The 135,827-nt window shown below is 41.7% G+C and overlaps 1 protein-coding gene across 4 annotated transcripts; it reads right to left on the bottom strand.

Moving 5' to 3' along the window:
- Positions 1–2,921: 2,921 nt before the first annotated feature.
- SCAF8 (SR-related CTD associated factor 8) lies at positions 2,922–74,251 on the bottom strand. Of its 4 annotated transcripts, XR_003705926.2 has the most exons (22): positions 73,890–74,251; positions 64,716–64,799; positions 63,531–63,575; positions 61,295–61,456; positions 59,475–59,631; positions 58,268–58,398; positions 56,630–56,806; positions 55,265–55,347; positions 52,861–52,975; positions 51,163–51,294; positions 50,616–50,728; positions 50,300–50,493; positions 49,813–49,913; positions 48,743–48,856; positions 47,998–48,154; positions 45,915–46,045; positions 42,205–42,349; positions 41,438–41,491; positions 40,628–40,840; positions 38,170–39,823; positions 35,741–35,850; positions 2,922–4,189 (listed from the first exon to the last, which is right to left on the bottom strand). XR_003705926.2 is itself a non-coding variant. In XM_028723730.2 (21 exons), exons 1-20 carry the CDS (start codon positions 73,917–73,919, stop codon positions 38,184–38,186), a joined length of 3,978 nt encoding a protein of 1,325 aa, XP_028579563.2. In that variant the 5' UTR covers positions 73,920–74,250; the 3' UTR covers positions 2,922–4,189; positions 38,170–38,183. The 4 variants fall into 4 exon arrangements, 3 of the variants coding, with proteins under 3 accessions (XP_028579563.2, XP_028579564.2, XP_028579566.2); XM_028723730.2 differs by lacking the exon at positions 35,741–35,850 and having other exon boundaries at positions 73,890–74,250; XM_028723731.2 differs by lacking the exon at positions 2,922–4,189 and having other exon boundaries at positions 27,487–35,850.
- Between the last annotated feature and the right edge of the window lie 61,576 nt (positions 74,252–135,827).

A 135,827-nucleotide genomic window follows, 5' to 3' on the forward strand; every position in this document is an offset into this window, starting at 1 on the left:
TCAACTAAAGCATCCATGACAGGTGGCCATCCAACCTCTGTCCAGTTTCTTCCTGTCCATTTCCTCCACATCCTGCATAATCATGTTTATTTCAAAACAAAGAAGCCCCGAGCTAAAAAATCTCCAGTACAATAAAGTTTATATTCACTTTTTCACAGATTGATTTCGTGAGGAAGATTCAGCATGAATGCAGGATCCTCGTGATGGCAGCTCCCATGGAAATATTTTGTGGCGGAAAAGGCATCAAAGCATATTTATGAACACGTGGCTAACTTCTGAAAGTCACTGAGAAAATGAGAAACATTAACTGTACTTCAAACAACACTAGTGGTTTCTTCAAATAAACGTCTCCTTCTGATGATAGAGAGGACCTAGTGCCAGAAGCCTTTGGGGGTTCCAATGCCTTGAATAAGAAGATTAGTGTTAAGAATGCCTCATGCCCAGTTTTTTTGAGAAACAGCAGAGGAAAATAGGGGTGGGAGGGGCTCAAAATCGGTATAGGTCTGCCTGGTTTGGGATAATTCATCCCACACCCAGGAGATTACTAAGAAAATGTATGTGGATGACTACACTTGAAATATGCATTGTATCATTTGTCTGTGTGTCGACAAACTTAAGACAGCAATTGGCAGTCTTTACTTCCTGAAAGCTAGAATATGTCCCTCTTTGCTTCTTACTGGCTAACATGTTCATTATGGCAAGCAACCTTTGCAATAAAACAGCACCACAATGGAGCACTCAGTGGCTTGTTCCCATAATGAGCAAATTATGCCATCAGATTAAGTGTGGGCTTTTAAAAAATAAAGCCAATGCCACGTGTTTCAATGCGGAAGCATCATTTCTGGAGTTCCCACTGCAACCTTGAAGGCTAACTGGGCACAACAACTCTCATCTCCAAACAATTCTGAATCAACTGGCTGCCTGAATTTAGATCAGGTCTAAAATTATGTCAAAACAGATGTTCTTTTTTGAGGGGTGGGGCATGACTGCCCATTAAAGGCCTGTTCAAAGACTGCCCATCTCATTTGAATGTGAACATAATATTGTTCTAATTGTGTAGTATTGAGTTGATTCAACTCGTCAAAGTCAGCTAATATTGTGAAGAAAGCTAGCCCTGCCTTGCATCAGAATGTCTGAAGTTTCCACAGGACAATGCTGCTCAAAAGCTTGCTGTTGAAACTTCAGGAAGGGAGGGGTGGAGGCCAGACCTTGTAAATATTCATGGGCATTCACAAAGAGAAGCTTGCCAGATGCTGGGGGGAAGGAGTGAAGGCTTTTGAAAAGCAGATTTATCCAGAGAACAAAAAACACCCAACCTATGCCCTTAGCATGCCATGGGATTTTCTTTCTCTCTCTCTTTAAAAATGATTTCTTCAACAGATGGAGTCTCCCTTTTGCAGTTCCTGGAAACCACCTCCAATAGCACAGCTTGACAAACAGGACAGCCACAAAAGTAAGGGGCGCAAATATTCCAGGTACCAGAAAAATGAATACTAGTAACATGAGGAAGGCAATGAGTGTGATCCAAAGTGAAGCGTTCTGAAGTTTCACTGATTAAGCCTCCCCGATTGAAATTAGTCAATTGACTTAAAAATGCTTGGTTGGATCATGATCTAGGCTGTGTGTCAGAAAGGAATTTCTGTAGCCCTACTAACATACTTCCACAATACTTTTCATTTGGGATTTGTAACATTGAGGTCTGTGGGCCAGTATCTGCCCCACTCCACTTACAGCCCTCTGGATTGGCTCCATCCACCAAGACTGGTCACTGAATGCTCTTGAACTAGAAGGGACTATAAATGGCTTCCTGTTTCTGCTGTTAGAGCAGCGATGTCTTCTTGGCTCTGGTATGTTCCTATGCCTTCTCTAGCTCCAGCTCCTTAGTTTTGTTCCCTGATGCCTGGGTTGATCCCTCAGTTCTGACCTCCTGATTCCCAGCTTACTGGCCTATAGCTCAGCCCTGACCCTAGAGCACAATTGGTATTTTCAATTTATTTTTTTTAAAAAAGAACCCACTTAGCTGCTAAGGAACCCCCCTGCATTGCAGATGATTCTGGGACATGGTCTAGGGCGGATGTTTTGGACTACAACTCCCATCAGCCCCAGCCGGCACTGATGATGGGAGTTGAAGTCCACAACACCCGGAGGGCACCAGGCTGACCACCCCTAATCTACAGCACACAGTTCACATGCAGTACTGTCCAGGTGTGTAGCTTCAACATTGAACTATCAGCCACCTAGAACACCCTCCCCCCTCCCCAAACTCCCCTGCAGCTGTAGGTCTTTGGGGAAAATTGGTAGTGAGGGGCACACACTTTTTCACAAAAGGCATAGGGTGCTCTGTGTTGGTGTGTCAGAAAAATAAAATTCTAAAGCAGGGCAACACCATTATCAGCATTAACTAAAGGGTCACAAAACAGTGAACAAAGACACTCTGGATTTTGTGACATTTCAGCTGATCCTAATAAAAGTATCGCCCTACTATGGCTCATGGGAAAAAGGCTTTGGTAGACCATTTTTTCCTTGCTAGGGAAATACAGCACAGTATGCCACCTGTATCTGTTCTTGCAACTGTCTGTCTGTTTTCTAGCCTTAACATGGTACTGGCCCTGTAAAAGTTGAACAAAGACTCAGACAGAAACAGAAGGAGCCATGAGTGTATCAACCACAGCACTGAAAATATAACAGAAACAGCGCAGACCTGTTTCTGTGGAGAGTGGTAGTAGATTGGGGGTGTGCAGATGACGTCTGCATTTTGAGGGCTCACCTAGGGAGAGTGGCAACACACCCTAGGTAATCTATGTTCCAAAGTGTTGTGTTGTACACAGCATGGGAAACTAAACAAAGGCACACAATAAGATTTAAAAGCCATGCTTTACAAGATGCATACAATAGTGAAATAATAAACTGTGCATCAAAACTTTTCTTCTTCGTTTATTGTTATACAGGTCGAATGCTGCAGTCACCATGCAGGTACAGCATAAGGGGAATGATCTTGCTGAACGATTCTGACTAATCAGATTTCAAGAGACCATGAACTACAACATTCCAAGTGACTGGCCCTTTCATTCTGAGAGAACAAAACACAAATAAGCAGATAGACAAAAATGACCTTTTCACATATGGCTTATGATCATGCTTCTCCCCACCCCCCACCCCACCTGAGTTGATCATTAAACCAAGTCCACATGTTTGAGCCTGAAATGTAGAGCTTTTCTTTGGGTGCTTAATTAGGAATATGAAAACTCTTGCCTGCTGAGTGGATTTTAAAATTACTTAATTCCCACCCTTTCCCAATTTCATCATTACTTTTCTTTTTAGAGCTTAGTCTTCTAGTTATTAATAGAGAACTGAAGGACGAGACTGGCCAAATATCGGCCCTGGGGTTTTAATTTCCAGTTCTTCTGAAACTCAGAAGACCTTTCAGCTCATCAACCTGAAAATACCCAAGTGTTCTCCGGGCCTAAAACCCAGAGCCCTAGACTTCCTGTGCCAGGAATTAAGGGCTTAGGAAGTGGCCTTTCAATGGATCACAAAACATGATGCTGCTTTGGCATTACACCTTTGTCAGTGCAAACGTCCAGAACTGAGGGCACCAGTCACAATTCAAGGTCTACACAATGATTGCACATGTGGCATTACATCAAATGGAGCCTCCTAAGAACATATGTAGAGACATGTCCTGAAAGAAAATGGAACACCTTTGACACTGTAGCATTTTTGTTTTCTTGCAACCTGTCCTTCGATGACTAGCATTAGAAGATGCAAGTGGGTTTTAGTTTATGATTTACAGTCCAGTGTTTTCTTCTGGGCCTGCAGAAGAGCCTCTCTCTGTATTGGATGCAAAACAACAACTGTTCCTTTGAGCAGATCATCCTCAAAAACACAAAAAAAGATTTCTTTGTTGTTGTTTTTTAAAAAAACTCATAGAGTTTATTGCTTTCAATTTATAAAATTAAGCCTGCCTCAGACAGGTAATACTGGTAGGTACATTCGTAATCCCTGGTTTCTACTGGAAAGTGTGTTCTGACACACAATGCTTCCTCAATATATAACGCCAGGTTCCTTCCTTCTAATACTTCGCAACCAAGATCCGATGTGATTCCCAAAAGAACACTGAAGTTCTTCTCATTGAACTCTGCCAAGCTCAGCACCCGGTAAGCTGCCACAACATCCTTCATCATATTGCCTGTTGACAAAAGGAATAATTACTAATTGTCACTGGACGCATGTTTCGAGCTTTTTTTAAACAAATGAAAAACAGATTCAACATTCAAAAGCAAATACAGAAAATTCCCTAGGTTAGTATTTAATGTTTTCAGCAAGCTAATAATAATGTCTGAAGTCGAGTACGGTCTTGTGTTTAAGCCTCACTTCTGGTTGCTATAGGTGACCAGAAATTGCATGGAAGTGAGTGCATGGAATTCTATGTAAGTGAATGAGTGGGTTGGCAGAAAAGGGGTTGGGCACTCAGTCCTCCCTCTGTGACCACAAGAGAAACCAAGCAGTCTTCTAGAGCAGGGAAATCTGCCCCTCTTGTGCCAAGCACTTGCAGGATAGGGTTTTATCGGGGCAAGTGCTAGTAAATTTTGTGGACTTGTTTACAAGGCTGGTCTATGCATTGATACTATTTGTTTTCTCTGTGCTCTCCAGACTAAACTGAACAGTTATCTCTTCTTGCTTACTTTGACTGCAGGATTGCTACACATTTTTTAGAAGACACACTTTTAAGGGGTGAGCTTAAATTCTTTTTCAAAACTTTCTGTTATTCATACTTTAATTCAGCAAAGAATAGTGGGTTTGTTATAAAGAAGACCATCATACTAAGAAATGAATGATCCAAAGAGCTTGAATATATACCCATCACAATTGTTCCCAAAATCAGTGATGCTGATGATGTCATTGCAGACTCCTGCCTCACCTGAATCATCTAGGTACTGCATTAACTCATTAAATGGCATCTGCATATAGATTTTTTATTATTTTGTCTCTTCTGCAAATGAATATGAAATAAATTATCATCTTTGAACAAAAGCACTCTGTGTATTTTATCCAGCTTGGAATGAATACCTGGTGGGAAGGCATGTGACAGTTGAGTTTATCTGAGACACAAATCCTGGGACCTTGACTTAAGGTTATTGTGCTCTAAACCATTCAAGAAATGTCCACATTCAGGGAGAGGGTCCTGTTACACTGGTCCAACACATTCAAACCTGGAAAGCTACACAGTGCCCGCGGTACAACACACCTTGGCCCACCAGAAGCCTACCTAGCAGGCTGGTGGCGTCAGCAATGAACAGGTAGGAGTCTGAGCAAATCCCATACGGTATATATTGTATACCTGTGTGGAGAGCTTCACTCGTGGGGATCAAATGTGGTTCTCCATAGCTCTATATCTTGCCTGTGGCATTCTCCCCAGGCCCTGCCTCAGATCCCGAGTCCTTTTGATTGGCTAAAATCTGCCCTTGAACTCTGTTAATGACCCTTGCTTGCCTGGATGTAGGACAGAGTGTGGGCAGAACCTAGCTTATTGTAAAATGGTAAAATTTACATTTGTTGGTCTGCCCCCCTCCTTTGCCTCTGGCCCTGCCCACCACAGGCATGTGGGCCCTGGAAGTTTGCCCAGAAGGGAATGAGGTCCTCAAGATGATGAAGGTCTCCTACCCTTGCTGCATAGCCACAGTTCTGCTGCTCCCACATCACTGGATCCACCCCACAAACCCCTTTTCTTTTGTGGTTGCTTAGAGGGAGAGGGTGTCCCACAAGTTGTAACTCTACTCAAGGAGTTCCCTGTAACCCACCCGCTTTGCTGGTCTGATAGGCTACACCATAAGTGCTTCAGAATCCATCCTTTGAACTAATGCAATGTCAACAGAGCCCTCAGAATCAGGTGGGGTAACAACTAAATAGACATGCATTCAAGAACCTAGCCCTTACTTTGTCCAAAGATATTCCAATGTAAATCAGAAGGCATTTCCTGTTCAATCAACCTCAGAGTGCAGAATAAAACGTGCCAAGGAAGCACTTGACAGAACTGCTTCGAGACTGGGCAGGGATAGACGGCAAGTAAATAATTCCCCTTGGAAAGTTTAAAATATCTGAAACATAATCTAAAGAATATGTTTAAACAAACAGGAATCTGCCAACTCTCCAAAGAAAATTAAGATCTATTAAAAACCCATGCACTTAGAAGTAATGCTGCACAGCACATTAAAATGTTTGGGTTAATTTCCTGTTCTGAAAAATTGCTCCATAATGACAGCTTACAGTCTTGCTTGACTCAATAAAACCAGCTCAAGAGTGCTTTTGTCAGCCTCTTTATTTCTGCATATTTCTGTACATATGCAACTGTTATTTATTTTACAGAGGGGACCTACTAGCATGATCTCCTCCTTTCTACCAAGGTCATAAAGCTGCTACAGCCCTACTCTTGCGACATAACCACCTGAGACAATTGACCTAGCACAGTCCTTTGGCTCAAGGGCTGTGAACTGCCCTGAGAACTACAGAGGAAGGGCGGTATACAAATTTAATTAATACTGTAAATAAAAATAGAGGTCAGTGCCTCAGCACCCAGGAAGCTGAGAGGAGGAGCTCAGAGAGAGAGCAGCTCAGAGTTCCTTGGCTTGCAGGAAGTCAATAGTAAATTAGCAAGTCTGCAATCCCAACTTCTCTCCCACGGAAATCCATGAACCTAAGTTAGTCAGGTCCGTTAATTTCAGTGGGTCTACTTCTGACTAGAACTAGCATTGGATTCAACCCACAGGAAGTGCTCTATTAAATAGGACCGCATATATTAGATTACCCATGCAGAATACAGGACAGAAATGGTAGAATATGGTATCACACCAATAAAAGAAAAAGGTTAATGCTTCTTCTAAATACCACCGAACCTGTATCAACAATTGACGATTAGTAACTACTAAAAGCTTAGCTACTAAAATGCTCTTTGATAGTTCTTGGAAGGATACATCTGCTGCAGAACCCAGTGGTGTACATCCTTATAGGAGCACAATACACCATTGTATCCTTCTGGGCACAATTAAAGATGCTGGATTTATATACAGTATATATATATATATATCCTTGAGGACCAACATGAGTAGCTCTTCCCTTGTTTTAATGATCTCTGTGGTAAGATGCAGGCAGATTCTTGATGACACTCATCTTGTAGTAAGATCAAAAAGTGAGGGCATGTTGTAGAGAGACAATTGTTACGCTATTTTTTTTAATGATCTCACTCCCTCCAGAGGCTCTGCAGGGTGTGGCCTTGCATACCTTCCAGAAGATTATGAAGATTATTTTGGGGAAGGGAGCCTGGCAATGATAAGCAGAGAATTGCTTTAATGGTGGGTTCATTTTTAAGTATATATGTTACATGTTAAGAGTTAATATATAATCACTGTTAAGAGTTGGGGGTGCCTGTGGCAATTGCTCCAATGCCACTGTATGACCCTGGACCTACCAAACAGGCACTCATTTACCCTAGCTTTGGAAACTTGAGGTGTATTTTTGGGACCCACCTCAAGTTGTTTTAAACTGTTTTTAGTATTGTGTTTTAATATTGCAACTTGCCCTGGGACTTTAGTGCGAAGGGTGGTTTAATAATACAGTGGTACCTTGGTTTATGAACTTAATCCGTTCTGGCAGTCCATTCTTAAACCAAAGCGTTCTTAAACCAAGGCGTGCTTTCCCATAGTAGGGGGGGGGGACTCAATTTACACTCAAGAGGAAGCGGAACTTGTTCTGCTTCCAAGGTAAAGTTCACCAACCAAAACACCTACTTCCGGGTTTGCAGCATTCTTAATCCAAGTTGTTCATAAACTAAGCTGTTCTTAAACCAAGGTACCACTGTAACAATAACAATAACAATGACAATATCATTTTGGAGCTTCACAATTATATCACCAGAGCACAGTTAGGAGGAGAGAAAGGAGTATTGTGCTAGATCATGCTCTAACAAAGGAAAGCTCAATTTGGAATAAATAAGATTAAGCTCCACTGTCATTATTCAGGGCTATTATAAGAGGAAAAGGTCATTGATAAGTGGAGATCTTAGACTGCAAGGAGGTTTCCCCCTCAGAACCAGTCTTTGATTTCCTGCCCTGCTTAGGACTTTCATCACCAGAGGAGCATGTAATGTCAAGCTTGTAATGTTTGAAAAATTCAAATTACCTCCCTCAGATTCAAAGGACCAGATCAGCGTCCATAGCAGAACTCCAAACTCCCCATGCCATCAGAGTCAAAGGCTCCTAAAGCAGACATGGGTAGAAGCACAGCCCATAAAGGATGGACCTAGCTGCTCAAAGGAAGCTGCAGTCCTACTTAAGACTCAATATTGATTTGCTTCTTGCCTTGATGGAACCAGATGGTTGTTAACCATGGCTTGCTTGCTGGATCATGAATTGGGATTGGTGCCATGTGATGTTATGGTTCTAACACCTGTGTCTAGTGACACCCCTCCCTTCAACCTTGGGCTGGAATCCTGTCCTCTGGTTAGGATCACTGCCTGAGGTGGAGCATCTACAAATCTACGAGTTGATGGCATATGCTATTTAGGTTTAAGAACATTAACTTAACTGAATCAAGCGCTACAATGGGCCTGTTAACATAGCTGCAGTCCTATATGCCTACTCAGAAGGACGCCTAGAAAATTATCCAATGTAAAAATGTAAAACATTTTGTGGATTCTATTGGTTCATTCTGTGGCCTACAGAAAATATTCCTCTATTCCCCTTGAGTCGCAGGGGCGGCTGCAATTAAAAGTGGCATGATGGGTGGAAATAACTTTGTAAATAGGATTTGCATGTTCAGGGCTAGGAAGAACTGAAGTACAGTGGTACCTCAGGTTAAGAACTTAATTCGTTCTGGAGGTCCGTTCTTAACCTGAGGTACCACTTTAGCTAATGGGGCCTCCCACCACCACCGTGCTGCCACCACGCAATTTCTGTTCTCATCCTGAAGCAAAGTTTTTAATCTGAGGTACTATTTCTGGGTTAGCAGAGTCTGTAACCTGAAGCGTCTGTAACCTGAGGTACCACTGTAGTAACTTTCTGGAACTATTTACTGCAGGTAAAGAGGACTGCGCCTTGATCACTTATGTTCTCTGCTTTACACTCAGATGAGTCTGCATTTACTTAATCCTGCCTAATCCAATTGAAATGGTTAGTTTTCCAGGCAGTCTTCATCAAGGTTGTTGCATCATGGCAAAATAAAGTTCAGTGTAGGAGTGTAGACTCTTGGGGTATATCTTGATAGGAGGGTTTAGATGTGATGACTGTAATTTTGTGACAGGCTCCTTCTTCCTATGAAAACAACGGTGAGAGGATTCTAAACGGAATACAAAATGTGCATTGCCTAAGCTACTTCAAATTTGGTTTCCATGTATTTTCTGCTGCTGAAAATAGAAGTGATATAATCTGGTCCTTTTCCAGTGTAGAATTAAAAATAATGGTCTTAACGTGTCAGAAGAAAAATGTGTTAGGAGAGTCCAGTATATAATTGTAGCAAGTATGTTTTCCTCTGCAGACAAGCCACTGTCTGCATCCAACATTGGAAAGAGATGGATGTGTGAATCCATTCACATCTTCAAAAAGTAACAAAATGCTTACCATCTAGCTTTTTTCACTGTACGTGGCATATGTAAAGTCTGTATCCTCAGGGGATGTCAATTAGGGTTGCTACTTCTACATTCCCAAATATTAGTACTTGCAAATTGTATGCTTATTTATATTTATGGATATATGTAAATTGGGATATATTACTATAATTTAAATCAAAATGCATCCTGCCCGAACAGATAAGACTGTGATTGGATGACCTGTGAGCCTCCTCTGTTTGCAATATCAGATTCTAACCGTTGATGGGCACCTTTAAGGCCCTCCCCTTTTATAACCAGACATGGACAAGACAACCCTGCAAATAGAGGAACATCCTCTGTACGTAAGATACTTGGCCATCCTAATAACACATTTGAGGATATACCAGTTGAAGCAAATGTGAACAGCATTTCTGCTGAGATGCAACGAGTGCCCACTGTACTCTTCGTAAACAATTGAAGACACTTTTGTTTCAACTTTTCCATCTGGGTTAAAAGGTCACTCTCTCCCTTTGGTTTCCATCTTGTTTTGTTTTTTTAAATCTCTATTTAGTCATTCTTCCATACTGCTTTCAAAACTATTTTTTAGTTGTTTTAAGATATATTTGGAAATTGCTTTGAGAGGCAATTATTTAATAAACAAACAAACAAACGGATGGCGGAAAATACATTTAAATGGAAGGTTTGAAAATAGTTTGAACAGTAAATGAAACTTTCCTAGCTGTTATATGAAACTCTATAGTGGTCATTGTCAATGAAATAATCTTACTTGTATTTGTCATAATTACAATCTGTACAGTGCTGGATTACCAAGTAGGCACCAGCCAATGAGCCCCACACCTTTTAGGGGCCCTGTGACAACAGATCAAAATAATATTGATTTGGTTTATGAAAATTATTGGTTGGTAAAAGATAATTTGTGAAGGCCCTCCCCAACTCCCCGAAGATTTCAACTGCTTCGGCGCCTCCAATACTGAATCTGTGCTGTCAGAAATATCGACAACAATATAAAGAAAACAACATTATTAGGATTATAACAACTGTGCCATCTTAAAGTTAACAGCAGACCTGGAAGTGGTGGAGAAACCTCCAATGAGAGTCATTGGTGGAATGCAATGATTTTCAAATAAGGAAAGACTCTTTTTATTAGAAAGGAAATGACTAAGAGGGAACTTAGCAGGTCTTAACTGCAGCTGAAGGCGTAAGTGCGGGACGTAAGTCTCTCCCTCCCAGAAACCTCAAGTGTTGGGAGATGTCTGATTAATTGCTGACAGGTAAGTTTTAATGAAAGCCAAGTACTTATTCAAAGAATGAATAGCGAGCTTGTTAAATTTAATCCTGAGGGATGTTATTAAGAGAAATAGTACAGGGAGAAAAATAAAACCAAGTCAAAAGGAAAGAGCTCCGGCAATCTTGTAGGGTTGCTTATCTGGTGTTACAGTGGTACCTTGGTTCTCGAATTTAATCCGTTCCGGGAGTCCATTCAACTCCCGAAACAGTTCAAAAACCAAAGCACAGCTTCTGATTGGCTGCTGTAGCTTCCTGCAGTCAATCGGAAGCTGCAGAAGCCGCATAGGACATTCAGCTTCCAAAAAACGTTCGCAAACCGGAACACCCACTTCCATGTTTGCGCCATTTGGGAGCCAAAATGTTCAACAACTAATGCGTTCGACTTCCAAGGTACCACTGTACTTGTAGTCTCACAAAGAAAAAGCATTTTACTACCCTTAACAAACATATAACTTACGAAGAACAGAGTTAAGGCAAAACATTCCATTAGAAACTTCATCTCTATTCTTTCTAAGGCACTTGTTTTCAAAGCAAAGAATCACACTAAGCTTCCAGGAGTTCCTAGGAACAAAGCTGATTGACTACCAGTGTAGACTATTAATATCCTTAATATTAGCCATTGTCAAACAAGGTAAGAGGTCAGGCCACCATAAAGCTGACAATATATCCCAGGTTTGATTAATTTCTGGTCGCACACTTTATAGTTCCTGCTGTAATTATATCTGTGTTTCGATTTGGGTTCACTCTTTTTGTTTTATTTTTATTTAACAAAATTTATATATTGCTTATATTGGTTTATAATTTGGGTTAGCTGCTCTGAATTTCATTATGATGAAAAGGCAGCAAGATGATGTTTTAATAAATTTAGAAAACAGTCAAAGATTTAATTAGAAGAATCAAACCCTCCCCTGCTCTTGCCAGCTAATGCCACTACTTTTTACATATGAAAATATTCACCCACAGGTTTTTGTTTCTGACATTGGCTGGAATATTAAAGGGTAAAATTACTTTACTACATGCTTAAATACCTCATGAGTCTCTGCATGGCATCAGTTACTTTGAGGTAAATTTGCTTCTTTTTTTAAAATAATGAAGAATGGCTACAACAAACTTTGAAACTCAGAAACAGGCAAACTTTTAGCCATGGGTTAAGGTAAAGGTAAAGGTACCCCTGCCCGTACGGGCCAGTCGTGTCCGACTCTAGGGTTGTGCGCCCATCTCACTTAAGAGGCCGGGGGCCAGCGCTGTCCGAAGACACTTCCGGGTCACGTGGCCAGCGTGACGAAGCTGCTTTGGCGAGCCGGCACCAGCGCAGCACACGGAAACGCCGTTTACCTTCCCGCTATAAAGCGGTACCTATTTATCTACTTGCACTTAGGGGTGCTTTCGAACTGCTAGGTGGGCAGGAGCTGGGACCGAAAGACGGGAGCTCACCCCGTCACGGGGATTCGAACCGCCGACCATGCGATCGGCAAGCCCTAGGTGCTGAGGTTTTACCCACAGCGCCACCCGAGTCCCTTAGCCATGGGTTACCATGTTTCAAAAAGCAAAAACCAGGACAGCCTCCCCAAAACCACAATTTTTCAATTGACTAGCCTAAGATCCAGGACAAAGTGCCACATTTTGGAAATTTCCTCCAGACATCAATTCCACCTTTGAATTACTTTTTTTGCATGTGTGCATACTCAGAAGTAAGCCCCATTGAGTTCAATGGAGTTTGCGCTCAAGTAAGTGGCCATAGGACTACTTCTAAATTAATATGCATTCTAAATTAATTTGCAGATTAAACCACACCAACATACTGCACTAACAGCAGAGAGTATTATGGAGAACGTTCTGGGAATGTGCTCAGACATAACGTTGAGTGAACTAAGGGGGGAAAAACAAACTTCAGGGAGGGAGGACCTGAGGAATGTCAGATGGTGACATGGAACAGGGCCTTTTCTGTGAGAGCCCCACCTCTACAGAACTCCCCACACTAGTGGTGGTGATTTGGTGCCATCTTAAAATACTTCTATTTCATCAGGTATTTGGTGGCTAACCATACAGCACTTCTGAGAGAATATATTGTTTCATGTTGCTATTTTATAGCTGGCATGAATTTGTTCTAACTGCTGCCTTACTATTTTGTTACATTTTTATGGCTTTCAGCAACTTTGTTAGCTGCCTTGTGCTCTAATCAGGACAAAGGACAGGCAATCAACCAACCAACAAATGATGACAGAAAAACTATGTGGCAGATGCAACTAACTTGATTCCAAACATTTCAAATAATTTATAGTCAAGGGAAAGAGCTCTGGCACACCTGCTCCACACCAGACCAATTACATCTTCCTCTGAAGGGATGGGGTTTTCTCTGATGCCATTAGACAGGGTCGTATGGACTTTCTACGCTAGCAAGTTCTTATAAGGAAGAATGTAGTCACAGAGGATGGTTTAAAGGGTATGATTTGAAAGCAACTTCCTGAAACTATGCAGGTCTGGGACTAGCCAGTGCTAGGATTAGCGACCAGCTGGGAGCCACATGTAAACGATCTTGGATTCCATGATGGAAGGAAGTAGATAAGAAATGAAAAATAAATAAACGAACGAGTGTGCTAGCAAGCAGGGCAGCTTGCACTGACTTTTTCAGTTATTATCAGGCATTTCCTTCAGGTGGTATAAGATACTCCTGGTACCTTTCTGGTAATGCTGATGCAGAAGATTGAACTATCGTCATGGACGGTTGCAAGAAGTTGGAAGTCAAACCTCACACTACTGAAGCAATCATGGATTCAGATAACCAGGGTGAGTGAAGATTATGACAGGTTATATACGTCATATGTTTCTCTTCCAACTGCAAGAGATACTTGCAAACTGCTTCTGATTTCATGACGTACAAAAATATCTTGCTCCGCCCACATTCTTAGGCAAACCATTCTTTATTTTCCCTGAGAGATACTGTTCCTGGCAAATTACTGGCTGGGAGGATGATTTAGACTGGGTTTAGAATGCTTTTAAAATGTTTTTATATTGATGGGTTTGCAGCCCTGGGCTCCTTCAAGAGGAAGGACAGGATAGAAATTGAAATACAGTGGTACCTCGGGTTAAGTACTTAATTCGTTCTGGAGGTCCGTTCTTAACCTCAAACTGCTCTTAACCTGAAGCACCACTTTAGTTAATGGGGCCTCCTGCTGCCACCGTGCCACTGCTGCGCGATTTCTGTTCTCATCCTGAAGCAAAGTTCTTAACCCGAGGTAATATTTCTGGGTTAGTGGAGTCTGTAACCTGAAGTATATGTAACCTGAAGTGCATGTAACCCAAGATACCAGTGTACTACTACTACTACTACTACTACTACTACTACTACTACTACTATTCTAGGAACGATCAGACTAAATTAGGCTTGGCAACCTTTTAGGACTAGTGGGGACATTTTGAATTTTGACAGTGTGATGGGGGCACCGGTCACAAATTGGCTGCCATGGGGCATTGGCAGAACACAAATAGATTGCTGTGGAAAGCATGGCATTACATAAAACTAGTGGTAGTCCTAGTGAAACTATTCCCATAACTGTTTCCATACTATAAAAGGCTTAACATGTTGGATTTATTCCTGCCAGACAGCTATTAAAGGCATAAGAGCCCTGTTTCCCCTCAATGCTAAAACCTAGGCTGCTATCCTGTACCCACTTACCTGAATGTAAGCCACATTAAACACAAGGAGACTTACTTCTGAGTACACATGTAGACCATTGTACAGTGAAATCTTAACAACTGCCTAGTCTTTATTTCCTGCAGAGCAGGATACATGCTTAGGCTTCTTTGCAATGCTTTCATATTTGCCCTTTGGGGACAAGGCATATTCTTTAGCCTCTACTCACACGTATTGTGTAGTAGTATTTGCAGAAAACAACTTCTAGGGAGTACCTGATCTCAGATTAACCCTCCATAGAAAAGAGGCATCCTGGTTGCTGGGAAAAGGGAAGGGCAAACTATGAAGATTCCAAGAGCTAGGCAATAAGACAAAGGCAGGAAAAGTGCACTAAAAGAGAGGGAGAAACAGCAGCTCTGTGCAACCCCAGGGACCCCTATTGCCTGATCTCCTGGCAACTCACTTATCAACCACAGCCCTGCTGTTTGGCCACAAACACTGACAAGTGGGGGCAGGCAGGATAGCTCGTCCCAAAAACCACTCAGAAGAAAAACTGCATATTTTGCTTTATAACTTTCTAAGATGGCTAGAGCCTTACTTTTTATTAAAAAATAAATGAAAGGTCCAAGTCTCTGGTTCCTAATCAGGCATGCCAATGAAGGCCTTCACAGGTGCCACAGTGGCCCATAGGGGGATAGGCTGGTGCCCCCCCATCCTAAATATGTGAATAGGAACTTAGTATCTATTCCAGTCTGATCCGTAATAATAACATTTTACTGAATTTTGGGTGGTAATGCATGTTGAATAACACATCATTCATAATATTTATACTATCTTAGCTGCCTGAAGTTCTGGTGCAATATCACTGAATACTGCTATAACATCACATTATAATATATATATTATTGTAATGATGTAGCTGCTTGCTGGCCTCAACCAAAGCACTTCTGTACTGGTAAATAAAGCTTGGGCCAAGACTGTTACATTGGGCTTGCAACCCTATCCATATTTAGCCTCTTTGATAAGTGTCACTGAACACAGAGTATTTATGAATAAGCATGTATAAGGGTAAGTATCCTAAGAACATGCATTTGGGAACACATCTCAGAAACATCAATAGGATGTTTCATCAATAGGATGTGTGCATTTATACATATTTACTCAAGTCCCACTTTGTTCTGCAAACTTGCTTCCAAATAAGTATTAGTAGGATTAGGTAAAATTGTCAGATACTGTCTTGTCTCTTGTGTTAAGAGCGGGATTTCTAAAGTGCAAAAGTTGAAATGGTGTTCATACACCGTACAAAAGAAAAGATGATATGTTCCAACATTTGAAGTCCAGTTTTATTGAGACAATACATTGGTGTACGCAATTCAAACTTTATTTTTACGCACCATCTATCATACATAAGTTTTACAAAGTTCAATAATACAATTTCAGTGTTGATGTAAAATGAAAGCAGATGGCATATCGATTCAATGTATGATGCCTTTTAAAAATGTACACAGATTCAAAAGAACTCTCATAGTCCTTAGAAGCCCACTTCATCCTGTCTCAGAAGCTATGAACCTCCTCTAGGTCAACTGTGAATTGTTCTAAATTGCATTGGGATTAGGTCTCTAGGGTCCTGCCTGAATGGCTAATCAAAACCTACATTCCCAACCCTAAACCAAAATAAATATAATGATGCTTCATAGCATACAGGTGGAAGAAAGGCAAGTTGTTAGACCAGATACCTAAATCCACTTGTTGATGGCACATTGAACTCTCAATTGTGTGGTATCTATACAGAATAAAGTGAGGAAGGTTTCACAGCTGGTAGCTAGACTAGGCAACCCATTGGGCCGTCTTCAGTCTTGATCACTTTTACACTAAAATACCATCCAAATCACACTAAAGTCAGAAGACGACCCTCCTTTATAGGGACTATTCCCAATGTTCAGCTTTTGAGTGCCATTGCTTATGTAAGAAAAAGGCACCAATCACAAGTGGGAGACATCACTAGGAGCAGGGGGCAACAAAGCTTGTAAAAGCACAAAAAGTTTAGAAAAATTGACTTCTAAGGGGAGAACCCTCCCCCATCGTGAAGCCTGAGCACACTCAGTGGTCATGGAATGCTCATTGGCTGTTGGGGAGATGCTGAAATATTGTATCCCTTTTTATATACCCAATTGATCAATGTGCTCTGCAAAAGAGGACCTCTTGAACATGCTATCATGCGATGCACTACAGGAATTGGGCCATTAGTGTGGTGTCAACAGTTCTTCGGCATATCCTCCTATTGCATGTTAGGTGCCATGTCCGCTGTCCTTTTGGTTCCTACTGAAGACCTCTCTTTTTCAACAATTATTTCATCCCAGTCTGCATCTGTACTGGAACTATTTTTATACATTGAATTGTTTTAGGTGTTTTTACCCTCTCCCTGTTTTATGGTTGTTCCCACCCCACTTTATAATCACATAGTTTACAGTTGTAATCTGCCTTGGGACCTTATGTGGTCCCATAGGTGTAGGAAAGCTGTGGTGCTCCAGATGTTGCTCCCATCAGTGCCAGCAGGCATAGCCAATGGCCAGGGATGAGAGCTTATTTCAGTGACATCTGGAGGGCCAAAGATTCTCCACATCTGCGGTAAAGGGTGGGTGAGAAATTAAATACACAAATAAGCACTTTAAAAAATAAATAAAGTTCAAGACATTTCAGCAATCTTTACAGTCGCTCTTTAAGATAGGCCAGTATTATTATCTACAAATTGCAGGTGGGAAGACTGATACGGAGAGAGTCGCTTGGCTAACACTGCCAAGGATGTTCTCATGAGCCAGAGATGCCTGAGCATCCAGTCTTCTTCATACCTGCAGCAAAAGGGGGACATGTTCTGAAATGAATCTGAGTTGTGTTATCTCAACACTTTGAAGATGAGAAGAGGTAGATAAGATTTGTAAATCCTGAAAATGTCTCAACTTTCAACTTTCTTGTATCAGAATGTTTTGTGACAACAGGAGCTGTTGTAATTGTAATCAGAGGCCTCTTATATGAGACCTCTTTCATATTAAAGGAGCATTTAAATGTTTTGACTTAATGCTGAGTCATGTTGGGGTATCCTACTAATGACTTCTTCTAAAACAGGTGCAGCCAACCAGGTGCCCTCCAGGTGTTAGACTATGATTAGTATCAGGCTCAGTCAAAGATAGCCAATATTCAGGCATGATGGGACTATATTAATTTGTGGAAAAAAGTAATAAAAATAAATGGAGAAAAATAATGTGCAAAAATTACAAAATCATGTAAACATCTTAACAACAAAATAAACAACAAATTAACAACTCAGTTTGTCCAACATCTCAAGAATACATTATTGACTCTCTTTGTTCTAAAGTGTATGTTTCAAGCGGTTTTTAATGTACAGAGTAGCAAAAGGCTGCATTCGCAACATAACTGAGATGTGATAACCTCAAATAAGTTAAATTTTGAAAAAACATTTTCTAACTGCAGGCACATCCTTTTCATCATGCATCTATTAAGTGCACTTAGCGAAAGTCAGTTTCTTGAACTGAAGCTACATTCAAATACACCTTTTGCAGCAGAATCCTGGGCATGTCTACTCAGAAATGAGTTACCCAGAGTTCAGTGGTACCTATTCTCAGATTAAGTGTGTAAAACTGATACTTCTGAGCATCCATGCATTGTTTAATCTTCTTGTTTCCTTTCTTCTTTTGCCACTTCACACATATTTCCTATAACCCCAGGCAGCTGCTTCGATGTTGAGGGACAGCAATCCCACTTTGTTGTGACACAGCCTCATCTGGCCTCAGTCTGGCCTGCTTTCTCAGTGATGGTGAGGGATGCTATCCTGCCACCAGTGCTGAGGTAAGATTCAGCTGTAGTCTAGTCAGCATCTGTATGTGGACAAATGCCACATGTCTTGGCTCAGCTCTGTGAAAACTTGACAGTTTGTGGATTAGACTGGGGCCAGGAAATACACTGATTTTGGCCAGACCTGCTGCTGGGCTTGTGATCTAAGGCAAAGTACTACTACAAGGCCTTAGGAAACCACAAAGCACAGCTATGTGGTCCCAATGCTAGACCTGGGATTTCTAGTGAAGCCCAGCTGTGAAGCTCCAATCATCCTAAATCCAGTGGTTTTGACTGGGTTTTTAGGAGTTTGAAGTCCATTGTATGACAAATCTTAGGCCCAGATGCATTTGTGACAGGTTAGTCAAGATAGAATCTTATTTTGCAACTTAGTTTGAAACAGAAAGCTTCTTTTTACATCTGTAGTAGCATGTTGAGCATGCAATAAATTGACCAGTGCCACATATTCACTTACTGCTCAACACATAGTACCACTTCATATTTTGTGTCCTCCAAAATATGTGTAACATATATGAGCAAAATGCATGTATGGTTGATTCTTGGTCTTCGTAGTGAATACTTGTGATAAAACACACACATGGCACACATCATATATTAAGTAGCTCTCAATCTGGATCGATATAGTTGCAGTCATAAGAACTACGGGTTAAATTGTTATGAATCTGGTTATAAATACCCTTTTCCGATGCTTCTAGGCTAGGGTCCACTGTAGGGCCCTGAGGCTTAAATATAGCATCCACATGTGGCAATCCAGATGTTAATCTGGAGGCAAAATATTGTATGTGAGAAATACAGACTTTTAAAATATTCTAAAGCCAATAATTTATTAGTTGCAAAAGAACCACTGCAGCTGCTTTTGAATGTCATTTCCAACACAACATAACTGTTGATTCAGAGATAGTTGCAACCTTTACATCAGTGGCAGCTGACAGGCTTCCCTTCAGATATTGATTGGACTGAAATTCACATCATTCCTGATCATCAACCTTGCTGACTGTGGCTAATGTGAGCTGTAATCCAACATGTGGAAGGCATTATGCTTTCACCTCGGTCTTATGTATGCCTCTCCCAGGGTCATACCAGAACACAAATTGTCTATAATGAAGGCTCAAAGAGTCCTTTTAAATGACAATTGTAAGATTTCTTGTAAACTGCTTAAGAGGTTTGGTTTGACCAAGTGGCATAAACATAGTTAATGAATGAATGAATCAATCAATCAATCGATTAAATTGTACTGGCATAATGTGTGCACTTTGTTCATACCCAGCCCTAAGCATCAATGGGGTCTAGATAATGCTGTGAAGGGCAGCCAACTTTGAACTGGCCCCACCTGTAGAGTGTATAGCAGCCGTCCCACCATTACAAATCTGTATTGGATGACCCAGACATCAGAGCCTCGTGACATTCCTGGTGTCCTGCTTCTGAAGAGTATTTGTTTCTTGCTTCCTGTTTTTCTTTTCTTCCTCTTCTCTGATTGTGGCATGCTTCAGAATCTTGGCAAGATGATGGGGAGCAAAAAGAAAGATCCCAAATCCTAGTATCAATAGTGCAGTTTGTCATTTGCTGGGTGTGTGTGTGTGTGTGAAGAGAGTAATAATTCTTTCCAGTTAAAAAGCTAGTCAGATGCTCTAATCAAGCCACCCTTGCAGTTTTTCCATTTTACTAGTCTGTAAAGTAGATGAAATATGTGAGAAATGAGATTTCCCCATGTTAAACTACTGCAATTAATGCTTACCAACCATTTATGAAACAAACTAAATGTTACAAGTCCCCACAAAAATGATGGTGGTTAAATGCACCTGCCACTTGCAAGCCCACCTGAAATTTCTGTATATTGTTGGAGACCTCAGGGCAGCAACATTTTGTACCAGAGATCGAGGTCCGAATGAGACCTTGAGGAATGACTGTACCCGGCCTCTCCAGTCTCATTTCGTGCAACATGACAAAAGAAGCCTATGTTCTTAATCCCACAGAAGGTTAAGTATTGGGATTCTAGCCCAAGAAAGGCTAACAGCTGAAGCTGAAGAACGGGTGCTAAGAGGCTTGAATTCAAGAACGTGAAGTGAAAGATGAATAAACTGCTGAGAATGCTAGTGCAGCAGCCTTTTAATGAGGAAGTGGAATGAGAAGTCAGCCATTTAGAGGTTTTAACCAGCTAGTCCCATTAAGGCAGGGATGGGAAACCAGTGCCCCTCCAGATGTTAATGGATTACATTGGCCATGCCAGCTGCAGCTGATGGGAGTTGGAAATCCAAACATATCAGAACGGGCACAAGTTTCCCATCCCGGTCTTAATGCAAAACGGAAGTTGGCATTCCTCAAGAAGAGGAAAATACTGCTCTCCACACATGGTACAACGAAATAATAGACCTTTAGCACCTTATTGCTGATATCCAAGGGTGCTATCATCTTAAGTACAGGATGAAAGAGCATCAAGTTGCAGTGAGCATCTTCCTCTAGTTGTGGCAAAAAGGCAAGACGCAAAACTGCTAAGATTAACAACAGAAGCTACTGATTCTACTCATGTTTTAGTTCTATGTGGCTGCATTGTTTTGTTTTTGGTTTTTTTAAAAACACACAGATATAACCTGATGAAAAATTTGCTTTTCTGGCTTTTGGCAAGACTGCATGCACACAGGTAACAAGCAAATGTGATCTGTAAAGATTCCAGACTTCTGACAAGACACAGGGATAAAATTGGGGGAACAAGAAAGAGCATTGCAAGACTTCAACTACTATGCTTGCCTACATTCATTAAGAATTTGAATTATTAGCATTACACTAATAGTGTATGCAACACCTTCCAGAGTTACATAAACCAAAGAGACTAGTCTTGCTACCATATTGCTGACAATCTTAAATACGCAGTGGGGATACTGTCCTCAACTGTGGCTTGGGTGGGGGGTAGAGAGATATAAAAGTGTTGGGCGGGTAGAATGTATGTAAACTGTCATTATAGCTGCTGAAAGCTTGCTTACAGGCGAGGATGTGTGCAACATGTATTACATACATATATGGAAAGAATATGTTATTTCTGACTTGTAGAAACATGAATAACCAATGTGGTGCTCTCCTAATGTTCTGAGACTACAGCTCTCATCATCTCTAACCACTGACCATACTGACTGGGGCTGCAGTCCAACCATGTCAGCAACCCCTGCCCTACATCTTTTATCGAACGTCACTCATCTAGAGCAAAAAGGAGTGTGTGCACACACACCCCTCATAAAAATGGGACCTCTCTCCTGTACATCAAAAAGAAAAGTTGCTGCTATTCTGCACTGTGTACATAATAATTTGCTAGTAAGATAACTAGAAAGCACCAAACTGCCTAGCAACATCATTTAAAGAGGTAAATAAAGAAATATTAATACCACCAAGTTTGTGGCCTTACACCAGCCAGTCTTTCATTCAATCTATTTCTTTTGGAGTTCCAGTCCTTCCACATTTAATAGGCAACCCGTAAGCATATAATAAACAGAACCTTACAAATGTTAAATCTCCACCTTCTTTACCATCCTTTCTCTGGTTGCCAGAAACCAATGGAAGTAATAAGAAGGTACTGCAATATTTTTGGAAAATGCACAGATTTGGGTTTGGTTAATCTTTTTAGGAAAGTGTTTCTAGAATATACTGGAAGCTACTGAAAACTCCTCCTTGGCCCCCTTGCTGTCCTAAAACATGATAGATAAATAATAAGCTTAACAGGACGCTTTGTGCTGTGTAGATGTGTCTCATAGAACAAAGGATCGAGCTTACAGGTTCTCTCCCCTTCTCCTACATGCCTCGGAGGACTTCTGCCACATTTACTTTGTGGCGACTGCTGCCCCCTGGACCTGGTAGGATGGCTAGGAGATTGTGGGGGTTTGGTCAATGGGGTCAGGAAGTTTCTCCTCATATCCATCCCTTACAAAGATACTGTGAGCATTTAATAATTGCATTTTTACAAACGCTTAGTACACGCACAATGGTATTCAAGTAGATTTTTCTCAGAGTAAACCCACTGAAATTAATTAGTTAGGGACATTAATTTCAATAAGTCACCTATACTGTGCTGTGAGCATAATAATGATGTTAACAAAACATTCTTTCTGCAACACTGAGTTGAATGAGGATGATATAGTCCAAGATGATGAATAGCAAAAGCATGAAGCAGAACACCCAGGCTGCAGTGCTACTACAGTGCTACTGGTGCTACTACAGTGGTGATGATGGTGATGATGATATTGGTAACAAGAAAAAATCTCCCCTGAAGTAAATGGGGAATTGAGCAACAACAGCACAGCACACTCTTAGGATACATTTCTAGTCCCACTACAATGCTGCTGGTGGTGGTGATGATAACATTGTTAAAAAAATATATCTTTCAAAGGAAATAGGGAATTGTGTAAAGAGCATGAGAGAAAAACAGAAACACTTAGCAAGCCATTTCTGTCTCTCATTTCAAGAAAAGCATCCAGAATTATACCCCTTCCCAACTATCAACACACATGTATTCTAGCATGTGGGTGGTATTCAATGCTAGTTCTCCTCAGAGTAGAATCCTGAAAGGGCAATGCCACACAAAAGAAGACCGTTCCATTGTATCTGGAATCTTGGTTTACAATAAATGATGGTTAATTGTTGAGTCAAGCAATTTCAAACCATAATTTATGAAGCTGGCTTGTTTAACAAACTAATGTTGTAAACCAGTATTCCTGGTTCATGCAAGATTCTTTGAATTCCCATCTACCGGTATACATAATACAGAACTGAGGAGGGGTTGGAGTTTATAGAAATCTGCTGGGATTGGCTATGCTATGAAGCTCCTGGTGGTGAACACCATTGAACTGCTGATCCCCTGCTGGCTTGCTGTCACCACCAATCACCTGCTTGGCTCTGACTTCAAGCCTCCCTTGCCAAGGCACAACAGGGAGCACTTGTAAGGCTCTCAGTTGTTCATTGGCAGCTGCATTTCTGGCTGTCATCACATACGACGTCAGGTGGGGCAGGTTACATGGATTGGGGGAAAGAGCCATGCCAGCCAAATTGGGACCCATGCCAGACCTAATTAGGCCCACAGGCTCTCCACCCATGTACCAAACCATGATTTTAGCATTATGTGCAAACAGACCCCATTCTGAAGCCATTTAGACACTGTTTTAGCTGCACAATTGCCTCTACTCCTGCAAGTCGCTCCTAAGCTGCTCCTGGCAGCATTTGCACCTCCTACTTATGTGACAATAGTGGATTGTATAGTTACATGCAATGGTAACAGTATCTGACCCATTAAGCAGATGTGTAAGGAGAGTGATACACAACCACACAAGTAACAGTGTCTCCCACTGGTGACATGGGGCTAGGCCTTCTCTGTAATGGCATCCTGACTGTGGAACAGTATCCTGACGGAGATGTGCTTGTGGCCCACATGAACATTATTCCACCAAAAGCTAAAGATCCACTTGTTTGTCCAGGGGCTTTAGGGAAGGGTGGATTTGGCTGATGACCTGTTATTCTTTGAAAACTGCACTGCCAATTCTGTATTTTACTGACGCTATTGCAGGTTTTCAAGGTTGTAATTTTATTTGTATTCTTTGCTGATCTATGCACCACCCTGGGATCCTAATGGAAGAATGGCAGGGTATAAATATGAAGTGTAATAAAAAATGACAGATGTAATTATTCTGGAGGGCGGTTTGGGAGCAACCACAGTAGTGGCAGCAACCACACAGCTCTCAAGGTAAGATATAGACAGCATTAACAGGACATGATTGGAGCTTTTCGGGGATTATAGTATCATGAACTAGATCACTGGTGAAAAGCTGTTGTATTCATTCATTAGGCACTACAAAATCATTATACAGTATAAAATTTGGAAGTCTGAGGGTTCAACAAACTGACAAAATTTGTGACATAGCATGGGGTCCAGAATAAACCAAAGAATGCTATTTAAAGGAACTGGTTACTTGTCATTTTATTTATTGTCCATTTACTTCAATAATTTATATATTGCTTAATCAGCAATCTCTAAGCGGTGTTGTCACAAAATAATTTTGAATTGGTTGCTTTCAGGGAGACAGCAATTGTGATTTTCTTTTAAAATCCCTTATGTGTCAATGCAATTTGACAAATCAAGAAATTATTTACAGTGGTCTAATGTTTTAAACTACTGTTTAAATCTGTGATCAGATATCTGCTGTTATACAAACCTGATATTAATAACCCACACCACCAGTATGCTGCAGAAATGTAGTCTTAAAAAAAGGCAAAATGGATGTTATTATCTCCTATCTTACAACCAAAGCAGAAATTTGCTAATAATAAGGTGATCATTGCAAGTCACGTTAATCAGAGACTAAATCGACAGAATTCCGGGAAATGTGTGTTACAGTGTCTCGCAGCTTTGATTTTGTTCAAGTCACATTAATCCAATTTATTATCTTATTAGTGGCTTTCAATGCTGGCAGAAGTACTAATGAAATTTGTCCTCCTAAAAGATGGGCTCACCGCTTACATCCAACTGTTCACTGTGCTCTGAAGGAGGCATCCTGCAGAAATCATCTCATCAGTAGGCTTGTTCCACATGTTGTTGGAATCAGGTTTTCAGTGTGGCGCCACCTACCATTTGGAACTCCCTCCTCTTACATATCAGGCCAGTGGTGTCTTTTTTGTCTTTTCAGTGAAGGCCTTCCTATTTCAAAAGGTCTTTTAAGTGGAGGTCCCCCCTCAGGTATTGGATGTGATATATATGATATTGTGTTCTTTTATCATTGATATTTTTATTGCTCCAAGATGTTCCATAAGATGCACTCCACAAAGAGAATGAAATAAAATGAATAAAAAGAATCTTCCAAAAAGAGAGCACAAAGAAGTCAAGGGTTAAGCCCTGAAAACAATAAAGTACTTATTTGCATGAGAAGCTGTGTGTTGATACTACCAGCTTTCCAATTAATGCAGTATCTAATTGGATTACATAATGAAGTGATTAATTTACAGCTGAAGTTAGCAGACAGCATAAACGAGACTCCATGCCCCTTAGCTTATATGGAGCTCAAAATTCAGTGCAAGCATGCAATGATCCACCGTAACTTGAGGTGTAACTTTAAAGAACAATCTTAGTTGGTCTCTAAGGTGCTACTGGTCATTTATTTTATTTTATTTTAAATATATTTTTAAAGAACCCCAAGAGACTGGCTGCTTATATTGATCCAGGATAATTTTAAATCAACGTCAGATTAACTTGAAGTGGGGAAGAGCTACAGCTCAGTGGTAGAACATGCCAAAGCTTCACATTTCAATCCTCAGCATCTCCATGTTCAACTGAGAAAGGCTCTTGTCTGAAACCCTTAAAAACTTCTGTCAATCAGTGGAGAGAGCAACAAGCTACATGGACCAATGTTCTGATGTGGCATAAAGAAAGTTCTTGTGTCCTAGGTCAGACAGCAAAATAGTTTGCTGTCCATTTTCTTTTTCATCCCCTTACACAGCATCAAATGCAGCTGAGAAGAATCCAATAAACTTCAAGAGCAGAATTTGGGGAGGTTCATTGGGAAGGAGTAGCCTGAAAAGTTCTGGTGCATATGCAGAATGTTGCTTTCAAGCCTTTGGATCCTGGCTATCTTTGACAAATAGAAATATACTTTGGTATCTATCTAGGACAAGAGCTGAGATACCGTACAAATGGGTGCTACGTTATAGCAGAATATTCAAAATGTCCTTTATTCAACAATCACATCTCAAAATGTTAACCTGGGTCTTGATAGATCCAAGGAACCATCAATTTCAGCAAACATGAGAGCAGCCATGATGAACTAAAATGGATGACAGCAATGGAACAATCCTGCTCGTCAAAGGCTGCTTGGATATGCTGCTGAATATAATGACAGCCAACACATGACTTTGGTATCTGGATTGGAGAGGAAGATTTAAAAAAAGCTGTACAAAGATGCCGAAGGATCAGCAAGTGTTATTACATATGGTGAAACACTTGGGCTATTTTGGAAGAAGATACTGAGACATGTAACACATACTGACACTGGGACGTGTCACAGTGACCTGTGTGAAGTCAGTGGTGAATGGCAGAGATACCAAGTGCACCTTCCCCTAGATCAGGTTGTTAATGATAAAAAATGATGCGGAATGAGTAAAAGATTGGAAGAGGGTGTACAGCTTTATTTTCAGTTTACTTTTCTCCTTCACACTACACTACAGCTACCTTTCTTTTCTATCCTTATGGTTTTATCTCCCTATCTCCTTTCTTTTTTACTGTTGTAAAAAAAGAGCAGTGGTAAAAAAAGAGCAATTATAAGACAGTGTAGAATAGCCAGAAAAACAGATGATATGTACTGGAGTGAGTTTTAGATGCAGGCATTGGATTCTTATTCAAACTGCTTTAATAGCTTGGACAATGGCGTGCCATTTCTTAGATATTATTCTGTTAGTTGCCATTCTATGCTTTTTCCATGGTACTGCCTGAATAGGAGGGATAATTCTGCCATATTGCAGTAAGCTCAACTGAAACCCCCTCCCCTTAATTACAGTGTAATTCCATATATATTAATAAGAAGACACCACCAGTAAATCTTTAGGTAAGCTGCAGATACACAGCTATGAAGGTCAATTTCCTTTTGTAACTAACACACACATAATTTTAGTAAATGTCTCTTCCATGAAATTGTATCATTGATACAATCATTTTATATAGTCTAAAATCTCTCTTGACATAAATATCCCAATTTCCCCACAACTGAACCAAGGGTCTCCTCTTTATACCCGATTCTTTAAAACGATATTTCCTGCTGGCCCCTGCTTCTCATTTACAACTGTGAGGTGAATTCTATTTTACTGCACAGAAAATATTTCATGAAAACGTGAAAGGCAATTATGGGCAAACTTTACAGCAGCTATATTTTAAGAAGCAATTGAAAACTTAGGAATTGCTTTTGAGATCACTTTCAGGCCCTATTAGAAGACATTTTTCCCCTTAAGGGATGACAGTTTAATGCATACTTGGTTTGATTATAATGCTAGGCTATGAACACTGTGGGTGGAAGGGGGAATGGAAATGTAAGAAATGGCATGTACCATTTCTTGGCTGCCTATCAAGTTTCTTAAAAAAAATTAAAGCCTTCAAAAATAAGATACAACGAAACTAAGCTCTTTCACTTCTATTTTTAGCCAAACATTGTACAGGTGGGCTGGCATTAACCTACCTCTTGCGTTTATAGGCTACTGAAGGAATGTAGTGTTAGCACAGTGCTGAAAATTTCTGTTTCCACTTTTCAAAATGAAAGTAGCACTCCCAGTGGGTAGACATACCCTTTACATTTTCACCTTTTTTGATCCTGTTCTTTACAGATGGACACGTAAGTTTATTTTCACTCTGTATCACTTCTGCATGTGTTTAATCATATGTTCATCCATCCCAAGTTTTGTACATTTAAAAGAACGCAACCAACTATGAAAAAATTAAACTGGTCACATTATATAGGCATTTTGCATGCAGTCTTCCCCCTTCCTTTTGTATACTTTCTAATGCATTTCCCCCCTAAAATGGATTGTTTTTTTGAACTAAAAACTGCAGCACAAGAACCAAAATCTATAAGCAAGTCTGGCAATTTAGGTCACTTTGCTTCAGTATTTGGACTAAATGGATTACTCATCCATCCCTGCTATCCATGGGCACTTGTCCCCCCCCCCCCAATATGATGCTTCTTCAATTACCATTTATGGGTCTCTCCTTTCCAGAGTGATCCCGGCCAATCAGCGACAATATAATAAACACAATGATTTCATGATGCTGTAATCCCAGTTTGGGTAGCTAGCTACAAAGCCACCTGATGGAGGGCAACACAACTAAGTCAGAGAGGGCAGTACGTCCTGGACTAGTTACACGGGTTATCCTGGTCAATCAGAAAATATGCACTAAAATGATGTCACTTAGGGAAAATGGATTCCCGTTTAGGAAGTCCTTTCCTGAATATAGGAACGTTTGTTGCCTTTTATCTTACCCTAAAAAATATTAAGAGAATATTCTTTCAATGCTGATTAAAGTGTCACAAAAGCTGCCCTTTCTTTTGGTTCAGACATACAGTGGTACCTCGGGTTACGTACTTAATTCGTTCCGGAGGTCTGTTCTTAACCTGAAACTGTTCTTAACCTGAAGGACCGCTTTCGCTAATGGGGCCTCCTGCTGCCGCCGCGCCGCCAGAGCACGATTTCTGTTCTCATCCTGAAGCAAAGTTCTTAACCTGAAGCACTATTTCTGGGTTAGCGGAGTCTGTAACCTGAAGTGTATGTAACCTGAAGCGTATGTAACCTGAGGTACCAGTGTAATGATGACTTGTAGGACAGCGAGTAATGGGAAATGGTTTGCATGCACCAGGGAGTATCAAAATGAACAAATAGCCCTGAAGAACATAGCATTCTGGTGGCCATGTGTACTTGTGCTAAGTATAATGAAGCCAGATAAAGAACCAAAAGCAAGCTCAGATACCTTTTTCAAAAACTCCCAACTGTACATCCACATTAACTGCTTCACTTCTTCAGCATCTACACACCCCTTTCAAGAGCAATTTGACAACTTTCATTAGTCACCTTTCATGTGCATTTCATATTAGGGAATCAATGCTGTGGTTATCCAATGTTCCCTTGTATTGATGAATCAACTAGAATTCCTAACAGTTTACATGCTTGTCGCATGTCTCCCAACAATCTGACACAGCCCAATTTATACACGGTGGTGGATCTTTTGTGCACTTCTTGCGGATATGATTCAGATAGCAGATGATATTTCCCAAATAGCAAAAGCACACTTTATTCTTACATTTGAAAAGGTTTGTTTTCAGATTGTGTAAGAGCCAGAATACCCTCTAAGGCAACCTTTTTCAGCCGTGGGCTGGTTCACTGTCCCTCAGACCATGTGGTGGGCCAGACTATATATATATATTATTTTTTTGGGGGGGGGGGGAAATGAACGAATTCCTATGCCCCACAAATAACCCAGAGATGCATTTTAAATAAAAGCACACATTCTACTCAAGTAAAAACACACTGATTCCCGGACCGTCTGCGGGCCGGATTGAGATGGCGATTGGGCTACATCCGGCCCACAGGCCTTAGGTTGCCTATCCCTGCTCTAAGGAGCTTAGCCCCACGGGTTCAAGTGCATTTGGAAGGGAACATAACTCAGTGACAGAGCACATGCTTTTGCAAGTCTCTGGTTCAATTCCTGGCACCACCAATTAAATAAAAGATCAGGTACCAGATATGGAGAAAGCCACATGGATCTAAGGACACAGTATAAGGAAGCTTCCTAAGAAAGCAGCCCACAGCACTGACTTAGATAGATTCAATAAGCAAATGGGCACGTATGGACTATTCTCTGATATAGAGAATAGCCTCCTCTATGAGTCTGTGACGCGGATGCGGGTGGCGCTGTGGGTTAAAGCCTCAGCGCCTAGGACTTGCCGATCGAAAGGTCAGCGGTTCGAATCCCCGCGGCGGGGTGCGCTCCCGTTGCTCGGTGCCAGCGCCTGCCAACCTAGCAGTTCGAAAGCACCCCCGGGTGCAAGTAGATAAATAGAGACCGCTTACTAGTGGGAAGGTAAACGGCGTTCCGTGTGCTGCGCTGGCTCGCCAGATGCAGCTTGTCACGCTGGCCACGTGACCCGGAAGTGTCTGCAGACAGCGCTGGCCCCCGGCCTATAGAGTGAGATGGGCACACAACCCTAGAGTCTGTCAAGACTGGCCCGTATGGGCAGGGGTACCTTTACCTTTACCTATGAGTCTGTACTTTGAATTCATGAACAGTTCTCTAATAGCACAGGATTTATTGGCATCAACTTAATTGCAATATTTTTAGTCAGATGAGCAACGCAGAGACTATAGTATATATTTTATTATCACCATTAAATGTAATTCAAATGTTTTACTCCTTCCAATACTAAACTAGGTAATTAAGCACCTATCAGTCAGGAAGCAAAATGAGGCCACCCAAAAATAAAATAGTGGTTTCCCTGCACTTGGGGAAACAGGTATGCAGAAGTGTATTAGTTTGCATATTTCTTTTAAATGGTCCTGAGAGTTTCTAGGACATACAGAATGCTGAATGCATAAAGGCAAAAACTTTCCTTTCCATCTCCAAATCTGAAGCACCACTACAAGGGTCTTGATTCACACTGACTGGAGCCCCAAACAATAGCATTTCAGCTATCAACAGGGATATTGCATGTTTTCTAAAGCTGGTGTCGACCTGTCTTTTCTTAAAACAAAAACCGCAGAGGAAAGATTGACTCCAAATTCTACTAGTGATTTTTAAAATCATTTTTAAAATCACTTCAAACTCTTGAAGAAAAACTATAATTACTGACGAGAAGTTGGTGACATGGTGAGTGAGAATCTGATGTTCTAGAGCTTATAACTTCAGTTTTATGAAACTTTAGCAGAGAGGAAACCCAGGATTTTCGGAAAAAAGAGAGACATCTTGGAGAATGGATCCTCATTGCACCAGTGATCACAGGATACTTTTTCAGGTCCTCAGTGCTCTATGATATCTAATATCTGCCAAAGGATATCATTTGCCTGCGCATCAAAATTAAAATCTGAGCAACTGGACCATATTTAAACTTCTTTCAGGATCCAAGGAGGAACAAGCCTTGGTAATGGGGAAACAAGAAAAGATAGAAAAATGAACCATCTATAATGCTGGAAAGAAAAGGGCTGTGGTGATAGCAAAGCAAAGAGACATAATAAAGAGCCAAGAAGTTCCTATGGGACACAGTGGGGAGAGAAACACTGTGCAAGCTGAAGTCCTTCTGCTGACTGGACCTATCAGTTGAATCACATTCATCACATTTATAGTAATTATTTCTGAAATTCTACCTATACATTAGCATATGCAAATCCATGTGAGGTTTTTTTTAATTATTAACAATGTGTTAAGTTTCAGAGGGGACCAAGTTGCGGAGGAGGGCTAGGTGACTAACAAAAGGCTCAAACATCCTTTCAATCCTACATGCTTTTCTTCAGGAGGGGAGGAGCAGCCTCCTCAGCCCCCACGTTGCCTACAACTGGAAAACATCCCCACAAGCAATAAGCTTATTTAATACCAGTACTTCTTTCTCAAAGCCATTTAGAACAGAGGTACCATGTTCTGTGCTTCTCTAAGCACATAGCTCCAAAACCGCCCCTTACTGAGAAGCAAGCATGCCTGCACTTTAAGCAGGTCAACAGAAGTGTAGTAATGGCAACAAAAGATGCTGGGTAGAATCCAATGCAGTGCTAAGTCTCTTGTTCCACTGGCGCACGGATTTTTTTTTGCGGAACGGAACATTCCCCCCCCACACACAGGGGGAGTGCTATTGTGCAAACAAAAATCATTGCACTGATGGGATGCAGTTGTTAATACCATCCACAGACACAACAAAGACAGCTTGGAGCAGCTCCAAATTTTGGAGATTTCAATTAGAAATTGTGGCTGGGCCCTTAGCTAAAGCTGGTTACAGATGCCTGGTTACAGCAACACCTTTGTCAATGTTGTATTTCCATACATGATGTTTTCCCCACTAAAAAAAAAAAGAAAATCTCAATATTTTCCTTCAGTAAGATTCTGTATTTCCTTACCATCCTGTAAGCATAAACTGCCAAAACTGAATAGCATAGACATATCTACTCCAGGAAAGTAAAAAACTAACTATCCTGTTGGGTTGGATTAGTCCAGTTGTGGATGACTCTGGGGTTGCGGCACTCATCTCACTTTACTGGCTGAGGGAGCCGGCGTTTGTCCGCAGACAGCTTCCGGGTCATGCGGCCAGCATGACTAAGCTGCTTCTGGCGAACCAGAGCAGCGCACGGAAACGCTGTTTACCTCCCCGCTGGAGCAGTACCTATTTATCTATTTGCACTTCGTGCTTTCGAACTGCTAGGTTGGCAGGAGCAGGGACCGAGCAACGGGAGCTCACTCCATCGTGGGGATTCAAACCACCAACCTTCTGATCGGCAAGCCCTAGGCTCTGTGGTTTAGACCACAGCGCCACCCGCTGATGAGAGTATTAAATGTATTCCCCCTCCCCTTTACATCTTCACCTCTGCATTTCATTGTTTTTGGATTTTTTAAAAAAGCTATAGTTAGTTTTTTGTGCTGTTTTTAACTGGAGTTGTGATTTTCAATGTTTTAATGCATTTGCTGCTGCATTGAACATGAGCATTGTTATGAAAATTAAACAGCTGCATGTTTGACTGCAAAAATTCATGCATTTATCTCAGCCGAGACCTTTAAATTGATGGAAATAAATGTATGCTTTATTTAGTACACATTTATATGCACTTTTATTACTTTACATCATGGGTGAGGAATTGGATCTGACTAGTAGGCCAGATTGTTATCTCCCTCAGCCCACCACCCACAGGCCAAGTCTGACAGGTGGATGAGGCGCCCTAGCTGTTAATCATCTGATGCTTTGACATCAGGTGACCTGTTTTTGCTCACAACTTACTTTCAAACCATGTGGGTAAAGGTGTAGCCCATGAAAAGCACTATGAGGGGCTTTGCTATGCATAGTGCTCCGTAAGTGCAGCAATCAGCTGTGCATAGGTGCAACACAGTTTCACAAGCCTCTTGCATAGCATGTCAGAAGCCTGACAGCTACATCCTTACCTGTCCTACAACTGGCATCATATAATGGCACTGGTGGGTGTTGCTTGGCTACAGTGGCCTGGTGGACCTAATTATGCCTGTGGACCAAAAATGCCCTACGCTGGGTTCATGTTAATGAAAGTATTTTTTTGGCAGAATTAAACTAAGGACACAATGTTCTAGGTCATAATCAGTGCAAGAGTATTCTGCTCACAGTGCAAGCGTATTTCAAAACATTCCATTTATGGCAGTCCTATGGTATTTTACTTATTTTTCAAATGCATTAAGAGAAAATTCTTCAGCACTGGCCATAAACGTAAGTAAAATAACAAATAAGAGTAATTTCCATTCACCATTTGCTCCATCTTGTCACCATGTGTAACTTTGTGGGACAGCAGCAACACTTACAACTAATTCTATTTTAGAGTCGCTTGACGTCTGGCAGAAAAACACCTGTGACTACTCCAACAAATAGGATACTTTATCCCATATATACTTTGAAGTCCTGAATCAGGTGATCCAGCATGTACTACGCACCATTCTTCCCTAAGTCTCTGGGGCTGTTTGCATGCCATGTATTTAACTCTACAGTAGTTTTAATGTCTGTCTGCACTGAAGTGGACAGGAAAGGGAAACACAAGAAATGTTGCATGCTTACACAAGCTTTGAAATCTAGCTTGGGATTGTAAATTTTCCATCTATCCATGCTTCTAAAGGTCCAATCCCAAGCTTCATGATAAACTGAAGAACTGATCTGTTACAAAAATATGCAGTGTTTCAAAAGTACAAATACACAAAGGTTATTCGGTGCTTAGCATGAGAAAATTGCTGTTACATCATTTTCACTTTTCAGGTCGTTCCATGGTTGGGTATGATTTACAACAAACATGAGGACCAAGTGGAGAAAAGTGAGGTAAAAAGCAAAAGAGCTTTCAAAAGTAAAAATTTCAGAAATTGTGGGTTTCAGAGGTAAACTAGCTCAGTTCTTCCTTGCCTGAGAAACTGTTCAAGAACAATTATATCTGCTTATCATTTTCAAAATGCCATTTCTGAAAATCACATTTGTAGGGAGTGCAAAAACTTATCAGCTGTACTCCATAAATAAGACCAAGATAGCTTATTTTAAAAGTGAACAAGCACAAGCCCCCAAGGTTAAATTTCATTGAATGCCAAGACTGCAATCCCCACTGAACTCAATGGAGTTAGTTCTGAACAAACAATGCTATAAGAGTAATAACCAGGAAACAAAGAAAGTCAAGTTTTATTATTAAATAATCTGACTGATGTCTTAAAACAGCTTACATATTTAAAAAAATAAGTCTACTGGCTTAATCACTTGTGATTTGAAACAAGAGGTTTTAGATGAATAATCCAAATATACGCTTTGTTTAAAGTAGTTCTGATTATGAGGATATGATTTTACGTTAATTATAGGAACTATGCAAAGTGTTACTGATGACTTACAGGTTTATGAACTGCAACAGAATCAGAACCATGCCTATCAGATGTCGAGATAATTTATGTATGTTCAAATGTAGTCACTGAGTGAAGATCAATTTTAACCAACAGAATTTACTTTCCGGGGATTGTCAATGCATTTTCCTAAGAAACTGCAAAATACTGGATGGACTGTCAGCTGTAATATTCCATGTGTATTCGTGGTCAATATGAGTTAGCTTATTTTAAACAGAATGAAACAACATATTATAATTAATCCTCATGCAGTGATGTCAAAGTATTGAGTTGTAGGAGAATAATTTTATTGATCAATTAAACTTGCAAAATATTTTCTCTACCTATTTGGGAATCTGGAATATATTTCCTATTATAACACCACATCACAGTCAAAATTAACATGCTAAAAGCCATTATGCCATCAGTGAAAGAATACTGCCAGTTGCTTCACTTGATTGTGTCATATTACTAAGAAAGCCCTTAGCAATTTCAACCTAAAATGCAAAATATCTGCTATGTGTGGGTACAAAATAACAGGGAAGAAAGATCTGTGCAGCAACACTTCCTCAACGTTACTAAACAATCTGGGTGGAAAACTTTAGTTTGCCATTAAAGCTGATGATCTAATTGACAGATTAGTCACTACATAATTCCACTTACTAAAGCTATTGACTCTAGCTAGCATCACAAAGAACAAAACAGATCCTTTCAACTAGAAGACTCAGAGACCAGACTTGGATCCCAATTTTTGAATTTTGTCTCAACAGAATGCCACAACTCAGACTAATTTAACCATAACTAAAACCTTTGGTTGAAAACATACATATTGTTGAATAATAAAAGGCAGGAGTCTTGTCTTTCTTACTTAGCCTATTCCAATAATAAGCGACAGTACTCACAAATATACCATTCTGTATGCAATTGTATTGATGTATAGATTCTAATCAGTTAAATACTAATACCAGTGTTGCTACATTCATTATTTTAACTGCTAAAGTCTTAAAGACCTGCAGAATTGCCTAACACAGCTCATCACTTAGGCCAAACTTTCTATCCAGAATCTAGCACTTGACAAACATCCAGACCGATGGAATCTGGATAACACCAGTTCCAGCAAGAATATTTAACAATCTTTCTCCCAAAATAGGGAAAGGCAAAGACATTCAACCTATTACATTATTCCAGATTAGCACACAAAAACCCTTCAGGATTACATGCAGGATCACACTGGTGTGTCAATAAAAGTGACCCAATTCCTTCACTACAATTTGAAAATTACCTTAAAATGTGAAAGTCCAATGAATCTGAATCCATTTTAACAGCCAGACCATCAACAGTCTGGAGCATTTTTAATGTATATCAACAGACAATAGTGTACAGGTTTCCATTCTGGAATGAAAGATAGAGAACTCAAGCTTTCCTAAGCAGCAATGTAACTGTAAATTGGATTTCCCTTCCCATATAGCAATTACTAAACATCATGGCAACAAAAAGATACCTTCTATTAATGGCTGTGTTCTAGTTATTCATGGACTCTTTTCAAGTATTGCATTATTTCAACTTCTTAGGGGGAAAAGTTAACTTTGTAAGACCTGCCAGATAAGCATTGCTTCTCCCTCTATTTTTTACATAAAATGTTAGTTTACTGCAACACTCTCAACGTTATTATTAAAAGGTGGGATCCAAATAGCATTGCTTTGCTAATAGAAGACATCTGTCAGAAAATGGAAGACAATTTGTGGTGGTTGCTCTTCCCCCCATCAGTCTGCACTGCCTCCCTAATTTGGTCTAGAGGGTTTCCCAATCTTCTTGAACAGACTTTAGGATTATGCAGGAAGGGGGAATTGTCTCAAATAGCCTTCCATTCTACTGATAAATGTCAGGGAAGTAATACTGAGTTCCACCCATATTCTTTTACCAGGTTGTATTGTGAGAGGATGAATAAGAAATGTAGAAAATAAAGTTTGCTTTTTTAAAAAAGAAAGGACCATATGACAGTACGATGCCAACCTGTCTATTTTTTGGCAACTAACAGGTCCTAAAAATATTTTCATCTTTTAGTACAAAGAATCACATTTTTGGGGCTGCATTAAATTTTTAGAAACTGGTCTGCTAAAAATATAAACTACTAGATGGTAGTACCTAATATTTAAGGAGCTCGACAACCAGATACCTGGGATTTTTTTGCAGCCTCATCTAACAGATATAAGATGCATAACTAATCAAATGGACAGATTAGTGCTAATTACTGGCATGGTAGACATTTTAGTAATAGAGCAATCTTATGCATGACTACTCAGAAGAAAGTTTCACTGCTAGGTAAGCATGTATAGGATTGATGCCAGGATGATCTGAAGTGGCCAGCTATTTGTTATAAGCTAATAGTGTTTTGTTTCATTTTGTTCTTAAAGAGATTCAATTATGTTTTGGGCAACAACCATGGACCAGATATTCACTGCAAGAAGATAATGACAAAGTATTTTAATGCTACCACTTTCTACCCAGAACACTAGAACTATTACAAAAAAAGGACAATTCAAACATTTTCTTCAATATTTGCTTCAAACATAACCACACTTTTAAAAAAAAAACCCAGCTAAAATCTTACTTTACACCCTCCCTTCAGAGCATATTGGACTCCACCTTCTAAAGCAATCATAATTTAGAAAAGCAAATGTTAATTTGATTTAACCTGCCACATCAGCTTTTATCATCTTCTTGCTATCTAAAGAAGGTGAAAGACAATTTTTCATTTTATAACCTAATTCCATTTCAGTTTTATTTAACTGTCTACATTATTCTGTGAGTGTGTGCACATACACAATCACACACAGAAGCAGTGGTATCTACATACAGTTTTACACAAATATTTACATACACATGTTATACACAAACTAATGCGATTCCATGATTTACTTTTAAGTAGAAAGGCATATGCTTTTGTAGCATATTTAATTGTTGCACTGGTCTTACAAGAGTACTATAAACCTTTTGCAACAATTAGCTAAAGCACATTTCATTCAGGATTTTATAGATTGTATATAAAAAATACAATACCTAGAATGCTTATCAAACAAATAATGCTTTATTGGCATCTAAAAAAAACATTAAAATGTTAATTTTTCAATTTTTTTAACCCACTGCAGTACGAGCAACAAATCACAGACACGTACTTTTGAGAAATAAGAGACTATAATGCAGAAATATCAAGAACACACCATTCTCTGTATTATTTATGTTCCTTTTTTCTTTTTGGCCAAACTGTAGGAACATATAGTATCACAGCTCTGCCTATGCTTTAAAATTCTGCAGCAGCCTAAAAACCTGGACAAGATACACCAGCACCTGTTTTCAAGTATAACAATTTCCATGGCCAACCTAATAGCAATATCTAAAAATTTCCATTTCTTCCATAGGAAGTCTTTGTTTGTTTGACAAGCTGTTATTTATCCTTGTGAAGTAAAAGCAAGTGGGGCAAGTTTGCGTTTTGTCAGAAAAAAGAAAAAAGAAAAGAAGGAAAGTTTACCTACCATGTTCAAATTAAGAACAATTTTCTATACAGGTCAGTTGTACAGCTATTTAAGTGAAAGATGAACATGAACATTAGATTAACTTAATTCTGGCAGACAAAAGTGAACTACTAAGGTCCAGTCAGCAATTCATCTATTACAGAGAGAGATGACAACTTTACAAAAGGTATCTTTTTACCTACTGAGTGATGATTATGTCCCCTCAGTTTCTGTGCTTTCTACCACTGGTTCACTTTCTAATTCAGCTTCTGTGTCACTCTTCTCTTTTTTTGTGTCACTTGAAGTTGCCAGCTTTTCATAAAGTTCTGGTTCACCCTGTACTTGCGCTGCAGGTGGCTGACTCTCTGTCTCTGCATTTTCACCATTAACTTGGGGCACACTGTCAGTCTTTTGTTGAGAAGTGCCACCTTCAAAAAATTCAAATGCTCTTGGATGTGGAGGGGGTATCCAGTTGTTCTGTATTCTCTCTCTCCCAAATCTGTTTCCATTAATTTCTCTGCCAAAATTAAAATCTCTGTCATCCCTGTCCCTCTGCCTTTCCCAAGGTCTTCGGCGATCATCAAAGTCTCTGTGAGTGTCTTGCTCAAGTCCCCGGTTCCAAGCTGGGCCACTTCGATTTTCAAATCTGTAGTTTGTTTGACGATACCTTTCTCGGTCTTCCTGGAAGCCTTTAAGACCACCAAATGTAGGAAATGAATGATGCTCTCTTTCATCAAAATCTCCTCTTTGTCCCCAGTGCTTATCTGAATTGAAAGCAAAATGGTCTCTCCTACCAAGTCCTTCCATGCCTGGTCTTCCAAAGTTTTCTCTTAAATCTATGTGTGGCCTGGCAAGATGTTCTCTTCCATCTACTGGAGGTCTTCCTAGACTTTCTCTTGGATCTAGTGGTGGCCTTCCAACTGAATCCCTCATATCCACTGAAGAGGTCCGATTAATGTTCTCCCTATTTTCCACTGGAGGAAAGCGATAGTCTCTATCTCCTTCTTGCTGAATGCTGTCATCTCCAAGTGCCAACCTTTTATCTGGATTAGACATGTTATCAACACTTTGTCTACCGGAAGTTCCAAATGGTCTCTCTGTTTGAGTAAACAAATCTCCTGAAAGGAAAGCTCTAGGCGGAGGAAGGGATGGGTCAAGGATTGCTGGAGGAGGAATGCTATGCTGTAGTGGTATTCCAGGCTGCAGGAGAGGAAATCGCGGCCCAGGGGGCTGTGGCATTAGTCCTGAGCGGATATCTACTAGAGGCATTCCAGGCAACCTTTGACTAGCAATAGTTAAATGGGGTACATTTTGAATTCCAGCATGTGGCTGTAGCCCTAAAAGTCCAGAGCCACTTGAAATATTTGGTGGTGGTAATCCTAATAGTCCAGAACTACTTGAGACAATCGGTGGTGGCAATCCCAGAATCCCAGAGTTGCTTGATACAATAGGTGGTTGGAGTGCTGCCAAAAGCCCAGAACTACTTGACACTATCGGTGGCTGGACTCCTGACAAAAGTCCAGAGTTACTTGACACTATGGGTGGCTGGAGTCCCATTAGAAGGCTGGAGCTGCTTGAGACAGTCATGGGCTGGAGTCCTGCCAGAAGTCCAGAGCTGCTTGAGACACTTGGAGGCTGGACACCCGTCAAAAGCCCAGAGTTGCTTGAAGCATTAGGTGGCTGAACTCTTGTCAAATGTCCAGAGCTGCTTGACACACTGGCTGGCTGCACAAGCCCAGAGCTACTTGAGACACTAGGTGGCTGTATTCCCCCTACAAGCCCCGAACTGGTTGAGACACTTGGTGGCTGCATTCCCCCAGTAAGTCCAGAACTGCTTGAAACATCATCTGGAACTGAAAGGCAAATACAAAAATTTAAGTCAGCAGGAAAAAAGAGTACATACTATGAAATAATTAGATTAAACCAAGATCAACATTTATCAGTTGGTTTCTTATCTGTTTGAAATCATATTTGTAAAAAGTAAACCCAGCTTCTCAAATTTGGGCACAGACTGAATTAAGCAGGATTTGAAATAATAATAATAATACTCCTAAAATATTTTAACCGGGGTGTCACACAATCAAAATCAAAAGAGGAGATATTTCCCTGTCTACCTAGTCATGTGAGCTGAGATAAAATATAAAAGAATACAGAAAGCGATTTAAAATTTTGGTGCCATTCTTTGTAAAATGCCAACATGGAACAACAAATACACATGAATGCTACTGAAAAGGCCTGTAACGCTAATGAAAGTAACATGTACTCTGATCTTATTGTAGAACACTCCAGAATGTAGGAAACAACAGGAACTATCTTCCATATGAGATAGCATGGAGCTCTAGACATTATGAATCCATCTTTTACTCCTCCAGGGAAAAGAAGCAAAATCTTTCTTGGTCTCAGAAAAACACAGTGTTTCAGCAGCTGTATCTGCATCTGTTGCACATTCAAAACCAACATGTCATGTAGAAAGCTAAGCTATGCGCTGTGAGTTTTAAAATCAGGGGACATTTTATTATTTGATTAGCACCTTACAATATGTGGCCTTGGCACCAGTAGCTACTCCAATAACTACCCCTTTAGAATACCCATGTAGTTGGTAAATGACCACTCTAGTTGTACAAACTTTATGAGTAAAGTTTCATTGGGCTACTTACCAGCTCTGTTTTCACTTGATGAAATCTGAAGATCTGCAAGATGGGATCCCTTTTCATCTAAATCTGACTTGTTACTTGACAGAGGAGTAAAAACACTTCCAGAAGATAAAGTTGGGGTAGTAAGACTACTAGAAACAGTGCCAACTGGTAGAGCAAGGTTGCTATAATCTTTCATTGACTCTTGAGCAATTGGTAGCGAAGACTGTACAAGAGCTGTAAAACAGAACACACATACAACTTCTTACAATCCTATGCATGCCTACCCACAATGAATTCCCAGTATATTCAATGGGATTTGCTCCCTAGTATAAGTGTTAAAGATGGCACCTCATGTTGCAGTATCACAGTGAATTCTTTTCACATAGCTGTATGTGCAAATGATGTAATAAAAAAATCTGGTAATCCTAAACTATAGACAGTAATCACTAAATATACTATTTGCAGTATTATCAAGCTACCATTTACAGCAGCACAAAATGAACACACATTTACTTTGCCTTCACCTTACAAGAAAACAAATCATTTAAAAAAACAGTTTGCTGTCACAGTAGCTATAATAGAGGCTGGCAAGTTTCTCCTGAGCTACAACTATTTACATTGATCTGTACAATTTTTAAAAAGGACATATTCCCAATATTCCCATATAAATACACAACAATTTGTTTAAAAAAATTCTCATCAGTAGCTCCCTCCAACAAACATACCAAATGTATTTTAAGTTGTCCTCTAAATGTAGGAGCCATTTTGGAGTTTGGTGAAAGAGCACTGCCTAACTGAAGACACAAGAAGGAAAGATATAAACTAACTTACGGGTTGGAACTACCGGCGGTGGAACAGGTGGTGGAACTGGGGGAGGCAAATAACCTAGAAGAAACAAAGAATAAATCTGAATAGACAAAGCTAGCAAAAGTGATCTGAATAACTTGTTTGTATAGAAGACAGCACTCACTGCATACAGTCGTACCTTGGTTTTCGAACACCTTGTCTCGAATGTTTTGGCTCCCGGATGCCACAAACCTGGAAGTGAGTGTTCTGGTTTGTGAACTTTTTTGGGAAGCCGAACATCCAACGTGGCTTCTGATAGACTGCAGGAAGCTCCTGCAGCCAATCGGAAGCCGCCTCTTGGTTTTCAAACATTATTGGTAGTTGAACGGACTTCCGGAATGGATTCCGTTCGAGAACAAAGGTACAACTATATTTGCAAACTGGGGAATCTGCAAGTGCTCGACTGAATTAAGATTATGAGCAAGCAGTATTATTTAAACCAATATATTCTGCTTTGCATCTTTTGTGTTTTAAAGTGCAGTTGTAAGGGTTTTTTTATTTTATTGTTTCATCTTCTTGTAAACTGCTTTGAGGTGTATAAATTTTATTGAAATAAAGGAGTATCATTTATGCATTACAAGTTAAATAAACATAGGTCAGTTAACTCCAACAGCCCATCCTATGTATGTCTGCTTAGAAGCAAATCCCACAGGATTCAATGAGGTTTACATCCAAGTATGGATCTTTTAATTAGAACAATCTATGTGAATTTATGCATAAATTGATGTCTTAATTATATAAAGGTAACTTACCAGGAGGTGGGTGTGAAGGATTGAAGCTTGCTCTCATGAAGGGAGGTGGAGGAATTGGACTATAGCCAGGAGGAGGGACAGACATTGTAACAGGAAATGTTGGTGGTACTAAACTAACTGCTGGCACAGATGGAGCTACAGGAATCTGTTTAGGAGGAAAGGAAAGTATGTCTTCAATATTTACATAATCCCATTATTTTAAGGCTATGCAGATTTACTTCCTCTGGAAAACATGCCTAGTATTGGGATGTATAAGTAATAATTAGAATCAAAATCTACACAATGACAACAGTAACTATGGTCTTCCAAAATGTGAATTAAAGGCTGTTAAGCCTGCTCCATCTTGCAGTGTCACTTCTTACTAAATCTACTGTACACTGCTCTGATCTCCTCCACTAAACAGAGTGATCTGGGACTTTGGGTCCCCTACTCTGTCACTTAACAGCCAACCAGCACTATTGTACTGTATCAATATTGCCTAAAAATCATGTCTGATTGGCTGAAATTTCCCAATATTTTGGAGCTTAAGTGAATACAGAAAGTCCTTAACACAAAAAGCTAACTCAAAGGTATTTTGGTTAATTGAAAGAAACAAATGACTAAGTAAGAGAAAAAGAGATCCCTGAAATAATTAAGCAAAAACATAAACAATTAAACTCACAAAAACAAACTCCCAGATCTGATGAGACCCCGCAGTGAGCAGAGCAGAATCTAATAACATACAACCGGCAGGGAATATTGCCTTTTCAGCATTAGTGTACAATGAAAATTCACAGGAAATCCAATTTTCAAACTCATCCAGAGAGAAAATAGGAACTGGATGTCTAAAAGCAACCACTTATCCTTAGAGGTTCAGAGGAGATTCTTGTCACACTTGCCTACCATCTATGTGTCAGTTTCTGTTTCCCTCACTGAGCAGCAGCTGCAAGTCATGGGACTATGTTTTCATTCCACAGTGCAGATACTGTTGGATTCTCACGGGAAAGGGAGACTGGATGTGACGTTCACTGGTTTCCTGTTTCTTTGTTCTTTCGTTTCTTTGGGAGTTGCTCTCTGCTTCTCACAGAGACAAGATGTATATTTGTATGCTCTCAGCATAGCTTAGAAATAAAGCTTGGCAATGTAGCACCATACCTGCTTCATCCTTTCGTTTGCGGACTCTGGGATGTTTACTCTGCTGGGCTCAAGGCAAGATGAGCCATATCAGCTCAAGGGCCGGAGCTGAATAAAACTAACACTATGTGCTTAGAGCTCGACTCTACTGAAGGATTTCCTCTAGTCCATTTTGTGGTGATTGTCAAGAGGCTGAAATAAGTGCCCATGCTAATGACTGTGAGTGGGACCTCCAAACAGAAAAGGACAATCATAATCTTTCAGCACTGAAAGAATCATCACCTGGATGCTAGGCCTGCTTTTGGACTTAGGGATGTATATACTAAATAAATATCTCTTCAGACCATCTTAAACCTGCAGCATATTTTAGGGTGTTATTGGGTTGATATTTTTATTTTGATTATATATATTGTGATTTTTATGTTCATCTTTTCTATGACCTGCTCTGAGACCTCTGGGTATAGGGCAGTACATAAATTCAATCAATCAATCAATCAATCAATCAATCAAATAATAATAATCATCTCTCTCTCTCTCTCTCTATATATATATATATATATATATATACAGTGGTGCCCTGCAATACGAATGCCTCGCAAGACAAAAAACTCGCTAGACGAAAGGGTTTTCCGGTTTTTGAGTCGTTCCGCAAGACAAATTTCCCTATGGGCTTGCTTCGCAAGACGAAACGTCTTGCGAGTTCTTGCGAGTTTGTTTCCTTTTTCTTAAAGCCACTAAGCGGTTAATCGCCAGTAAGCCGCTAATAGCCGTGCTTCGCAAGACGAAAAAACGGCAAGATGAAGAGACTCGCGGAACGGATTAATTTCGTCTTGCAAGGCACCACTGTATATATCCAGGTTGTGCTTTCCTTAAGATGCACAACCTTTAGACATAAAAATGGTTAAAAGTGTATAGTTAGTGTCACTTTACATTGCATAGACAATAAAAGATACTCGTAATTATGGAGTACTAATAATTGGGTGTTTCTTCAACTCACAGCTAACTAGAGCATTGGGAAAGTGAGCATGCAGGGAGAGAGATTTACTGTAAATCAGGGCTGGCAAAATGCTGGTCCATGAGCCTATTCTGGCAGCCTTCTAGCCCCTGATCAGACAGCAGCTCTAAACAAAGCACCGCTTCTCACCACCAGTGAACAGATAGGAATGCTCCAGAAACAAGAAGGAGCACAATGATGTGATCCATGTTACCTGGGTGCTCAGCAAGCATTGGAGGAGACTGTTATACACCTTCCTGTTTCTGGAGCATTCTGATCTGCCCACTGGTGATGAGCACAAGGGGTTTCATTCTGTGTCATCAAAGCTAGAGTGATTTTGATCCCGATCATCCTTGGGGGAAAGTGTGTTGAGTTGGAGGTGAGTTAATTCTGACTTATAAATTATAATGGAAGATGGGGGGGGGTGGAATGTCCACTGTCTCTATTTGGGGGGCTTACTCTACTGTCATCCCCTATCCCCTGGCAGCAGGTCGTTCCCCACTGATGCTGGGGAGATTGGGAGCCCTCATTCTTTGCCAGACTGGCTATATCAGTGGTCCCTTACTAACTGAGTGCTCTCTTGAGGGCTGGACCTGCAGTCTATCTATTTTAGCATATATCCCCCTCCTTCTGCAGTTGGCAGCCCTTCAGTGTATTGGATAGCAACCTTCCTGGACAACTTGCTTTAAGATCCATGGGCATAGTCAAGGGGTTGCGGTTGGGAGCAGCTGCTACCCCAATCAAGAAAATAAATAAAAATGCTTAGCTGACTGTCAGGGAACTGACATCAGAGACACGGGAGAAGGAGAGGGTCTCAGATTCTGCAGGTGAAGGTCCTAGCACAAGGGGGAGACTCAGCTTGGTGGAAGGGGAAGGAAATACGCGTGACACCAAGAGTCCAGGAGAGCAATGGGAGGAGGAGGTGGAAGGGCTCCGGGATTCTTCCCTGGAAGTCAGTGAAGAGAGCCCAGGCACTCCGCTACCCACGCCCACCCTGCGCAGGAGACTCCCGCGCAATGAGAGGCGGAGACGATTAGGTGTCAAACAGCTTTTATGCTAGCAGAGGTTTAAGAAACGCCCACAGACAGATTCTGCCAGTGACTGAGGCAGTCAAGCGGAGATGGGCTGTGCAGTCCGAAGGGTTTAACCAGGCAACCAAGCACCCAAACGGGGTCGGCTTACGCACGAGTAACTCCAAACCACTACACTGACCAATCGTGTCACAGATAACTCAGTTCTGCCCCCCCCCCCCCCACATAATGCCTGACTATGCCCATGCCAAGACCCCATAACAGAAGTATCAATTCTTCACTTTCTTCTTTTCAAATGGTATGGGGGATGAGGGGGACTTCTCCTACAAACTGCAAGGGGTCAGAAACCTTAAGAAAAGTCTCTGCTAAAAGGGAAAGCAAAAACTGCCTGGCTTTGCAGGCTGCAAAAGTCAGGCTTTTGTGCTAGATGGCAGCAATAATCGAGACGGGTAAAAACTTTTGAAATCAGAAAATTTCAAGTCCTGCTTGCTGACACAGAATATAACCCATTCCATGTCCAACTACGTTTCCTGGATGAGAAAAGCAAAGACAGAATTGAGTCCAATACTAACCTGTAGCATAGTGACAGACTGCGTGTAAGTTTCTGTTTGGGTTGTTACGGCTGTGGTCTTGTCAACTGTTGTAGTCTGGGTTGTTTGCACAGGCTCTTTCGTGGTCTCTGAGCTTCTTGCAGTTTCCCATTCTTAAGAAAAGAAACAAGATAATAAGATTTAATTAGTGTTTCAATAAAGGAAGAAAAGGACGATTGGTCTTACCTGAATAGTAGATTTATTAGGTGGATGATGTAGTATTTGGACTGGGCTGTTTCTCTTGTATGAGACTTAAAAGGTAAAGGTAAAGGTACCCCTGCCCGTACAGGCCAGTCTTGCCAGACTCTAGGGTTGTGCGCTCATCTCACTCTATAGGCCGAGAGCCAGCGCTGTCCGCAGACACTTCCGGGTCACGTGGCCAGCGTGACAAGCTGCATCTGGCGAGCCAGCACAGCACACAGAACGCCGTTTACCTTCCCGCTGGTAAGCGGTCCCTATTTATCTACTTGCACCCGGAGGTGCTTTCGAACTGCTAGGTTGGCAGGCGCTGGGACCAAACGACGGGAGCGCACCCCGCCGCGGGGATTCGAACTGCCGACCATGCGATCAGCAAGTCCTAGGCGCTGAGGTTTTACCCACAGCGCCACCCGCGTCCCCTGTATGAGACTTAGGCAAGAGCAAATAATTGTGTGTGGTAGACCGCTTCTCAGTTTTTCGGACTTGCCAAGCAGGAGCATGGTCACAAAAATCTAAAACTAAATTAAATACAAGGGCCTACCTCCCCCCGGCTAACACGTGAACAAGAACAAGAGTAAAGAAAATCAACTCCCCATAATAAAATTCAGGCATATATACCATCCACTTCCTGACAACGTAATGCAAAAGAAATAATATTGTCATATAATGTATACAGTAAGAAACTGTTAAGGAACCAGCGTGTGGTTGCTGCAACAGGTAGCCCATGCCGCAAAAATCATTGAGGAAAATGGCAGTCCAACCGCTGAAACAGCAACTGCCAGCAACAGGAAATAAAGACCAAAAGTAAATAATTAATTGGAAATAGAAGTAAAACACTGAACATAGAATAGCAAAAGATGTATAGTAGGGAGACAGGGGTTTTTTTTGGGGGGGGGGGGTTGTTTTACCTCAGCGGAGGACAAATCAAAGGGCAGACAGCAAACAGTAACAAAGACAGGACAAAGTATCTGGACAAACAGATTAAGAAGATGAAGATTGCCAAGTAACTAAGAATAACAAAGAAAGGTGTTACAGAGGGCTCAGTTGAATAACAGCCAACAAAACAGTGGTCTACCTCCCACAATTCTTTGCTCCTGCCTGAGTCTCATGAAAGAGGAACAGCCCAATCCGAACACTTCATCATCTACCATAATAAATTGAAAATATTAAAACATTTTCAGAATACTTTCCATGAAACCTAAATCTTTTTAACGACTGGAGAATAAGGGGGTATGCTCAGAAAAACTGCCTGGTCATAGCCAATTCATGAAAACTTTTATGCACAGCTAGATGTGAACTACTAAGCTTGCTCTTTGAATCTACAGTGAAGGCAGTTAACAATTCGTGCCTGATAGTTTTTTAGAAACTCTTATATCGTATGGACAGTTTGTTGAAAACCATTAACTAGAGTTATTTTGTTATACCATCCTTAGAAGATCTAATATGGCAAGTTTTAGAGCACAATCCTACATGTTTACTCAGAAGTAAATACAAGTATGCCCTATGGAACTGACTCCGTGGTGAATTAGTTTAGTATTGTCAATCAATCCTAAAGAAGCTTACTCAGCAAGTCCTAATGAGCTGAATAGGAGTTACTGCCAAAGAAGGGTATAGAGGACTGCAGTCTCAGTCTGGCAATCATCCTAGTGCAAGATAGCAATTTTCTAGTGACTTTAGAAACTGGACACTTATGATTCAGTATGACTGCCACCTGCTAGCAGTCTTAATTAGTCTTAATTAGTCTGATAACAAAACACCTGTCATTATCATTCTAATGGGCACATTAAGTATCTCGGAAACACATTTTTCTGCAGGAAAAGATGAAAATAAATTTGTAATTACAAGGCACTCTATAAACCATTCTTACCACTATTTACTGTTTCCTGGTCAATCATGCCTCCTTCTGCAAAGCCATCTAAATCATCCAATTTAACTTTTTCCCAAGGTATATATGAAACTCCAACATCTGCATCCCAAAATTGTTTGTATTCAGTTTTTACACCTTTGTTTAAAGCCCATGCAATCTGAAAATAGAATGCAATTCCATAGTTATGGAAATAAATCACAACTAACATCTCTACCAGGCTTTTGATCTCCTTTCAAACATACTAACCAACAGTCCTATTACATTGTTCATAAGATGGAAGAACTCACTATGCAAAACCTTCAAGATATCCAAATTAAAATGAATTATTTCACCATCATGTAACTATTTTCCTCTTCTGAGTTATACTTTCTACAATTTCATTATCAAGTTATTTAGCACAGACCAAATTCTTTGAGCCTTTTGTCCTCTACAATTATTGTGTTGTACTTGCTGAAATTCTTCCCCTATACCAATCCCCCCCCAAATGATGCTCTAATGCAGATACTGTTACCACCAGCCATAAAGTTATATTAATTGGTGTTTTAAAACTGTGTTCCTGTTGATTTCCCATTTTGAAATATTCCACTGTCTTGACAAGAAAATTATTCTACAGAGTATCAAGAAATTCCTATTTATTCTCAGTAACTATAGGTATTACCAACCATGAAATGTTATATTCTTCACTGTATATGAAAGCAAACAATTACTATAATTTATCTTGAAGATGAATAATATGAAGATGTACCTTAATAATTTTAGATCCAATCTTGTAGGATCCAGAGCTTAGTTTCTGAAGAGCACGATAGGCATCTTGTCTATGAACCATACAGACATACGCACAGCCCCTGGGAGGGATCATCTATAAGCAAGAGTCAAGCAATCGTAAAGTGTAAACTAATGGCTAGGAATCAGGAATGGCCATCATGGTGGGGCGGGGCTATCCTCTCAACTCTGGTGTTGCTGCCACTTATTAGGAATGTGCAGAGCTGTACATCAGTCAAAGTCTCTGGTACTCCCATCCTGTGCTCACAAAGCTCTGACCTTACCGCTGCCTTGCCCCAGTACACAGCAGTGACACCAAGTGTCAAGAAGGTGACTCCACAACACTCTTGCAGCTGTAATCCCGTCTCCACCACCGCCACATACACACACTTTATGTCAGTTTCCCCCCCTTCAGCACCTACTATGCCATTCTGGAGGGTCAACCTGACTTTCAGGAGTGACGTTACAAGAACCACAATGAGCTGCAGATGCAATGGAGAGGCAGGCAAACCTGCCTTGTTGTGTAAGCAGAACTCCACTTAAATTCCTCTAGAACTAGCTAGGAAGCACAGTTACCTCTATGTAAAAAGGTAAAGGGACCCCTGACAGTTAAGTCCAGTTGCGAACGACTCTGGGGTTGCGGCGCTCATCTCGCTTTAAAGGCCGAGGGAGCCGGCGTTTGTCTGCTTCTGCAGTTTTTCGAGGTCATTTGACCAGCATGCCTAAGTCGCTTCTGGCGAAACCAGAGCAGCACACAGAAACGCCATTTACCTTCCCACCAGAGCGGTACCTATTTATCTACTTGCACTGTGTGCTTTCGAACTGTTAGGTTAGCAGAAGCTGGGACCAAACAACGGGAGCTCACCCTGTTGCGGGGATTCGAACCGCCGACCTTTCAATCGGCAAGCCCAAGCAGCACAATGGTTTAACCCACAGCACCACCCACATCCCTTACCGCTATGTACGAAGCCTTATTTTCTACTAACAAGTACACAACTGTTCAAACAAGGTTATATTATTTTTAAAAAGACATATGCTGATTATTTCACTTACATTTATAGATTCTATTTGTCCAAATTCTTCAAATAAATTGGTTAAATCTTGCTGGGTGGCTTTCTTGTCCACCTGACCAACCCAAAGTGTAGTACTGCAGACTGTAAAGACAAATATTGAATAAATCAATTAAGAGTTTGTTGCCTATGTTCACTTAAGCTGGAACCTTTAACGCAGGCTTTTGCCACAGACAAGCTAAAGCAAGTTGGGGCCTTGCACAAGCATGTAATGTATCAAACCAATAAATACAATTTTTTAATTTAAGCAGAGAATTCTACTCTTTACCTACCCCTACCATAAAGCATGTAAAATCTCATGCCAAAACTAATATGTACTGTAAACACATTGTAGGAAAGTGAATTAGGAAATGTTGGAAAAAAATGTCCCAAGAAATCAGTCTCAACCCTCTGCTTCTTTTGAAAGAATGACTAATAACAAATTAAATATTATTTTATTATTAGAAACATTAAACTGCAAGAAGACTTACCACTTAGTGTTTTTGACCGTATAGGAGGCAACCCTTTTTTCTGTCGTTCTTTTTCCCTCTCTCTAGCTCTTCTTTCACTTGAGTAGGACCTGGAGGACTTCCTCTTCCTTTCCCTTGATCTAGAGCGCGAGCGCTTTCTATGTTTACGCTTTCTAGAGCCAGATCGTGATCTGGACCTTCTTTTTCTTGGAGACCTGTAAAATAATTGGTTCAATGCTGCTAAAAGAACACTCATAAGAAAAGCACAAAACTCATTTTGGTTTTTGAACTTGGGGGGGGGGGGGAATCTACTATATTAAGAAAATTACAAAATTACCTTGAGCGGGATCTTGAACGTGTTCTTGATCTTGAAGGAACTACAGGTTTCTTTTCCTCTTGCTCAAATACCTCTTGTTCTACAACTTCTTGACCTTCATCTATGTCCATGTCCTGAATAGAGTAAAAAGAGGGGCTCACACCAAAGTACAGGAAAACATGCTCACAATAATTTCGCAAAAGCAATCTATATGCACAAAATGGCTTGCATATGAAGGTCTTATTCCTCACTGCGGCTCTATATGCAGAAAAGAGTGATGTGGGGAAATCCTCACATGCAGAATCTGAGGGTATATGTGTTATTCTCTTGTGGCGCACATATTCATGAAATTATGACTTCCTTCAGAAAGGATAGCAACCATCTGTTCAATGAATGGGGGAGAATTCTTAGGCCCAGTATCATATCTATAGCATATTGCTGCCCAGGAAGACCCTAACAAAGGCTAGTGCATTTAGCCTTTATTTTACAAAATTTACATTACTGATCTTGTAAACTGTAACCACAGAGATCACACTTCATAGATGTAAATAGAAACAGCAAATTTCACCTGTTGTTGAACATCCATTGAATTGTCAATATTTGTTTCTACTTCTAAAAACTGTTGGTGGCTGCTGTCTTGTGAAGGTGATGCTGAATGCTCAGAACCAAAATTCCCTTCTTGTGTTTCCTCAGGACTTGCCTGCAAAAAGAAATTATGAAAGGTTAATATTTCCATCTGTTTTACCTGAAACTGTATTGGCTTTGCAGAAGGAGGCATGCTGTACATATGTAGCAGTCCAATTTGGCATAAAACTATCATTATTAGAATATTTGTTGGTTTGTTTTTGCCCAATTATGTGAAAAGACCAAGAGAAGAGCCATTGCAATTCTAGTGAGGAATCGAAACATTACTATTATGAACTGCGAAAAATATTGTAAGATGAACTTAGAATGCAAAGTTCTGCATTTTAAGGAACTGTTGTATCAAAAATTACATTTATTGTTTATTTATTAAATTTCTATATTGCCCTTCATCCGATGATCACAGGGTGGTTTACAATATATATATATATAGGTTACACAGGAGAAGTTAACAAATTTGCTGCTTTTTGAGACTAAAATTATGACTCCATCAAATGCCACTCAGAGCATAGATTCATAAATCCAGATGGATATGTTAGATGTGTGTTAGATGTCAATGCTTGGTGACATCTAGTGGCAAATCTACTCAGGTCTTTTCCTGAAAAATGAAAAAAAATCCCCTGAAAAATGAAACCAGTACTGAAGAACACCAATATTAAACTAATTCTCAACATTACAACTCTGTTCAGCTGTATACGATTTTTAATTCATCCACCTCAAAGTTTGCCAACACCTTTTCACTATGCAAACCCTGTATTTCATTTGATGCCTATTTATAACTAGACCGATGTGAGAGAGGTTAGTTTTACCCTACTGATGATGCGTTGTTGCGATCGTAATCCTGCTCAGTACGAGAGGAACAGCAGGTTCAGACCTCTGGTGTATGTGCTTGGCTGAGGAACCAATGGGGTGAAGCTACGAACTGTTGGATTATAACTGAACGCCTCTAAGTCAGAATCCCCCCCCCCAACGTATTTATAACTATTATCTAATTCCCACTTTAGCGGCGTTTCTGCTATCAGAATATTTTTATTCAAACAATCCATTTTCTTTCAAATCCATTCCTAGTCTCTCAATTCAGATACTCTTTGTACAAGTCCTTTGCAAAACTATGTAAATCTACAAAGTAGGGCTGCTGTGTTCCAAATTCACAGTTATGAAGGGATGTTAACTACTAGTATTATTTCGGGGTTATGACACTCGGAAAAAAGGCCTAAATTATGCAAGACTTTCTTCATAACCTTCTGACACCCCACTTGAATAGACTGAACCTTGGACTTGAAAGCTGCATAAAGAGAATGTCATTGGGATATTGCTACATACACCAGTTTGCGTTTAAGCCACTTTAACCCTCATCCCCAAGCACTTTTTGATCTCAGGAAAGTGCTTCTTTGTGGCAACTGATCAGAAGAAATCACTTCAAAACAAACACACACAAACACACAGTTGCATGTGTGCCTCTTTGTACTGCTGCCTTCACTGTGTGAAAAACATTAAAAGTTATAATGCTTTTCTGCTTTTATGATAAAGAATATTAAAGTAAAACTCACTTTTGCTAACTAGAAACATAGTAATAATACTAAAAAAGATGACCACCTATTGTCCAAAAAACAAAATATTATACCTTTGGAGGTTGCTGCTCCAGAAGCTGCTGGCGGAGATGTTCTAGGTTTTGTTGCTGTAACTGTTCAGCTAGTTGGTGAAAAAGTGAGTTGTTCACAGATTCAGATACAAGAGGCCTAAAAAAACACAATTAGAACAGTCAAACGACTTCTTACTACGTAGTAATAATCTTATAGATTGCTTTAATACAAAAACAAGTTCGGTAATAGGGCTGTGTGATAAATCGTCATAACGTGATAAGTGTTTCAACAAGGCAATATACTGGTGAACAAAAGGTGGAGACTTGACAGCTTCCTAGGAGGTAGCTCAGTTGAACCTATACTTGACAGATACTTTGCAGATTATTTGCAGGCACATGGTTTCCTGCTTTGTTTGCTCTCTCATGCCTCACTCTAACCTGTAAGAAATGATGATAAACCCTCACACAAACCAGCAAACTCTTTCAGCTTCATGGTATCTTTCCACTTAGAGCTCAGCTAATTATTCAGAGTCTGCTAACAATCCAGGAGGAGATTCCCCCCCCCCCCAGCTAGACCATCAAATATCCTGGGAAAAGTAAAAAAGGTAAACAAAAAACTGGAAAACACTTCTTTCTTCCCTCGCACTCACACCCACCAGTGAAAAAAAAAAGAGGAGGGAGAGTTTTATTTTCATTTTCTGGTGGTATTTGTGTTGTTGGTTTCCCCTAAATAGCTTTTCTCCATATTAAAAAGGAAGGGTTTTCAAAAATTTAAATGAGACTATCTTTTTGCTTGCCCTGCCTCCCTCCCTTTGACAAAAAGGAAGAGATTAGTGGGATGAGGGCTTCTGTGGGGCAGCTTCTGTGGGGTGGTGGTGGAGGGGAGTAGATTAACTGGCTGCCTTATGCTGAAATGGGAGGTTGGGTAGCATGTGAGAATGATGGGGAGGGTGTTTTTTTGGTAAAGCAGTGCAAGCAAATGCGTACGTACTCACAAGCAAGCCCTACTGAATTCAAGGAGGCTTAGCCCCAGGAAAGTAGAAGTAAGCTTAGTTGAACTCAGTGGGGCTTACACATGCACAGATTCCACTTAGACCTCTGAGTGGGGAAGCAGATGCAACTTGACTAGTAAATCACCTAAACTACTCTTAAATTAGTTTAAAATATATTAAATATATTATATGGAGGTTTATTTAATATTTTTGTGAAATCTACTACTTCCTTACATTTTAAGGCCCTCCACCGCTGCAAGGAGCCTCATCAAGGCCCATAGCTGCTACAAGGAAGCGCAGAACGCCCTCTGCAGCTGCGGGGAGATACAGTGGGACCCTCTGACCACAGGGAGGCACAGCAAGGCCCTCAACCACAGATAGATAGATAGATAGATAGATAGATATGGTGATATATCACAATATTGTGATATTTAGCTGGTGATATATCATGATGTTGAAAATCAGGTATCACCCAGCCCTATTCAGTAATACAACTGAATTTTACACTAATTTGCAATCTGTTGCTATAGCCTTGAGGTTACAGTAATAGCTTTGACCCAAAGATGCTGTTGCAGGCCTCGATGAATTCTTGCTCTTGTTACAACTCCGAGGGCCAAATCTTATGTTAGTTTAGAAGGCTCCCCAGGGAGCAGCTTTTGGCAGCACAAAGGGCTCCAGTAGGAAGGGGGAAGCAATAAAGTATTTATCAAAGGAACTCGTACCACTCCTTTCTCGTTCAAAAGAAACTGCTCAAGGAAGTTTGCAACATACTCAATGATACAATATGACAAAGTAAAACAGAGAAGAACACAACCCAAGCCAATGTTCTATGTACATTTAGATTAATGAAGCATGGGACTTTGAAAATATGTTTTAAGAACAGAGTACAAGATTGTAACATCTGCTATGGCAAATCATTTTTTGTAAAAGACCAGCAACTTTGAAACAAGCAACATTCAGCGTAATAGCAACAATATCAAAAGTAGCAAACTCTGCAACTAAAAGGCTTCAATGAAAATTAAATGAGATTTAAATCCAATGAAAATCTGAAGCAAAGAAAAGCCTTATTAATTTGCTGGGACAAACATAGCACTAGATGCTATAATAAGTAATGCAACTAATTGTTTTGCCTTTGCCCATCTAACAAAGTTTGAAAAAAGGGAATCTAAATAGGTACACCCAAAGGTACTTCAATATAAAATAGGTACATTCATATAAAGTGGCTTAGAAGTGCTTTTAATTAAATAAATACTGCTTTTAGATTATCACTTATTAGCTTAATAGGCCAATATAGAAATTAGCATTCTGTCTACACATGCAGCCTCTCCGCTTTGCAAGCAAGCAAGCAAGCAAGCAAGCCAACCAACCAACCAACCAACCAACCAACCAACCAACCAGGAAGTCTACTTTTCACACTATTTCCACTTGATATATTAAACGAAGTGAAGTCTTACATTTGGGAACTTGGAGTTTCTTTTTTAGGTTCTTCATTAATGTCAGCTTCTTCACCAAAATCGCTAAACCTATCCATCAGCTTCTAGGAGAAAACAAACAATGCATTAGAAATGCACTATATCCACAAACTATTCAAGATGGCATTTTAAAAGAAAGGCACACTAGATTGACCTGTTTATTTTTGGCCTGTTGTAAATGTACGTTTTCATATGTCTGTAGATATGTTACTTACTTGGCATATGAAAATGGTAATACAGATAAGCCATAAATAGCATAAGCACTGTGGGTTAAACCACAGAGTCTAGGACTTGCCGATCGGAAGGTCGGTGGTTCGAATCCCTGCGACGGGGTGAGCTCCCGTTGCTTGGTCCCTGCTCCTGCCAACCTAGCAGTTCGAAACCATGTCAAAGTGCAAGTAGATAAATAGGTACCGCTCCAGCGGGAAGGTAAACGGTGTTTCCATGCACTGCTCTGGTTTGCCATTAGCGGCTTAGTCATGATGGCCACATGACCCGGAAGCTGTACACTGGCTCTCTCGGCCAATAAAGCGAGATGAGCGCCGCAACCCCAGAGTCGGCCATGACTGGACCTAATGGTCAGGGGTCCCTTTACCTTTACATATGTATAAAAGTAGTGGTATATTTAAACTGGGTTACCTTACTGAATCAGGGATCTATGTCCCAGGTTTATGCTAGTGTACTGACACATCAACCATCAACCAATTTAAAGCTGGTGCCAGCAGTAAAGAATTATGTACAGGTAAGCTGTTTCATATGGCTAGGTCAAGGTTTAGACCAGTCAGCATAAAATAGCCTACTGCATTCATAAGTAAGCTCCTGGGATTGCAAAGAAAGAAACTCAACTGTCTGTTACCTTTAAAAAGTAGATTTGATGAAAAACTAGTTCAGTGATCCAGCATCCAGGTCTGTGCATGCAATTCCCAACACTGGGTCAATAACTGCATATTAAAGCACCAGACATGGTGTGAATATGGATCATCTGGTTGCAGGTATGGGGAACTGCATCCAGATACCCCCACCATCCTCATATTAGGAAGGGGCTTGAATTCAGGCTCATCTCTCTTTCAATCTAGGTGACATTTTGACCCTTTGATTTGTTAAACATATTTCTAGATCAGGGCCAATATCGCTGAAAGAAGATGAAAGATTCAGCATATCACTTCTAAAAAAATTTAAGAAGCTGACATATTTTAATAAAAATTTTCTATTAACATCTTAAGATTTAGAAGATATTAAAAATCTATTTTAAAAACAAAGCAAAAGGGAAACAAGGAAACAAAATCCTTGGAAATATATTCTTCAAATTCTAGCAACCTTTCTCAAACTTGGTAGATCAACTTCTACCTTGTTAAAAGAGACACTCTGTTCTAGTGGGTTAAGTGTATTGGCAGCAGCGGCAGCAGCTGTAAGTTGCGCAGTGAGGGCTTGTAACTGAACGACGAGACCTGCATCCAGTGCTTGAAGTAATGATGGCTGTGGTTTCTGCTGTTGCATTTGCAGTGTCTGTATTAGTTGTTGAAGCTGGAATGAGGGGAAGAGAGAAATGACATTTTTGCTAGTGTTATGTACACATTTATAAAATAAACATATACATTGACTTCAAAAATTAAGTTTCATTATTTCCAGCTATTCTTAAAATGTGCTTTGATAGACAAGGGATGGCAAAACACCAAAATAAAACAAACCCATTTATATATGCATTATTATTTATTGTATTTGCTTATATTTTATACGCAACATTCAACTCGTTCAAGCAATTTTCAGAAAACAGTAACTGCTTCCAGAGAAATGCTGAAAGGAAAAAGATGGATATCAGGGCTCTGCACCCAGTCTGGCCCAATCCCAAGAGCTGATTTAGGCTGATGTGTATCCTGTCCAGATCAGGCCGAAGCAGTTACAAATCACTACAGGCAGGATAAGATTGCCTCAATCAATTTGTACAGATTTGTGTCGATACGTAGCTCAAAACTCTCAAAAGTCAAAAAGTGTGTCTCTGAAATGCTGCAATTATTAATTACAACACCATAGAATGGTGGTGAAAGGGGAAACAGGGGAGCTGAACTATGCTTAATGAGAGCTGTAGGGTATGCCTAGAATGCTATTACCCCACCCAACACACTTCAATTACTGTATGTGTCTGTGAAAGTTTTAAATGCAGAACTCTTTTGTAGGTTCTGTTTCTTAAAAAGTGTTTGGTGGGATTGGGTGGCATTCATTCAGTTTGTGTTTATTTTCTATCCTTTTACAATCAATGCCAGTTCCATTATTAATACAAAAACAAAATTTTGTTACCTTTCTTTTTTATTTTAGTCTCTTCTCATAGAGAAGAATTATCACCATCATTATTAATTACAATTTATTATCAGCCAGCCAAACATTGTGGACATAGTCTACTTAACTTAGCATTATCATTATTATCAATGTAGGGCAAACACAGGAGCATGAAAATTGACGTAACTGAGCACTAACTGTTTTTTATTGAAAAATTATTTGCTTTTTAAAAAAAAATGTAAACTTTAAAGATGACTAACATGAAAACCCCTGGAGATAGCCATATAACATTTTACAGTGTTAAACTCCTCTAGACGGCCTACCAAGTCTCCATATTTCATATTTCTATGTAAAAAAGAAAAAGTTACAACTGTTCTTGTTTTGCAATGCAAAGGGATTTCTAGAGGTTTCCCTAAAATCCCGGTCCAGTTGGGCCAGGTCCAAACCAAATTTACAAATCATAAAACACAAGTCAAATCAGGGAGGGATATCTCATGCATTACTCTTTTGGAAACATACTGACATACAAGGGTACCTATCATGCTGGCATTCAGTATCACATCCAATGCCAGTATTTGACAAATCAATAATAAATTAAAGTAGGGGAGGAAATACTCTTGGACCTTTCATGGACAATTTAAACTAAACAAATAAGTAAGGAGGTTAATTACCCAATTCTGTGATTTTGTTTTAAAGCCGAACACACTTTACCTGTTGGCCTTGTGGACTTTGCAAGATCTGTGCTACAGCAGTAAGAGTATCTGTATTAGTTATCTGAGACACCCAAGGATCAGGTAAACTTTGGACCACATTGGCTGGTGTAGCAGGTGTCACAGGCGTTCCTGAAATCAAGGGGAAAGGCAGGAAGCATGTAATAAAAAGTATGTAAAGAGAATGAATGGGGAAGGGAAGGGAGAAGACATACAAGAGTCAGGGTTTTGTTTGTTTTTTTTAGCCTAGGCTGTGAACATATATACGTAAAGAGAATAGCTGCATATTGTGAAAATACAAATCAACCAAACTTCTCTCTCTCTCTGAACAGAGCTTCAGCGAACCATGTGAAAGCCAGGCCTCTCCAACAATTAACTTATTCTGATTTTCAAGTTTTAACACATTTTCAGTTTTATTTTACTGGGTTTCCTGAGAAGCCTGTGATTAAGTGGTATACAAACTGTTAAATTAAAAATAAAATAAAAATTAATGGAACTACCTAGGATGACAACTTGTACTTAACCCATATGATAATCCTACAGGCAAGGACTACGAGTAGCACAAAGTAACACTTTTCCTTGAACAATGCACACAAAAGTATACCAGTTGAAAACCATCAGACAGAAAGGGCATCTCATCATTATCAACCAGTCAAATTTGAAGCAAAGAGAACTTAGTTGGCACCATCATTTCATACCCCTATATGAAAGCCTTGGATATGTTTACATACACCCCTCTCTAAATACCAACCAGGCAAGCAAGAGTAATTACCAGACTTCAAGATCAAATTTCAGGCAGCAAAGAACAAAAAAATATGGCCTGAGTAGGTATGGAATGGCGAGAATCCCAAGGGTCAGAACATTTGGCCCCTGGACTGGAGGTTCTCCACCCTTACATTAACTGAGATATAATTTGATTCAAATCCTTTTAAGAAGAGCTATTGTATGAGGTCCTTACTAAATAAACTTCTTTTCCCTATCAACTAACTACAATTTATTATAGTAGTACCTGAAAGAACAAGATACAGTACTAGGATTAAAATATCAGAACACTGGACAAAATAATCCCTGTATATGAAGTTCATCATTCCTACAGACATAAAACAGGCAGGTGTCATATATCAGCCTTTGCCAAATTAAAACCATGATGAAGTATTAATGGAGAAACAGTTTTTCACAATGGAGAACATTCATAACACTTTTGTTACCTGGTGTATTGTTACTCATAGTAGCAGTTGTCCCAGGCAAGACAGGGGTCACGACTGGAGGAGGAATTCCCGCTGCCATATCCAATAGAGGCTGGATAATTTCACTTTTGAACACATTATTCTTCTGCCACAAATTTAGCACTCTCACAATTTTACTCTAAAAGGAAGCAAGGGTAACACAACATTTTATATTGGAATTTACATCATAAGCACCCCCTACTGTTCCAAACTAAGTGTGGAATAGATGGCTGAATTTGGAAGATTCTCCAGAACAGGGTTTGGAAGAAATGTGTTGAGGGCTTGTGTGCTCCCAGGTTCCCTCTTGAATGTCAATTCCCTCTACAATTTCTAGATTGCTTTATCGCATGCCTGCCAAACCTGCTTCAAATCATGGTGTTATGGTCTACAACTCCCATCATGCCTGTCCATCAGCAATGCTATCTGGAGCTGATGGCATTTGCAGACCAACAACATCTGGGTGCACCATGCTGGTTACCCTTAGCCTGGAAGTTGCAACTCATCTACTTCACATGCCAAGGCAAATTACAGTTACAGCAACCTGGAAATAAATGAAGTAACCAGTATGCAAGAGGTGGCGGCAGAGAAGTCTATGCCATGCTTCTGATCCTCCAAACTGTTTCAGAAAATTGTTCAAAAGAAACCCACAACGTTATCAGATATAAAGGAGGATTTTTTAAAAAAATCAGTTGCCCCTTAACCTGCAGCTCCCTCCTGCATGTTCCCTCCCATGCTGCTCCAAAGGGTCCACAAACTCTAAAGCAAATGGGAGATGGAAGGGGTTTTTGTGTGTGGTAAAAATAACCTCTTCCCCATTTTGATCCAGTCTCAACTGGATCAAAGCGTAAGCAGAAGAACACCATTAGATACAACCCCTATCATATATGAAAGATGAAACATGAGACTGATGTGCTTCACATTAGGCTTGTAGCTAGGCTGACTTGAATGAAACTGGGGAAATGAAACAAAAAATCCTAAATTCTGTCTTTTAATATAAATAGTTGTGCCATTAAGCTGCATGATAAAGAGATGAATGCATTATTCCACTGACATAAGCCTATGCTTGATCAAAGCCCTCTGTCAGTGGAGGGACTCCACTGGATACAACCCTATGTGGATAACACCATTGGATTCTTTTTCCTTGCTAATATTTTTAGGGTTGTTGAGAAGATATACTGAGAAGGCTTTTTTCTGGCAGATGAAGGCAACAGCCACTATGCTGTTATGCCTTAATTTAATGTTCCTCTTTCATAGAATCTTAGAGTTGGAAGGGACCTAAGAGCCATCTAGTCCAACCCGCTGCAATGCAGGAATCTCAGCTAAAGTATCTATTACAGATGACCAACCAAACTCTGATTTAAAACCTCCAAGGAATGACTTATTTGAAAAATAAGTCATGAGCAACATGCTATTAATTATGATGATGATGATGATGATGATGCAACTGAAGCACTTTGAACAAACAAAAGCATTATATAAGAATTAATTATATCCATGATATAATAACAATGTAAGGGTGTAGAGAACAGTGATAATCCTGTACTTAAAATACATAAAAATCACTATACGTCTTTCCCACTTTTCACAAATAGTAGTACAAAATTTCCAGTCACTATTTTAAAAAGCTTATTGATGATTGCTACACCTTTCTCCCAAATTCTTACTGGCAATGTATGCCTATTTTCCCAGAGACATTGTCAAGAAATACATTATCACCCACAGTACTAAAATGAAATTTAGATATGCTGAACTTTAATTACTGGACTGTCTGGGGGGAGGGGGAATAGAGATGATCACCATACCTTGTCATCCCCAGGGCAACGGTATAAATTCTGGAAAGTGCTAATTATGTTATTGCTAAACCTAGGAGCAAACACATCCTTTTCTTGTCCAAACTGATGTCGAGACTGTCGAACAATAGAGTCAATGACATATAAGCCAGGCACCTTGTATTCTGGTTTACACTATGAAGCAATATAGAAAGAAAATACATCATTTTATATGTGAATCTGCAAGTAGTAGAAACAATAATAGCAAATTACAACAACTGACCTAATTTCAATACTGTTTCAACAGTTGAATGTACCTGGGTAACTGCAAAAATAATGACAGGCAGGATGTGGTGGGGATTCTTCCTTATCTTTAGCTCTATTTTTTTTTTTAAAAACTACTATTCCCACTGGTTTACATAGGAATATAGGAGGTTGTTCGGTCCCAGCGCCTGCCAACCTAGCAGTTCGAAAGCACCCCCTGGGTGCAAGTAGATAAATAGGGACCGCTTACTAGCGGGAAGGTAAACGGCGTTTCCGTGTGCGGCTCGCCAGAGCAGCGATGTCATGCTGGCCACGTGACCCGGAAGTTTCTCCGGACAGCGCTGGCCCCCGGCCTATAGAGTGAGATGGGCGCACAACCCTAGAGTCTGTCAAGACTGGCCCGTACGGGCAGGGGTACCTTTACCTTTACCTTTTATAGGAGGTTGCCTTATAATGAGTAATTATTAGTTCACCTAGCTCAGTATTGTTTACACTCACTGGGAACATCTCTTCAAGGTTTCAGGCAGGTTCCAGTCCTACCTGGAGATGCTAGGGATTGAACCTTGCACCTTCTGCATGCAAAACAGATGCTCTACTACTGAGCTCTGGCCCTTCTCCTATGAAGGGTTCAGGCTTTCAAACTATCTGCAGAATGAAGGGACTTTGAGTTACCTCATTCATTCATTCATTCATTCATTCATTTCTATACTGCTCTTCATCAACGATCACAGGGTAGTTTGCAATATAAAACCACAAAAATGCACAACCCAGTAGCAAATTAAACCAGTAACTACCCCCACCCCAACAGTTTAAAAGTCCATAGATTGTTTAATTAGCCAAAGGCCTGGGAGAAGAGGAATGTTTTTGCCTAGCACCTCAAGATATGTAACAGAGGCATCAGGCAAGCCTTTCAGGGGAAAGCATCCCACAAGTGGAGAGCCATGGCAGAAAAGGCCAGTTTTCATGTTGCCACTCTCCAGACCTCTCACAGAGGATGCACTGAAAAAGGGCTAAGATGATGATTGCAGGGTCCAGGTCAGTTCATATGGGGAGAAGAGGTGCTTGAGGCATTGCAGTCCTAAGCCATTTAAAGCTTTATAGGTCAAAACCAGAACATCTCATTTTGAAATCTACCTCTGGTATCAATGAGGTAAGTAGATCTATACCCATGGAGGTTTCTGTGTGTGTAACTGTGGCTTCCAGGTCAGACATATACCACCAGCAGCAGTTGCCGCCTGCTAGTAGAAAAGCATCTCTATCCCATCCTAACTCTGCCAAGCCATGAGACTAGGACGTCAGAAGCACCTCCTAATCTTTAAAATTAAAGTATCTTAAGGTACAGCAACTTATTCTTCCAATACAGCCTAAGAATAAAAAGCAGTGGGGTCCTTTTTTAATTCCTTCCTTGCAGTGGCGTAGCGTGGGTTGTCAGCACCTGGGGCAAGGCAAGTAATTTGCACCCCCTAACCCGTGGAATTGCGCCCCCTAACCCGTGGATTTGCGCCCCCTAACCCTAACCCCCAGATGTTGCGCCCGGTGCGGCCGGCCCCCCCTGCACCCCCCACGCTACGCCACTGCTTACTTGTTGTATAAATGACTATACTTTGGGTGCATGGCACAACATTGCTCACAACACAGAAAACAATGCTTCCATGCAACAGCTTCAGCTACTGAGAAAGTTTTACACTATTTTTCTTTAAAATATGGCTGTTTTACTATCAAAATGATGTGAAATGAACAGTACATATGAAAGTTAAAGTATTTCATATTTAGCTCTCAACATGCAACAAACACCTATCATAACATGAAAAAGGAAAGGAAGCATAATAGTAGTTATTGTGCAAATAAAGATTTTTAGACTGATTTCTATGTACATACTCTGAAGTAATTATTGACATCAGTGCCTCTTATGCATATATGTATTTTTATTTGTCTTTAACAATCTATGAATTGATTTGATCAAGATACTAAAATATTACTAATATAATTTTATTTGGTAACTTACCTTTTGTATGAATTTTTCAACACTTTGTACAACATGCTTGTAGAACTAAAAGAAAAGAAGATATTTTTCTATTGGTTTAAATATATATATATATATATGTATAAAATTCACTGGGACGCAGGTGGCGCTGTGGGTAAAAGCCTCAGCGCCTAGGGCTTGCCGATCGAAAGGTCGGCGGTTCGAATCCCTGCGGCGGGGTGCGCTCCCGTTGTTCGGTCCCAGCACCTGCCAACCTAGCAGTTCGAAAGCACCCCCGGGTGCAAGTAGATAAATAGGGACCGCTTACAAGCGGGAAGGTAAACGGCGTTTCCGTGTGCGGCTCTGGCTCGCCAGAGCAGCGATGTCACGCTGGCCACGTGACCCGGAAAGTGTCTCCGGACAGCGCTGGCCCCCGGCCTCTTAAGTGAGATGGGCGCGCAACCCTAGAGTCTGTCAAGACTGGCCCGTACGGGCAGGGGTACCTTTACCTTTACCTATAAAATTCACCCCCCTTCTTGTTTAGTGATTTCCTTATACATTTTCTGGGTTCAATCTAATCAAGCACACAAACAATGACCACACGTTGAAGACTCCCACAGGATTCAATACAACCCAATCCTTTCCCCATTGAGAACATACAAGCAGCTCAAGATGGGTAGGGCCACTGCAGGAAATGTGGGAATGTTTCTAATCCTCCATTCAGACCTTTCTACGTGCAACATGCAAATTACTTGTGACCCTATTTCTTGCAATGTCCCCTAAGACTACTTAAATGCACACCCACATACTAATGGGGGGGGGGGTTTAAGGTGAAGAACGAGAGTAGGATGAAAATCATGGCTCTAAGGAGGCCTGTGGACTTCTCCACCTGCTGATATTGCACTTGCACTCATCTGGGAACATCAAGTATCTACTTGTTTTCCCCATAAATAAAGGATACCTACCAATACCTTTTGCTCAACATTTTAAGCTACCCTGAATAAATTGATTGCTGGTTGCTAGTAAGGCAAAATCCCCTATTTTCTCCCATGGCTTCAAAATCCCCAGAACTTTTACAGCTCAAGTAATCATTATTTGACACTGATCTTTTCAATTAAATTTATTATTTTAAATAAAAAAAATCAGGAAATTATAAACATTGCAGTGCACTAACAAAGACCACTACCAGTTAAGAGACATATGTAAGCAGTAAAACCAGTTTCCTACCTTTATAGCCTTGATTGCTGCCTTAGTAATCTGTGTCATTTTAGCCTTTGAAATAGGAGGTTTGTAGTCATTCAGCGAGTAGAGCTGAAAGAAAGAAAAAAGATTGCTGTAAATGGTGCCTGCAAACAATTTCCATGTTAACAGCACAATACCGACAGATGGTTCTCCAAAGGAACCTGGGAAAGGAAGCTAACCTAAGGAGAAACTCAGCATAGGAAAGTAAACAAGTATTGGCTTTGGACATGGGAAACTTAGGTTCAACACCCTGCAAAGTTATGAACATTACTGAGAGTTCTACTACTGCCATAAGGGTGAATAAAATCATTCACTGTTTTGGAGCAAATAAAAAGGCACAATCAGAAAAAAAGCATTAGAGGAGAAACTAAACCTGTCTTCTCCTTCAATGACCCTGGTGTCTGCAGAAGGTACAGATCCCACCCCCCACCAATCAATGCTGCCAAGTGTAGCCTATCTCCTTTCTTTCATAAATCACTGGAGCTTATCACTTTTGTGGAAGAACATTAAGCAGACATAACTGAATTCCACAATTTGCCCACCTCTATGTGTCTGAGACTGCAGTCCATTTAATTGCCCCATAGAATTTTATGGGAGCCACTGACAACTAAGAATGCCCCTAGATAAATAAATCTCTCTTTCTAGATTATGGAGAAACCCTGAATTAATTTTTAATATCATATATATATTTAATATTTATAGACATTATTTGGGCCTATATGCAAAAAGCTGTACCATTTAATTATATTGATAAAATTTATATCCCATCCTTCATCAACAAATGGTTTCAGTGTGGATCACAATAATAGAAATACATTATTTCATAACTTTTGCTAATCCAATGACCGATTTAAGGTGTTTAAAAAAGCAAAATGGACAATAACACATTACATTTTACGTTGATGAGCAGACATCCACTCACACAATAAGACTTCTACTTCCTCTCCTCCCACCTACAGCCCCCTGCATCCCTCTGGATGTGCTCTATAGGGTCCCCCAACCCTCTGCAGACTTGGGGGGCACAGGGTGGAGTGGAAGCGTGAGTCCCATTGCCCAAGTGGAAGCACATTCTGCAGGCACCTTTGGATGCAATATTCCTAAATCTCACGGAAGCACTAAGATTCCCAGGTAGAACGGATTTTCCTGGGCCAGGAGACTTTTGTAACTATTGTTAAAAGTTGCAAAAACAAAGAAGCACAGGACTGAGTGAGGGAGAAACTTTTGGAATAACATCGGGACATCAGCTCCGCGCAAGGCATGACAGATAGCAGCAACAACTGGTAAAGACAGACATACAGTGAGGGGGGGAAGTATTTGATCCCCTGCTAAATTTGCCCGTTTGCCCTCTGATGAAGAAATGACCAGTCCATAATTTTAATGGTATGTTTATTGTAGCTGTGAGAGACAGAATAACAACAGGAAAACCCCCAGAAAACAAAAGTCAGAGATTGGTGTGCATTATAATGAGGGAAATAAGTATTTCCCTTTGCAAAAGATGACTTAGTACTTGGTGGCAAAACCCTTGTTGGCAATTACAGAGGTCAGACGTTTCTTGTAGGTGGCCACCAGATTTGCACACATCTCAGGAGGTATTTTGTCCCACTCCTCTTTGCAGATCCTCTCCAAGTCAGTAAGATTTCGAGGCTGATGTGTAGCTACTCAAACCTTCAGCTCTCTCCACAGATTTTCGATGGGATTAAGGTCTGGAGACTGGCTAGGCCACTCCAGGACCTTCTTGTGTTTCTTCTTGAGCTACTCCTTTGTTGCCTTGGCCGTGTGTTTTGGGCCATTGTCATGCTGGAATACCCATCCTTGACCCATTTTCAATGCCCTGGCTGAGGGAAGGAGGTGCTTACCCAAGATTTGACGATACATGGTCCCGTCCATTGTCCCCTCGATGCGGTGAAGGTGTCCTGTCCCCTTAGCTGAAAAACACCCCCAAAGCATAATATGCCCCCTCCATGTTTGACAGTGGGGATGGTGTTCTTGGGGTCGTAGGCAGCATTCCTCCTCCTCCAAACACGGTGAGTTTAGTTGATGCCAAAGAGCTTGATTTTGGTCTCATCTGAGCACACTTTCACCCAGTTTTCCTCTGGGTCATTCAGATGTGCATTGGCAAACTGCAGACGCGCCTGTACATGTGCTGTCTTGAGCAAGGAGACCTTGCGGGCTCTGCAAGATCTCAGTCCTTCATGGTGTAGTGTGTTACCGTTTTCATGGCGACTATGGTCCCAGCTGCCCTGAGATCATTGACAAGTTCCCCTCGTGTAGTTCTGGGCTGCTTCATCACCGTTCTCCTGATCATTGCAACTCCACGAGATGAGGTCTTGCATGGAGCCCCAGACCGAGGGAGGTTGACAGTTATTTTTTGTTTCTTCCATTTGCAAATTATTGCACCAACTGTTGTCACCTTCTTACCAAGCTGCTTGGCAATAGTCTTGTGGCCCAGTCCAGCCTTGTGCAGGTCTACAATCTTGTCCCTGACATCCTTGGACAGCTCTTTGGTCTTGGTCATGGTGGCTACTTTGGAATCTGCTGGATTGATTGCTTCTGTCGACAGGTGTCTTTTGTACAGGTACTGTAATGAGCTGGGATTACAGGTAAGACCTCTCCCTTACAGCAGGTGCTTCTAATCTCAGCTTGTTACATACAGTGAAGATACCAGGTAGCCTGACATCTGGCTGGTTGATAGGGGATCAAATACTTATTTCACTCATTATAATACACATCAATCTCTGACTTTTGTCTTCTGGGTTTCTGGGGGTTTTCCTGTTGTTATTCTGTCTCTCACAGCTACAATAAACATGCCATTAAAATTATGGACTGGTCATTTCTTCATTAGAGGGCAAATTTAGCAGGGGATCAAATACTTTCCCCCCCTCACTGTAATATTTTACAAGGACAGGAAGAAACAACATGGGCAGAACAAATGTTACACACAGGAGGAACAAGGATACAGTAGGAGATCTTCACTTGTAGACTTATAAATCATTGAATGTGTCAATATGAATAGAAGTTATAAATATTGCAGCTGTTGTATGAGGGATTACTATTATGACTGGAATATAATTGAAAGCAATAAGATTTTGGAATGCAAAAATAAAGTAAATCGTCAAACCATCAATTCTAGAACACGGGGAGCCAGCTAAATTATGTAATTTGGTATTTGAATGATTGATATTGGGAATTGTATTGTAATATGGCATTGATATAATGAGGCTATTATTGGATTATTGTAACTGAAAACTAATAAAAATTATTTAAAAAGAACAGATTTGTGAGAAATCTGGAAACACTTTATTTGTTTCATACACAGACAAACAAACAAACAAACAAACAAACAGTAATTGTTCCCACCAACAAAAATACATGTAATATCCCCTAAATAAAAAGAGAGAAAAAGAAAAGAAAGAATAATATGAATACATCGTGTGACTTCCCTCCTCCAATACTCATCATCCCTTAAACTTTAAATTCTTATTTACATTTCATCTTATACTTATCTTTAATGTTCTGAATATATTACTTTTTCCTATGTCTACTTTACAAACTTTAGTCTAAACATACCAACATGTTTTCCTTAGAACAGTGTTTATTCATATGCTCTTCAAAACATTTCCATTCTACCCTTAGTTTCTGGTTTGTCTGGTATCTTATGGCTGCTGTTAATTTCGCCATTTCTATAAATTCAGATAAATTAAAAATCCTGTCTTTGTGGGAATAGAATTTGTAGCATAAAAATATAGCAGGATAATTGATACAGAACTGGATGAGTGGAATGCTTGAGGGGAAAAAAACATTCCAGATCCTTGAATCTCCTAGAAGCCTATAACTGTAACTTTTGGAAAATCTGTGTCTATAGGTACTTTTGTACTAAACTTTTTATCTGATATTGACATAACCCACTCACTCATTTATTCCTGATAACACAGACAATGTAATAGTTTGGGACAATAATTCTCCCAGACTACTGCATTTCCCTGCAGTTATTCTCTCAAACTACTGCATTACTGCATTTATTACCAGGTGTCACACTAAGTTTTGAAAAGTTTTGAAAGTGCTATAAGGATTTGCTAATTCAAATCACAACTTGTCACAATTGTAGAACACTCTTTTCACAGCATTTCTAAGCACATAGCTTAGAATTGTGCTTTGTGACATGTCTCATAATATGTGGTATTATGAGCTTCTGAGAGAAGGGGAAAATTGAGAAGGATTTCCTCTCTTAAATTCTGCACCTAATCTAAGATTTTAAGGGGAAAGGCAAAAACAAAAAATGAAGCAACGTTGACAAATCATTTGTAAATTTGCCTTCTCTCCACATGGGATAGTAGCTACAATAGTGCTTAGTACAATAGGAGAAAGGGATGTGCAGCCGTACCAATAGTGGCTAGTGGGAAGATATTTTTTTACCTCCTGGAACAGAAGCAGCAATTACAACAAACTTATTTGTTCACACCTTGAAGCATCCTAAACTTATAATTATCTAGAGAGTAATTCATCTTATTGATTTATTAAATTTATACCCCATCTTTCCTCCCAAAGGAACCCAGAGTGGTAAACCCAGCCAGATGGGTGGGGTATAAATAATAAAATCATCATCATCACTTTAAAAACAATTCCAATAAAGATGCAAGCTGTGAAAAGCTCACAACACAAAAGGCCAGCTGAAAGAAGGAGGTCTCAGTAGGAACCAAAAAGACAACAGAGACTGTGCCTGTCCAAGTCGTGATTTTTTATTTTATTTTTTTTAATCAATTATCACTGGAAGACAACAGCTTCCAAAGTAACTACATCCCTACTGACTTCCAACTCCCATTCAGCATGAATAGGGCTCACTGGCAAAAGGTGACATTAACTATGCACTGTTCTGCTAACTTTCAGTACCAAACGAATTACTGTGGTATCACACAGCAGAATGGGAGAAAGCTCCAAGCCAGCAATCAAACTGTAGTTGATGTGTGTGGTGTGGTGTGTAACCTGTCTGTCCTGAAGAACAAAAAGGAGCAAAATATTCTGAGACTTCTATGACTGTGTGACAGTTTAACTTCAACTTGTTAACATTCTGATTTGCTACATAACTGTTGTAGATCGGCCTCAGTTGGGCCAAGCATCTGTAAGTTAGTCCACTACTGCCTTTTAATTATTCCATTCTGCATAAAGACCTGTGTAACAGTTAAAAATCTAATCATACTTGACCAACTCACACTTGGCATAATTAGATAGGTCTTATAAGAAATAGCTCATCCCCACCTAATTCTGCCACAAATGGCTCAGACATAATAACAAAATTCCAAACAAAATAACAAAATAGCAAAGAATGAATAACCAGTTACTAAAAAGGACAGTTACAGTTGTTTCCTTATAACTGACCAAAAAAAAAAAAAAAATGAAGGTCACTTATCTTACATCTGTTTTATTGTACATTAACGGCTCAAACGTGTCTGGACTGCCCAAAGGTGGGAGAACCATTACCAATGGTCAGAATATGCAGAATCCTACGCTGCAGTAGAATTCAATGAATTCAGTATGACTTACTTATGGGTAGGTAGGTATTGGATTACACTGTTAAATATTACCAATGGAATACTGAGGAAACAAGTTGTGAAAAGGCATGCTTACTGGAAGACTAAGCAGCATAACTGCTTATTGCTGCTCCTGTTCACCTGAAGGTCACAGCCTCTTCTCCAAACTCTTAAGTATAATACTGCTTTCTCAAGTATGCATATATGCAACTGAGTTCTGCTTTGCTTTTTCAATTCACTGTTCTTTTTTATGCACAGAGACAAAGCAGAGTCCACAAATAATAACCTGCAATGCTGCTGCAGATGGCACTGAACAGAAAAGTATTTGGGGTACATGTGAACTGACTAAGAGTCATGTAATGAGAGTGATAGAAAAATTGTCCCCAAATCTCCTTACAAATCTGATAAGGCTGTCACTTGCATGTATTTGCTGACAGATGCCAAACTTATACACACATGCCACACATACATTTGTTAAATGATGTTGTTTGTATGTGACAATTTCACAATGTGCAACATGAAGTTTTCCACTGGACTTCATCAACCATTTGAAATTATGTACTATATATGTAGCACAAAGTTACACAAGCAACATGCCACATACAAATTGAAAGGCTGAATAAATGCCCTCAAGCTGTTGTGATAATGGACTAAAAATCCAGCAATTTATCTAAATACACAAATGGCAGGTCATTGATGTCCAGCCAGTTTCCTAGAATGCTTAAAGGTACTGCTCCTCTGCTAAAGTTCAATAAAAAATTAATATCAGATTATAATATCAGACAAAATGCTGGAGAGTCTACATCAATGAAGAAAAAGGTTTTCCAGCTTCTAAAAATGTACAATTTAAAATTATGTTTATATTATTTGCTTCCAAATAATGTTGTTTCCAAATCACTGTGAAATTTCTGAACTCTTAAGACCTATCTCAAATATTATTTTCATGTATCATGCAATTAACAGACTACTCTAACAATAACTTTTGACTGCACACTAAAAGAACCTTGGGATATCAGAAACACAGAGTAGGTAACAATTTATCCACAAAATAAAAGGGAATGCAATATTAAACTGAGGATGGTTGCTCCAGTGTCTTTCCTTTTCCATTTTCTTTTCTGTCTTTTTGAGAGGTGGGAGGTATTTTGTGTTGTTTTAACAATAATTCCAAGAACTGGAATTCCAGAGGCTCCAAAAACAACTGAAGTCATTTGTCTGTCAGGTGCCTTTAAAATGCGAGTCACCTCAGAGGCCTCTGCACAGGTTTCCAGATTGACCCCTCACTTCCTGATGCCAGTGTCACTGTCAGATTGTGAGCAGAATGCAAAAAAAAAAAAACCCCTCACACTGCCTTCCTGAATTTATGAATGCTCTTAAAAATACCACTACTGTAGCAAAAAGTGCACTTTATGCTTTCCCTGCTGGTCACTGAAATATAATTTCTGGCAATCATATTTGAGGACTCCTGAGCTAAAACTACATGCATGCCTGATCAGAAGTCCACTAAATGCAATAGTTCCAAGAAAAAGTGAATAAAAGTACAAACATAAGACTGCATTCCTATACATAGTTAGTTGGGAGTAAATCTCATTGAACTCATTGGTGCTTGCTTCTGAGAAGATTTGTATAGCATTGATAGCAATTAATACTAGATGTGAAGAAATATGAACACTTGAAATCATTTTAACTTATTTTAACTATTATTAACATTATAAGCACCAGAACATATAAAACGTTTTATACTGATGATTTCAAAGGATATATAGTTCTATGGTATTTAATTTCTGTCCTATGTAATTTTTATTTAGTCCAATTCAAATGATACTTTTCTGTGAAGTCCCACTGTTTTCAATGCAAAAAACTATACTGCAACTGCAGCTTTTTAGCCCATTCCTATGCTTGTTGACTCGGATGTAAATTCCACTGGGTTCCATAGGGTTTACTCCCGAATTATGGTACACAGGCTTTCAGCCTTGCCATATAAGGTACCATGAATGCACTCTTTCAATATATTGTATCATGTAATACTATCATATTCATAGATGTAGGTTTGTTTTGAAAACTAAATACACATAGTGGTTTTAAAAGCTGGAGTTCTGCTGAAAAAAGTACACCTTGCAGTATAATGCAGTACCGCCATATTCATAGATGTAGGTTTGTTTTGGAAACTGAATACTGTACACATACTGGTTTTAAAAGCTGTAGCTCTGCTGGAAAAAGTACATCCTCACACCGTGCATAGTCAAAACTACAGAATTCACTCCCACAGGAGACAGTGATGGCTACCAACTTGGATGGCTTTAAGAGAGGATTAGACTAATTCATGAAGATAGGACTACCAACAGCTACTAGCCACAATGGCCATGTTCCACCTCCACTGTCGGGAGGCAGTATGCCTCTGAATACCAGTGGGTCAGAGTGCTCTTGTGCTCAGGTCCTGCTTGTGTGATTCCCACAGGCATCTGGTTGGCCACTGTGAGAACAAGTTGTTGGGCTAGATGGGCCATTGGCCTGATCCAGCAGCTCTTCTTATGACAGTATAGCAGTTCTGAACGTTAGCCTCTAGTTGGTAAATAAAAGTGTGTTTGGTTTCTCCTTTCTACTTATTTCCCCTGAAAAGTGTGTACTTTTAAACAGTATTAAATCACTTTTCTAAATAAAGCTGCATGCTGTTTGTACAACTGGAGTTTTACAGCTTTATTGTGAAAAACTGATTTCATTCAAGGACACATGTCTGTGCAGATTCTCAGCAACCGGGGTTTCCTTTCTTTCCAGACCAAATATTTTTCAAAATTAAGCGACATATCCAAACTCCAACGTGCATACAAAAAAGACTTTCATTTTCAATAGCAAGGTGGCTTTTTTTTTTTTTACAGGCCAACTTCTACTGTAACTATCTGACCCTTCTATTTGGCGTAATAATATTCTGCATGCGGAGCAGCAAACCCACTCGGTACGCTCCTGGGAAGAGGGGGAATGTTGTGCATGTGATGCTTGTTGCTTTAACAGGCTAACGGAGACGCAGACTTTTATCAGGCCTCTTCCACCATCTGCAGTGTTGCTGTCTCGATATCCCAAAACATAACCTACAAAAGCAAAGGCTGGTACAGCGCGTTTTAGTTTTGACTGCAGCAGAGATAGACGAGCATCATGGAGGGAAGGGGGAGGGCGGCGGCGGCTTATTAACCTCCCCCCCTCCCCGCCATAATGTGGGCAGTCACGATGGAGGGGGCGGCGACACACGGAAGGTGCTCGGGCAGTATTTAAACAAGGACGGGCAGGGCAGCATTTCAACGGGGCAGAGAGAAAGAGAAGGTGAAAGTGGGGAGGGGAAAGGGAGCAGGGGGGTCAGGAGAACACGGGCCAGAAAGGGAAAGCAGCCGGTTTCTTATTTTCACCTCTCCCCAATTCCCTCCCTCCCTTGTATTTCATCGTTTATATAGGAACCGGGCCTCCCAGACTAAGGAAGAGAGCGCCCCCCCCCACCCTCCTCCTCCCTCCCTCGCACCGAGGGCCTCTCCTTTCCTCGTACCTCTCGGGAGGGGAGAGGCCACCCGGCGCCTCCCCGCCCCTGGGCCTGCCCCCGGCGACCAGAAGCGGGGCCCCTGCCGCCCTCCGCCCGCCCCTGGGCACAGACCTCGCTGTTGAAGGCTTTCACGGCCTCCATGTTGTGGCGGAGGGAAGAGGCTGGCGACGAGCTGAGCGGGAGGGGGGACGGCGGCTCTGCTCCCTGCTGTGGCGGCGGCGGCCGGTTTCCTTCAGAGGCCTTCGGGCCTTGTCGCCATGGCGGCGGCGGGGTGGCGGGCGGGCAGTCGGGTAAGGGAAGGGGGCTCCTCCCTTGCTCCGCTGGGCCGCCCCAGGGCAGGCTCCGCTGGCGCTGCAGGGACAAACACGCAATAGCTGCGGCGCGGGCACCAATATGGCGGCCGGGAGGGCTCTTCGCTCGCTCGCTTGCAGCAGCAGCAGCGCAGTTCTCTCTCCGAGAGCAGCCGAGATGCCGGCTAGAGCGGCCCCTAGCGGGCGACCGAAACGCCGGGCAGACAGCCGAGAGGAACGGCGGGACACCAGAGAAAGCAAGAGACGCAGAGCGGCGTCCCGAGTTCCGCCACCCCCCCCCCCTTGGCGGACTACAGGCAGCTAGGGTTGAGGACGAGCTCCCCTCGCAGGGAAGTAGGAGGTAGTGCAGCTTGGTGGGCGGCGGCGGCAGAAAAAGAACGCAGCTTTTGGTCAGCTCTGGGCGCAGAGGCGCGCGCAGAATGTCTCTGTGTTGGTTAGCAAGAGATGCGAGGGGACAAGAGAGCTGTCACCGCCAGGCTCGTTGCTGGATCCTGCGCTGTTTTGCTCTCCCACCCACCCTCTCAGAAGTCCCATCGAGCTGAATTCAAGATGGATTCCGCACCCAAGGGGGGAGGAGAGCGTTGCAGACTGAGGCTGCAATCCTGAATGCGCTTACTCGGGAGTAAGGGTCCCTGGAGACAGTGGTATTTGCATAAACACACATAGGATTGCTCTTTCAGCAATATCCCTACCGGATATGCCGTTACAATATAGCTGTTCTAAATCTGCTCTTAACAATGTTTATGAAATAACCATCTTTGCAGTGCCACACATGTATTCTCATGAATTAAGTCCTACAGTGTTTAACGGGACTTACTCCTGGGTAACTGGCACCGTAAATTGGATTTGCAGTCATCGTTAAATTGTAGGTTTGTTTTGAATTTTACAATCTTGAATAGTTACAACAGAAAACTTTAGACACTCTTCTACACAGAGTATTCAGTAAGAACAAAAACACAGGAAGCAACAAAAAATGCATTTTTTAAAACAACCAAAAGGCAGCCATCCTTTTTGTCAAGCTCATTTGCCAAATGATTGGTTGATGTTTTCTCTAAAGAAAAGTCTGTGATTGTGTTACAGCTGGAGGTCTTCCTCGGGTGCTTTGAATGGAAAAAGCCACCAGAACGGGAAGGGAGACCACCTCCCAAAATACATGTGTTCAAAGGAGCAGCATTTGTGGAGACAGAGTTGGACTAACCTGAACTGCTGCTGGACTCCTAAGGGCACCAAGTACCAGATGCCTGATGTTGGGCTTGTCAAGGGTGTGTTTGCTGCTTGCCTTCCACCTGTTGTGAGCATAAGAACAACACTTACCTCAGACCAATGGCCAGCACTAGTGGCTAACATGGGAAATCCACAAGCAGGACCCGAGTGCCGCAATGGTCTCCCCACATATAATTCCCAGCCACTGGTATTCAGAGGCTTACTGCCTCTGACAGTGGAGGGTACGGCCAAACTCACCATGGCTTGTACCCGCTGATAGCCTTACCCTCCATGAATTTGTCTAAGCCCTTTTTAAAAGCTATCCAAGTTGGTGGCTATCACTGCTTCTTGTTAGAGTGAAATTCATGGCTCAGCTATGTGCTTTGTGAAGGAATAGTTTCCTTTTTGTTTGTCCTGAATCTCTTCCAACATTCAGCTTCCTTGGATGTCCATGAGTTTTAGCATTATGAGAAAGGGACAATGTGGGCAACTTCTCCCAATCCACATTCTCCAAACCAGGCACAATTTTATGCAACTGTCCTTGTGTGTGCAGATTAAATGATAAAGAGGATAGCAGCTTTCAAGTGCAGCTGGGAAAATATGCTGGATATCCAATTTCTAATATTAATGAGCAATCAATATATACAGAAGTGTGTTCATATAAAAGAATCACTAGAAGATACAGTACCCCGGTACTTAATACCTTATTGGTTATTCCTTTTAATAAGGACCTCAGAATAACAAAGCTACTACATTTTTAATAGCTTAGCCAAGTCATAAATAAAATGTAATAGATAGCATTACAGAAGTTGAAATGTTATTTTTTTAGTCCTTAGTGTTATTTTTATTAACTGATTTTAGATTTCTGGACTGTAATTATTTTTCTTTGAATTTTGTAATGGCCAATGCAGCTAAATAACACAAACTGAAAAGTTTACATGATTTTTGGCACATTTGGTGGAATTTTAATTAAAACATTCTGGTGAAAGATGCTTTTTATATAGTTCCATTTACAATTCATACTCAGAATAGCCCACTGAAACCAACAGACATGACTAATGTAGGTCCATTAATTTCAGTGGGTCTGTTCTGAGTTGAACTTAGTTGGATACAACCTCTAATATTTTGGAACTGTTAGTGATACTGCCTGGGCATTTTGAGTACAAAGAAATGATGTGAACCAACATTAAAAGAATAGCAAACAAAGATGTGGAAAATAACTGAAATGTGCACTGTTTGCCATCTAAGAAATAGTAAATGGCAAACAGAACTTTAAAACATTTTGGCTGTATTGAATTCATGATTACATATACTTTAGATTGGATAGGGTTTAAATATCAAGTCTATGTTTGATATGACTATCATTTGTGCACATATTTATTCTATACAGTGGTACCTCGGGTTACATACGCTTCAGGTTACATATGCTTCAGGTTACGGACTCTGCTAACCCAGAAATAGTGCTTCAAGTTAAGAACTTTGCTTCAGGATAAGAACAGAAATCGTGCTCCGGCGGCAGCAGGAGGCCCCATTAGCTAAAGTGGTGCTTCAGGTTAAGAACAGTTTCAGGTTAAGAACACACCTCCAGAAGGAATTAAGTACTTAACCCGAGGTACCACTGTATTTTGAATCTGTACATTTGTATTCTTTGGTAATTATTTTTAAAAGAGCAAAGAGAAATGGGAGCAGAACAGTTTGTGTCAACGGGCCAGTTTTCAGTGGTGGCTGGTAACATTTTGACTTGGTAAGGCTGAATCGCTAGCAGTTCTCCTAATATCCAAATTTCACAGAGGCACATGGGAGGGGCCTTTTTACCATAGCAATACTTTCGGCTTAGGAGCGACTGAGTGCTGCAGAATGTTGATTGGCCAGAGAGCAGGAGATTGACAGAAATGCCTCCAGAGCTTCTCTGAGTTCAAAGGGAAGAATGACATTGTCATTGTATGTGGGACAGGAAAGAGTGTGCTGCTTTGAAATTTGGGAGGTGAAGGGCTTTTAAAAAATGGTTGACATCCTCCTGTGTTGCAGTAGCCCTAGTGCAAGAGCCTTCACTGCCAGCTATAGTAAAATGTAAAGGTACCCCTGCCCATACGGGCCAGTCTTGCCAGACTCTAGGGTTGTGCGCTCATCTCACTCTATAGGCCGGGAGCCAGCGCTGTCCGCAGACACTTCCGGGTCACGTGGCTAGCGTGACAAGCTGCATCTGGCGAGCCAGTGCAGCACACGGAACGCCGTTTACCTTCCCGCTGGTAAGCGGTCCCTATTTATCTACTTGCACCCGAAGGTGCTTTTGAACTGCTAGGTTGGCAGGCGCTGGGACCGAACGACGGGAGCGCACCCCGCCGCGGGGATTCGAAACGCCGACCTTTCGATCGGCAAGTCCTAGGCGCTGAGGCTTTAACCCACAGCGCCACCCACATAGTGGTCTAGTTATGTAGAAATTCCATTCAGATACATTTTTTGAAATATTTTCTTATTTACAAATTCTGTGTCTGTGTAGGTTGACTGTAAAGATGATGCCAGTCCGGTACACATTTACAACATATCTCAAATTAGCAAGGACCTGGGATCTAAGCAAACATGGATATTTGGCATAGAGTGTTGGGAAGTATCACAGAATCATAGGGCTCACTGTAGTACTGTACAGTATTGAAACAACTGACATGGCTCTGTGAGCTGCAAGTGAGAAAGTAGTGATAGGAACATTAGAATTCTTAGCTGTTCTTTCATCTGTGTACAGTGGTACCTCCGGTTATGAACTTAATTCATTCCGAAGGTCCATTCTTAAGCCAAAACCGTTCTTAACATGAGGTGCGCTTTCGCTAATGGCGCCTCCTGCGCCTCCAGCTCGCATCCCAGGGCAAAGTTCGCAACCAGGAGCATCTACTTCTGGGTTAGCAGAACTCATAACCTGAAGCGTTCACAAGGAGGATGGTACGTAACACGGAGGTTCCACTGTACATGCTTTTAGACTACTACTATGACTTTTAACTGGTAGGGTGAGTTGTGGGTAAGCTATCAGATGCAACACAGCACAAATGATGGTGTTGACCTGATGAGCTGCTTCCTCAACTCCACAGCACATAGGATCAGATGTGTACGGTTTTCCATAAGGAAGGAGTTTATATTACTGCCAGCTCAAGACTGGCATAAAATCACCACTCGTGTCCTGGTCCAGCAGCTGCCACCACGATTGCATCATTGGGTCTTTCCCCATACATAGCACAGCTTGTACTGCTGCTGCCTTTTAATAGGAAAAGGGTAGTGGAATAAGCCAAGTATAGGGTGCTTGTATTGCAAAACGTTTGTTTTAGTAGCTAAAAATAATTCATAGGGTTTTGCTTGCTCCAATAATTGTGGGCCAGAACTGAGAGTGATTCCAACTAATCAGAATGTTTCCATTGTGTTGCCCATTTAATAAGTGGTTTTAGAGCTGTCATGGTATCAGTGGGACAGGGGCTTTCCAGTTCAAATACTGAGCTCAGCAAAGAGCTCACTAAAGCTGCAATTTTGAGCATACTAGGGAGAAAGCCCTATTGGACACAGTGCAATTTACTTCTGAGTAAGCACAAATATGATTCCATTGTAGGTGCAGCAGGCAGGCTGCTCTCAGTTCTTTCTCCATGTGCGTTAGGGGAAGAAGCCTTAACTGGGTTGTCGAAAGGGTTACTGACAAGATATGCAAAACACTTTGAAGGTGCTTGCAGCAATATAGGAATGTTAAGTGGTTAATTTTAGAATCCTTGCCAGACACCGCTGCAAGAGGTGCTGATGAAGACAATGCAGAAAACAGTCCTAAATGGTTTGTCGTGAGGACAACAGCACCATCTAGTGAGCAGTCCTGTGGGTAACAAGAAGAAAACCTGTACCTGTTTTTAACTCATAATAATTTAAATCCTTCTCAAGGTTAACGGAAGGGCTGCATCCAATGGAATAAGTGACACTCACTAACAACCAAATTCAGAGCCTGACTTTTATGCATAGCCTGACTTTTATGCATTTGTTTACTACATTTCTTTCCTGCCTTTCTTCCCAAAGGACCCCATGTCAGCAAAAAGATCAGCCTTAAAAGAATATGGGGTGTGGAGCATATGTAAAAACAATCATATAAGAGACAGGTTTACGGAATAGAGAACCCGTGCCCATTCAGATGCTGCTGAACTGTCAAATTCCATCACCCAGCCATCCTGCATAACTACTGGTCAGAAATGATGGGAGACAGCAGCTTCTGGGGAACCGCCCCTTCCCCATCTCTGCAATATTTTTTTAACCTGCATGCATCTCTCAGGGAGAGATAACCATCAATGTCAGCTTTTTAAGATGGAAATGTTCTCCTGTTCATTTAATCAAGTCATGATTAAGAGCTGCTCACATATCACTACTGGTAACAACACTGCAAAACGTATGGAACCAATTATCACTGGTGTGAAATTTTGAGAGAAGACCACATCTGCCACCAGTGGCTCTGGTACTTCTGCTCTACAGTGGTGCTTCTGGTTATGAACGCTTCTGGTTACAAACGCTTCAGGTTACAAGCTCTGCTAACCCGGAAGTAGCTGCTCCTGGTTGCGAACTTTGCCCCAGGATGCGAATGGAAATTGTGTGCCCACAGTCATGCACACAGTAGGAGGCCCCATTAGCAAAAGCATGCCTCAGGATAAGAATGGTTTCAGCTTAAGAACGGACCTCCAGAACGAATTTTGGTAAGTTCATAACCAGAGGTACCACTGTATTTATCACCATCATGGTGTTCATAGTTCTTTAAAGTCCTAAATAACTTGGGATCATGTTACCTAAGGGACAATCTCACCCCATATATTGCTGCCCTGAAACTGCACTCCTCAGATGGGGACACTGTTAAGGGTGTGGAATGCCCCAGGTACGCTTAGAATGTAAGAGAAGCAGTTTTTAGCATTGCAGCTGCAGGCTTATGGAATCAATTACCAAGTGAAATAATACAAGCATGTACAGTAGCTTTCCTGGAAATCTGACTTGGTCATTTTATGAAATAGTAACTGTGTGGCCTCAGCCTTGTTGCTGGTTCCTCCCCACCCAGTCCCTTGTCACACCGCTTCTGAGTTTTATTCTCCTCTTCTGTTTTAGTTGCTGCACTTATTGATGGAATTTGCGTGATGTTATGTTGCTGGAAAAGTTTTATTTCTATAAAACAGATGAAAAGCAAATTTGTGCACAACTGATTGGCCCAATAAATTATTATTATTATTATTATTATTATTATTATTATTATTATTATTATACCCTGCCTATAAGGCTGTGTTTCCCCAGCCACTCAGGGTGGCTCCGAACAGAATATTAAAACCATGATAAAACATCAAACATTAAAAACTTCCCTGAACAGGGCTGCCTTCAGATGTCTTCTAAAAGACAGATCGTTGTTTATTTCCTTGACATCTGTTGGGAGGGTGTTCCACAGGGTGGGCGCCACTACCGAGAAGGCCCTCTGCCTGGTTCCCTGTAACCTCACTTCTCGCAGTGAGGGAACCACCAGAAGGCCCTTGGAGCTGGACCTCAGTGTCCGCATTGAACGATGCGGGTGGAGACGCTCCTTCATGTATACAGGGCCAAGGCCGTTTAGGGCTTTAAAGGTCAGCACCAACACTCAAGAACAATTTGAGGGGGGAAGGGAGGCTCCAAAATGAACCTGGCATGAATGTTCCAGCCAGTGCTGGTGTGCCAAATCAGTTTCACACATTGTTTATGCTCTGCCTGTCCCTTATGTGGAGAAAAATTGCTACTTGTGCTGTAATCCTGTGGGGGGTGCCTCTTGGGACATAGCTGGGTGGCTGGTGGTTGACTGGGCAGCAGATACATGCATTTTACTTGTTATGCCTTTTGTTTTCCCAGCTGGAGGTGAGGCCAGGAAAACAGGCAATAAGATAAGGCTGCCTAAGAAAGAGAAAGCCTCTCTTGGCAATCTTACATTAAGCCCTACCCTAGTTTTTGTATTTTGAGCAATGGGTGTGGGGGAGAATAGCAGCTGGCCTTTTGAAACTCTGCTTGCATTTGTGCTGCCCCCGCTCCTTTCATTGCTGCTTTTCATCAGAGAGTAGTGAAGGGAAGGAATTGACAACAACATCAGTAGCCTTGTGACCAGCCAAGCAATGCCGGCTCAGGCTGGGCTAACAGGCTTTATGGAGTGCAAAGTGGAGTCTGGAGACAGTGGAAGCAGAAGGCTAATGTTAAAACTACAGCTACAGCAACAGAAACAACTGAATGGGGGGGGGGAATTTTAAAAGTTGGCACTGAAGTGAATTGTATCTCCTGGATCTGTGCAGCTATGCCTTCTAGTGTGGGCAGAACATAGGATGTTCACACAGACACAAAAATTGAAACCCACAGTCATGTTGAAAGTAAATGATGCGTACATTGTACATATGTTCACTCAGATGTAAGACCAAATGAGTTCAGTGGGACTTACTCCCAAATAAGGGAACTTGAAACTATACCCCTGGTCTGCTAGGAGCTCTATGTGTTGTACGACCAAGGTTCCGTCTTTTCAAGTAAATCTCTTTACATGGAACAGACACTTTCATTCTAGGCTTTAAGGTTAAAAAGCTCCAGACGGCAAAGGGAGCTATAACGTCTGGGGATTTTCTGATATTCTTTCTGACAAGTACAACCTGGCTGTAGTTGTGGCTCTCTGCCACTGGAATACATAGCTGATCTGGTAAGCAGTTGCGTTTATTTTGTAATTTCCTGAACAGATTTAAAGCAGGATAAAACACTGAAGCACAGGGCAAGGAACTTCTTTTAGCCCTTTCCTTGAACTCACTTCTATACAGGCAGGTCCTTAACCTGGCTGCTAGCACAGGGTGGGACACATTGCATCATAAGGGAAGTTAGCAGCACCTTCAGAAAGCAATATACTTTGTTCAAATGCAGCTTCAGACAGTCAGAAACCCTTTAGGAACCCTGCATTGCCTTGAGTGTAGGGGGAAGCCTGGGAGCCAGGCGTGCAACCTCCCCAATATAAAATGTTTTTAAACAATACATTTTTAAAAAAATCCAATCCTCAGAGCTACAATTTTTCTTAAATGGTAGTTAGTCATAAAAAAGGTAAAGGTAAAGGACCCCTGACAGTTAAGTCTAGTCGCGGACGACTCTGGGGTTGCGGTGCTCATCTCTCTTTACAGGCCGAGGGAGCCGGTGTTTGTCCACAGACGGTTTTTCTGGGTCATGTGGCCAGCATGACTAAGGCACTTCTGGTGAACCAGAACTCAGAAACGCTGTTTACCTTCTCGCTGGAGTGGTACCTATTTATCTACTTGCACTTTGACGTGCTTTCAAACTGCTAGGTTGGCAGGAGCAGGGACCGAACAACAGGAGCTCACCCTGTCGTGGGGATTTGAACTGCCGACCTTCTGATCAGCAAGCCCTAGGCTCAGTGGTTTAGACCACGGCACCACCCGCGTCCCAGTTAGTCATAGTTTCCAAAATAAAATATGATACAAGGTTTCAGACACTCCTGGAAACCATCCTTCAACTAGAACCACTAAGCCTAGTGTGTGGTGGTGGCTGCTTATGCACCCTCATAAAGTGCAATTGCTTGGAGGGCTCAAGATGAAACTTGGTTGTATCTCTAGATTTCAAGATTTCAAGAGCTGGGGTGGAGCTTGGCTTCCATTTCAGGACTTCAAGCAACAAACGATAATTGATTTCATTATTTATTTCATTAATTTCATTCCCCCCTTCTTTTCCTCCAAAGATGGCAACAACAACAACAATAATAATAATATTTATACCCCACCCATCTGGCTAGGTTTCTCCAGCCACTCTGGGCGGCTTCCAACAAAATAGTAAAATACAGTGGTCTGTTAAACATGAAAAGCTTCCCTAAGGAGGGCTGCCTTCAGATGCCTTCTAAAAGTCTGGTAGTTCTTCTCTTTGACATCTGGTGGGAGGGCGTTCCACAGGGCAGGTGCCACTACCGAGAAGGCCCTCTGCCTGGTTCCCTGTAACTTGGCTTCTCGCAGTCAGGGAACTGCCAGAAGGCCCTCGGCGCTGGACCTCAGTGTCCGGGCTGAACGATGGGGGTGGAGACGCTACTTCAGGTATGCTGGACAGAGGCACATGGTACCCAGAGCATGAGAAGGAGGGCAGGGAATGCATTTGAAGCATACTCTTTTATGCAAAGAATTCTGGGCCCTGTTGTTTTGCTCAGGGGTTGCTTGGAAATGTAAGTCTGTGAGGGGTAAACTACAGTGCCCAGAATTATTTGAGGAAAAGACTGTGCTTTCAAAGTACAGTTGTACCTTGGATGTCTATCGGAATCTGTTCTGGAAGTCCGTTCAACTTCCAAAACATTCGAAAACCAACGTGCAGAAACTGCGGAAGCCCCGTCAGACGTTCGGCTTCCAAAAATAGTTCACAAACTGGAACAGTCACTTCCAGGTTTGCGACGTTCTGGAGCCAAAACATTCGGGAACTAAGCTGTTTGACTTCCAAGGTACGACTGTATAGTGCTTACACAGCATATCTCTCAGACTAATACAGTTGTTGTGAGGATACAATGCAGGGGTCGCGTAGGGTGGACCACAAGTCACATTAATGTGTCTTAGTTCTGCAAGGACCAGAGAACTACCCAATGGATTTGAGGGTCAAAAGTTATTTTTAAAGAATGTCCAGTGTTGTTTTTTCAATTGAAGATGCCCTCCAGACAGTTTGGACCATGACTCCCATCATTCCCAGCCAACACTGTGGGAAAGGCTGCATTCTGATGTAGGGAAGCAGCCAGCCTTGCACCCATCCTAGTGTAAATATGTATCTTTGAATTTAGCCGCCGGTGCTTTGGCATCTGGATGTATAGTGAAATGTGGGAGGGGGAGAGCCTTCTCAGTTCCCATGACAGCATGAACAGTGTTTGCCCTTTGGAGCAAGCCTAAGCACATCTACACCTGTGTACACCCTTGAAGGTGAAATGTCCTCAGTGAAGTTATCTGAAAATATTAACCCTAAGCAGCATGGTCAATAGCCAGGGACGATGCATTATGTTATACAACAATGCATTAGGGAACGTTGCTTGCAAAAAAATATGTACCGTACATTAGTCAGAACTGCATACAAAAGCATGTGTATTAGGAGAAATATGTACTAAAATGTTGATGAATTTCCATGAGGATTTTGTTTTTAATTGCAAATTGTGGCTGAAATGTGGAGAAGTGAAATATGAAGAAATGAGAAACAGAGAGAACTGAAATGGACAGATCCAGCCATCCGTGCTTGAAAAGAGGCACGAGGCACTGTTTTGGGAAGGTTGGAGGTGGGTTCCAGTGGCAGCATTGCCCAGGTTGGTGAATATTCTGCCAGAGGAGGCAAAGCTACATCTGCCCATGCTTTGCACATCCAAGGTCCCAGGTTCTCATATCCAGGTAGGTCTATTCAGTTCATAGGTTTACTGTTCTAGCCAAAGACCATGACAAACTTGTATTAAGCAATAGTATTAATAAAATAATACAGAGCATCCATCCATCATATAAAAATCTGCAAAGACTTTGCCAAGGGTCTGAGCGTAAAAACACCATTTTCCTTGTGCATCTCTGACAACTCCAATTCTAATATTATTTTGCCTTTTTAAAATCCAATTTGTCAAGATCCATGATGTAAGAGAGAGAAGTTACCAGACACACTAACAAACTCAAATCCAACTTGATTTCAGTTTAAACCTCTGAATCACCAAAATTTATAGTGATTTTGTATATTTTTTCCTGACCCCCCCCCCCCAGCCTATGCATACAGGGCCATTCTGTGTGTTATGAAGCTATGTTTATCTCTCAGAAGAAAGTGAACCCTTTCTGTGAGGCCCGAGAAAGACTCCTATCTGAAACTATAGAGAGACATTGCCAGTCAGGAAAGAACCGACAATACTGAGCTAGATGCATAAAACAGCTGCCTCTGCAGCCCCATCCATTCTTGGATTGCATGAAATGGCATGGTTACATCTTGCTGCCATAAAACTGAGTGAGTTACAAACATTCAGGCAATTCTCCCCAGGTTTGGAAACTTATCTCCTGATCAACTCTGCAACACCCTTAACTTAACACTCTCCAAACAAGTAAGACTGCCAGCTGCCCAAAGGAACTGGAACGAGGTGCTTTTTCACACTGTGATAGGAGTCAAAGACCCAGTAAAGCATTATAAATGTCCTGCTTGGCTCATCATAAAACTGTGTGTAATACACCTGGAGTTCAGTCCTGCTCCTTGGGGTATGAAAACAAAGCATAAGAGTTAATTCAGACTCTGTCTTCTGAACTTGAATGGGAATGTTCTGGGTAGAGCACCAAGCCCATCTTGGAATTGTGCTTTAGACAAGAGGTGGAGAACCTCAGGCTCAGGGAGCAAATGTGAGGCCTCTATACCTGTCCCTCAGAACTCCAGGTGGTTTTACCTGACTGGAATGTTGTCCTTAAACTCTAATAATGCCCAGAAAAATGGAAGATAGGTTTGTGTGAATGTGTGCAGAAACTAGCCTCCTCCTCCTCCTTTTATTTATATCCCACCTATCTGGTTGGGTTTCCCCAGCCACTCTGGGCTGCTCCCAGCAGAATATTAAAACCATGATAAGACATCAAACATAAAAAACTTCCCTAAACAGGCTGCCTTCAGATGTCTTCTAAAAGTCAGAAAGTTGTTTATTTCCTTGACATTTCATAGGAGGGTGTTCCACAGGGCAGGCACCACTACAAGAAGGCCCTCTGCCTGGTTCCTTGTAACTCCATTTCTCTCAGTGAGGGAATGGCCAGAAGGCCCTCGGAGCTGGACCTCAGTGTCCGGGCTGAACGATGGGGGTGGAGATGTTCCTTCAGGTACACTGGGCTGAGGCCATTTAGGGCTTTAAAGGTCAGCACCAACACTTCGAATTGAGCTTGGAAACGTACTGGGAGCCAATGTAGGTCTTTCAGAACCAGTGTTATATGGTCTTGGCGGCCACTCCCAGTCACCAGTCTCACTGCTGCATTCTGGATTAGTTTCCGGGTCACCTTCAAAGGCAGCCCCACGTAGAAAGCATTGCAGTAGTCCAAGCGGGAGATAACTACAGCATGCACCACTCTGGCAAGACAGTCTGCAGGCAGGTAGGGTCACATATTCACATTCGTTGCTCTAACCACTTTTGTCTCTGGCCTGACACCCAACTGGCACATAGCCCTTGGAAGCTGCCCAGAAGGGAATGCAGCCCTTGGACTGAGCAAGCTTCCCCACCCCTGCATTAAACTGCTGGTGTGTCCCAAATAAGTCTTGCACAGTATCACTGTGCTCTGTCGGTGATCTGAAAAGGGCTTCTGACATCATAGCTCTAATCAGCTCAGTCCCTATTGAACAGAATCTGGCCTTGTAACCCTCCCTGAATGTGCCATTGCCTTGTTGGCAGGAAACACCGTTAAGATAACTCAGGAATGAATGGTTTGGCAGGCACAGGAAGGCCTCCTTTTATTTCCTCTCCGCTGCTCCTTCCATTACCAGACAGCTTGACCTGCCTTCACATTTATGGGAGAGTCTGGCAAAGGTTTGTTGACATTTCTTTTAATGTCAGTGATTCCATACAGTCAGTATTTAAGGGTGTGGGGAAAGATCAGCAAGTGCCTATCTTTAAATGCAAGGCCAAGAGAATGACTGCTATATTTTACATTCCTTTGCAGCTTTAAAAGAGTGCTGGGATGTTAAAAGCCAGCTCCTCATAAGGGAATGTATTAGCAACGGGCCTTTCTGTTGGTGGTGGCCTGGAGTCAGGGCAAGTAGTGAGGACTGAGGAGAGAGAAGCTTTAACTTTTTCTGTAAAACTGCCTTCTACAGTTGCTTAGGAAAGGGAATTTCAATGCTGTGGCCCCTCAGCTGTTATATAGCACTACAGCACTTCAGTGTTATAGATTCTTGCTGTTCACAGTTGGTACATGCTGCACAGAACTGCTTTGCACAGAAAATTGTGACAAGAACATTATTTGGAGGCTGCCCTGCAAACTTGGCAACTCTTTCCACTTAGAGAGGTGACCAAACAGTGTGTAGCATTAGGTGGTAAGAAACATTGTATTAGTTGTTGTTTTTTTAATTAATGTTTTTTTTTTATTTGTGGTTACATTTTTTTGTGCTGGGATGTTATGGAATGGTGAGGAAAGGAAGGTTTCAGTAATAAAATGTTTGCAACTATTATAATTTATGTGAGGGAAGCAAGTTTTGGGCAGTTTTGTTTGGGGGGAAATCTCACATAGCCCCTGGAATGAGAACATTCGCCTGGGTGAGGCAGCTTGTAGAGAGGTTTATTACTTAAAAGCTGACTGGAAATTGATTCCGGGAAGTAAGGAAGCTAAGGGGTGGAGGCTGCTGGAGGTGTGAAGGAACAAGAAATTAGAATCTGGGGGGAACATATGCACAAGATAGACCACAGAAAAAGAAGAAGAAGAAGAGTTTGGATTTGATATCCCGCTTTATCACTACCCTAAGGAGTCTCAAAGCGGCTAACATTCTCCTTTCCCTTCCTCCCCCACAACAAACACTCTGGGAGGTGAGTGAGGCTGAGAGACTTCAGAGAAGTGTGACTGGCCCAAGGTCACCCAGCAGCTGCATGTTGAGGAGATCATGAAAGGAACGGTTATAATAAGGACATTTGGGGTCCAGTAAGAACAGGAGAAGCTTTATATTGATGGTGGGTCAGATCGCTGAGGGAATAGTGAATTCCGGACAGGCAGAAAGGTTGGAAAACGGTTAAAAGGGAAAGGACAGAGAAGGCAGTGGCCTAAAACAGGAAGTGATGAGTGGTGGAGGCTTGAAGATGAAGAAGAGACAGGAGAAGAGAATAAAGTAGGGAAAAACCATAGGTGGTTCTATGAGCTATTGGCAGGAAATGAGCAGATGTTACCAATGCCACTTGTTTTAAACTCATCGCATCTGACAATCTGTGATAGTTTAGGAGTGTTTCTGAAAGACGTAACACAGACTGGGTAGTTTCTTTTGTATAATTTATATGAGAGAAATATAAAACGACACCGATAATCCTTTCTGCTATATAATAAAACTGTGTGACAATAAAATATACAAGATAAGCAAGGAGATTGCATTAAACTGATTGCAGTGGTCCAAGGCAATCACACATGTGAGGAGCGCTCAGCTGTGGCTCCCATCTTGGAAGAATGTTAGTGCTTCTCACCCAGCAAAGTGAGAAGTTACAGGATTGTGTTTTTGTCAAATCTCAAGGCAAGTAAGCAAAGCATTTGGTTTGGAATCCGCTTGTAAGTGGCCTTGTACTAGGCCTGGTGGGAGTGGGCAGCCAGGCTGGGCAGTGCTCATGACAGGCACAAATGGCCAAAGCCCATTGATACTTGGCAACCCAAGGGCCCACAAAAACCTGGAGCCGGCTCTGAATCTGGCTTTGAATCCAACCCCATGGTGAATTCTGGAAATCCAGAGCTGGAGCTTCCATGGCAAATGGTTCTCCAGTCTCTGCTTGAAGACCTTCAGCAATGAGACACCCACACCCCCTCTATATGCCAGTAATTGGTCCCATTGTCAGACTGCTCTATATCATCAGCAGATTTCTTCTGCTGCTCAGCACTCATATAAATTAAGCACATTAGGTCTAGACCAGCAGAGAACAAGACTTTGCCCTCTTCTGTGTGACAATCCCTTTATTTATTTGAAGAGTGCTATCTTGTCCCCTGCTTCAGTCTTCTCTTCTCCAGGCTTAAGTATACTGTACCTAGTTCCTTCAACTGATTCCATACACTACTTTCATGCACTAGGTGGCAGCACTAGTACTGGGGAAAACTCAATCAAGCAGTCCTAAATTACCTGCTATAGTAAAGGGGAAAATATTTAATGGCTCAAATGAGGACCAGTGCTAAAATGGTTTACTTTCTGATGTTATTTGGGATGGTCAGTTTTAAATCAGTGACAACAGTGATTTCAACATGGTGGTGTGATTATAACACTGCTTAATTTGCCCAAGATGTCCTTTGGAAGCAACTATTGAAAAATAGAGTACTCCTGATAGCACCTTTTGCTCCTGTTGAACTGTGTACAGCTTCTACCCACTTTTGAAATAAGGTGTATTATCATAGCTGTCAACTTTCCCCTTTTCTTGCGAGGAATCCTATTCGGAATAAGGGAATTTCCCTTTAAAAAAGGGAAATATTGACAGCTATGTGTATTATTAACTATGACACTATGCAGTCGTTTCCCCAACCATAGGCCACATCATAGGGATGCAAACATAGGAACAAGATCTTGCAGCCAGATATCAGCTTTACCTTCATATCTACCTAAGCAAAACCACTATAGGGCCTAATAATGTCAGCCAAGACATCAGATGATTGTTCACTTGCTTCTCTGCCAGCAGTGCTCTTCTACATTCTACATAGGACTAACTAGTCAGTACATATGCAAAAATAAAATAAAATAAAATAAAATAAATATCAATGGACAGAAATCTGACAGCAGAAATGACCTAGTGCCTTTTTTCTTAAAAAAATAAAATAAAATGTTCAGGGGTACTCTCATTTTGACACAAGAAAATCACCATTTTATAGTTCAAATGGGGAAAAATAAATACAGTAAATGGACAAAAGTACAAAGGTTCACAAAATGTTTAGGGGTATGCATCCCCCTGCATCCCTCAGAAAAAAGCACTGCATAAACCATTGATTGATTGATTGATTGATTGATTGATTGCATACCACTGTATCATAAAAAATATATCACAGAGGTTTGCAACAATATAAAAACATAAAACAGGCAATAAAATATAAAACCATAAAAAGATCAGCAGGAGAGGCTCTGTGAATTGTGCTGTCAATTTCTGTGGTTTGAGGGCTTGTACCAAATGTGAGGGCCTTCTCTGTGGTGGACCTCAGGTTGTGAAGTGACCTCCTTTCTGAGATGCATCTTGCCAACATCATTGTACGCTTTTCAACATTTGGTCAATGCACACCTTTCAACCCATGTCACTGGTTGCCTGGCTGCCTTGTTGCCTTACTGAGTTTTCCCCCTCTTCCTTCATTGCTGTTCTGTGCTCTGCTTTGTTTATTTTGTTATTGGTTAGTTTTATTGATTTATTTTATGGTTTTAATATAGTGTGCAGTTGTTTTAATTGTAATATTGTTGTAACCTGCCCTGGGACTGTCCAGTGAAGGATGGACTATGAGTACAAATAATACATAAATAAGTAAATATGTTGCATATACTCTGCCTCTAATTCAGCTGTTCCCCAGCTTGGTGCTCTCCAAATGTTTTCAACTAGTTCAAAACATCTGGAGGGCAGCAGGTTGTGGAAGGCATCTGTAATTGAGTTTTCACTGTATGTGTTTCTGGCCTACAACTATGTGTGTGTCTATGTGTGTGTATTCTTCTTTGGCGATCACTTGTAGCCAATGAACATGGTCTTTGTAACAGTGAGTCCATAAGTGACTGTGGAGGCCAATTCTGGATCCACAAGCCCTTCCACAGTGGGGACATAGGTTTTGGGGCAGGAGTTGATCACAGTGAGGGTTTGCCAAACATGCCTTTCTCTTCTGCTTCCGTTACCATTTGCCAATTGCCATGGGACTCTTTGAGGTTTGGGTTTGGGATGGGTTTTTGGAAGATGCCTGTGCGTGAGTTTGTTTTATGTGTGTAGATCAGTGCACACTGACCAACGCACAGTCTTTGCAGTAAGGCTCTATTCCAATGGCATGAGTATCACGACGACCGGTAGATTCTTATCTACTGCAGCCTTCATCCGCCTTCACAGCTGTTGTAACATGCCACTTGTTATCTTCCACCTGTTCTGCTCCTCCCCTTTGACCTTACTTCCTTGGGTGACCCTGCTGGGAGTACGAGACTCCAGATGGCTTCGCTCACAAGGGTCATAGGAACATGCGAGCCCACTCACCACGACAAGGTGATGATCCAGCGAGTGTGTGTGTGTGTGTGTGTGTGTGTACACACACACACCATGTATCTGATGAAGTAGACTCTAATCTATGACAGTTTATGCCATAATCAGATCTGTTAGCCTTTAAGGGCCAAAAGACATTCTCTTGTTTTTTCAACAAAAAGCGCTCAAGGCAGTTTATTTGAATGAGATCGGATGGTCAATGTATAGCAGGGAGATTGTGGGAAGGAGATGCCTCAGGGAGAGAACTAGGGAAAGCTAGTAGGCCAGATTGTGAGGCCATGCAAACCACATTTGACCCATGGTCCAGAGGTTCTCCATCTCTGCTCTAGAAGCTTCAGTGAATTGGCTTGGGCATGTCCAGATCCTATTTCTGTGACTGCAAAGAGAGCCATTTGAGTAAGGGAGGCACTAGATTGTAACCCGGCAATCCTAGTTTTCAATGACCCATTCATGGGGCTCAGGGAATATCTTTGGCTATGTCGAGATGCTAAGGTATTGCTGCCAACTTTTGATTCAGATTGAAAGATGCACATTAAAAAGACACACTTCAAAGGATGCTTCAGCATCATCCACTATTATATGCTTCGTCTTGTTTGCTCTTGTTTATAAAATTCCAGTATGTCTTTATGCAATGTCATATGATGGCGTCACTCCATCATGGGTGCAGTTTTAAAACCATAGCAAAGCAGTCACTGTTACCTGCCAATTTCTCTTTTCAAAATAGAAGCATAAAGAGCTGTGTATGTCTTCCGAACAATTGCTTTGGGGATTTTTTCCCATCAAAGGTCAAGTATGCACAGTGCTCACTTTAGCTCCTACATTTCAACCTCTACAGACCACAAATTACCCAACACATGCATGCAACTGGTGAGTCATCATTGTCTGTTAGTTAGGACAATAAGAAAACTCCAAATGTTTGAACATCCAAAGGAGGAGGAGGAGGAGGAGAAAGAACATTTCAAAATTAGAGGTTTTGTTTTCTATTGCTCCTTACTTTGTTGGGGCTGCAAATTACAAAAGTAGGTTTTGAGTCTAAGGACAATACTTATCTGGTTATAAGAAACCACTGGTGAACACTTGCAATTTCCCTTCCAAACCTCCTGCTCCTGGGGCCAGATTATGCATGATGTTCATTGGATGAATGAAATTAACATGCTTAGTCTTTTAAAATTTAAGTAGCAGTCATAAAGAGAGGGATGAGGAGCAGGGCCATGGCACATTGACAAAGTGGGTGTGTGGGTTAACATTTCCCTCCCATCCTGTGTTGCCAATAACCAATTTTGGGGTCAGAGAGGGGTTGGAATCATAACATAGGTGTCTGGTTTTTTTTTAGTTTTTTAAAAAAATCTGGTGTAGGAGGCCTGAGTTGGATTGGGACCATGGCAGGGGTGGGGTGGGGATTATTCTCTTGCTACTGCTGTGGTCCTGACTGGAATAAGCGCTTACATATCCCTCACACCTGCTATTCACAGTGGGAAGAAAGCTCCCAATTGGAACTTTCCTTTCATTGTGATTAGCTGGTGCCGTGTGTGTGTGTGTGTGTGTGTGTGTGTGTGTGAGAGAGAGAGAGAGAGAGAGAGAGAGAGAGAGAGAGATTCCATTTGGGGTCACACAGGAAGCAAAGGGTTAAAGTCCCTTTCTACCCATGTCTATCCTGCCCTCCTCCCCTGCCTGAAACTTTGTGTTGCATAGGTGGACTTCGTTAAGCACTGGAACCAAATGTCCGCATTGAGTTTGGCTCTTGAGTTCCTACACTGATTTCCTTCATTTAGAGTGCTCCATGAAAGATCAAGTGTGGGGTGCGGAGGAACCACACAAAGATCCAAAGAGCAGGGGATGAATAATTCATGTAGTTCCATCATCTAATTAGTGTTAGAAATCTTTCGATAACATGATCAAACATACTCAGTTTCAATTCCTACTTCATCTGGTGAAGGTATTTTTGCCTCGAGAAATAAATACTTGTTAGGTTTTCTTGTTTTAAGTAACTGGAAGAGAATAAGATGTGTTTAGAACTGAGTGTTCCATTGTAGGGTTTTCCAGATTGTGCAATTCATTCTTTTACAAATGAATTGCTGGAGCTGTTTCTTACAAAGATGTCAACAGTTTCTTCTCTCCAGACCATGATCAGTATGGCCTCCTTGTTACACTCATTGTGCTTCTTAAGTAGGACTACAGGGGATCTTAATGCAAAGATCTGCCTGCACATAAGAATAATTAACTTTAGGCCCCAATCCTATACATACTTACTTTTGAGTTGATATGTATTGCTCTTAAGTCATGCTCAGTGAACAAAAGCTACAGCTTACATACAAAGTGTTTCCTACTAGAAAAGAAACTGTGCTGAAGAGCAAAATAGCATAAACATAAGAGAAGCTCTGCTGGATCAGGCCAGTGGCCCATCTAGTCCAGTATCCTGTTCTCACAATGGCCATCCAGATGGTCTCTGGGAAGCCTGCAAGCATGACATGAGCTCAATGGCCCTCTACTCACTTGTCATTCCCAGCAACTGGTATTCAGAGGCATATTGCCTCCAACATTGGAGGTAGAGCATAGCCATCATGTCCAGTAGCCAATAAGAACATATATTCTTAATGGTGTTTATACTCTTCTTCACAGAAAAGCAAGGTCCTAAGTGTGCCAGCTACTTCATTTAAACTTCAATATATTGTGCTTCTATTTTTACGTGTCCAAAATGTTCTCTTAAGCCCTGGTTCTAATCATAAACACCTGGGCTCTTTGCTATCCTGTGGGTGGCAGTAACAGGCAATTCAATCATGTGAAATGCTTTGCCCCAGGTGTACAGGTATGGCTTACCATGAGAGAATGGTGGAACACACAAAAATGGAACTTGTTTCTGTCAATTCCACTTCCCCACATTAGCCGCCGCTGCTAGTAAGTCTAATAAAAGAACTTCATGGATTTGGAAATCTGCATTTGGAAATCTGTGGAGAATAGGGTGGCAACTGCATTGCTCCTTAACCTTCTGGTCTACTACCTAGTTCCTTTCTGGGCTTCCACGGAGCCTAAAACTCATTTAAAAAATAATAATATCTCAGTATAGCATCATTAAATCCATTTGAATTCTTAAGAATGTAGGAAGCTACTTTATATTGAATAAAATTTATCCACACTTTTCATCTGCTCTTGCAGGCGACAACCTGTTCTTTAAAGCTCAATCAGAGCAAACTTCAATCTGACATTTGCTCCGCTTGAGTGCTAAAGAGTGTGTTTTTGCGTGGAAAGCTCTGGAGCAAAAAAACCAAAACCAAAAACCCCACAGAGCTTTTAGGCATGAACCTGTGCCTGGAGAGAGTGGGGCAAAAGGAAAGTGTGGATAAACCATAAGACCTTTTGTCCCTCTAGCTTAGTGTTGTGTGCGCTGTCTGGTGGCATCTCTCCAGGCTTTCAGACAGCTGTCTCTCCCAGTTGTACACCAGGAAATGGGCCTGGGAGCGTTAGGCTGTGACCCTCCACACTGGATTATAATCTTCTTAAAAAAATAGTGAAGGGACCCTAATATTGTTCCTGTGCATGCTCTCAGATCAGTCAGATCAGCTTATTTGTGCACCCTGCCTGTGTTCAAGGTGCATTTGGTTGGGTGGGGGCTGGTAAGATGTCCTTCTCCATGGCTATGCCAGGTTGCTGAGCTCCCTCCTCCCTCCTCAATGCCCATCTATCACCTCCTTAAGACATTTTTATTTCAGCAAGAACTTGTCTGCTTAAAGCTTGTTTTAGTTCCTGATCTGTTATCCGTCTGTGTTTAATTCTCTTTTACTTTTTTAATTTAAAAAATGTGGTTTTGGTTGTTTTTAATTGTTTACTTGATCTGGATTGATAGCTCCCTTGCATGCTTTTAAAAAAGTACAAAGGAAGGATAAAAACTGATAAAATAAATATGCATCAATTGCCTGGGGAGCAATTCTAGTAGCACAGAGCTGGGGCAATCGTGCGTGGGCAGTGAACGAGTCAAGACTAGGACTATAATAAAAAAGCAAATCAGAATTTATGTGGCATTTAAAAGGTAAAATGGATGGGAATCTAAAAAAAAATACAAAAGGCATCAAAGCATACAAGCTTTCTAAGTTGCCTGGTCAGAAGGGTCCCAAAGCTACTCTGTTTCAAGAGATAAGTGCTTTGTTTGCAAGGCATTTCTATCCACATGGACCAAACAGCAATTTGATCTTGCTACATCATCTAGAAGGGCTGTAGCTCAGTGGTAGAGCATCTGTTTAAATCACTGGCATCTTCAGGTAGGACTGGGAATGTCCCCTACCAGAAACCCTGAAGAGTCTCTGGCCACTTATTGTGGATAATACTGAGCCATATGAACTATTGGTCAGACTGGGAACAAGGCAGCTTCCTATGTTCCATAGATGAAAGAACCACCTCCTTTATTTGAATATTTCAGCAGGATTGAAAACACCTCCAACCATTGGCCTGCAGAACATTGTCATGTGTGTGTTTTAAGCCAATACAAGGACTGAATGCAGGGGAAGATTGCAACTCATTCATCACGGCAAAGAATGCAAAGGAGTTTTCCGAATCTTGCACAGTGTATGAAAGCTCAAGGCAGTGGCTTCATCTGGTTATATGACGTGCAATCTACATCTGACACCTACGTGAGATCAGATGTGGAATCTTCTCATAGGAAAATAAATAAGACAATCAAAGAAACTGTTGTGAGACTGGGAAAAGGAGAAGGCTTTGTGACTGTAGAAAACTGGCGCTTGTTTGATTAAGCTGACAGACTTTCAAAATCCAGCCAATTTCCTCCACAAGGATCAACACAAAAAGGAGAATGGATAGATCACGTGCGAGAGGCACATAAAGGAATAAAGTACAGAGAGCGACATCTTCTCAATTAACCTAAAAAGAGGCAGGAAACCAGAGAAAATGATTTTGGCTGAGGGCAACCCAGTTCCTGCAGAATAACCCACAAGGTGTGGACCCAGCATACAATTTCTATCGAGTGGCTTTAAAAGTAGCTATGTCACTTTCTTTTTTTATTATCAACATGCATCAAAGCTGGTTTTGGGGAAAGCACATAAAAATGCAGTGGTGCAAAGAATCAGTGCATCTGGCTGTTAACCAGAAGGTTGTTGGTTTGAGCCCACCCAGGGATGGCTGTGGGTAGGATTCCATAATGTGGCCCATACAAACACAGGAAAAGGGTTGATTCACTAGAACGGCACTAGATATCACGGCAGTTATCAAAAACATTTCTAAGGACCACTTGAAAATTGCTGGGGAGGTCTTGATTTTGTTCCACAAATCAAAATGCGTACATAGCTCATACATAACTTGCAGCCTTACCTCCCAGTCCAGGATGGCCTGGGGATGTTACTTATGAGTGCTCCTTGAAGAATTGGAAGTTGCACTTCTCACAACGAGCTTTGGTGACTTTGGCAAGAACCACAGGAGAAGACATGGATCTTCCCTTTATTTTATTTTGCTAGTCTCTGAAATCTTGTTCCAATCTAGGAACCCCAGCTGGGTTCTTGTGCTGGTCCCGGGGGGAAAGGTTACTGTTATCGTAGTCCAAGTTCAGTCCTGAGTCACTAGCCTGGAAATAGTCCACAAGGTGCGAGGCGAGGTCCGAAGCAGGAAGCCGGGCGGGGACAGGAACACTTGAAGATCAGAAGCAGGAGGCCGGGCGGGGAACAGGAACGCTGGAAGGTCAGATCTGGGTCCGGGTAAGAACAGGTACTCAACAACGACGTTGCTCCCGCAACCTGGGACCGGGCTGACTGGCCTTTATCTTCTCTAAGGCCAGGGGCGGTCCCGGCCCCCAGGAGCCCCGCCTCTCCTGGCCTTAAGGCGAGCACTCCTCCTGGGAGAAACCAGTTCCCTTTGCCTCTCTGCCCTAAGCCTCTGCAGTTCAGGAGAGGCTGAAGGGTTACTGGGCCCCGGGGGAGACTCACCTGTAGGCACTGAGTCCTCAACCACCTCTGGAGCCAGAATGGATTCACCTGGTGCCTGCTCCTGAGGATCCGGCACAGGTGCAGTCTCCTCAGAATCAAGGCCTTGCCCCAGTTCAGCCAGCCCTGGAGGCAGGGACTCCTGTGCCGGCTGGGATTCCTCCGGTTCACTCTCTGAATCGGAATCCCAGGCCATCACAGTTCTTGTCTTGAAGCCTGTGATGGAGTCTTTCTTCTCCTTTTTGGCTAGAAGATCTAATGCCATCTGCAGGCCAATGGCCTTCATGTCATTCTTGCCAAGTGCATTTCCAAGAAGCGGTTGCTAGGGTCTTCTTCAGTCTGATTGATTTCCAGCTGGGTCAGCAGACTTACAAACCGTTCAAATGATTTTCGGTCTCTGTTGATCCAGATAAAGTCAACCTTCAGGAGAAACTCCTGTGGATGTTGACAGAATCTAGATACCTCAACACCAGCCATTTAGAGGGTGTGAAGCAGAAGCATTCCATATGTGCTAAAATGCAGAGTGATCCACAGTGGTCCATCAACTGCTGTCAACAGGACCGATCACAGGACACAGCAGGCACTTCTGCTAAAGGCATGCAGAGTGTTTTTCCAACACTCGGTTGTCCTCTTAGGATATCTGTGGGTGTTTCCAGTCTATGCACAGATCTTTCACACATTTGGGCAGATGTGCTTAGTGCAAAAAGGGTGCATCTTCATAAGCCTGCAAACAAGTGGGTACATTGCAATAAATAGCAATGGTTAAATAGTACTTTTCTGCTTTTTAAAAAATGCCTTTAAAAATTTGTACAGTAAGAAAAGTGATGCAGCGGAGCTTGCAGAATAACAACCACTTGGTGTCAACATTGTATAACCTCTGTGCAATTTTTGTATGAACAAATCAGGGGAATTGCTCAATATACACTTCTTCTCAAAGTGAACCTAGTTCTGTTTAAATTGAACAGTCTGAAATTGCTACAGAATGCACAGAATTAGGTTAAATTTCCAACATGAACTGTAGTCTGGGCCTCTGCAGACCTTTCCAGGGCTTGAGTTGAAATACTATCTACCTGCAAAAATCTCCAGCCTTAATTAAATGCATTCTGAGAACAGGGCTTCTGGGAGTGCAGTTGCAAACAGTTGGAAAAAGATGCAGGATGTCAGCTGATGGGGTGATGGATTAGCACTAGAGGATTTTGTTTTGTTCCAAAAGCAGACGGATTAGATGGTGCCCCAGTTGACTCTGGCTGGTGGGATTGAAGACAACAAAAGGGCAACTGTCATGTAATTGTTTTCCAAGAGTGCAGACCCTTCCTCTTTCTCTGGTCATGTCAGTGTAGTAAATACAACTCCAATGATTTGTATGGGGGAAAGGAAAAGTATATACAATAGGAAGTATCCATTGTATGGTGGCGCACATCTGCAGATCTTAATGTCCCTAAGGACCAAACTAGACATTATGTTAATTGCATAGGTAAAAGTAATTGCTGCTTCTTTAAGTGCAAACAGCACGTGCAGCAATGGGGGGGGGGGGTCAGGAGGAAAAGTTTAACCCTTTCCCACGTACCATGATCCCAATGAGACTCACCTCCCTTAAGCAGCTATTTGCCCCTGGAACCAAGCACCCCCTTTGTGCCCATGAAGGCTTGTCTTCTGATGCAAATAGCTTTGGGTGTGGTGGGGACGTCTCGTCAGTACTACAGTGGGATGGGGATTAAACTCTCATTCTCTGTCCCTATATAGTACCCTTGCTGCTCCCCACACCACAGCTATAATTTGCATTGGAAAAAACCTTAACGTTGTGCCTTCTTTGCCCACATTGCAGCTTGATATTGCTGTTGTTGTTGTTTAGTCATGTCTGACTCTTCGTGACCCCATGGACCAGAGCATGCCAGGCACTCCTGTCTTCCACTGCCTCCCACAGTTTGGTCAAACTCATGCTGGTAGCTTCAAGAACACTGTCCAACCATCTCGCCCTCTGTCGTCCCCTTCTCCTTGTGCCCTCAATCTTTTCCAGGGAGTCTTCTCTTCTCATGAGGTGGCCAAAGTATTGGAGCCTCAGCTTCAGCAGGATCTGTCCTTCCAGTGAGCACTCAGGGCTGATTTCCTTAAGAATGGATAGGTTTGATCTTCTTGCAGTCCATGGGACTCTCAAGAGTCTCCTCCAGCACCATAATTCAAAAGCATCAGTTCTTTGGCAACCACCCTTCTTTATGGTCCAGCTCTCACTTCCATACATCACTATCTACAGGCAACTCACACCCCTTCCAAGGGTGAGACTGCTGTTTCTTCATGACCTTACAGCAGCCCCAGTTGCAACAGAGATCAGCGAAAGACTGTGTGCACATATTGGCGTAATCCCCTGCAAGAACACCTGAAAAGAATGTGCTGAGTGGCAGTCGGCTTAGCTTTGAAAGCAGTTTTTCAAGCATTGCTTTGTTATGCTACAATAGAAAATAGGGCTATGGACAGATTGATTCTTTTCTTTTCACTTTCCTGGGAAGTGAGCGCTCATTTTAAGGCTGGACAATTAAAAAGATAAAATCACATTAGGGTTATAATCTAGTCTACAAAAGCATTCGAACTGTTCTTAGAATGCTAGCAGGGGGAATCCCTAGTCCTTTCCCACCTCCCTCAAAGGATGATTCACTGTACAGGGAAGCTGGCAGCGGATTCAGGAAGCCATGGTTGTATCAGTGCTGTTCGGCTGCCAATTTTTTATGAAAGGGTCCCAGAAACATTCTCCCCTGTACGTGAGAGAGCCCAAGTACAACATGTACACATGCACATAGGAGCAAAGGCATCCTTGCAAAGAAAGGGAAACATCCCCAAGTCTCTGTCTCCTTTCCTTATTTAGTTTCAGTAAACAATGATATTTAAGGAGGAAATTAAGGCCATTGCATTTTAAAAAACTTTTCCAACTTGTTAACCTATGCTTGTCAAATCCCAATTTGCAGGCATGCAATTGGAGTCATATTTTTGAAGTACACCACCCTTTCTAATGCATTTTCTTAACCACTTGGCCCATTTTACAGCACCCAGCCCTTCCTCTGTGCAGTCACCCAGCAACGCTTTTCTCATTAAAAGTCACAAAATCAGAAGACATGATAGACCTGCAGTTTCTTTTGGCCATCTCTTCCATTGCTCGGTTTGCCAATGTCCTGCCCTGTGTACTATAGCAGGGGCAGATGACCTTTTGGAGTCTAACGGCCGCATTCAATTTGTTGGCAACTTCTGGAGGCTGTTTCCCAGTGGTGTGCAGGGCCAGATGCAAAAGAAGGCAGAGTAAATGAAAGTTACTCTTACTTTTGAATATTATGTAACATTCCAGCCTTGCAAAAGTCAGGGATTGTTTATTAATTAAATTTATATCCCACCCTTCCTCCCAAAGGCGCTCAGAACAGTGTGTGGTGGAAGGAGAGCAATGTTTAATTCCACCCAATACTACCAATTTTCCAGGAAGGCATATGGGTCTCCAGAGCACAGTGTTTGCCCTTTCACTGAATTAAGCATGCCATAGCCCACTGATTTCAGAATCAGCAGATAAACACACTGATCAAATGGGAGACAAAGCAGCTGAGATTTCATCCTGCTCTTGGTGCCAAGGCCAGCCCTACCATTAGGCAGAGTGAGGTGGCTGCCTCAGGCAGCAGGTGCTGAGGGGCGGAGACCAGACCGGTCTGTGTGTGCTGTGCAACTTGCATTGAACTTCCTATGGTTCAGGGAGTTGCTCTCAGGTTCAGTGGAAATGTTATCCTATCGCTCATGTTGAAATGCCAGTATGGGTGGCTTTTGTACATGGAATGGGGAGAGGCGCCACCTCATCCTTTGTCTCACACAGCAAAATAACTTGGGCTGGACCACAGTTTGTGCTTTTATCCACCTGAAGTGGCCAGTGTTTGTCCTACTACTTGCCAGGAAGGAGAGGTTGGGTGGACAAATGGTCCTGGGATGAATGGACAGGAAGAGGCATGGATACCTTATCTTCTGCTGTGCTCTTTCATCTGGCTGAGACCAGATGTCTGATCTTGACTTCATTTTGCCTGCCTCTGCCTGTATTCACATCAACTCTTTGGCTACAGGCTCTGTCTTATTATTGGGGACTAGCCCTTTGATGAGTTGCCTTAGACTTACCTGGTTTGTTGGCCCGGATCCATGGGCCATGGGCAGCTCTGGCGCTCCCTCTGACTCATATTTTGGCTAACATCTTGATCTGAAGTGAGGGAACCCATGGCTCTCTGGATGTTGCTAAAACTACCATCCTTAATGATTGGCCATGCTAGCAGGGGCTGATGGGAGTTGGAGTCCAGAAACACCGTGGGGGGGGCGGTTTACAGGTTAACTACCGCTGATCTAGATCCTAATGCAGACTGAATTTAACTGGGTGATGGGACCATGGCTTAATTCCTTATGCATTGCCTGCATTTTTTTCTTGTTTAAAAGGGTGTCATGAATGTTTTCAGTAACGATGATGAAGGCTCACCAAGTTTTATAATGAGGAATCTTACTAAGCTGTAACATGCATATTTTTCAGCGATACAGTTAACATTTGTTGAAAAGGAAAAAGAAGATGAAAGATTTCCTGGCTGGGGATCAATAAAGCTATCTGAGAGATAAAAAGCATCCAACTGTCCTTTTCCCAAAGATCTTCTGTGGGATCTCAGCTTCCCCTCTATCTCAGTTCAAGCTGCTTTATTAAATATCAAAGAATATTTTTTTAAGGTTTAATCATTTCAAAGGAAAGCAGCAAATTGATTTAACCTCTTCCCAGATCTTCTGCACATTGGGACACATTTTCCCATCAGTTCTCACGGAACACTAAGCAGAAGAAATAGATAACAAAATTGAGGCCAGCTTGCAAAGCACATGTAGCCCAATGGCTGCTCTCTGCATGTACGCCATCTACAGTGATGCTTATGTAAGTGTGCCTAGGATTGCAGCCTTAACTGCTTTCTTCAGAGCACAGTCCTCATATACTCCAAAGCAATCTTATTGCTCTAATAGGACACAAGTTCTCACTGTAATTACAAGTCCCAGTTGTCGCAGAGAGGGATGCATGTGGAAGCACAGTATTCATAACAAATCAAGTTGCCTGCTTGCAATCCTACAACACCTTGAAACTCTCCAAGGAAGTGGAAGTCACAGGAGGTGGCAAGCAGTGTGCTCCTCTGGGGTCTGGATCTGCTGCCCCTCCAGCTGTCCCTCTAAAGCAGGCATCCCCAAACTCGGCCCTCCAGATGTTTTGGGACTACAACTCCCACCATCCCTAGCTAACAGGACAACAGGACCAGTGGACACGGATGATGGGAATTGTAGTCCCAAAACATCTGGAGGGCCGAGTTCGGGGGGTGCCTGACCTAAAGCAACTGGCTCATTCAGGTTAATGAGTGGACCGGCCCTGGCTGTAGCCTCTGCTTCTCATTTCTCCCCAGACCCTGCGACTGCTGTTTGGCATGAGAGAACCTGACAGCAAGAAATGGGCAGGAGGGAGACTCCCTGTGTCAGTGGAGAATTTAAAGGTTTTGTCTCTGGGTTACAACCTGGCAAACCCAAATATCAAGTGATCTTAGTATGAGACATGTAGCAAGTCAGCACAGCTGATGCTTGCAAGCTTGGAGGTCACTGACAATTCCCATGCTAAGGACTCATTGCAGCAAGGGGCACCATCCAGAATGGCAATCACTGTCAATAAATAAATAATGCTCCACACCTATACTAGTTGGTTTCTCATTCTTCTCATACCTTTTTTCTACTTCCACTGCCCATTGGGACTGGTAGAACGCAAACCAGGAAGACCAACGGTAGAGGCAATGACAGGGAGAGCCAATCTAGTTTTGTCCGCATCCTCCTTACACAAGAGCAACACTGAGGCTAAGAAAGAAGAAACCGATAGGCAGTGCTCCGCCTGTACTGGTTGCAAGTAAGAAGTCAGGCAGGTGGGTTCTGGCCAAGGGCAGGATGAGGTTAGTAGGGCAGTGCCCCATTCACCCTAATGGCCAAGCCTCCATTGCTTCCTTTTCTTATGGTTTCCCGATCAGATTCCTGGGTGGGGCTTTCATTGTGGGGTGCCCTGGAAGGAGATCTGGCCAGCAGTTCAGCCGTGATGAAATAGCATTGGTAGCCAGTTGATGTGCCTCTGTGGGAGCTAAGATGATCCCAAAAGGTCAGGTGATGGTCAGAGGGCATGGCACTTCCCCGTATTGATGCATCACTTTGTTTTAAGCATTGAGTAGGAACAGAAGATTTAAAAATATGAAAATTACATGCCTTTGCAGCTTTTAAAATGAGGCGTCAAATGTGGAATTGCTGGTGTCAAATGTTTTATCTTCAGTTGCTACTCCCATCTGTTTTGTTGTATGTTTCTGTTGCTATAGCCTTTGGCTAAAAGCAATGAAAGTACTCTCGTGTCAATCTATATTGCTTCTTTAAACATTTTTCTGCTTTGCTGGCAACACTGACACAGCAACAGTAAGGGTTAATTACCTTGAATCTACGTGCTTTCTTGTTCTGCTAACCACCTTTAATAATCCCTCTCCTACAAAGGGGCTTGGTATAGTTTGTGACAGACTGTATGCTTTAGAAACACTCTTTTTTTGAGGGGGGGAATGCCTTAGGCTTTTAAAACTTTTTCTTTTCTTTTAACCTCTCCTAATACAGACACATTGGAAACACATGTTTAACACTCTTGCTTCCCAACAGGGCTTTAACTATCAGGGTTGACCTTTTAAAGAATGTAGACTGTGTAGTTATTGCCACTAGTATTTCACACAGTTATTTATTTATTTAAACATTCATATACCAGTATTCTTAAAAAAAATAAATCAGAGTGGTTTACAACAATTATACATAAAGCCATATGATAAAAACCATATAAAAATGTTAAAATCAGAAATCAGCTAAGTCTTATGGAAATGTGTATTCTTAAATGCCCGCATAGGCCTGACGGAATAAAAAAGTTTTCAGAAAGTGCCTGCAGAATTGCTATTGGCAGAGTATTCCACAATACTGGGCAGATGACACTAAGGGATCCGTTTCTTCTTGTTGTCAGATGAGCCTCACCAGTTCAAGGAATGACCAGGGATGCTCCTGCAGATGATCTCCATGACTGAGCTGGGATAAGCGGCCAGGCCACCCCTGACATACCCTGGGCCTAAGTTCAGGATTTTGTAGCAGAAGGACCTTGAACTTGGCTTAGTAGTAGATTGGCTGCCAGTGCAGATGTCACACGTTGTTGGCCAGATACCCCCCTCAGCAATCTGGCTGCTGCATTCTGCACCTGCTGCAGCTTCCAAATCGCTTTGTTCTAAACAGAAGGAATTCCAATGTCATAGCAAGCATGTTACATTCATACACACAATGCCCCTCATCTGCCAGCGCTAGTGGCACAGCCTGCAGTGACCCCAACACCACTAGTCCCCAGGTATTTCTGTATGCTTCTCACAACCACTGTTTTATGAGCACAGCACACAAAGGCGAGGAAAGGAAGCTAATCAACACAGCAACCACATAGCACCCTGGGCACAGAGTTCACACAACTCTGTCTGAAGATAACCAGCCAAATGAAGGGACTAGGACACACAGCAACAGCGGGCACATACATACAGTGCTGCGTGCATCCCATTAAACCATAAAGGTAAAGGGATCCCTGATCATTAGGTCCAGTTGTGACCGACTCTGGGGTTGCGGCGCTCATCTTCCTTTATTGGCTGAGGGAGCCGGCGTACAGCTTCCGGGTCATGTGGCAAACCAGAGCAGCGCATGGAAATGCCATTTACCTTCCCGCCGGAGCGGTACATATTTCTCTACTTGCACTACTTGACGTGCTTTTGAACTGCTAGGTTGGCAGGAGCAGGGACCGAGCAACAGGAGCTCACCCCGTTGCAGGGATTCGAACCGCGACCTTCTGATCGGCAAGTCCTAGGCTCTGTGGTTTAACCCACAGCGTCACCCGCATCCCTTCATTAAACCATAGTTTATGGTAATGTGAAGAAGCAGGGTGCTAGTCCATACTGCTTCAAAAACCTTGCTTTGCTTATCCCCCACCAGAGGAAGATGAAGAACGAACAAATGAAAAGTCAGCCTTTGGTATGCTTCCTTCCTGGTGTATTGAATAAAGGAAGCTGGGAGGAGTACTTTGGTGGCCTTTGAGCTGCATGCAGCAGCATATCGGTCATTTACTTTAAACCATAGTTTACTTTAAACTTTGGTTTAAGTAATGTGCAAGCCAGACCGCTGACAGCAATGGCCTCCAGAGGCTCCCTGGGTAAGGCATGTGGTTTGGATTCAGGAGTTTACACTAGCAGCAAAGTGGGGGAATGCTTCCAATAATCTTTTGCATATCAGGAGGCAGAATCAGTCATGTCAGTCCAAAGGTTCAGATCAACACTGCAAATACCACAGAGCATCCAGCCACTCAGTTTTCATCATGACTTGAATTATTTGACCTAGGTTCAGGTATGTAGGAATGCCAAGGTTTGGTTATCCAAAGCTTTGAAACACATTCATATTTGAATCATGTTCATATTTATCTGATTAGTCTTGGCTGCCCTAATCAGTCAGGGAATAAAAATTTTGGCCAGTGAAAAGAATGCAAGAGGTGGATCACAGAGACTTAGAAAATGCAAGGTGAACTTTAGGCAGAGCAAAGGCTGTATTGTTGCTTTGACCAGAAAATTCTTACAGCACAATCCTATCTATGTGTACTCAAAAATGAGACCCACCAAGTTTAATGGAGCTATAGAGGTAGGTAGGTAGCCATCTCCAAATCATGCCCTATCAGCGCATATATGAAGCTGGGATTCTTTTGTCCCAAATACATGCATCCCTTTGCACACTCACCAAATCTCATTTGCCACTTTGTTGCCCCATTCACCCAATTTCGAGAGATGCTTCTGGAGTTGTTTGTTCAACGATGAGTTTTCAGCAACCTGAGTTTTCAGCATCTAGAACAATTAACTGGCATCTGTAAACTTAGCTACCTTACTAGTCTTACACTAGTTCATTCATGAATGTTAAAGAATATTGGTCCCAAATACAGATACTTGGGTGTGCGGTTCATTTCCACTGCTTGCTTTCTGCCCTTTAAAGTCATGAATCCAAAGCAGGATCAGTCCTCTTTTCACAGAGCCATTAATCTTATTCAGAATGCTTTGATGAGGGACTTTAAGTCCTGACAATCATGTAAAGAGCAGGGAAGCACTGGCAAACCATGCACCCTCTGACATGTCACTTTCCCTGTCTTTATAGCTTTCCCTCATTCAAAGTACTAAATCCTGCATAGTCAGGGTCTTAAATCACATGTGGGGAACCTGACTGATGGCCAGCCAAGACTAATAATCAGATAAATATGAAAGTGATTCAAAGTTTTGGATAACAAAACCTTGGAGTTCCAACATACCTGAATCAAGGCCAAATATTTCAAGTCATACTGAAAGCTAAGTGCTTGAATGCTCTATGCTATTAAAAGTTGGGTTTGAGTCCCAGAGCTTGCTCTATTTGGCCTTTGACATGGCCGGTTTCTCTCCCCCAGACATGCAAAAGCTTATTAGAGGCAATGTCTTCTTCCCCCTGGTGGTGCCACCACAAGTGCAGGAGGGTCCCCATTTCAGAAGTCTGCTGTTCAACTAACAAACAGCTGTAAAAATGGGGAAGGTGACACATCAGAGTGGGTGGTCCTGCCAGCACATCTTCCATGCATGTTTATCCTCACAGGAGGAATGCCCAAATAGGACTTTTGTCAACAGTTTTTTTGAAAGCTGCAGTGCACCCATTTCTGTGCGTGTTGAGGCTCCCAAATATCATAAAAGTTTAGCAACGCCTCACTTGGCTGAAGCCATTCCAATTCATCCTCAGCAAGTCTTGTTCTTCTAAATGTTTGACAATTCTAGCTTTAATCATGCTTCTACTAAATTTCCTTGGACAGAAGTTAGGCTCTGTCTGTAATTTCCCAGCTGTCCTCCTTGTTAAAAATTGGATTCACTGGGTTGCAGTCCTCTGATAAGGGAGCTGATGTTCACCATATGCTTGCATATTTTTTATTAAAAGACACGTAATTTAACATTTCCACCTTCAACCCTGTTGCAAAAATATAGAAAGAGCCGTTTGGCATCACCCAAATTATAAACAATCGCAGATCTTATTTCTCTGCTGTGGGGTCTGTGACCTATTCCTACTCATGTCTTACATGCATCCACTTCACCATATGCTTGCCTACACCTAGCAACTAATTGTAGCCTTGTTAGCTTTTCATTTTGTCTGTTTGTGCCCAGGTTACATATGTTTGCAGGCAATTTCTGTCTCATTTGCGACCTTCATTTAATGAACTGATTTGTTTGAAACTTGACTATTGTCTGTTTACAGAATCTGGAGGGAGAAGTTCTAATCTGCCCAAACAAATAATGTGGCCATATTGAAGGAAGTGGTTGGTGTTAGAAATGTTCTTTGGATATATGAGCCTTGGACAAACATTTTATCCTTGCTTGGGGTGGGTTGGTGGCCAATGTATATTGATTCACTTATTTCAGTGGTAAGGCAACCTTCCTGTATTTGGTGTGGGGAAGGTAGTTTCCTCCAGCTTATGCCACTAAATGGCGCCCTGAACTCTTGCCCTGAGTGCATCATTACTAAGGGCAGGTTGGCCATCCAAGCAGGAACTGTCTTTGGCAAAAGCAAGTCTCTTTCCTCCTGAGGCAAAGCTGTGGAAACTGTGCATATGAACTATAGACCCCAGAGCCCACTTTGGTACCACACATGTAGTCCTTTTGAGCAAATAGGGCTCTGTGGTCAACACACACACCATGCAGTTCTTTATGTCTCTGAATGGCAGGAACAGAGTTCACTTCACAAGCACATCCAACCTATGAGCAACAGGTGGGTGCTGCACCTATTGTACAGAGAACCATACCTTCTGGATACAGAGCACCTTCAGAAAGATGGTAAAATAAAAAATGGGCCAAAACCTAAAACCCCTCAGATCCTAAAGGGTTTGGCCCGGGCCCATACAATACACATGAAGTAGAAATAATTTATGATTTTATTAAGAAATATTTATCAACCACTCAATTGCAAGACTCCCTAAATAAAATTATTGTTAAAACACATCAAACTGTTAAAAAAAAACCCCAACTAGAATACGTAAGATAATTATCAGTAAAACATAGATACAATCAGTAAAACATTTTAAACAAGCATAGATAAGCATGTAAAAATGCAGTGCTTTCCATAACGATAATTGAAAGAAAATTAATTACAGTACACAGCATTGCAGTCATTCAAAGAAAACATTCCACAGCCTGCATGGTTTTCTCCTCCACATGAAGAAATTAAGTCCGAAAGAGGACGAAGGTACCACTAATCCCTGCTCTGAATACATCCAACAGCTACACCAGGGCTTTCCAAATTGTGCGTTGCGACTCTTTAGTGTGTCGGCTGCAGTGCGTAGGTGTTTTGCACGAACTCTCCTCGCACTCCTCCTGGGCCTGGAAAGAAGTTAGTTTAACCTCTAGTTTCCTAGTAAAACTGAATTACTGTGTCGCAAAATGATGCATGTCTAAGAAGTATGTCACCAACATGAAAAGTTCGGAAAGCTCTGAGCTATCCAGTAAGGGGTTGGCGGGTCAAAGTTTGTGACTCAAAGTAAACATTCACTCTGAAGGAAGGAGAGGTCAGTTTTGTGAAACCTCCAAACCTGTAAAGGTTGAGGAGGGTGATTGTGTAGAGCAGGAATGTCCAACAGTTCGATCAACAACTTTGGCTCAACAACTTTCAATGGGTAGGTCACTGCCGGCGTCTTTTTAGTGGGAGTAGATTGCAGTCTCTTGGAAGTTGGACATCCCTGGTGTAGAGCACATGGGGAAGAGGAAATGCCTGATCCTTTAATATGAAGCATCCACCAATCCTTGTCTTGATGACACAGCAGGCTGAGTGGCAGAAGTAACGACTAAATGGCTAATGGCTAAAACGGGGTGACTCAGATCTTGATTTCACAAACTGCGCTGCCTAATAGCCAGTGATATTCTAAGATACTATCTAAGTCACTGCTCAAAGATGAGGAGAAACAAGAAAGAGATAACTCACTGCCTCCCTGATCCACAGTACCACAATCCTTGTAGTGATGGCAGTAATGGAACACTTCAGCATCTTCTTGTAGGCATCTATTTCCCCAGCATAATCTGATCTTCTCTAAACTATTCTACAAAACTGGAAACAGAACTGGGTAGCCAATATGGCACCCTCCAGGTGATGTTGGATGACATCTTCCATCTTCCTGACCATTGGCCATGCTGGCTGGGGCTGATGGGAATTGTAGTCCAACAAAGATCTAGAGGGCATCACATTGAATGAATTATGGAGAGCCTTCTCCAACTTTTGATGTAAGGTTGCCGTGCAGATAATTATTTCCTTGAAAATGGGCTTAAGGACAACAGCTCCTTCACAAATATTACTTCAGTGATGACCACAACAGCCCTAGTAAGATGATGTGTGGTGTTACTATTATCACTATTATCTCAACCAATAGTGGCCTATGTTACCAGTTTGGGATAAGAACAGTTGCCTTCTGGATCCAGTAAGTTTTCTGTGGGAGGGCCCTGGAGCTCATGCATAGAGGTGCTAAAAAGTACTAGAATAAGTTAGTAACTTAACCTCCATTATGTAATGGGGAAAGCTATGCTTTGAAGATGAGAAATGAGATGCAAATGGAAGGAGAGGAAGTTTGCCTATTCTGATCAGTTGTATGAATTTGGAGTACTTATTTTCTTGAGAATTTCAGAGAATTCACACTAATCTCTTAGTGTGGCAGCACCTACACTTATACTCTTTCCAGTACGTCCTTAAAACATTTTTGTTTCAGCAAGCCTATCCAGGCGTGCAGAATTTACATGTGCTTTAATCTACTGTATTGCTGGTTTTAATTAGTTGTTGATAGTTTTAAAATACCTGCTTTTAAATTTCTTTTACTGATTTCTTTTTGTAAACCATTCTGAGGTTTTATTACGATCAAGCAGTATATAAATTCTGTTAGATAAATTAATAACATAAATAAAATCTTCATTATGAAGATTCAGTGGACAGCATTTGTTATGGGCGGTGTTCATTCTGCCCTAAAAGAAACAAGTAGCCAAATACTTTGTAATAATGAACACAAAAGAATAATTGTTAGCAATATGCCCCATTGGTTGTGTTGTTGTTTAGTCGTTTAGTCGTGTCCGACTCTTCGTGACCCCATGGACCAGAGCACGCCAGGCACCCCTGTCTTCCACTGCCTCCCGCAGTTTGGTCAGACTCATGTTTGTAGCTTCGAGGACACTGTCCAACCATCTCGTCCTCTGTCGCCCCCTTCTCCTTGTGCCCTCCATCTTTCCCAACATCAGTGTCTTCTCCAGGGAGTCTTCTCTTCTCATGAGGTGGCCAAAGTACTGGAGCCTCAGCTTCACGATCTGTCCTTCCAATGAGCACTCAGGGCTGATTTCCTTAAGAATGGATGCGTTTGATCTTCTTGCAGTCCATGGGACTCTCAAGAGTCTTCTCCAGCACCATAATTCAAAAGCATCAATTCTTCGGCGATCAGCTTTCTTTATGGTCCAGCTCTCACTTCCATACATCACTACTGGGAAAACCATGGCTTTAACTATACGGACCTTTGTTGGCAAGGTGACGTCTCTACTTCTCCATTGGTTACTCAGAGGCTATGTCTGTCCATACCTCTTGGCTCCAAATATGATGACCATTCAAACTCAGAACATCTGCCTTAATTGTGCCAGTTCCCAATGCTTCATGGGAAAAGGGCTGGAGTATTTTATATCTTAATGTCATAATCTCTCAATTATTATTTACACAACAGGCAATAGCTGTATTTTATAAGTCTCATTTCTTCTCTCAGACAGGAAATACCTCTGCTTACTCTTCTCATAAAGTATGACCAATGACCTCAGCAAGAGACACATTTGTATCTCCGATCTGCTCTGACATAGAGCAAACAAGATGTGAAAATCTCATTTATTTGGAGGAAATCTGTCTATTTTCCAGGACGCTTTGAAGACTTCAAATACTTTCCCCTCCTGGATGAAGAACGGGGGCCTTTTCAAGCAATTGTGTTTTAATGCAAACACTGTGCAGCTGTTAACTCAGAAGGGTTGAGGCCCAGTCATCCTTTGTGAAGGGGAGCACACAGTTGCTAGATCAGGGAACTGTCATATTTTGTTCCTGGTAAACTGCAAATACCTATTTTAGCACTTCCTTTGTGAGCATAGGTTCTATCAGAGCTTGGATTGAATCTAATGAAGACCTTTTTCTTCTTGTCTATGACATCACCAGTGACCAAGTAGACAAGTCCTGCTTCCATTTCATTTCATTTGTTCTTTTTTCTTTTTGATAATCTTTATAATATATGATAATATATGGAAATATTTAATAGATTCTGACAACTGAGTTGCAACAGTACTTCATAAGTGCTATGTTAGCTTCTCATCCTTACTTAAATCAGGGAATGTCCCTTGGAACTAATGAAAAAGTATTAGATTAGTCATACTGATGTCAAAGTTTTGATTTTGACATGCAAATGTCAAAATTTGTGCTCAGTTTTCACCATCAGAACCTGAAGTGCTACGTTTGAAAATGTGCTGGTCAGAATTTAACTTTTTAAAAAGATGTTCTATTTCCATTTCTGATTTGGGTTTTTTATTACAGTTTTAATACTGAGCCACTGTTTTATGAAATTCTTTGAAGATAGTCACTGGGAAAGATGGGCCGGAAAGATTTATTATAAATACATTCCAGGATGCATTTTTTTTTTAAAAAAGAATAACTTACTGATACTATTTTGGGACTTGTCCAATGCTGCTTACTCATATACCTACCTGCTTTTTGCCAGTTCAATTATGGGAGCATTTTTATTTAGTAATATAAATTTCATCCCACTGCTAGACAAGGCTCTTCTGATAAGTGGAAAATTAAAGAAAAACACATCCATACCACTGAACAATAAGAATGTACCAAACAGAGTTTAGAGGGAGTTGCAATATGTTGTGTTGTTATGTCAGTAAGAACAATATAATGATGATGATGATGATGATGTTGATAATGATAATGATGATAATGATAATAATTTTATAGACCACTTCACAACATGAAGCTGTTGAAGTGGTATGCACAATTAAAAAAGCACACAATAAAACACACAAACATATGTTCAAAAAAATAAATAAAACCAACCGTATAATTTTTAAAAACAAAACAATTTTATTAGAAATAAATATATATATTCCACAGATGACTGGGTTGCATTCTTAGGTAAATATGGATCTTTGCTCTAATGGGAGCTTTTGCCCAAGCAAAGAGCAGGTGCAGGATGTCCTTAACCAGATTGGGAGCCCAGAAGGGAACATAGGCAAACCCCTCCTCCCCTGATTCATCAAACCCCATGTAATTTGGCCCTGACCCGGTATGGAATCCCACACTCAGCTTCAGCTTTCAGTTCCCACAAATTTTCATCTGTATATGAAGTAAGGGCATAACTGGCGAGGGCACGGCAAGCTATAGAGCAGAATTGGATGTGTCACTACAAGCCTTATCTAGGAAATCTGTGCGTTGATTGCTACAGCTAAGATGGTATCAGGAAGCATTTCGGAAGTAGGCTGGGCAGATGAAGTACCCAGGATGTCCCCAAGCCTTTCAATGATCTTGTGATGAGATATGCTGACTTCAGATTCATGCATAATAGAAAGTGGTGGGATGGGCAAGGAAAATGTACTTGATCTAATGTGGCGACATGTACATGAATAATAGGAGTGATGAATGGAAACATTCCCAAAGTGGTAGGTATGTAAATGGATCCTGTTTTGAATAGGTGTAGTGCTTGTACTGTTTCTCTTAAAGGAAACCTTGTTTCAACAGTGTTTAATAAGGTGTTGTGTTCCTTAGCAAAGTGACTGTAGGGCCAGAACATTTTGCTGCTTGAGGCAAAAGAGAAAGTGCTTCCTCTTTCTCCGCTGCCCAGCTGCCATGTCTTCTTCCATAGAACCCCCCCCCCCCCCGCTCCTCTGTAGCCCCCTTGCTGCCACTATCACCTTCTCCACAGGGAGTAAAAGGAGGCCAGAGAGGAGCAGGTGACAGGTGGTGGCAGCAGAAGTCTGTGGTGGGTGACAGCAACAAGCAGTGTGTCCCCCAGAGGCTGAATCTGCCACCTGAGATGCTCTCGGCTCACTTCATGAGCAGGCCGGCCCTGTGTAGGGCTAAAGTCATTGGCAGACGCAAACAATGAAGGCAGAATGACTTCAGAGTGGTGCCCTTCTACCTTTCAGTCTAGCTCAGTACACAGTCTACATCAGTAGTCAGTAGGGGTGGCAGGACCTATCAACATTGATTCTCTCTGTTTCTCATTTTTTCCTGTCTTAAATTTATTTCTCCAAATTTTTGCAGCAATTTGCGAATTTTTTTTAATCGTCATGGAAATTGTTCAGCATTTTAGTGTGAGTTTCTCCTAACAAAAACTTTTGGTGTGCAATTTTGATTAATGCACACATTACAGCAAGCAATTTCTCCTAACAATATATTTTTGTATGATATTTCCATCACTGTGTTCATTTTATCCGCATCTCCCCATATGTAAATATTGGTTGGAGAACTGACCATTGGCCATGCTGACTGGGGCTGGGGGGAGTTGGAGGCCACTTCTACCCGGAGACTCCCATTTCTGATCCACACTAAGTTGACAATAGCTCTCTAGATATGCAGATAAGAACCTGGGACATTTTGCATGCAATGCCTGTGCTCTACCACAGAGCTATGGCCCTTTCTCCAAATTAGACAACATTTTCAATTTAGGCACTGGGATCCAAATGTGTATACAATTGTATACATTAAGCAAGGGTGGGGAGGGGGAGGATGATGTCATAAGTCCCGCATTGCTGTCGGGATTGGGTTGGCAAGGTTCTGACAGAGGAATAAATTAAGGGATGGGCTGGACTGGGGCTGAATAAATTAAGGGAGGAGCTTCCCCTTTCAAGTATTCCCAAAATGCTGTGAAGCACTTGACTAATTGGGCAGAGCCCTGTGGTAAGTAGGTGGGTACTGGGCAGCCCTTGTGTGAAAAGAAAGAGCATGAGGGGTGAAGCATCAGGTGTGGTCAGTTACTCACAGATGTCGGAATCTCTTCTGAAAAAATTGCCACAGGTAATTAGCCAAGACATCTGTGAACCTGGATTTTTATACTACCAAAAACGAATTCAGGGCTGGCCCACCCATGAGGCCCGGTGAGCCGACCACCAGATCCACGGGCAGCAGATCCCAATGTAGATCTTTATTCCTCTCTTGCTCCTAATGTAGATCTTCTTTCACCACTTCTTCCTTAGCAGTAGGGGACACCATTTGGTGGTGTGCCTCAGGTGCCAAAATGTCTTGGGCCAGTCCTGAAAGAAAGTGTCCGCACACTGATAAAATATAAAATGGAAAGGGGAACTGTCGATTATATCTTATATCACTTTCCTTTGAAGGTTGTCCTTTTAAACTTCACAATGTGGGCAAAGCTTGGGGGAGGGGGGATACAGCATGCTACAGTTGCTTCTCACAATTCAACACTGTAATTACTTTGGATTAATTTTTTCCCCAAATGCAATCCTACTTCTTTTATGGAATGATCAGGAAAAAAGAAAAAGGTGCATCCCAAACAGCTGGGTGATTACAAGCCTGAATTAAAGCTGTCGTGTTAAAATGAATTATGTTGGCAGATCATGGGGATGTTTTGTGAATTCAGATAAGTAAGATGTTTAGTTAAGAATTCCAGTCCTATGTACGGTTACACAGAAGGAATTCCTTCTGGATTACGCAGGAAGGGGGGCTTATTCTCAAAGAATTGCAGCATAAAGCTATAAACATAATGGAAAGGTAATAAATAATCATACTCTGCCTTTTCTCTACATGTGAACCCATTTTATCCCCATCACAATTGTGTGCGGTAAGCTAGGCTGACTAATGGTGGTTGGTTTATTCCCAGTTAACTTTATGGCTGAGCAAATATTTGAACTGGGGTCACCCCAGTCTTGACTTAAGTCCTCCGCCAAGCTTTCTCCTAGTCCACTCCCCTCCCCCTCCTTGAGTTGAGCCCTTCTTCCAAATCAGGCAGCATTTGCCATGTAGGCAGTGGAAACTGCATGTCAATTAAGTTTCATCATTTCAACAAGTTGAGAAGAAGCTCCTGTGTGTGCCCCCTTTTTTTTGTTCCAGTGAAAGGGCATGGATATTGTAATAATAGAATGGGATTTCTCTTTTATATAAAAGCAAACATATTTATTCTGATTGATACCTTTCATGTGCAAGGGTGGATGAAAGGGATGGGTTTCTGTCCCTGAAGGCCACATGTCTTAATCCTATTAGAATATAATAGAAGAGAGGAATTAGAAGAACACTAATAGAAGATACCAAAGATGTCCCATTTATAACCTGCTTAAGTATATTATGTAATGCACATGCCCCAGTTAAATGAAAGATTATATTTTGAAAAGATAAGATGTCTTTCCTGTTTACAACCAGAAAATGAGAAAAATTAGATTTTATTTTTTCCCAAGCAGGAGAAAGATGGGATCTGTAAATGTGTGCGTGAGATTTTGGGAGAACTGCATCACACACTGTTCTCACCTGCCTGCCCCTCTGTTTTGCTGAATATCAGCCTGAAAAACATGAACATTTGCCCAGAGCTTTGTGACATTTAGGTTGGTACTAACTGAAGTATTAAACTACTGTTGTGGTACAACTCCCATCATCCTTGACCATTGGGCCATGCTGGCTGCGGAGTTGTAGTGCAACAACATCTGGAAGACACCATGTTGGCTCTCTTTTTCATAGAAAAATGTAAGCTGCCTTTTATTGAGTCAGGCCATTGGTTCATCTTCAGGCATGGCCAAACTTGGCCCTCCAGATGTTGTTGGCCTACAACTCCCATCATCCCTAGCTAACAGGACCAGTGGTCAGGGATGATGGGAATTGTAGTCCCAAAACATCTGGAGGGCCGAGTTTGGCCATGCCGAACTATCTCAGTATGGGCTTCTCTGTCTGAAGTTACTGGTGCCAGCTTCCCAGGATTGCAGCCAGTGTCTCTCCAAGCAAGACCTTGGAGATTCCAGGGATTGAACATGAGACCTTTTTCACGCAAGGCAGATGCTCCAGCACCGAGCTACAACCTTTCTTCTGCTGACATAAGTATCAGATGGATTTTTTTTGCTGCATTTGGCAATACAATGCCTGAGAAACTCAGTTCCAATCTGTGGGAAGTTTGTGTCACAGTAAATTGGTGTCATCATGCATTGTCCAGACTATTTCTTTCTTTCTTCATCCTCTCTCTTTCCAAATCCCATTCCCCACCTTATCTAAATTCCCACAGCTAAACTACTGATTCATGCAATGAATTTGATCTTATCTCAGCTTCTGGAACCATTTCATTTTTGAATATGTACAGTACAATGGTGGGCCTGGATGATGTTCTTGCAACATTCTGAGAGTGTGCAAGATTTTCATTTGCTTCACTAATGTGGCAAGGGAGGGTCGGCTTTGTGATAGGGTTATTAGCATAGTGGCATCTGGCCAAATTGGGCCAAACACGTGGTCAAAGAAACAATCGGGGAAATTAGTATTAGAAAGAATCCACAGCAGGTTAAAAGACACAGTAAAAAGGTAGACTTTGCCATTTGTCAGATCAGGGACAGGAAAGCTTTTTCAGCCAGAGGGCCACATTGGCTCCTGGGAACATTCTGGGGGCCACATGGCAGTGGTAGGCAGGGCTAGAGGCAAAGTGGTTGGAGCAGCAGGTGCAACTCTTACTTTTACACAACAGGGTACATTCCACCACATGAATGCCACAGGTTTCTACATACATGTCCCCTATCCAGACAAGCAAGAAGCATTATTATCAAAGTTCAAGGACACTTTCAGCCAGGCAAAAGCACTCAGGAAGGCTACAGAGCAGGATCCTGTAGATGGACGTCATGTTGCTAGCAAGGCCATGTGTGTATTGCAGAAGTTAGGTTTGTGTTCATAGCCCTTCCTCTTCTAAATACTTGTGCAGATACTGCCTACACATTTTCAGGATTTCCATACCAGCTACCAGATTTGTATTTGTGCTCTGCATTCCACGGCATGAAGTGTTGTTCAGATTTATAGAGCTGTTTCAGATTTGTACTACATACCAGCTCAGAGGCTAGTGAATTATTTTGCTTTCTCTCCATGTGTCAGATTTTAAAATTAAAATGTTGTTACAATGCTGTTGCAATTCACAAGTGCCTCCCCCCTTTTTCATCTACTTTTCAATGCACAGTCCTAAGTGTCACATTTGAGTATTAAATTAACCTCTACAACCATTCTTCTTCATCTCTCTTGGCCACAGCACATAAGGACGCAATCTAAAAGACAACACAGTTTCTATCACAAATGCTAACACTCAAAATTTTGAAGTTTTGCATATTGTCCATCTCCAGCACACATATTTTGGATATTCTTTTTCTTGCTTGGAACACAAACATTGAATCTCTAGTTTAAATTTATTTGCGCAAGTGTCTGCATGAGAATTCCTTGCATTCTAGGCTGTCCTCACTGGAGTTGATTTAGCAGTCTAGTAAGCACATGCCATAAAATCAAACTAACATAAACTTAATAGAAGCTTAATTCTTTTAAGAGTTAGGGCCCCTCAGCCATTTAAAATACATATTGTTAATGCTTCCCCCCCCCCCCAAACACTGTTATGCTCCCTTTCAAAGGAACGGAGAGGGTGAGAGTGCTGTAGGTCCACTTCTCAAGAGTTAGAGAAAGAAGTCAGTGGTGGTGGTGATGGTCCACAGTCAGAGTCTCCACTGTGTCATTGCTGACCCATCTTTAGTATTCTAAGGGTGGTGTGTGGATAAAATGGGGTCTTCCAAAGGTGTTTTGGGGCAAGCTGGGGGAGACTTTGGATCAACCAGATTCAAATCTGCATTGTTCCCCATTTTCCTGCCCATTTGAATCCAATGAGGAAGGATTTTCTTTTAAAAATGAAAGAAAGAAAAATCAGCAAGAAGAAAACTTCTGCCCCTCTGCTTTTGCCCTGGCCAGCATGAGGTTGGTAGGTCCTGAACCAAAAAATGGCTGATGAAGGTAATAAACAGTTGAGCAAGCTTATGAGATAACATCACAAGAGATCCCCCACTGAAAATGCTTGCAGAAGCTATTTTGAGATATCAGATCAGGTCATAATCAAGCTACACTCAAAGACACAGACTCAGACTGATGGCAAGGTTGCCTCAGTTGATCTTTATTTTTAAAGGGGGGGGGGTGTCACAAAATAACATGCTTATAAACTATTCCATGCTTAGATAAAAGTCAGTGTTTGAATCACACTTGGATAGAAACCAGAAGGCTACGCATGGTGCCGCTATGATGTGCTACCCATAGTCAGTATTTTTCCATAATTGATAAGCTTTACTGGGTCCAGCTGGAGCTCCCAAGCTAAATCTCAAGCACTGCTCCAAGAAACCATCCAACGCGGAGGTAATAAATAACGCTACATAAGGAGATAGAGTGTTTGCCATCTGACTGTCCCATTTTAATTATTGCATGATTAGAATCAGTGCTGTTTCCTAGAAAAAGAGGTGCCAGAACTCACAATGAACTCCTCCCTTGTCCTCTTATAATGGCAATGGCACCCACCTGACCGTTGCTATAACTGAGTTCCAGATGAAAAAAAAAGGCTCTGATTAGAATCATTATTGTCAACACATTTTTATTACTGGGTAACACAGGGCTGGCATGCAGTGCCTACAAGAAAGCTTCAATGGTTTCTAAAGAAGAAATTCTGACCTCCTGCAAGATAGAGGAAGATGGGCAACTTTCTTGTTCCAGGTAGAATTTTGCATGCTGCTTATGGGTTTTTAAATAGTAAGCAGCTTAGAAATGCTTCTAAATTAATGAATCAATATAATCAGTAGTTCAAGCCTCTGCTGTAAGCATATCACATCCATTCCAGTAATGCTCTGAGATGATGTGATGATGATGACTTAAGATGCTGGGAGTAGATTCATAGGCTGCTCTGGGTTTGTTGCACAGGACTGGTTACCCCATTTTTCATTGAGCTTACTGATCCTCCACCACAAGAAAGGATGCATGGGAGATAGGATTATGCAACATTTTTAAAATCAGATTCCAACAATGTTAAACGCAAAACGGTTAGCCTTGGAATAAAGAAAAGAAAACAGCTTGGCAATCAGTTTAACTGAAACTATCTGTAGAAGTAAAAAAAAAAAAAAGGTGGTAATTTTAAATTGCTACTTCTGCTTGCTGCCCAGGCCCTGCTAACCCAGTTATTCCTGTGTGATGGGAGAAGTTCATTGGTTAATATTACGAAGTGGGAGTAGAAGAGGAAGCAACAGGATTGAGGCAAATGTTTGCTCTAATTTTGCCATTTCTTCCACCTACACAGATGTTGTACAGGTCAATTAACAGCAGATACAACTAATCTGAAATTAAAGTACTGCTTGTTGATCCCCAGCTTGATTCATTTCCTGAATCAAGTTGTTATTAGATTGGTGGAGATTGAAGCTGTTATTAGATTGGTCAGGAGCATCCCGGACCCTGATATTTCAGGGCTCAAACCATGGGAGATGCCATGGATGTGGGACCTAGCAATGCCACAGAGGATGGGCCCCACTGATGTCATTAAACGTGATGCATTAAGCACTGACCACAGTCATTCAGAGCATGTCATTCAAATAAGAAACACAAAGTTTAGGAAACAAGCAAATATGCCAGTGGTTGGAAATGAAGACAGAATCCTTAGCTAAAAGCGGGTGTTCCCAGGTCCAGCTGAAGTGAGGGGTAATTCCTTTTCATCTTCTCAGGATACCTGGGTAAGGTAGGTGCTCTCTCCTACCTGGAGACTCAAGCTGTTCCCCTACCACCTGGCAGGTGGCAGGCAAATCTGGAGGCTTCAGGTCTGGCAACTCTAGTTATGATGCTCTGGACTTTGGCCTTGAAGTATAGCTTTAAGTACACCACATATCTTCAACCTTTTCAGACCCAGACACACTTTTAACCCAAACATGCATTTGGGGACCCATTTCGTAATCTTTTACCATATGTTTGCATGGTAGTAGTGCTCCTGTTGCAGCCCACCTTGGATCATGCCACAACCCACTAGTGTGATGTTTCTCAAACCTGGGTCCCCTGCTGTTGTTGGACTACAACTCCCATCATCCTTGACCACTGGTCCTGTTAGCTAGGGGTGATGGGGAGTCATAGTCCAACAACAGCAGTGAACCCTAATTTGAGAAGCACTGTACTATTGGGTCCCAATCCACCAGCTGAAGACTAGTGAGCTACACCATAGTTGGCCCTCCATGAGTAATGACACTCGTGCAAGCTCCTGCACAGGCCCCTCAAACTGAATGGGAAATTTTAAATGGCTTTGATGAGAGCTTTCAATAAATCACTAGATGTTGAACAATAATCATGGAGCAATTTGCTTTTGGCTTGCATTACAGTGGCAGCCTATTAGCAGAGACACTTCGTATTCATTGTGGATGTGATACAGGAGGTGGGGGCGAATCTAGCCTTGGTTAGATGAAATGATTTTTATGTTAGGTATATATGTGCACCCCTGAGCCAGAGCAGGAAATCATGAATAAAGGTGGACTAATTAGAAAGTTTAAATTAATCATTTTGTCAAAGGTTTTTGCTTAAGTAATGCATAAAAAGAAATAAAAGTGGGTGGAAAACATTACTCTAACTTCTTGGCAAGACAATTTACTATTGTATATTTAGCTCTGGACTATTTAGTCATGGTACATCTTGTTAGGCTATTCTTACAGTAATCAAATTTCCTCTGCTGTCTCAGCAAAACTGATATTAATTCACATCCTGATGCAATTATATCACTGAGAAACCCATCTTACTAGATACATCTAGTCTCTTTCTTCCTTTTCCTTCTGTACAACAGTTGTTTAAATTTGTATACCCTATGGCTATTAAACATATGAAAGAGAGTTCAGGCTCTCTACAGAAGCAAGCGGTCGGCTTTAAAACAAACACTGTATTTCACTTTGCAAAACATTCTTGCACATGCAGAGTCATATGTGTGAACAAGTGACTCCACATACAAGATCTTCCCCATACATATACTAGCCCACAGCAAAGCATGATGTTACTGTGCTGGGCACACTGCTGTATGTCAAGCATCGTGTTTCATACACCCCAGTAGCTGGACCAACAGTATGCAAAGCACAGTGTGCAATCACTTCCACAGGAAATGTGAGTCCTGCTTAGCGGAGGATGGGTTGGAGAGATGGAGAGGATCAAGAGGCAGATTAGAGAAATGGGCCAAAACTAACAAAAAGAATGTCAATAGGGACAAATAGGGACTAATGCAAGGTTTTATACTTAGGCAGGAAGAACCAGCTGCACAAATATATGATGGGGGAAGGGGGACACCTGGCTTGCCAGTAGTACATCTAGGGGGGCTGGTAGACCACAAGCTTAACATGAGTCAACAGTGTGATGCAGCAGCAAAGAAAGCCAATGCTATTCTAGGCTGCATCAACAGAAGTATCGATCAAGGGAAGTAATAGTCCTGCTGGAACATGTGCAGAGGAGGGCAACCAAGATGATCAAGGGTCTGGAAACCAAGCCTTATGAGGAACAGTTGAGGGAATTTGGTATGTTTAGCCTGCTAAAGTGGAGACAGAGGAGATATGATAGGTATCTTAAAATATCTAAAGGGCTGCCACATGGACTTGTTTTCTCCTGCTCCGGAGGCTAGGACCCAAACCAATGGATTCCAGTTACAAGAAAAGAGGTTCCAACTAAACATCAGAAAGAACTTTCTGGTGTTAAAAGCTACGGAACAGTGGAACAGACTCCCTAGGGAGGTGGGGAACTTTCCTTCCTTGGAGGCTTATAAGCAGAGGTTGGATGGATATCTGTCATGGATGCTTTAGCTGAGATTCCTTGCAGGGGGCTACACTCAGTGACCCTCAGAGTCCCTTCCAACTCTACAATTTTGTGATTCTATGATCAATATTTACTGTGTAGCTGTTAAAAGGGATCCTCTTTAGAAGAGGAGCTGGCACCCCTCAGCTTTTAAGCAATGTGTCAATAGGCTATAACTGTGGAAATGGATACTGTAATTTAAGTTATTATTTCCTGGTCTCTCAGGATATACGTTTTACAATGCTCCTAATTCTCGTGCATACTCTACGCTCTTTTATTCTAACCAAACAACCAACCACAGCTGGCCCCCTCCCATGGAAAATTGCTTTGAAGCAAGCTATCTCCTCCCACCCAGAATCATTATGCCTCATAGTAAAGAGCTTTCGGCAGTAAAACAGAAGGCAGATGTTTTCTAATGTACAGCACACACCCTTGCCAAGACCATGCGAGCAAGGTAAATAGAGGCCTTTTGAAAACAATGGCTGTGCATTTTGTGGATGGTAGCGAGAGACCTAGTCATCAAAAGCAAACAATTTTCTGGCTGAGGGTGGATGCGACAGCTGTTGGAGCAAATGTTCCCGTTGCTTAAGGGTCTTCCACACATCCACAATAAGATTTTTTTTTAAGAGACCACCCAAACATACAAATAAAACAAAAAACAAAAAAAACTTGGAAAGGATCCTGAATAAGCATAGGGACTCAGTGGATATTTTTAAATAATTGCATCATCATTGCTCCGATATTGCTGATCACGAGGATGACAGTTGTCGTGAAGAAGAAGAGTTTGGATTTGATATCCCACCTTTCACTCCCCTTCAGGAGTCTCAAAGCGGCTAACATTCTCCTTTCCCTTCCTCTCCCACAACAAACACTCTGTGAGGTGAGTGAGGCTGAGAGACTTCAGAGAAGTGTGACTGGCCCAAGGTCACCCAGCAGCTGCATGTGGAGGAGCGGAGACGCGAACCCGGTTCCCCAGATTACGAGACTACCACTCTTAACCACTACACCACACTGCCGGTCAGACAGAAAGGAAGCTTAATTTCCCCCTGTTAGGCTGAACTTCATTTGCACAGACTATGAACAATCACAACTTGCATTCAGTGTCTGCTAGTCGATTCCATTTCAATATGACTTTCAGTGTGTAAAGTGGTTTGTTACAGCCCGATCCTAAAAACGCTTAGAAGGCAATAAAAGCAAGCAATGGGTTCAGTAGCACACAATGTAATTTCTGAATAAATGTGGTTGGGATGGTGCTGTTACTGTGTTGGTCCTCGTCACAAGAACTGGAGTCTGGTAGGCCACCATTCTTGCTATTTTCGGATGCTGGAGGTGTCCTGCCCAAGACAATACACACAATTGGTGGCAGGAGTGGGTGTTGGCTGCAGGTGTGTGGTATCAACACCTTTCTTTGCTGGGCTGTACTGGCTGTTTTACTGGTTATTCATATGGTCAGCAAATCTGAAATCAGATTATTATTATTATTATTACTATTGCTATTGCAATGCCTCCAACCAGACTTTTCCTTTACCTGCAAGAAAAACAACACTTACCCACTGCACAGAATTACGCCGTCAGCATTCCACTGCTTCCTATTAATTTCACCTTTGGGGAATAGTAAGAGGTGGAAATGTTCATACTAGGACTATTAAGTGCTTAGAAAAGCATGCAAAATGGCCTCTCGTGGCACTGCTTGAAAAAGGCTAAAAGAATACATGTTTAACTTGCATGAAAACTTTTCACCTTGCCAGGGAGGCTAAAGGTATTATTTCTACAAATGAATTAACATGTGAGCACACATGCCTAGGTAATATATACACATTCTAAGTACAAAGGAAGCCAGGTAAGTGTGCACTGGATAGCAGCCAAGGTTTCTGCAATCTCTTTGTTTTGTTATTGTCAAATCTAGTTGAATAAAAGAAAACTGGCACAAAGGGGCATATTCATCATAATAATACAAGAATCAAACTAATACAGGGTTCTGGAAGAAGATCAACAAACTTCCTGGCTTGTGCTATATCAGAAGCTCATCTCATATGCACAGGGTGGTATTCAATTAAGTTTTACTCAGAGTAGAATCATTGAAATCAATGGACTAACCTGGGTCCATGTCATCCACATTTTTTAAAGGAGTTCAAATGTATCTTCTCTTATTGCCACCAAGGCCTCAAGATTACTAAACATCTGTATTTAGTTATAACAGGAACTATTTCAAACTTGACTTTTATTTATTAAATTATTCTTGCATCCAATGCTTTTTAAATTGCTTATTCTTTTTCTTTTTTGGAATGATTCCCCTTTGACATACATTCCTGGTAACAATTAAAAAAAAAAACACCCCTACTTGACTGAATTTAGAGTTTGGTTGATGGATAAGGATTTGTTTTTCATTAACTGCACCAAATACAGCTTCAGGTCAAACTGGCTTGTTACAACAGTGGCAACAAAATAAAAATAGAATGGTAGCTGTCTAGAGTTCTTCCCCTGATAGGGCCACTAGGAAACTATTGCTCAATCAGGGGAAGGCCAGTGGTAGAATATGTTCAGAAAATCATAGATTCAATTCTGGCTTCCCCACTTAGATACCTTCCCAACATTCTGGAGAATTGCTACCAATCAATAGAGACAAGCCTTCCTCAATCTGGTGCCTTCCACATGTTTTGGTCTCCAGTCAACCTCAACCAATATGGCCAAGGGTCAGGGATGATGGGAGTCCAGTAACATCCAGAGAGAACCAAGTTGATGAATCTGCCTGGTGTAGTTGATACTGGGCTAGTTGTAAGGTTGTTGTAAGCCACTGAGGAGTTGTTGTTGTTTAGTCGTTTAGTCATGTCCGACTCTTTGTGACCCCATGGACCAGAGCACGCCAGGCACTCCTGTCTTCCACTGCCTCCCACAGCTTGGTCAAACTCATGTTCGTAGCTTCGAGAACACTGTCCAACCATCTCGCCCTCTGTCGTCCCCTTCTTCTTGTGCCCTTAATCTTTCCTAACATCAGGGTCTTTTCCAGGAAGTCTTCTCTTCTCATGAGGTGGCCAAAGCCACTGAGTACTTCGTTGTAAATAGATGATCCAGCTTGGAGAGACATCTGGATAAATGCACCATTCAAATCAGTATCATTGCCATGAACTGGTAGGTGTCATGAACTGACAGGATGACGGGGAGGTGGAAGAGGAACCTGGCAAGGGGTGTAGCAGGGTCTGGGACACACTGAGGCAAGCTGGGGATAGGGAAGGAGAGGTTGGTGTAGGATGTAATCACAGGGTGACAGAGGATGGCAAGGGGATGGAGGTCATTGCACAAAAACCAAAGCAGCAGGACCCAGAACCAGAGTTGCCCCTGTACCCACAAACATGGCAGGCTCTGAGGCGGAGGGAGAAGTGGAAGGGACGCTCTAGGAGACTGAGGCACTCAAGGGCCCCCAGTCCAGCTCACTAGCTTGCTTGCTAGCTCTGGGAGGAGGTGTGTGATTCCTCAGCTGAAGTAGGCTTGGAACAGGTGAGGGTCACATGCCTCATCAAGCCCAGATGCTGCAGTCAGCATGCAAAGTAGAAAAGGGAAGCAGAGCTGAGGTGCTGTGTCTGCTCAACTTCCAAGCTGGTTGGAATGTGGCTTGGATGTTCCAGCACGCTCTTCAGGACTGCTGGTGTGGGGTTGACCTCCAGGTGCCTTGATCCTTGGATTGGCTGCAGAAGCTGGAACCTGGTCTGACTGGAACTTTGGACGTGTTTGCTTGCCAGATGGTATGCTACCATCTGCTGTGGAATCGTGTGCTCCAGTGGGTCTTGCTGAGGTTCAGGGCCCTGGGTGGTGGTGGTAGGAACAGCACCATAGCTGTCCAGCTGTGCTTTTTAACCTCATGAAGAAACCATCAGAAAACTTGGGTAATTTCTGTGTTAGTCCAAAGAGAGCTCATTTACTTCTAATCCAGAAAGAGGTTTGCCTGTGTCTGTGTGGTTTTAAGGTAGAAAATTAAGATTGTCATTTGAGAGGGGACTTCGGGATAACAGACCATTAACTTCCCCCATTTAATCCTGTTATTTTATTGCCAGTTCTGCTGTGAGGGTTATTATTTATGCTAATTTTTATTGGCGTGTCTTGTTTCATTGCTTAGCTGCCCTGTGGATCCTGGTAAATGAAAAGGTGAGGCACCAATCTTTTAAATACCTAAATAAATAACCTTCCTGGTCTGCTTCCACATGTAGATGTGACCACCTACACAGTTTAAATGAAATGTTGGACACGTGGAATGCTGCCCAGGTATGTTCTCCTTACACACCCAGAATCACATGAAATAGGGCATGAGTAATGCAGTAACTAGCAATGATGTGAGCCACATTGTTGTTGATGTTTTGTGGAATTCTGTGATCTTGTAATCTCCTTTTTCCTGCCAGGTACTATGTTTTTGACAACAAAATTAATGTATAATGCCTGGGCGGTGCTTGTGACTTGAATGAGGACTGAGTAGCTTGATCTCTACATATGGCACTATGTGTGTGCATGCGCTTAACTACATATAGAGTCAGGTCATGGATCCATCTCTGTTTGCTTTGTATTTTCTATAGCCTCTCATCAGGCTCAGTCACCATGGCCAATGGCCAGGTCATAATGGCAGTTGTAGTCAAGCAACAAGTGCCACTAAAATAATAACCAGTAATATCTCCCCTAAAAATGATAAAACAAGTGCTGAGCGACACTAAATGGATATTCTAGTCCATAAAATTCCCCACTAAAGCAGGTGAGATTGGTATACTGCCCTTCATTAGTAGATTTCAGAATGGTTCACATTTTAGTGTTGGGAATCGGATAGCTTTGACTACTAACACTCTTCCAACTCTACAATATGAATCACCCTGAGATCTACAGATGGAGGGTGGTATACAAATTTAATAAATAATAATACAATTCTATTATTCTTCCTCCATAGGCCTGTCATTTGCTCTCCTCCTTTACCTGATGTGCTAGACTGGAGATCTGTTGATCAGTTAGCTGCCAACAGGTCTATGAAAGGAGTGGGTGGAACCTGTCTTGTGCCTGAGTGGGAGACCTAAACTTTAAATTTCAAAGGGCCTTGCCCAGGTTGTGATACTGGAGTCCTAAGATGGTTGTATTACCAGTTTTCAAGATTCTCAGTGGGGGAGCCTAAGTCATCTAATTATACTTTCCTAACATCCAGCCAATCCCAAGCAATGCATATATTCAACCCACGTTAAAAAGAAGGTATTTTGGTGGGTAGCCTACCAGAAGAGAACTTGTGTGAATGTGGGGCTTAGGTTGACAGATGTGGGATAGAATTAGTCGGTTTCCAGTGGTTAGTGACACTCTTGGCTTGTTTTACTTTATTCTAGCGCAGTGCACAAACATATACCATAGCTCAACCTTAACAGGCATAGTATGAAATTGTTTAAAATATTATCGGTACCTCAGATCTGGCATACATTATTTCCTTTATTTTGAGTTACTGGGAGAAGACCTTTCTAAAACATTGTTTACAAAGCTTGCACACGTAGCAAGATTTTGCACAGTGTTTGTCCTTAGGATGCATCCAGTTTCTATTTACACAAATGTTTTCATGTGAACCTGAGTGTTTAAAGACTCGCTTTGGTAACGGAGATGACAATATGATAATGCTCTTGGATCTCTCTATGTCATCAACTGGCATGTGCCAGTTAAACAATTATCTAATTTTATAATGAGATGCAAATTGACAACAGCCCCATTCTTCAGAATGTTCTGTGATGATATCATTGGGTTTGGTGATCCCTTTACATTATTTGTATGGTTCCTTCTGCCTCTTTGTGTTATCCTTGTGGGAGTCCGTAACTCAGTGGTAAAGCATCTTCAATCCCCAGTGGCTTCAGGTAGGGCTGGGAAAGACACCTGTGAGAAACTATCTTAATATTGTATTTTAACGTCGTTGAATCTGCCCTGGGACCTTATGGTGAAGAGCGAGGAAGAAAAAGTTTGCTTTGTTTGTTTGTTTGTTTAAACAAACAACAACATAATGGACAGACATTGATCTTATGGTCTTCTGTTTCCTCCTATTTCAGTGGCATTTCCAGCTGGCTACTGTAATGTCATTAAGACTACAGATGGCTCATTCCTCTCCAACCTAATCACCCCCTGATATTTACTTTCTTTTCATAACATCAAGAGGCCAGGTAATGTGCATCATTTTGCCTAATTTCTTTGTCTCTCAAATTCAGGCAGGTAATGATTTGTTTGTTTGTTCTCCTCCCCAGCCCCACCCCAGCCCTGTTTTGTATATTATCGCCATTTATAAATCATGGCGTGTTTTCTTTAACTTCTTTGATCTATTTGTTAAACTTCTTTGATCCATTTGTACATCAATGGACCTATTTTGATCCACTTGTGGTGGGTGGATTTTTGCCAGGTTCTTCCTTCCACCCCAATGCCAGCTCAGACCACGGAGATGTCAGTGCATCCTTTCCCACAAAGAAGAGGAGACAATCCATTATCACTGCAACAGCTGTCTAGCAAACCCCAGCGAAAATCCTCATTAGGGATACATCCGCACCAGAGGGTCCTGAAAAGAAATTCTTCTCAGCACAATAGCTCAACTATGTTGAGTCACTGTGGAGAAATCCAGCTGTTGCAAAGAATGCAAAGGATTTCGGGGGGGGGGGTGTCCCACATAAATACAAAGCCCCAGCATACAAAAAATGTTAATCCCTCCTGCTGCCACACCTGCCACCTCTCCATTCTGTCGCTATCACATGCTCATGTTGTTTTGACTATGACACCCCTGGCCCATTCAAGCAAGCAGCAACAACATATGAAAGGTCACTAATGGAGCAGCACTGGATCTCTGAACTGCAGAGCATCTGCCTTGCATGTAGAAGCTTCCAGGTTCCACAGCCAGGTCAGGCTGGGAATGCCTACTGCCTGTCATTGTGGACATTGCTGAGCTAGATGGAGCAACCAGAAGGCAACCTCCTGTGTTCCTCATGTTACAGAGAATTATGCCTGGGTTTTTTAAATAATATATTTTTAATTGATTTACCACATTTTTAACATCCTCGCAGTATTCATTTTTCATCTCTACTTATTAGGTTCCTTTGAACCTTTGAACTTCCCTCCACCCCTTCCCAGACCGTCCATGGGCTGGATTTAGAAGGTTATTGGGCCAGATCTGGCCCCGGGGCCTTAGTTTGCTGACCCATGCGTTACTGTGTCAGCTGCAGTGTGTAGGTGTGTCGCACGAACGCTCCTGCTGGGGCTGCAAAGGTATAACCTCAGGTTTGCTACTAAAACTGAATTACTGTGTCGCGAAATAATGCATGTCTAAAAAGTGTGCTGCCAACATGGAAAGTTTGGAAAGCTCTGGATTAGACAAATGGAGGAGGGGGCTCTCGAGGGCTCCTAGCCTTGAGGGTGATGCTCTGCCCTCGCAGCTCGAGGCAGTAATGCTTCTGAATGCCAGTTGCTGGAAACCACAGGAGAGGGAGAGGGCTCTTGTGCTCAAATCCTGCTTGTGGGTTTCCCACATGCATCTGATTGGCCACTGTGAGAACAGGGTGCTGGACTAAATGGGCCATTGGCGTGATCCAGCAGGCTATTATGTACGGTTGTTCTCAGACAGTGCTCTCATGCAGATCATTTTTATTTCTTGCATTCAGTATGAATCAAGCAAGGAATCAGCTTTTGGTTGTTGGATTTTATGCTTTATTTTATTTTTGTATGTTAACCCATCGTTTTATTTTTTTATTGTGGGTAGGGGCCTTAAAAGCCGGAAGCAGCCTGGACCTCTCTAGATCTCTGAGAGGCTCTGTCTCCAGGTGAAAGGATGAGTTAACAGATGATGCAGAAAATGTTCTTAACTCTCTGGAGAACAACTGCTAATCAGACCAGATCATACTGTGCTGGAAGAGCCAATAGACTAACCTGGTATAAATCAGATTCCTGTATTAATGGAATATGTTCTATACTCCCAGTCTGAATCCATTTAAGTAGAACAGTGACATTTTTCTAGGGGTAAATATTAAATTACCTAGGAGGGTTCATTTTCTCTCTTATGGACACATATCTATAGCACATGGATTTTGAGGTACAATATTATTGTAATTATCTATAAGGGGTATAATCCTCAAAAGAACTATCCTAGTTAGCAGCTGGGTAGATTAAAAGTGCCATCAGAACCCCTCACTGATCTTTACTGGTTCCCTCTCTGCACCAACAGTTTCCACTGGGAATTCTCTCATTTCAACTGAGATACTGGTGTGCCAGGATAAATGATGTTCTGAAATACAAGCTGCCCTCTGTATCCTTTGATGAAGTAGGCACACACACACCTAATGTTGCAAATCCATGCTTATATTATTTCCAGCTGCTTTTAAAACCCAACTGAGACTCCCAGACCATGATATTCTGATAAACATTGGATAAATGACTAGCCAGCAATGCTTCTGAATTTTTGTATCATATTAAACCTGTGAAAAATGAACCCTGTAAGATTTTATGTAATACATTCAGTCTCACCCTATAGCCTGGCATTCCTGCTTCCAAACCTGATCAGGAAGTCAGTCGTGGATTTTTGAGGGGATTTTTTTTTTTCAGAGTGTGAGTGTTTTTCTCCTACCCCAAAAACAAAACTCTCATCGATATGATTTAACTTGACAGTAAAAATGGGACTGACCTGACCTATGGCACTGTGGTGGAATGGTCTAATGCTTTAATCCACTAAACCACCATGTCAGCTTAGCTATCTTTTTTTTTTCAAAAACTGCTATGCACAGAGTTGTTCCCCCACCTAATTTCATGTGACAAGCCAGTAGATTTTAACCCTCTCTCAAGCCTCCCTCTCTTTGATGTGTTTGTGCTTATGTATGTCACATGATTTAGTGAAATTATGTTGGAGTTGCATGTGATGTACTTAATGAATGAATACTGCACTCATACTTTTAGGTAACATCATATCATGTGTCAAACAAGAAACTTAACCATTCAAATGAAGTATTTTTAACTGACCTGTTTATATATATTGGGTTGCATCCAATTCTAGCCTACTCAGAGTAAAACCATTCTCTATTATGGACAGGCTGGCTGCATCTAAAATAATGATTGTACCTTGATTTTTGTTCCAGATGTTGCCAGTTTGGACAGCAATAGCTCATCTGAACAAACAGCAGAAAAACTTAAGTTTATAATTCAATTGGACTGACCATGTATTAAAAAATCTTTATTATATCTCCACCCATTGTTTGGCAGTTGGGGCATTCTAAATGTAAGTGGCTGTTATGAAGCAAGCCAACTTAGCCACGTGGTGGTATAGCTGTTACCCAGAGATGAACATAAGAGAACCCAGTGGTCAACACCGGAGGATATAGAAATTGATGGTGTTCCTAAAGAGGTATTGGCATTAATGGAAAATAAGCTTCCATCACTGAGTTGGCTTGCTAACCCTGTTATTTAGGAAAAAAAATGAGCAAATGTTTTAACCCCTGGAGGTCACCTATAATTCTGATACATCAGCATTCTTTATTTCAAAATATGTATGTAGTGAATGCAGCCTGATCCTTACATCAGAACTGTAGCAAAGCTGTATCAAACTCATCTTTAAAAGCTTGCATTTTTGGTAAGGTTCTTAAAAATCCTCACTTAGCAGCTTCAAATGAAACGAACTTCATGGCAGTTCCTATCTCTTTGATGTTCTCCATTAACAGACAATTGTCTGCCTGATTCTATTATGCTGAAAAAGTGCCAGAGGTTTTCAGAAGCATTGTTTAGTCCCTGTTTGATCCATTATACTTGACTATTTAAATAGACGAGGAAGGCATCTGAATCAATCACATGCCATGATCAATGTTAATTGACATAGAACACCGAATAGCATTCAGACTTATTCTTCTTGCATCCAGGGATGTGGTAGAATATAATTAAACACCAAGCACAAGTTTTACACAGCAGAAAAGAAATTGGGCAGGTGGGGGGAAAGCTACATAGACCCAAAACACCTGCGCAGTTAGAGGCCCTCATATCAGGACAGCAGGCTCAAGTCTTGCAAGCGGCACCATGATGATAGGACAGAATTCTCCTGTAAGTGTGCCTGCAAATAATAATAATAATAATAATAATAATAATTTATTATTTGTACCCCGCCCATCTGGCTGGGTTTCCCCAGCCACTCTGGGCGGCTTCCATAGAAACCAAAAACCCCACTAAAATATCATACATTAAAAACTTCCCTGAACAGGGCTGCCTTAAGATGTCTTCTGAATGTCAGGTAGTTGTTTATCGTTTTGACATCTGATGGGAGGGCATTCCACAGGGCAGGCGCCACTACCAAAAAGGCCCTCTGCCTGGTTCCCTGTAGCTTTGCTTCTCGCAATGAGGGAACCGCCAGAAGGCCCTCGGCCCCCGGACCTCAGCGTCCGGGCAGAACGATGGGGGTGGAGACGCTCCTTCAGGTATACTGGGCCGAGGCCATTTAGGGCTTTAAAGGTCAACACCAACACTTTGAATTGTGCTCGGAAACGTACTGAAATGCTGCAGTGTGGAGTGCCCCTCCCAGCCAGTTTTCCATTCCCACCCCCTCCCTGAACAGTCAAGACTTCAGGCATTCAGAGTGATGGTGGCAACACCCCATGCCTTAGAAACCAGGTTGCGCCGAATTACTGAGCACTCACAAGGCATCTGCTTCAAGGTTGTGCTGAAATTCATATAAGAGCTTGGGTTATTGAAAAGGCAGAAGCAGCAGCTGGGAGGAGATGCTGAACACTCCCAATGCCTGTGCTCTCCCTTGAAAACTGTCTTCCTCTTACCAGCTGTTTTTCTAATGTCAGGGATTAGTTTTGGTCTTTCAGGCCAACTGGGAGAAGGAGAGAGGAAGCAGTTTCAGAAGGAAAGCATAGGTTGGAAGAGTTCAGCCCTTGCCTCCTGCCTGCCAGTGCTTTCAGTTGCCTCTACATCTCCTTTATACCATATCAGCAGTAGCCTGGATTCTAATAGAAGGTAAAAAGGCAAAGGACCCCTGTAAGGTGAAGTCCAGTCAAAGGCGACTATGAGGTTGCGGCGCTCATCTCTTCTTTCAGGCCGAGGGAGCCAGTGTTTGTCCATAGACAGCTTTCTGGGCCATGTGGCCAGCATTTTGTCACCCACCCTCTGGAATGGCACCTGGGCCCCCCACCTCAGAATGCCCCTGCTACAAAGAGTTTAATGTGTATACAGCCTGAGAATATCAAGGATTTGGGATGTTTCCCAGCCATTCAGTCTTAGAGCTGGTTGTGTAACAAAAGAAGGCACACCATGGGCAGCTGATGACAACCATTGGTAGGTGTCCCCCATATAGTGCACATGTTTGGATTAGTTCAGATAAACTTGAAGATGTTAGGATGTTTACCCACAGTCCCTTGGGTTTTCTAGAAGCCCTTGGGTTTTCAAAATCTGCTCTCACTGGCAAATTTCTTACCAAATGTGGATGGAAACAAACTTTCTAATTCACTCCTGGACTTTGTCTATTTCCTTCTTCCTCCAGTTTTTTGTGTGTGACACTTTACTGAAGGGAAATAGACCATTTCTCCACCCCACCCCCGCCCACACACGTAAGTGGGCAGTAATAACTGGGCAGTGTGGAAGGCAGGATGCCCTTAAATAGGAGTTGCTGAGAACCACAAGTGAGGAGAGTATTGCTGCACTCATGTCCTGGCCTATGAATATTCAAACCTGACATACCTATGTTTCTGGCAAGAAAACCCAAGGCACTGGGGGGGACTGTAAAGGTCTAAGTCAAGTATAGCACAGATTTACCCCCTTGTAGCACAGTGAGCCTAGCCTTGAGCACACAAGGTCAGCAACACACTTGGTTGTCAATGTTAAAAAACCAGTAACACTATATCTCAGAAGCTATGCTATAAGGCAAGTGTGGGTAGACTTTAGGTTTGTAGGATCTTCCTCTTTTCTGGTAGAATTCTGAGATCCAGCTACTGGAGTATGGTGCCAGAGACTTAAAAGTGAATAATTCTCAACCCAGGAACAGTCTTTCCACACAACAATCCACTCATCATCACCTCAAACATTATTTATTTCAGCAGTACAATTTAGGGTGGTGAGTGAATAGGAAGGCAGCAGCAACCTTTTTTTGTTGCTGTTGTTGTTAAATAACTGCAAGACAGAAATGCTTATTGATGTGCTTCAAATTACCCATGAGATTTAGCCATAGATCCAGTTCTGCATTCTGCCCACTCTTGCTATATGGCAAGTGTTTGTGGCTTGAAGCCATGAAGTTAATTGCATTCATGACTGGTAGACAAACTGAATAGACGGCTCCTAGATAGGAGTGCTTCACCCTGATCCCTAACAGGCACCCCAGTTCCCTTGATATAGAATTGCAACACTTGCTTTTTTACAATTTAGCAATGTATATCTGATATGTATATTAAAATGCTTCTTCCTTTTTTGCACTGTTTTAAAGTTTTAAAATTAAGAAGTTGTCTTGGTTTTAAAGACATAAAATAGTAACTCTTTAAAGCAGACGTTCCCTTTTACTCAACGGTTAAATAATTTGCCCTGGTTCCCATTAAGGCAGCAGACAAATGCGGGAGGAGTCTGCAACTGAAAACAGCATAATTAAACACCATCTGGTAAAACTGCCTTCAGCTAAACTGCTGGTGAAGCTCTTATTTGTTTAATGCTTAAGCAGAGCATCACACCCACTGAAACCCAGCTGGCAAGAAACACACATGTAAGCGGTTGTATATTTGGAGCTCCTGGCTAACCTTCTTACTTTGGTTTAATGCCACAGGCCATATACTTTTTGATCAGTTGAGCTAACCCTTGTCATACGGCACTTTGAATTACATTAGTATTAACGTTCAAATTATATTTGATATTAACAGGGCTTGGCCACTCAAGAGTAAGTCCCAGTAAGTTCAATGGGGCTCTCTCCCAGGTAAGTGAGTACTGTGTAGGGTTGTACAATGGTACCTTGGGTTAAGAACTTAACTCGTTCCAGACGTCCGTTCTTAACCTGGAATGGTTCTTAACCTGTGGCCAGCTTTCGCTAATGGGGCCACCTGCTGCTGCTGCACCACTGGCGTGCGATTTCCGTTCTTATCCTGGGGCAAAGTTCTTAACCTGGAGTAACCACTTCCTGGTTAGTGGAGTTTGTGACCCGAAGCGTCTGTAACCTGAAGCGTCTGTAACTGAGGTACCACTGTACTCTAATTGCATGAATCAATCAACCAATGTGTTTGTCTAGGCTTTGTTTTTTTGTCATTTAAATAACAGCCATGGGGGCAGGTGGGCGTGGAGATGTGATTAGGATTGGCTAATCCTTTCATTGTAAAAGCCCATAGCAATTTTGTGAAATGGAAAGCATTCGCTCACCCTTACCCCATCACATGGTCCTGATCCCCCTGTGGTGCTTACTTAAATGAAACAAATCTAAACCTGCTAAATGTATTCACACATTTAACACTATGACTACAGGAGTGACAAAAGTTGAATATTGGGTGACCCAAGCATCAAAGATATGACATAATTTGATCCTCATAGGAAAGTTAGTGACATTTTTTTTTAAAGCAAGGCTTGGTGCACACTACACATTTAAAGCACTCACTCACCTTTGGATCTTGGGAACTGTCGTTTATCCTTCATAGAGATACAATTCCCAGCACCCTTAAACTATAGTTACCTGCATTCTCTTGGGGGACTGTGAGTGTGTGCTTTAAATGTTTTGTGTGTACACAGCCAAGGTTGTATTTAAGAGGTAAGCCCGATGGCAATTCCAAAGCAAGGCATAATTCAGTGATCTGATCATTCTTAGCAAGAATGATTGTTA

The sequence above is a fragment of the Podarcis muralis genome, chromosome 3, assembly GCF_964188315.1.
Source record: "Podarcis muralis chromosome 3, rPodMur119.hap1.1, whole genome shotgun sequence".
NCBI classification, from domain to species: domain Eukaryota; kingdom Metazoa; phylum Chordata; class Lepidosauria; order Squamata; family Lacertidae; genus Podarcis; species Podarcis muralis.

Coding starts and splice junctions, on each gene's coding strand:
- SCAF8 (XM_028723730.2), bottom strand. CDS start 73,919: ATGGAGGCCGTGAAAGCCTTCAACAGCGAG. Junction 61,457..63,530: donor TTGAAAAATTCATACAAAAG/GTAAGTTACCAA, acceptor ATTGCTTCATAG/TGTAAACCAGAATACAAGGT. Junction 58,399..59,474: donor TATGAGTAACAATACACCAG/GTAACAAAAGTG, acceptor CCTTGATTTCAG/GAACGCCTGTGACACCTGCT.